The sequence below is a fragment of the Phyllostomus hastatus genome, unplaced genomic scaffold, assembly GCF_019186645.2.
Source record: "Phyllostomus hastatus isolate PE091 unplaced genomic scaffold, TTU_PhHast_1.1 phas_scaffold_317, whole genome shotgun sequence".
NCBI lineage: Eukaryota > Metazoa > Chordata > Mammalia > Chiroptera > Phyllostomidae > Phyllostomus > Phyllostomus hastatus.
The window spans coordinates 16,520,173-16,664,351 of record NW_025334023.1 but is presented as its reverse complement, the minus strand read 5'-3'; the positions used below and the strand labels follow the sequence as shown (position 1 = coordinate 16,664,351).

At 38.1% G+C, this 144,179-nt stretch overlaps 3 protein-coding genes across 5 annotated transcripts in view; 1 reads left to right on the top strand and 2 right to left on the bottom strand.

Annotated features, from left to right (window-relative positions):
• The window catches only part of CHORDC1 (cysteine and histidine rich domain containing 1), a 23,945-nt gene extending 12,935 nt beyond the window's left edge, over nucleotides 1-11,010 (top strand). The window contains exons 5-11 of the mRNA XM_045818180.1: nucleotides 797-897; nucleotides 1,506-1,564; nucleotides 5,377-5,447; nucleotides 6,618-6,723; nucleotides 8,536-8,655; nucleotides 9,092-9,154; nucleotides 9,630-11,010. Of these exons, the coding sequence (XP_045674136.1) occupies nucleotides 797-897; nucleotides 1,506-1,564; nucleotides 5,377-5,447; nucleotides 6,618-6,723; nucleotides 8,536-8,655; nucleotides 9,092-9,154; nucleotides 9,630-9,776 (667 nt within the window). The 3' untranslated portion in view covers nucleotides 9,777-11,010. The remainder of the gene's footprint in view (nucleotides 1-796; nucleotides 898-1,505; nucleotides 1,565-5,376; nucleotides 5,448-6,617; nucleotides 6,724-8,535; nucleotides 8,656-9,091; nucleotides 9,155-9,629) is intronic.
• A 12,464-nt stretch (nucleotides 11,011-23,474) lies between these two features.
• On the bottom strand, nucleotides 23,475-83,193 carry NAALAD2 (N-acetylated alpha-linked acidic dipeptidase 2). 3 transcript variants are annotated; one of them, XM_045818068.1, is made up of 19 exons: nucleotides 83,033-83,193; nucleotides 82,215-82,326; nucleotides 71,653-71,839; nucleotides 69,222-69,323; nucleotides 68,363-68,488; nucleotides 66,454-66,640; nucleotides 60,366-60,459; nucleotides 58,657-58,755; nucleotides 57,153-57,238; nucleotides 56,767-56,886; nucleotides 56,581-56,663; nucleotides 50,205-50,268; nucleotides 49,447-49,514; nucleotides 46,718-46,809; nucleotides 45,496-45,586; nucleotides 43,116-43,380; nucleotides 41,063-41,144; nucleotides 40,763-40,855; nucleotides 23,475-24,694 (listed from the first exon to the last, which is right to left on the bottom strand). In XM_045818068.1, exons 1-19 carry the CDS (start codon nucleotides 83,112-83,114, stop codon nucleotides 24,502-24,504), a joined length of 2,226 nt encoding a protein of 741 aa, XP_045674024.1. In that variant the 5' UTR covers nucleotides 83,115-83,193; the 3' UTR covers nucleotides 23,475-24,501. The 3 variants fall into 3 exon arrangements, with proteins under 3 accessions (XP_045674024.1, XP_045674025.1, XP_045674026.1); XM_045818069.1 differs by having other exon boundaries at nucleotides 50,205-50,265; XM_045818070.1 differs by lacking the exon at nucleotides 69,222-69,323.
• Nucleotides 83,194-125,006: 41,813 nt separating this feature from the next.
• Nucleotides 125,007-126,239, bottom strand: LOC123805370 (upstream-binding factor 1-like protein 1). The gene is given in 1 exon segment (XM_045817851.1): nucleotides 125,007-126,239. A coding segment is annotated over 1 exon segment (1,233 nt).
• Nucleotides 126,240-144,179: the final 17,940 nt, after the last annotated feature.

The window sequence follows — 144,179 nt, the reverse complement described above, 5'->3', positions numbered from 1 at the left end:
CTTGCTGTGAGTCCTCTCTACCCGGCTACCTGTCTCTGCCCCTCCTACTGGTTTAGATGAAGGTTTCTTCTTTAACTCCTTGTTTGTCAGACTTCCATACAGTTTGATTTTCTGTCAGCTCTGGTTGCTTTTTGTTTTTAAATTATTATTGTCCTTTTGGTTGTGCAAGCAGGCACAGTGTGTCTACCTAGGCCTCCATCTTGGCTGGAAATCCTCCAGGATTTCTTTTTATTTTATTAATATTCTTATTGAATGGCCTTAAACAGATCATACAGTACATACTGGTAGCATCGTTAGGGGATGCTGTTACTGTTTTTCTTAAGTCTACTGAAATTGCCTTGTGATACAGCGGTATCTGAATTTATTAGAGATGCATATACTGTCCACACAAAGTGAATCATCTCCACCAGGAATATGGATTCACTTAGTACATATGTATTGCTTGTTTATTATATGCTCAGCATTTTGTTTAGGCATGGATTATAAAAGTACATCATGGTCCCTTCGTTGGAGATAACTCATCTTGACAAACTTGGATTGCTAGTCTTTATTTCCTTCCCATTAGCCTCACTGATTAATTTAATATGTTGGTGGTAGCATGATTATTTGAGACTTAATATTTTAATATCAGAACCTTTTCTGTTAAAACTTTAGATATGTTAATATTTCTAATAGGAAAAACATCTCGAAACCATTCGATTTCTTTCCATAAATAGACACTTAAGTATATTTATTTTTAGTACAAAGAAATATTTTGGTATATCAATGATGGTAATAAAGTTTCAAAATTCTCCAGCCCAGATGAACCAATGACAAATTTGGAATTAAAAGTATCTGCTTCCCTTAAACAAGCACTTGATAAACTTAAACTATCATCGGGGAATGAAAAAAATAAAGGTAAGATTTTTGTTTTCTAGGTTGTAATTTTTTTTCTGTACAATTAATCATTTATCTAACAGAGATAAGCACTGTATATGTGACTGAATATAATAATGAAAAAGTAGCATATTGGAGGAAAGAACTTATTTCTGTTCTTTAAATGCCAGTAATACCAGAATGGATATGTGATTTAACAGTGAGTTAAATTTCTTTGATAATTGTAAATGTTTCATTGTACATGAGATAAAATATATTCAATATTCTCTGACTTATTCCCGATACCATGGGAAAAAACTACCCTTTCTTAATTTCTCTTTCACAAGATTAAGATATTGGATATAAAACTGTATTATAGAATGGAAATGTGTCATGTCATTTTAGAGATATTGGTAAAATCTAATCACAATAATTGGCTTAGTAACTTTTTAAATACATTACCTGAAAGGTCACAAAGAAAACTTACTTAAAATGATTTTAATTTTAAATTATTTAATTTTAAAATGTTAGTGCTTTTTATACTTAGATTACTTTGTAAATATTTGTTTTGTGGAAAAGGTTACTTTTTAAGAGTGGCACTACAATATAGTGTTATATTTTAATGTTTCTCATTTGATTTTTTGTTTCAGATGAAGAGAGTGATGAAATTAAAATTGGGACTTCATGTAAAAATGGAGGGTGTTCAAAGGTATATGTTGTAAAATCTGTGTTGAGTCATAGAAATGAAATTTTAATTTTGAAAAAAGTGAGTGCAATTTAGAGAATCAAGTCAACAAACATTGGTGTTGGGCACTATGCTATGAGCTAGGGCTTACAAACATGGGTAAGAGACTATCTCTGAGGAGCAATATATGTCACAGAAGCTTGAGCTTAAATAATTCTAATGTAGTCAGCATTTACTGAGAACTTAACTGTGTGTGAGACATTGTTTTAGGGGCTAGGAACATAGTATTAAATAATGCAGAAATCTCTATTCTTGTGAAGCTGATATAATTAGGGGGAAAAACAAGTAGGTAATTAAAATGAATTCAGGTGGTTATGAAGACAAGGAAATAGAGTGAAGCTTTAAATCAGAATGTTAGGGAAGTCTTTCATGATGACATTAAATCAAAAATCTGAAAAATGTAGTGGATGAGTTATGGAACCCTTGGAGTAGACTTGGCAGAAGTATGTGTAGAGGCTTTAGAGCTTGTCTCTTCAAAGAATTACGCAAAAGGTCAGTGGGGCTTGGTCAAAAGTGTGTAAGTAGTGCAAAAAGAGAGGTGGGCAAGATTATGGAGGTCCTTACAGGCAACAATGAGGTATTTGGGCTTTATTCTCAGTATAATGGGAAGCTATTATCTGTTTTAAGGGAGGGTTTTGAAATTTGTCTTTGGCTACTAAGTAGCAAATATAATGAGGCAGGAGTAAAATTTGAAAAAAGGAAAACCAGTTAGGATGCTATTGTGGAAGACCAGGCAGTGAGATTGGAGGGTATGTTTTTGAAGTTGTTAACTGTGGTATGTAATCAAACATCTCAATGAGGCTTTTTGCTACCTACTCTATGTAAAATTGCATATCCTCCAAGATATCCACTCACCCACTCTCTTTTTTCTCCATAGCACTTAGCATCTTATAACACACTACTAATTTTGCATATTTACTTTAATAATTATCCATCCCATCTTCCCTCCCTTACCTCATATAAGGTTTATAAGGAAATGATTTTATTTGTTTTATTCTTTGCTGTATTTCAAATGCTTAGAACAGTACCTGGCACATGGCAAATATGTGTAGAATGAATGATATTTTGAAGTATTAGCAGGACTTGCTAATGAACTGGAGGTGAAGGAAAGGGGTTGTGACTCCAGCATCTAGGTGACTGGTGACAGTAATCAAGAAAGAAGACAGGGTTGGGGGGAATAGGTTTGTAGCTTACCCTCAGGTTAAGTTTGAGATCACCTTACTCATAGGGATGGAAATACAAATGTATTCACAAAGGTAGAAGTAGATAAAAGAGAATGATTAATTCTTGGGGTAAGTGCAAGTTGATAGGTTAATGGAGGAAGATCCACAGAGAGAAGGTATCTCAGATGAATTTTGAAACACACATGACAATGCTGTAAATGGAAAAAAAAGGGAAAGGATATCCCAAGCAGAGGTAGGTGATAAAAATGGCATACAGAAAACAATAAATAGTGAATAATGGTACAGAATTTGCTAGTGTGAGGTTGAGATTAAAAGAGGAGAATAGGGGCCAGATCCTGAAAGGCTGTTATAATGCTCAAACTTTAGCCTGTCATGACCAGTGTGGCTCAGCTGGTTGAGCATCTTCCCAGAAAGCAAAAGGACACCAATTCGGTCGCTGGTTTGATACCCAGCAGGGCACATACCTAGGGTGCGGGTTTGGTCTGCATACAAGAAGCAACCAACCCAGCCAACAGATTGACGTTTCTTTCTCTCTCTTTCTCCCTCCCTTCCCCTTTCTCTAAAAATAAGTAAAATCTTTTTTTAAAAAATTAGACTTTAGTTTATGGAGGCCATTAAAGACAACTTTTAATCTTTTTCACTGAACTATAATGCTTAAAAACATACAAATATAAGTTATAGCTCAAGGGATTTACTCAAAGCTGTGCCCTCCTTATGCCTCCTCTCATTATTCCCTCTCCCAAAGGTAACCACGTTTTTTCTATCAGCAGAGATTAGTTTTGCCTAGTTTTGAGCTTAATGTAAATAGATTTATAGGACAGTTACCTTTGCTGAAGAAAATGTTGTTAGAGTTATCTTTGTTACACATAGCTGTAGCTTGTTCATTTTCATTGCTTTAAAATATGCAGTTGTTTGAATGTACAGTCAATTTACCCTTTCTACTGCCCTTTAACTTTTTTGGATTAATACTACCTGAACATTTTTGGGTGTGACTCTTGGGCATGGCAGATGAATATATTTCTATTGGAGATATGACTAGAACTGGAATTGCTGGATTATAGAGTATGTGTATGTTCAGTTTTAACAGATACTTCCACATAGTTTTCCAAAGTGGTTGTATTTATACTTCTGCCACCAATTTATTGCTGATTTCATTTGTTCTACACCTGGGTAACACTTGGTATATCAGTCTTTTATATTTTAGTCATTCTGGTGGGTGTATAGTGTTCCCACTGTGGTTTTAATTTAACTTTCCAGGTGATGAAATGGAATACTTTTCTCTATTTTTATTGGCCACTTGGGTATTGTCTTTTGTAAAATGTCCAAAATCTTTTACCTACTCATTGTTTGCTTTTTCTTACTGATTTTGGAATTCTTTATATACACACACACATACACACACACTTTTTTTTTGGCTGAAGTTCTTCATTAGAGACATTATACATTTTCACTGTTTTAATGGCTTTTGATAAACAGAAGCTCTTTAGTAATATCCAGTCTGTCCATCTTTCCATTGTTTTCTGCGTCCTATTTAAGAAATCCATCTTTTCCATTGTTTTCTGCGTCCTATTTAAAAAATCTGCTTCAAGATCATGAATCAGAGATCAGAATCTGTTAGTATAGTTTCATTGCCTGAAATCAGCTGGTGATCATGAGGAAGGTTAGCAAATTAAACTGACAGATAATTTTTAAGTTAAATTGACAGTTTTGTGATATACAAGATATAGGTGGAGGGAGAGGAGGAGTTAAAGAGCACATACAGGGAGATTGAGTAGATGTGGTGCCACCAAATAAGGTGGGAAGACAAGTAGGAAGTTTGGGGGGCAACAGTGATAAATTCAGAATCTGACATACTGAGTTTCATGTACTTACGGTATATTTTAGGAGATACACACACACGATACTTTGGATTTACAAAAAAAGTAAATATACAGAATTTTTATTTTCTGTACTGTAGGTGGTTGCAATAAACACCAAAAAAAGAAAAAATATAGTACTGGCTGCATCTATGTTTTATTAATATAACTTTTTGTGAATTCATCTGTAGAGCCTTGACCTACAGCAGCAATGGGGCCCGGATCTTCCAGACAAATCCTGGATATATATATAGGTCGGCAGCTCATTTTACCCTTCGTAGGGATAAGAACTCATCACTCTAGAACTTCCAGAATTGCTTATTAGACTTTCCATATTAATTCATAATGCCCACACAGAGTTTATTATGCACATAAATCATACTGTAACTATATTTCTGTTGAGATTACTAATCCCTTGGTTTTAATATTCTGTAAATTTAAATACCTAAATATGCTTAGATGTGACCTCATACCCAAAAATCTGAAAGCATCTTAATACATCCTATTGCCTACTTTTCTATTTGCCTTTTTCATAGGGAACTGAAACTTAAGCATATTCAAAAGGGAACCATTTTTTATTTCTTATTGGAATGGCCTGGGGTGAATTTATGACTGTTCTAGGTAATATTATTTCTTGAGCATTTTCATAGTTCATAGAGATCAGCAATACTACCAATATGTGTGAAATGTGACATTGACATTGGAAGGTAATGTTTTTTCTTAATTTTGCTTTTAGACATACCAGGGTCTGCAGAGCCTAGAAGAAGTCTGTATATATCATTCTGGAGTACCTATTTTCCATGAAGGGTAACTTTTTTTTTTTTAAGATTTTATTTATTTATTTTTAGAGAGGGGAGGGAGAAAGAGAGAAACATCAGTGTGTGGTTGCTGGGGGCCGTGGCCTGCAACCCAGGCATGTGCCCTGACTGGGAATCAAACCTGTGACACTTTGGTTCACAGCCCGCACTCAATCCAGTGAGCTACGCCAGCCAGGGGGCCATGAAGGGTAACTTATACATGACTACTTCATACTGTCTGGTAGAGGTTAGAAAAGTTGATGTGCTTTTAAATATTATTTGCCATGTAATACAATTAGATATTTTATTTAGATTGTTGTGTGGTAGTCTTCACAATAATCTAAAAATGTGGGTTTTGCCTTCTTTTTACACATGAGAAACTGAAACAGTATTAGTTAAGTGGCTGTTGTGATTCAGACCTCATGTTTCTCTTTACTTTGTTATATTTCAGTGTAATACTCTATTTGGGCTGAGTAGGTTTTTTTTTTTTTGCTTGGAGGACTGTCTGTGCATTGCAGGACATTTACAATTTTTAACATTGGGGCAGGAAGGACAGCAGTATTGTGTGCCATCCAAGAAAACCCATACTTTTCTATAGCCCTCAGTTGAGAGCCTCTCTTCTGTATTACCCTGTAGTTTATAGAAACTAAGTACTGTGTTAAAATCTTCCATTCTGTTTCCAGTAATCTTCAGGATTCAAACCCAAAGTTCTGTAATTTTTGTCTACTAGTGTTAAAATTTTTCTCAAGTATATAATCGTGGGTTTCACCTACTTTGGGATTGACCTTCACAGCTGTGCAGACATTATTTTTTAGTTTGTTTGCATATTCTCACATTTTGGGTTAGTAAAATGTGAGGATGGAAAATTTTGGTCATACCACTTTTTTGGTAGCTTCATGAGGACCTGAGAATGTGAGCTTTTGGTGAAAAGCTGATTTGGAATGTTGTGGTGGTTTTAAGCATCTTTATTCAGGAGCTCCAAAATTGCTATAATAAATGGCATCCTGGTTTTTAAATTATTAGTCTTTTGATAATTTTAGCTGTTAGGCAACTTAGACATGTGTAAGATATTAAAAGTGCAGTTACTGATTTTTTTTAAAGTCACATTTGTCACTATGATACTTCTGGACTTGATTGGTTGTGAGATTTTATTTCTGAAACTTTTCTGTATAATTTAAAGGATGAAATACTGGAGCTGTTGTAGAAGAAAAACTTCTGATTTTAATACATTCTTAGCCCAAGAGGGCTGTACAACAGGAAAACACATGTGGACTGCAAAGGATGCTGTAAGTAACCTTTTCAAAATTATACTTTCATGTGTTTTTATCTGAGTTGTTTGAAAAATTTAAGATTATGCTGTCCTTAGATTAAAAAAAAGAGTCTCTCCCTCACAGTATACTGAGTTTTGATGGGCCTAAAAACTAAAATTAATCTCAGTCAAGCTCCCAGAACAAGCCCTTTGATCAAAATAGTCATTGTGTATACTGATACAAGTATATGGGTTTTTATGAAATACTTAGACCTGGAGAAATTAGAGCATGTTTTTCTGTAATTCCGTGGGTTTTTCCCACTTTTTGTGGAACAGAAATCAGTTTTGTGCTTATTTGAATTATTGAACGTTTAGATCTCCGATTCTCTCTTGGCCTCTTAGCAGTTCATTCAACTATTTACAGATGCACAAACACTTCATCTGGTGGCCAGAGAGGAAGATGGCAGACTTGTTGGAATTGTTTTGAATGCGTCTGCTTGCTACAGGGAATTTTATCAACAGAAAAAGAAAGCATCAGTTCCTTCTTCCCTGGACAGCTTTTTAAAAAGACTTGGGGTTATGCAAATATTTCCCCAAATCCCATTAAGTTGTAAGAAGGCAAGCAATTTATCGCTAAATAAGTGTTTGGTAGCTATTACTGATGTATTTTATAATATATTAAATTTGATTCATGTGCTCCCTTGGCACACAAATTAAACCCAAGGCAATGAACCTTTTCAGTATATGTCTCTGAACTTACAAGGTAATTGTAAATTTTCAAGTTGCTGCAGGGATTCATTTCTTCTGCATTTGAGTATTCTATAGTTTTTGCTTTTTAATACCATATTGTTGGAGATTGTAAACACAGTGTGGGGCAAAAGTAATTTTACAGTTGTGAGTAAATGAAACAGGATTTATTCTTGTGTTGTTATTTATTATTGTATTGTTTTCCATACTAACAACTGTAAACCTACCTTTGCCTCAAGCTGTATATCACTCAGAATAAGTCATCTACCACAAAACTAGGAATATTTAATTAGCAAAAAAAAGTGACATCTCCCGGTATTGTCTCCCAGGTCCAAGAGTTTAAAAGGTTTAGTTTGAAAAAATAAATTTGATTTCTATTATATGGAAAAGTTTTCAGAATATAACCTTCAGTGAAATGTTTTTATTTTTTTAATGCATGCATTTGTCAAGTATTGTGTCTAAGCCAGTAGCCTAAGGGCAAAATAAAATGTAAGTGATAAAAGTAATTTAAATTCAGATAGTATAATGGTACCAAAATGTAAATACTAATTTTTACAACAACAGTGCCTCACGGTTTCCTGCATTATATGACTAATTTATGCTTATATATAAAACAAATCAGTTTGTCTTTTGTAAAAGTAGTTGCTGATATGGCAATATACTATCGGTAGACAGTAATTATTTCCATAATAGTAATCAAGAGACTACTTCCACAAATTATTTTTCTGTATGTTGTTATGAGAAAATAATTATTCAATGACAAATAGTTGTAAGCAGTCAATTATTTTTTCCCCAAATTCCAGTTTGTGGAATATAAGTCAAATACTATAGGAGTTCTTAAATTACCTTTTTAAATGTATGTTAATTCTATGGCCCTAAAAGAAAAAAATCAAATAGAAGGAATAAGTGTGTTCTCATGTTCTTAAATCATAAAACTATAATTTTATTATGACATATTGTTTAAATTTTGGAAGTTTGCCCTTATAAAAATTAAGGGCTTTGTTGCACGTGGTAATTTTTTCTCATTTAGATGGGTCAAATTCTCCTTCGCAAGAGGTTATGTGGCACTTTGTAAATCCCTAAAGTTTGTCTTATGTTACAGGGGAAAAAACTTGTTCCATGTAGACATGACTGGCATCAAACTGGAGGTGAAGTCACCATCTCAGTGTATGCTAAAAATTCACGTCCAGAGCTCAGTCAGGTAGTCGCGAACAGTACATTGGTAAGTACACTAAGTATCCCTGAGTAAAAACTGTCTTCTTACATTTTTTGTTTATGTTGATGTAATATTGTTCTTGAGCTGATTTTAAGGTGAGATCTTATAGTCTTTCCCATTTGAAAAAAATAGTTTGAAATTACTTTCACAGAAACTATCTTAAATGGAAATTTCTACATAAAGAGTTATTTGTGAAGCATTCTGGAGGTACTGTGGTAGTTTAGAAGGTTTATCAAATAATATGGTACTTAGTTTTTCTCAATGTAACACTCTAAGTTATTTTTTTCCGTATTACTGTTTTTCTTCAAAAAATAATATTGGCACTTTGTTAAAATAGCTTAAATGATTTGTTATCAGTATATTCTTATTTTTATAATCATTTTATATCATAAACCTTCAATTTGGACTTGATCACTCAACTTTCTATATATATCTTTTTTAGTTAAATGTGCACATTGTATTTGAAGGAGAAAAGGAATTTCATCAAAATGTGAAGTTGTGGGGTGTAAGTATTATGAATCCTGCAGAATTTTTTCTTATAATTTAAAATACCATTCATATAATAAAAGGTAGTACTTTAGTAATTGGTGTAAGTATATAATCTGGTTATTCTAACCAAAAAGTTGGAATCTAGGTATAGAAATTGCATTAGAGCCCTGGCTGGTGTGGTTCAGTGGATTGAGCACCAGCCTACAAAGCTAAAGGTCACCAGCTGGATTCCCAGTCAGGGCGTATGCCTGGGTTGCTGGCCAAGTCCCCAGTTGGGGTCATGTGAGAGGCAACCAGCTGATATATCTCCCATACATTGTTTTTTCTCTCCTCCCTCCCTCCACTTTTTTCTAAAAGTAAATAAATAAAATATTTTTAAAAAATAGCAGTAGAGTCTTAGATTTTTGATTAACATAGATAAGACCAGTATTCTCCCCTAAGACTAATTAAACCACCCCTGTGGTTTACTTTAATTCTCTTTGATGTTGCAGGTGATTGATGTAAAGCGAAGTTATGTAAGTATGACTGCAACAAAGATTGAGATCACCATGAGAAAAGCTGAACCTATGCAATGGGCAAGCCTTGAACTGCCTGCAGCAAAAAACCAGGAAAAACAAAAAGAAGATAAAACAGAATGAATTGAGAGGGAATAACCAGTTATTGCCTCTTTCAAACTTCTTAATATGTGGTGAAATAATGGCTTGCTGCTGTAATCTTTAGTTTAATCTTTGGTTTTGCTGTTGTAGAATCTGGCATTTCAGGGTCAACAGTCTAGGTTCTTAAAAGCCAAAGTCAGTTTATCTTGTGCTTCCCATTTTTCTTTTGAGTTACCTAAGATTGATTATTCATTTCTCCTACCTAATAGAACTGTAGTTGTGTCCCATACTTGAAGAAGCTAGAAAACAGCTCATGAATAGAGTAGTTCTTAGTAAATATTATGTTAAGCAGCAAAATGTAAAGTAATATTTGTTCACATCTCTTTCTATTATTTCATAATTAGTAAAGCAAAATGAAATGTCAAATTTTTAATTAGTTTTTTTCATGCATTTTTGTTCCTATAATACTTGAAAATCTTGAAGGAAAAGATAAAGCTCTGCAATGTTTTTTCCACTTGGGACGGTTACTTTCTGTAAGAGGATTAATTCTAAAGTAGTCTAATAAGTAGTTAAACAGAAATATATGCATTGATTAACAAATCAGAATTTGCAACTAATTGAAAAAAAATTTTATCAATACCTGTATTACTTGCCAAGCAGTACCATTTAATAGTGTAGGAAACATTATAAATAAAAGTGTAGAGGTATCAATTTGGTTAAAATTCACCATTTTGTAAGACTAAGCAATAATGTTAAATATCTCTTCCCTGATTATTTACAACGTCTTGGTATGGTGTTATGGCTAAATTGTATCTGAAATACAGCTTACACCCTGTTAAAAATTTTAATTAAATATAAAGAGAAACTAAATCTATATCTGGTTTCCCTTGGTAAACTATATCTGTAAAATTATAGATTAAAAGGCTTATAGAAATACATTAGTTCCAGAAAGCTAAATATTTAAGCTTTGCTTTATGACAACTATCTATTACATGTTAAATAAAATAGCTCAATTGTTTTAGAGTTTTTTTAGGCTTTCGTGAACAGTTTGACAATTCTAGGTGATACAATGTTGATTATATATTGTACTGTATTAAACAGGTATCACAGAATTAGATTGTTTATGCTGATTGAAACCATTAAATGATAGGTTACTTTTTGAGGTAGTGCAGAGCTCATGAAGACAATGAAAAATGTTATGAAGGCAAAAAATGGCAGAATTTAATAAATTTGGGCATGAATTATGCTTACATAGATTAAAATGATTATTTCCTAAGCCCCTTGAGTGTTTTTCTTTTCTTGGGATTAATGGAATTCTTATAATGGAAAATTTGCCGAAGTACAATTTTGTTAAAGAATTAGTATATCTTACTAAACTACCCTTAGTAAATAACTGTTATATGTAGTTATGTATTTATTAAATGGTTTATTAGCTCTGTTACAAATGAAGATGTAAAAAATCTGGCAACCAGGCTTTCATGACACAAAATACCATGGCAAGAAATTTTTGGCAGTAAAAATGGGAACCAAATAAAGTGTATAAGTTTATAGTGAATTATATTTAAAGTTTTTAAATGTATCTTTTGTAATTTAGGAGCCTGGGTTCATTAGTACACATGCAATCTTTATTGGTTAGGGAGAGGTTGCTACTTATTTTGATTTGAGGTAATGATTAATATACCCTTTTTTAATGTTTCCTCCTTTGAGGCTCTTTCCCCCCCGCCCCCCGAACAGTACCTTAATATGTTATGTACAATTAAACTGTTATTTGAAGCAAGTGGATTATACACCTAAGAGTTAGTTACAAAGCTCTGACTTTTTTTACTGTTTTTGGACACAACTTAATGTATTTAGTTTTGTTATGTTGGTGACCTTTCTCTGTTTCTTATTCCCACAAACCTCTGAATCTGTTGCTCAAATAAAAATCTAAATAACTCTTTTAATTCATACATAGACACTTATAATTAGGTAAAATATATTTTACTTTTATCAGTCTGTCAAAAATTAAAAAATGGTTAACCTTATTAAGTTGTTTCTCTAGAAAGGTACTTGTTCTCAGCATTCAGAGTAACTACTATAGCAAAACAGTCAAAGATAGGTTTTTATTATATATACTTAGTAACTAATCTGACAGCTAAGCTAACCATGGGAAACATTAGTTTTCTTGTGTAGCACATTTGCTAGTATAAAGTAAGGTCCTAAGAAGTTGACCTGTTATTTCTTTCCAACCTCTTATTTTTTAGGTAAGTTTACAGAGGGGTTGCAAAAAAAGTACAGAGTCTTTTACATCCTAATCTTCCTCTTAAGTTAAAATCTTACATGATCATAGAACATTAACAAAACCTAAGAGGTTAGTGTTGATACAATACTAGTAACTAAAGTAGAACATTAATTTTGACCATCTTGTTTTAGAGGTACACTATTAAAGGGTACTTCTTGACCTGTCCTAGTTTTGGTCATAATTTAAGCCAGGAATTTATCAACCATTAAAAATAAAAATTGAAATCAGTCTATCATTCACAAATGTTTGTAGGTAAAGAATGCTATTTGTTCTGACCATATATTAGCAAAGAACTATAGTAATCTATTTTATTAGAATTTGTATTATATGCTATAGATTTTAATTTTTATTATGTATATATTTTTGGTTGGTTTTCTTTAGATAATTCTTCAGCTGTCTAAGGTTAAAGAGAACCTGAAAGAGTTCTTGCAGATGTTTTAAGTGACTTTGGGTTGTTACTCTGCCACCCCTTGCTTCTTTTAAACAAAATCAGTCATTCTCCACATGAAAATGTTTTCCATGCATACACAATAAAATTTTTAAAAGCTCATTAATGAGGTCTGGTGTCAGTTTTAGGGCATTTGGGTGTGTACTCTAACTTTTTTTTTTTAACAGTTAGGTATTTCACGTTCTCTCTTAGAACATTAACAGGCTTTTTTTTTTTTCATTACAGATTATTTTGTTCTTGCACTCATATTTGTTACTTGTATTGATTTTTTTTTGCTTATATCCTAATTCCTTGTCCTCAGTTTTAAAATGCAAGCTAAGTCCATCTAGTATTTAGATTTTGTTATTTAGTGTTTACTTTCATTTAATTGTTGGTTTGTTGGGTAGCTGGGAAGTTGATTTTTTACTTGATTGCTTTCTTACTGTCCAAGTATCTTACAACTGAAACTCCTCGGCAGTTGTGGCATGGCTTGTCTTGTTATGTAAGGGTAGGCACCTGGGGTTTTATAGTGTGGCATAGTCCCTAAAATACTGGGCTTGTAAAATTTCTCCTCCTTGTAGTTACTGTTTGATGTTAAGTTTTTATATAGTTCTTAGTTGTGAAGAATTTCTTCAAGAACAGCATGTTTTTTTATTAAATGCTAATTAATGACTTTTTAGTTTTTCCAATTTACTAGGCCACCTTTAATGTCTACTCAAGTGAAATAAAACATTCAGCCTTAAACATTTTTATGTTGCTTAAAGATCGTATCAAAATAATTTAACTTGACATTAATTGTTGACTATGATAATTTTTAGATGGTAGGATTATTAAATTATCTTTTTAAAGACTGGTAATTTATGTAAAAGTACTGGTTAAACCTGGCATAGGCATACCCCCCCTTCCTACAAAAATGATACAAGGTAGGTGTATTAATGTTTTTTAAAACACTTTTTCATTCCTTCATAATGCTTATTTCAGTTTGCCGTTCCATACTTTATATTTTATTTACTTTATAATTAATTTGTCAATGTATCTTATAGACTGCATGTAACTTTTACATTTCTGGTTATTTTATCCTCATTTTTTAATATAGTACTTGCCATGTTGGTTGTTTTTTGTAAATATCAAGACATGCAGGATTTATTATGGGACAGTTAGTATTCTCAGGACTTCAATGAATATGAACTTGATCCCTGTGAGGTAGGTTGTATTATTTACATAACAGAGAGGAAACTGATTTATGGCACAGGTTAGTACGTAACTTGACCTAAATCAAAATAAGGGGGTTATAGAAGAGAGAATTCAGAATCAGGCATCCTGGCTTTGTGTTCTGTGCTCCTCTATTCTATGCTGCTTATGTCCATCAGGTGAATTAATCTTCCATAAAAATTGGTACATGACATGAAGAACACTGGTCACCAGGAACACATTTTTTTAGTTTCATATATTTTTTAGAAGATAAATCTATAAAATAAAATAGGTAGTCTTTCTGCCTGGATTGTTTTGGCTATAATAATAGCTGGATTAAAAACTCATCATTTTTTATTTGACAACTCTTAGAGTCTCTAGTTTATCTAAACAGCCTCCAAGTAAATTTCAGAATCATCAGTTCATAAAAAAAGTTTCCATTGCTAGTTTTTTTAATTCAGACATTTTTTTTTCTTTTAGAGAAAGAGAGAGAGATCGAACTCATAGCCTAGGTATGTGCTTCGACCAGGCATTGAACCCAAGCCTTTCGGTTTCCAGGACAACACTCCCACCAACAGAGCCACACTGCCAGGCTCCACTGCCATTTTTGATAGTGATGTGGATTTTGTATGTAACTCATAGATGGGAATTCATATCTACATGTTACATAAAACATATAATGAAATAGCATTAAAATTATCTTGGTTTTTGCCCTTAATAATTAATTTAGAGTGCCTGGAACATAAGAGATAACTTGCATAGGAAAGGTGACTGTCAACATAGGGGCAGATGACAAAGGATCATTTGACTTTTTTGCTTTTATCTTGTACACTGGGTCAATGGTTATCAAAATAATCATTTCTAGACCAGCATCTCAGAATGTTAGAAATGCTAATTTTTTTCCCCAATATGAGACCTGTTGAATGAGAACCTGGGAGAGGGGGCCAAAAATGGGCAGAGTATTTTGTGTTTTATTGTCACATACAATAAAGTTTGAAAAACCTTAGCAGCATGAAAGTCTAATTAGGCTTGCATTTTTTTACTTTTATCAACTTAATCTCCTTTAACTTTCTGTTTTAGAACAGTTTTTGAATTTAAAGAAAAACTGTAAAGATAGAGCAGTTTCCATATACTTCATACCAAATTTCCCCTATTATTAACATCTTAACATTAGTATGATACATTTGTTAGAATTAATGAACAAATATTGGTATACTATTAACTGAAGTCCATACTTCATTCAGATTTTCTTAGTTTTTACCTGGTGTCTTTTTTCTATTCTACGGTACCATATTAGTTTTAGTCATGTTGAGCTCTTCTTGGTTTTCAGTTTCTCAGCCTTTCTTTAAAACCCTAACAGTTTTGAAGAGCATCACGTATTTTGTAGACTGTCCTTGAAATGGGATTTGTCTGTCGTTTTCTTGTGATTAAACTTGGATGTTTTAAGAAAGCAAACTAAAGTGTTACTTTCATTGGTATCAAGGATATATACTATCAACTTATTTTGATTACTTGGCTAAGGTAGTATTTACTAGTTTTATAACTGTAGTTACTTTTTCTCCTCTTTCCATCCTTCCTTAGAAGGAAGTCACTATGTGCAGCTCACACTAAAAAGAGGGGCCTTGGCTGCTGTGGCTCAGTTGGTTGGAATGTCATCCCATAGACCAAAAGGTTTTGGGTTTGGTCCCTAGTCAGGGCACATGCCTAAATTGCAGGTTTGATTACCCTGATTGGGGTGCATACAAGAGGCAACTGATCAATGTCTGTCTGTGTGTATGTGTGTCTCTTTAAAAAAGGTGGCAAGGCAATGAAAACACCTCAGGTGAGTTAAAAAAAAAGAATGGTGAGTTACAATTCACCTTTTGAGAGCAGAGTATTTAAAATTATGTGCTTGGGAGATTTCTCCTTCCCGTTTTATTTAATCATTTATGTCAATATGAACTGTATTTTACATTTTAAGTCATAATTCAGTATTACTTTATTTTGTCTCACATTGTTCCTGCTTTGTTTACTGTGGCTTTTCATTTGGTTCCTGTGTTCCTTTGCCATACCCATTTTGTTGTGAGGGGTGTGTTTTTGTTTTTTTGGGGGGAGGGGGGTTGCTTTACTATCTGGTTTTTCAATAGGCTGAAGTCCGCCCCTTTTCCAAGGATCTCTGGTCTGTTTTATTGGAAAATGGTATTAGAAACCAGTATGTGGATGTTAGGTGTACTCATTGCTACTGAGGCGTCTTTGCTTCTAGCAGCACTCAGTTGACCAAACACACAGACCTCGGCTTTTAAGAAAGTTTTCAGCAAGGAACACAATAGGTCATTAAAAACTATGCTAAAAATAAAACTGTAAAGAGTTTGATAGCATATTTAGTAGGTATTGTGGGTGGATTTCTAGAGGGATAGATACAAGAATCCTGAAAAAAGAGTGGGTAGGAGTTAACCAGATAGGGGAGAAGTCCATGGAGAAAGACTAGGGTGTCAAAAGGCCTGGAGCTAAGAAATGCCCTGTTGAAAAAATTGTTAGTTTGCTCAGCCCCCCAAGCATTCTTTCTTTTGCCCTTAAGCAAACATCTGAATTTTTATTTCAGGCTTCTGTAGATTCTGTAGACCATCCACTGTGGGAATGGGCATGGCCATTGCACGTCCACCAGGGAATGTGGTGCCATGGGCAAGTGTAGAGGTTGTTTAATACTCTTCCAACTTTGTTAGTATTCTAGCAAATGGGCAACAGCTAGTAACCAATATACCAGTCACCACTCTCCCCCCATTCAGTCTCACTTGGTACATCCTTATGGTGGCAAAGGGGACTTTTGCAAGGAGGAAGAAGACATATGAGGCAGTCACTCCTGGTCTCTTCCACAATCACTTTAAATGCAAATAGATCAAATGTTCCAATCAAAAGACAGGTTGGCTGAATGGATAAGAAAACCAGACCCATACATATGCTACCTACAAGAAACTTAAGGTCAAAAGATACCCACAGACTGAAAGGAACGGAAAAAGATATTACATGAAAATGGAAATGAAACAAAAGAAAAATCTGGGGTAGCCATACTTATGCCAGACAAAATATACTGTAAAACAAGGCTGTAACAACAGACAAGTACACAATTCCACTTGGAATTGAAAACGAAGGAAATAGACTTCCAGGAAGCTCAGTCCCAAAGAAGTTGGACCCAAGGAAGCACACACCAAGGCACATCATAATTACATTACCCAATATTAAAGAGAGAATCTTAAAAGCAGCAAGAGAAGAGCAGACATTTACAAAGGAGTTCCCATAAGACTATCAGCTAATTTAAGAGGCAAGGAGATGGAATTATTCCAAGTCATGAAAGGCAAGGACCTACATCCAAGATTGTTCTATCCAGCAAAGGTATCATTTAGAATGGAAGGGCAGATAAAGTGCTTCCCATATAAGGTCAAGTTGAAGGAGTTAGTCATTTCCAAGTCCTTATTATATGAAATGTTAAGGGACTTATCTAAGGAAAAGAAGATGATAAACACAACTATCCACAACTGATCCTAAAAAAAAAAAATTAGAACAGGAACAGAATCACAGAAATGGAGGTCACATGGAGAGTTATCAGTGGGGGAGGGGGAGAAGGGAGAATAAGGGAAAAGGTACCAGAAATAAGCATAGATAGTAGGTACACAATAGATGGGAAGGTTAAGAATAGTATAGGACATGGAGAAACCAAAGAACTTGTATGTATGACCCATGGACATGAATTAAGGCAAGAGTGTCAAACTCATTTTCAATGGGGGCCACATCAGCCTTGAGGTTGCCTTCAGAGGGCCAAATGTAATTTTAGGACTATAAATGTAAGTATTCCTTAACTAGGGGCAAGGAGTTTGGCGCTGCCTCTGGGTAGAAACAAGGTGCCAGGCCAGATAAAACAAGGTGGAGAACTGGATTCGCCCATAAGCCTTGTGTTTGCCACCTGTGAGCTAAGGTGAGGGAATGATGGAGGAGGGCAGGGTGCAGGGCAGAGGGGAATAAAGGGGAATAAAATGGGACAACTGTAATAGCATAATAGAACATTTTCTTTAAATTCAAATAGGTAAGGAATAGCCCTGAGCATGTCAAGTACAGTATAGGAAATAGAGTATCCAAAGAACGTATATGTATGACCCTTGGGCATGAACAGTGGAGTGGGGATTGCTTGAGGGAGTGAGGAGTGCTGGGAGGGGGCAAAGGGGGAAAATCAGGTTAACTGTAATAGCATGATCAATAAAATCTTTTTTAAAATGTGGCAGTAAACAACTTTTTCACATATATTGGCTTTCCAACTTTCTGTAGAGTAAGTTTTTAGCTATTCTGAATTAAACTGTTTATGTATATTACATTTCAAATGCTTTTTGTTTACTAGTTTTTTATATTAGCTTTCATTAACCATGTTTATATTTTTAAATTATTGCATTATAATAGGAATTTATGGCTTATTTAAATTTTATAGTCAGTAATAAAACAGGTAATACACTGACTAGTAAAATAATTTCTTTGCAGTTTCTTAAATATCCTTATGATGTAGACCAACAAATGGTATGCTAGGGGAACAATGCTTAACACTATGTAAACTGATCACAAAAGCTTAGAGGAAAAAAACATTTGGGATTGTTTGTTTTGAGGGGTGATTCTTTGAGCTGAGTTATGACTACATGGGAGTTTATTGTTCTCTCTGAATTTGTGTATGATTGAAACTTAATGAGAACTTAAGGAGGCATCATGTTGAATTCCAACGACTCAGATACAGCAGCTATCATTCCTCTCTGTAGTGGCTTTTTTAAAATATATCTCATGTAACTGTAAATTTAAGCTGTATATCGTGTTAGTTTGATACATTTGTATATTGCAGTGGGATTGCTATGGTAGTGACCTTAGCATCTTTATCACATTATGTAATTATCCTTTCTTTTTGGTAGTTGGGATAATTAAGTTCTAGTCTCCTAGTAAGTTTATTATACTGTATTTTTATGTATATTCACTGTACTATACATTATATTGTATCTCTAGGGCTATAATTCTAAATTTGTACCCTTAAACAACACCTGCCTTGCCCCCAACCCCCATTCATTGGTAACAACCATTTTATTCTCTGTTCGACAAGTTTAGCTTTTTAAAATTCTACATATAAGTGTTATTATGCAACACTTCTCTCTCTCTCTCTCTCTCTCTCTCTCTCTCTCTCTCTCTCATCTCACTTAGCATAATCTGCTCAAGGTCCATTCGTGCTGTTGCAAATATCAGAATATCCTCATTTCTTCTGGTATATATAGACTATATTTTCTTTCTTTATTCATCTGTGGTTGGACACTCAAGTTGCTTCTGTAATGCTACAGTGAACAGAGAGCTGCATACATATATTTTCAATAGTGTCTTCATTTTCTCTAAACACCCAGAAATGGAATTGCTAGATCATATGGTTGTTCTGTCTTTAATTTTGAGGGAAACTTCATACACGTTTGATATGGCTGCACCACACAGGTTTACATTCCACCCACAGTGTGTAACGATTCTCTTTTCTCCAGATCCTCGCTAGGACTTGTATCTTGTATTTTTGATAATCACCATTCTAACAGATATGAGGCGATGTCTCATCATGGTTTTAATGTCCATTTCCCTAATGATTAGCAATATTGAGTATCTTTTCATGTACTTGTTGGTTATTTGAATGTCTTCTTTGGAAAAATTTATTTCTTCTGCTTGTTTATTAATGTTTTTGTTAGAGTTGCGTAAGTTTTTTATATATATTTTGTTATTAACCCCTTGTTGGATATATGGTTTACAAAACAATTTTCTCCCATTTTGTAGGTTGCCTTTTAACTTTTATTTGTTCTTTTTCCTGTGCAAAGTTCTAAATTTTGACATAGTCCCATTTGTTGGTTTTTGCTTATGTTGTTTTAAGAATTCATTCCCAATACGCATGTTAAGAAACTGCTTCCCTTTATTTTCTTCTAGGAGTTTTATGATACCAAGTCTTATGTTTAAGTCTTTGATCCATTGATCCAATTTCTTTGTTCTGTTTGTGTTTATCCAGTTTTCCCAGGACAGTTTCCCCAGACCGTTCTTTCCCCATTGGATGCTCTTGGCTCCTTTGTCAGACATTAGTTGACCACATAAGCAGGGATTAATTCTGAACTCTATTCTATTCCATTTGTGTCTGTTTTTCTTGCTAATGTCAAACTGTTTTTATTGCTGTAGTTTTGGAGTACAGAAAGTGTGATAACCTCTAGCATTGTTCTTTCTCCTCAGGATTGCTTTGGCTTTTGGGGGACTTTTGTGGTTCCATACAAATTTTAGGATTGTTTTTTTCTATTTGGGTGATGAATGGATTTTTTTCTATTTGAAAAAAGGATCAGTTTTTCTGTTTGGGTAAAGGATTTTATTGTTTTTAATGTTATTGTGAGTAGGATTGGTTTATTTCTTTTTAATATGTTTCTTCTTTACTGTGTAGAAATGTAATTGATTTCTGTATGTTAATTTTGTGTCCTGTAACGTTATGGAAATCATTGATTATTTCCAACAGTTTTTGGGGGGTTTTTTTGGTTCAGCCTTTGGGATTGTCTGTATACAAAATCTTATTGTCGATGGTGACAGGTTTTCTTCTTCCTTACCAGTTGTGTGCCTTTTATTTCATTCTCTTGCCTAACTGTTGGAGCTAGCACTTTCAATGCTGTATTCAATAAGGGTAGTGGGAATGGGCATCTTCATCCTGTCTCATATCTTGGAGAAAAAGCTTTCCATTTTTTCTCCATCGAGTATTATCTCAGCTATGGGTTTGTCATTTTTGGTCCTTATGTTGAGGTATGTTTCTTCTTTATGCACTCTCCTGAGGTTTTTCATCATAAAAGGCTGTTATATTTTGTTAAATGATTTCTTTTACATCTGTTGAAATACGTGATTTTCATCTCTTATTTTATTAATGTGATGTTTTACATTTATTGATATGCATATGTTAATCATCTTTGCATTGCAGGGATAAGTCCCTTTTGGTCTTGATGTGTAACCCTTTTTTTTCCCCCAACTTCCAGTATCATTTACTTTTCCTAGAATCTAGATACAATAACTGTAGCAGGACAGTGCTCAATACTATTTAAGCAGCATTTTAAGTTCTTTAAACTAGCTCATCATTTGTAAACATGAATTCACATTTTAGTAAAAATGGAAACTAGAATTTGACATAACAAATTTACTCAATATTGTTAACTACAAAATTTTTTTTTAACATTTTCTTTTTTTTTCTTAAATACTTTATTTATTTTTAGAGAGGGAAGGGAGAGAGAAAGAGAGAGAGAGAAACATCAATGTGTGGTCGCTGGGGGTCATGGCCTGCAACCCAGGCATATGCCCTGACTGGGAATCGAACCTGCGACACTTTGGTTCGCAGCCCACGCTCAATCCACTGAGCTACACCAGCTAGGGCAACTACAAAATTTTTATGTGAAACATGTAGTCTTAATATACCAGAATTTGGCCTTTATAAGCTAGCTTACACATGAAAAGTTACTTCATCTGTCCTAACCTATTCAGTGTTGCACCAGAGCCCCTCCTACAGCTTTTACTGTGTAAACAGATTTCTCCCCTTGGACAAAGTGAAAAAAAAAAGTTCCCACACAGGAAAAAACAACAACAACAACAACAGATTTATCCAATTCTGAGTCATCAGCAAATATAACACCAGAAATAGGTAATGGGCTACTCTTAAGTCTTTTAACCTTAATAATATAAAAGAAAGTTAATGTTGACCAAAAGAACACACAGGTTTCTCATTAAACTTTGTTTTAATGGGTCTCAAAAATCTGTGACAGATTTTGGTCAAGTTGTTTTCATTAAAAAATACTGATTTTAAAAAGTAATAACTTAAAAACTGCCACACATGAAAAAGCTAAATGGTCCACAGTCTCCTTCTGAAGGTTTTACAATGCATTTAATCATTAACCGGTCCTTTACTATTAAACTTAAGTGGCCATTGGAGACAAACAGTTCTGAGACCATTCTTCACCACTGATTAAAACTGGGGTGGCAGGTGTTGGGGATAATATTACTTAGCCTTCTGAGATTTCTGGGCAGACCTGGTGACTTTGCCAGCTCCAGCTGCCTTCTTGTCCACTGCTTTGATGACACCAACAGCAACTGTCTGTCTCATGTCATGAACAGCAAAGCAGCCCAGAGGAGGATGATCAGAGAAGCTCTCAACACACACGGGCTTTCCAGGAACCATATCAACAATGGCAACATCACCATGCTTCAGAAACTCTGGGCTATCTTCCAGCTTGTTCCCAGAGCAACAATCAATCTTCTTCAGCTCAGCAAATTTGCAAGCAATACGAGCTGTGTAACCCTTTTTATTTGTTCATGAATTCAGTTTGCTAATATTTTGTTGAGAATTCTATCTATTTATCGGGGATATTGATTTATGGTTTTCTTATCCTTATCTGGCTTTGGTATCAGGATAGTGCTGCCCTCAAAGAATAAGTTTGAAATTCCCCCTTCCTCAAAGTTCTGGAAAAGTTTGAGAAGGATGGGTCTTAACTCTGAGTGTTGGTAGACTTTCCCAGCAAACCATCTCTCCTGGAGTTTTCGGTGTTGGGAAGCTTTAGATTGCTGATTGAATCTCTTTGCCCATTAGTAGTCTGTTCAGATATTCTATTTCTTTTGGATTCAGTATTGTTAGGTTGTGTTTCTGGAAATTTTATCCATCTCTTCTAGGTTATCTAATAGCTGGCATATGATTTTTCATAATACTGTAGTCTCTTATGGTCCTATGTGTTTTTGTAGTACCAGTTGTTTGTTCTCATTTCTAATTTTGAGTCTTGTTTTTTTCTTGGACTTATAAAGATTCATCATTTTTAAATTTTCAGTGAATTGACTTTCAGCTTCATTGATTCTTTGAATTTTTTTCTGACCTCTATTGCATTCATTTGCACTCTGATCTTTATTATTTCCTTCCTTCTGCTAACTTTGAGGTTGTTATTCTTCTTTTCTACTTCCTTTGAGATCTAATTTCTTAATATGTATCACTTTTAACTTTCTTTTCAGAACTACTCTTGCAGAATCACATTATTTGTTACATTATTGTGTTATTCTCCACTTGTGTTTTTCATGGAGAATCAGTGAGATACCCTCTGGTAATTTTGAGATATGTAGGAAATGTTTGTCCCTAAACTAAATACTCCCAGTTTATTGTTTCGTTGGTGCCCTGGCCATTGTGGCTGTGTTGGTTGGAGCCTTGTCCTATAAACCAAAAAGGTTGCAGATTTGATTCCCCATCCGAGCACATATATAGGTTGTGGGTTTGATCCCTGGTCTGGGCACATACTGGAGGCAACTAACTGATGTTCTCACATTGATGTTTCTCTCTCCCTTCTTCCTTCTCTAACAGCAATGGAAAAATGCCCTTGGGTGAGGATTTTTTAAAAAATGTGTTGTTGATTAGTAAGCAAGGATAGCAAGGGTAGTTTCTTCTTGCAAATTTTGTGTGGTCACTTCTTATTTTACTTAGTGTTCCTGCTTATAATGGCTTTTTAAATTTTTAATTCTCAACTCTGGCTTATTGAACATCCAAGGTTGTTGAAGCTTTTGTTAGTTTACCCATAAATCTGAGACTCTACATAAAAGTTTACAGATGCTGATATACATTTTTAGAAGCCAGATTATGAAGATTTGTGGCAAATATTTTCTTTACCTATCATACTTATACATTATTCACTAGAGGTAAAGTCATTAAAAGTATGTGTATTATTCATTTTTCCTTATGATTTGTACTTCACAGTGATTTCACTAGAGGTGTACTATTACTGGCTTCCCTGCCAGACTTTCTTTTCTCTTTTTTGAGGTAAGGATGTAATCACATTTATTGAGGTAAATTTTCACACATTTTAAGTTTACAGTTTGATGAGGTTTAACAGATGTATACAGTTGTGTAACCATGACTCACATCACAATACAGAAATGCCCCATTGTCCCAGAAAGTGTCCTTATGCTTCTTTGCAGCCAATTTCCCCCCTGCCCCTTGCTCCAGGCAATCACTGACACAACTAATTTCTAACACCATGGATTAGCTTTGCCTCTTCTTCATATAAATAGAATGATATGCTAGGTATTCATTTGTGTCTGGCTTCTTTTCCTTAATAATATCTGCCAATAATGTTACATGTATTGGCAGTTATTTCATTTGCATTGATAAGTAGTATTGCATTGTGGATATACCACATTTTACCCATTCATCCTTTGCATTCATCCACTTTAAGGTACTAGGAACATACATATGAGAGTCTTTTTATGATCGTATTTCGCTTCTCTTACAAGGGTGTCAAACTCAATTTCACTGGGGGCCACATCAGCTTCATGGTTGCCTTCAAAGGGCCAAATGTAATTTTAGGACTATATAAATGTAACTATGTTAAGCGAGAGCTTGGTGCTGCTGCTGAGTAGAAACAAGGTGCTGGGCCAGATAAAACATGGTGGAGACCTGGATTCGGCCCATGGACCTTGTGTTTGCCACTTGTGCTTTAGCAAATACTTAGAAGTGGAATTTTCAAGTCATAGAATAAGTATGTGTTTAACTGTATAAGGATCTGCCAAACTGTTTTCCAAAGTGGTTATACCATTTTACACTTCTTCCAGCAATGTCTGAGAGCAAGTTCCTTGCCATCCTTCACTTTAGGGAATTTTCAGTTAACCTGACATATGACTGGAGTTTTTTGTTTTATTTTATTAGATTAACACTTTGGTGATAAAGTTACACATTTTTAAAGAGCCAAAAAAACTTTTCAGGTGAACAAGGTGGAACTCTAAAATCAAAATATGAAGATGGATTTTTATCCTCAGACTTCCAGACTTCTAATGAATAGCTCCACTTGGCAGAGACCTTAATACACCACTTCTGTCAGTGTCCCTGCCGCTGCCTGAATTGTAAAGGCTGCAATAGAAATGTGTTTCTTTACTTCTCTCCAGGCTGAACGTGGGTCTGCTTTATTTTCAATATCAAACATAGCATCGTAGATCCCGGGAAATGATTCACCAGCATATTTGTTGTGCCTACTTGGAGCAAAGATGATGTGCCTATTAGGAAAAAAAAACAAAAAACAAGACAGGTTGAGCTAAGAGTACACATGTATCTTATATGCCTTTGTTTAAACTCATTCTTTTTTGTTATAGTGCATCTTATTAAGTATTCTTTGTCTTTTGGCATTCACTTTTGTTACTCCAAAATGAAGACACATATAATTGATTTCAGATACTTATGTAACAGTATAATTTTAAGCAAAGAAAGGAACTCACAATATGCATTTGCTAGGACATGTCTCATGAACAATCAAGTTGCCAAGCTATACAGTTGGAAAGTTACTAGGTTCTCTTAAGTTGTGTACATAAGTTGTCTAACTGCCTGGACATCCACAGTGACAATATATATGCTTTTTGGATATATTTAATGAGAGGGGAGATTTAAAACAATTATCTTTGTGTTGCCTATTTTAGAGATTCAACAAGAATGACAGTTGTTCCCAGTATTCTTCAGACATTAAAAAGCAATATTGAAGAAGCTTGTATTCCCAAAATATCACATATGGCAAGGATAATGAAACCCATTCCACAAAGGTAAAATGGTTATATATGTGTTATCCACAAAGACAGTTAAGTTCTGATAAAGAAGGAAAGTTTTGCAATAGATTAACAACTTCATTTAAGTAGCTCAACAGATCAAAACTCCATACCTTATTAAAAAATCTTATCAGAAATTCTGTCCAACCCTAAAGTCCTACAGGTTCTTCAAACTATGAAAAAATACTGTATGAAATAACATGGAATTCTATTAAATCAGCATTAATAATCAAAGAAAACTTTATGTGGTTACTTAAATTTCCCAAAGTATATCAGGATTTACCACCACTCTTGACTTTTAAATCTTAATATGACTTCATATGGATCTTTCTTACTAAAACAGTTATGCACCATGCTATTTATAAGCATTGACATTGTAACTACAGACGAGTGGAGCTATTGGAGATACAGGCCATAGGTATTCCTTAGTATACTTGCTCACTTCTGGAGAATTGTAAAGGAGAGTGTAGTGAAAAATCACTGACATAGGAATCAAACCAACCTTGTTTGAATCATTGACCTAGTATCTAATACCTCTGTGGTCTTGGGCAAATTACCTAATTTCTCTAAGCTTGTCCCATATGTGTAAAAGAACTGAAATAATACAGGTTCTGCCTAGAGTAATGACTAAGTGAGTTTTAGAGTCAGAATGCCTGTTTTAAAACAGAAGGCTATCATGTTTACCGAACAACCTCCAACTGATTATTTAATGTCCCTATGCTTGTTTTCTTTTCTTTAGAATGGAAGTTATAATAGTACTGTTCTCAAAGGATTGTTATGAGAAACAAATGATGTATCAAAACCACTCAGTATAACTTAGTAAATGCTCGGTAAATATTAGCTATTATTCTGAGGCTAAATCCTTTTCCAAATTCTCTCAGAAGCAAGAAGTTTTGCAATTTGCAATAACACAGTGGACCTAGAAGGTGTACTAACTGAAATGTCAGAGAAAAACAAATACTGCATGGTTTCACTTGTATGTGGAATCTAAAAAAAAATAACAAAAACAGACTCAGAAGCAGAAATCAAACTGATGGTTTCCAGAGACAGAGCAGGGAGGGAAGTGGCGACACAGGGCAAATGGTGAACAGGAATGGAGTCAATAACTGAAAAATTGGCATGGTGACAGATGATTCCTAGAATTAATGTGGTGATTACATTGTAAGGTATATAAATATTGAATCATTAGAGTGTACACCTGATATATAATATTGTATACTCACTACATATAAATAAATTTTAATAAAGCAGAAAGTTAGCTAAAAGAGATAATCTGACAATGGACAATGTTTAGCCCATTCAAATACCCTTTCATTAGTGATAGACCCCCAAAACTGTCCTGACCCCATACAATTCAAATTCTGGTGTAGTTCTCAAAGTTTCAACTGTATCATGAAAATACATCATCTTCACAGTGAACATTTCTGAAATTCAAGAGGTATGAAGAACTATAGCAGACTGTAGAGTACAGTGTATGTTTACACTAGAATCTTTTTTTCCCTCAACTTTCCCCTCAGGACATAATGAAAATGTGTTTGTATTTTCATGATAAAATGCTTTGCAGCTTTTAAGACTTCCGTATACACATTTTCACTTTCGTTTATAAGAAAAGTATGCTTTATTTAATACTGTACAGAGTGTGTAAGTTTTCTATTCTTATAACAATTTACCACAAATTTAGGGACTTAACACAATTTTATTGTCCTGTAGTTCTGTAAGTTAGGACCTGACTGGCTGTCACTGGGCTGGAATCGAGTATCAACAGGGCCACATTTTGTTGAAATTTTAGAGGAGAATCCACTCCCTTATAGTTTCCTAACTTCTACAGGCCTCCTGCAATCTCCCATCTGCAAAACCAGCAACAGCAGGTCAGAGCGAGTCCTCTTCATATGGCATCATCTCACATACTGTTTTTCCTCTCTCCCACTTTTAAGGACTCTTGTGGTTGCATGATTGTGCCTACCCTGATAATCCAGGTAAACTTTCCTAGCATGAAATCACCTGATTAGCAACCTGAATTCCATCTGCTACCTTAATTCCTTGCTGTTACCAAACATGTTCATGTTCTGAGCATTATGAAGTAGACATCTTTGGGACACATCCTTATTTTGCAGAGCAATTAAGTACGGAAATTTCCTTAGAGAAAAAGTGATAAAAGGAGTAGTAAAATGTGTAAAATGTGCTCATGAAGGAGAGTGAAGGAAATACTACTTATGTGGATTGTTATGATAGTTTTAATGTATTATGCACAATTCAGATAAGTTTGCAGAAATTAATTTCAAGCATGCTTTTTACTCTATAACACATCTATGCTTCTGAATTTTAAGATAAATGGTTTAAATATATTCCACAGTAAAAACATTTTATTTAAATTATTTATAAATTTTCCTGGTTCAGTTACCACTAATCTCAACACTGATTTTATGATAAATATATATACACATACACATATGTATATCTGTAGGATACATATGTGTACACATTGGGTTACTCAACTTTTAATCCAATGTTTATCAGCTCTAAGTGATAGAAGAATTTTACTGAACTATAAATCTGGTAATATACTCTATTATTTCTTGAAGTTCGTGAAATAACAGAGCTTAAAAATGGCATTGATCCAATACATATGCTGAAAGTTTTTGATCTCACATTTTTTAAAAAATATACAAGCTTGTTTTGACTTGATCTATGCTGTGAGATGAAGGAAAAAAACAAAATGATTTTTATTGAACCAAATGAAAAATTCTGCCTATCTGGGATTAGTAGTTAGCTACATTGCTTCAAGGAGTTACTGGGAAAAGTGGGAATATGTAATACATATTTAATTAATAATCCTTATAATCAGAAAAATGGTTTTCATACCACGGCAGACAGAAACATAAAAATAGCAATATGAACTGCTATTTTTAAATTACTTTTTTATTATTGAGGTGTAATTGAAATACAACATTGTTAGTTTCAGGTATACATCATAATGACTCAATATCTGTGTATATTACCTAATGATCACTACACTTAGTTAACATCTGTCACCATATGGAGTTACACAAATTTTTTTTATAATGAGGACTTTTAAGATTGACTGTTTTAGCAACTTCCAAATAGGCAATACACTATCGTTAACTGCAGTCACCATGCTGTACATTGCATTCCCATGACTCACTTTGTAACTGAGGGCTTGTAACTTTTGACCACCTTCACCCATTTCACACCTCCCACCCCATGCCTCTGACAACCACGGATCTGTTCTCTACATCTATAAACTTGTTTTTTGTTTTGTTTTTGAATTCCACATGCAAGTGAGATCATATGGTATTGTCTCTGATGTATTTCATTTAGCACAAGGCCCTCAGTGTCCATCCATGTTGTTGCAAATGCAAGATTTTATTCTTTTTATGACTGGATAATATTCTATTATGTGTATCTATATCTTTACCTGTATGTATACATACATAGATCACATTTTCTTTATCCACTGACAGAGATTGTCTCCATATCTTGGCTATTGTAAATAATGCTGCAATTACATAGGGGTAATATAATCTCTTTAAGTAGTGTTCTTTGCCTTACATAAATACCTAGAAATGGAATTGCTGGGTAGTTATATTTTTAATTTTTTGAGATGCCTTCAATACTCTGTTCCTTAGTGGCTTCACAAATTTACAGTTCTGCCAACAGCATACCAAGGTTCCCTTTTTTCCCCACATCCTCTCTAACATATCTCATTTGTCTTTCAGAGGTAAGAGGTAACATGTCACTGTAGTTTTGTTACCATTTTCCTTTTTCTTTTTAATGTTTTATTTCAATTGTTGTTGCAGTACAATTTTCCATCTTTTACTCTCATCCCAACCCACCCACCCAGCCCTCCCCTCCTCCCTCCCAGTTCCACCCGCCCCTAGTTTTTAACCATGTTTCCTTTATACTTGTTCCTGCAAAACCTTCCCCTTTTTGCCTGAAATTCCTTCTCCTCTCCCCTCTGAACACTGTCAGACTGTTCTCTGTTTCAGTGTCTTTGGTTATATTTTGCTTGTTTCTTTGTTTTGTTCTTTAGGTTCCTCTTAAAGGTGAGACCATATGGTATTTCTCTTTGACTGCGTGGCTGATTTCGCTTAGCATAATGCTTCCCAGTTGCATCCATGCTGTTGCAAAGGGTAGGAGCTCCTTCTTTCTCTCTGCTTCATAGAATTCCATTCTGTAAATGTACCATAGTTTTTTTGATCCATTCATTTACTAGTGGGAATCTAGGTTGCTGCCAACACTTGGCTATTTTAAATTGTGCTGCTATGAACATTGGGGTGCATAGGTTCTTTTGGATTGGTGTTTCAGGGTTCTTAGGATATAATCTTAGCAGTGGAATTGCTGGGTCAACAGGCAGATCCATTTTTAGTTTTTTGAGAAAATTCCCTACTGTTTTCCAGAGTGGTTGTACCAGTCTGCAATCCCACCAACAGTGCACTAGGGTCCCCTTTTCTTCACCATCTCTCCAACACTTGTTGTTTGTTGCTTTGTTTAAAATGGCCATTCTGACTGGTGTAAAGTGGTATCTCATAGTGGTTTTAATTTGCATCTCTCTGATAGCTAGCGATATTGCGCATCCTTTCATGTGTCTCTGGTTCTCTGTATGTCCTCCTTGGAGAAGTGTCTGTTCAAGTCCTTTGCCCATTTTTTAATTGTGTTGCTTGTCTTCTTAGAGTGGAGTCATGTAAGTTCTTTATATATTTTGGAGATTAAACCCTTGTCTGAGGTATCATCGGCAAATATGTTTTCCCATACAGTTGGTTCTCTTTTTCTTTTAATACTGTGTTCTTTAGCCATGCAGAAGCTTTTTATTTTGATGAGATCCCATTTGTTTATTCTTTCCTTTGTGTCCCTGGCTCTGGGGGACGTATCAGTAAAAAAGTTTCTGGGTGAAATATCTGAGATTTTCCTGCCTATGTTCTCCTCTAGGACTTTAATGATGTCATGGCTTATATTTAAATCTTTTATCCACCTTGAATTTATTTTTCTGTAGGATGTAAGTTGGTGCTCGACTTTCATTTTTTTTGCATATAGCTGTCCAGTTTTCCCAACACCATTTGTTGAAGAGACTGTTTTTACTCCATTTTATGTTGCTGCCCCCTTTGTCAAATATTAATTGGCCGTAGAGACTTGGGCTTATTTCTGGGCTCTCTGTTCTGTTCCATTGGTCCATATGTCTGTTTTTATGCCAGTACCAGGCTGTTTAGATTACAGTGGCCTTGTAATATAGTTTGATATCAGGTATTGTGCTCCCTCCTACTTTGCTTTTCTTTCTCAAAATTGCAGCAGCTATTCGAGGTCATTTATGGTTCCATATAAATTTTGAAATGTTTGTTCTATGTCTGTGAAAGATGCCATTGGTACTTTAATAGGTATTGCATTGAATCTGTAAATTGCTTTGGGTAGTATGGACATTTTGATGATGTTAATTCTTATAATTCATGAACACGGTATGTTTCCATTTCTTTGTGTCTTCCTTGATTTCTTTCTTCAGTGTTATGTAGTTTTCTGAATACAGGTCTTTTACCTCTTTGGTTAGGTTTATTCCTAGGTATTTTATTTTTCTTTTTGCTATTTCAAATGGGATTTTTTTCTTGATTTCTGCTTCTGCTGTTTCATTGTTGGTGTACAGAAATGCCTTTGATTTCTGGACATTGACTTTGTATCCTGCTGTTTTGCCAAATTAATTTATTAGGTCAAGCAGTTTTTTGGTAGAGTCAGTAGGATTTTCTATGTATACTATCATGTCATCTGCAAACAATGACAGTTTTGTTTCCTCCTTTCCAATTTGGATGCCTTTTATTTCCTGTTCTTCTCTGATCACTGTGGCTAAAACTTCCAATACTATATTGAATGAAAGTGGTGAAAGTGGACAACCTTGTCTTGTTCCTGATCTTAGTGGAAAAGATTTTAGTTTTTGCCCATTGAGTATGATGTTGGCTGTAGGCCTCTCATATATGGCCTTTATTATATTGAGGAATGCTCCCTCTATTCCTATTTTGCTGAGTATTTTTATCAAAAATGGGTGCCGTACCTTATCAAATGCTTTTTCAGCATCTATTGATATGATCATGTGATTTTTGTCTTTGCTTTTGTTTATTTGATGTATTACATTTACTGATTTGCGAGTATTGAACCATCCTTGCATCCCTGGGATGAATCCCACTTGGTCATGGTGTATGATCTTTCTAATGTATTGTTGGATTCAGTTTGCCAATATTTTGTTAAGGATTTTAGCGTCTATCTTCATCAGAGATATTGGCCTGAAGTTTTCTTTCTTTGTTGTGCCTTTATCTGGTTTTTGGATTAGGATGATGTTGGCTTCATAAAAAGAGTTTGGGAGTCTTCCATCATTCTGGATTTTTTGGAATGTCTGTGAAAGGTAGGGGTTAGTTCTTCCTTAAATTCTTTGTAGAATTCTCCTGTGAAACCGTCCAGACCCGGACTTTTGTGTGTCGGGAGTTTTTTTTATTACTGCCTCAATTTCATCTGCTGTTATTGGTGTGTTCAGGCTTTCTGCTTCTTTTTTATTGAGTTTTGGAAGATTATCTTTTTCTAGAACTTTGTCCATATCACCTAGGTTTTCAAATTTCTTGGCATACAGTTCTTCATAATAATTTCTTAAAATCCTTTGTATTTCTGTGGTGTCAGTTGTAATTTCTCCTCTTTCATTTCTGATTGTGTTTATTTGGATCCTTTCTTTTTCTTTTTTTTTTTTTTTTTTGATGAGCCTGCTTAAAGGCTTGTCGATTTTGTTTATCTTTTCAAAAGACCAGCTCTTGGATTCATTGATCCTTAGAATTGTGCTTTTAGTCTCTATGTCATTTAATTCTGCTCTGATCTTGGTTATTTCCTTCCTTCTGCTTGCTCTGGGATGTCTTTGTTGTTGTTCCTCGACTTCTTGTAGACGTAGGGTTACATTGTTTGTTTGAAATGTTTCTATCTTTTTAGGTAGGCCTGTATTGCTATGAACTTCCATCTCAGGACTGCCTTAGCTGTGTCCCATAAGTTTTGGGTTGTTGTGAGTTCATTTTTGTTTGTTTCCAGAAACTTTTTGATTTCTTCCCTAATTTCATTCTTGACCCATTCATTGTTTAATAGCATGCTATTCAGTTTCCATGTTTTTGAGTGTTTTGGGTTTTTTTCCCTGGGGGTTGGTTTCTAGTTTCAGTCCCTTGTGGTCAGAGAAAATGCTTGGTATAATTTCAATTTTCTTGAATTTGTTGAGGCTTGGTTTATGTCTTATCATGTGGTCTATCTTTGAAAATGTTCCATGTGTGTTTGAAAAGAATGTGTATTTTACTTCTTTGGGATGAAGGGCTCTATATATATCAGTTAAGTCCATTTGCTCTAGGGCCACCAATATCTTTGTTGATATTTTGTTTGGAAAATATGTCTATTTTTGACACTGGGATGTTAAAATCCCCTACTATAATTGTGTTGCTGTCAATATCTTTCTTGAAGTCCTCTAAGATTTTCTTTATGTATTTGGGTGCTCCTATGTTGGGTGCATATATATTTACAATGTGTAAGTCTTCTTGGTGGATTCTTCCCTTGAGTATTATGAAGTGACCTGGGTCTCTTTTTATGGCCCTTTTTTGGAAGTCTATTTTGTCTGATATGAGTATTGCTGCCGCAGCTTTTTCATTTTCCTGTCCATTTGCTTGGAAAATTTGTTTCCAGCCCTTCACTTTTAACTTGTGTATATCTTTTGTCCTGAGGTGGGTCTCTTGTAGGCAACAAATATGTGGGTCATGCTTTCTTATCCATTCAGCTATTCTATGTCTTTTGATTGGAGCATTCAATCCATTTACATTTAAGGTTATTACTGATAGGTACTTAGTCATTGCCACTTTTCTACCTGTGTTCCTCTCTCTCTCTTTTTTCCTTCTTTTCCTTAAATCAGGCCCTTTAGCATCTCATTCAGAGCTGGTTTGGTGGATGTGTATTCTTCTAGACTTCTTTTGTCTGGGAAGCCCCTTATCCTGCTATCTGGATTGAGAGCCTTACTGGGTAAAGTAGCCTTGGTTGCAGGCTTCTGGTTCTCATTACTTGGAATATTTCTTGCCAGTCCCTTCTGGCTTGGAGTGTTTCCATTGAGAAGTCAGCTGCTAACCTTATTGGGGCTCCCTTGTATGTTACTTCCTGTTTCTCCCTTGTTGCTTTTAAGATTCTCTCTTTGTATTGGAATTTTGCCATTTTAATTATGATATGTCTTGATGTGACCCTCTTTGCGTTCCTCTTGATTGGAACTCTCTGTGTTTCCTGGATCTGTGTGACTTTTTCTTTCATCAAATTAGGGAAGTTTTCCATCATTACTTTTTCAAATAGGTTTTTTATCTCTTGCTCTTCCTCTTCTCCTCCTGGTATCCCTATTATATGGATATTATTATGGTTCATATTGTCTTGCATTTCTCTTAATCCCTCTTCATTCTATTTGAGCCTCTTTTCCTTTTGTTGCTCCTTCTGGGTGATTTCTTCTACTTTGTCCTCTAGCTCACTGATCTGATCTTCTCCTTCATAGATCCTGCTTTGCATTCCTTCTGCTGTGTTCTTCAGTTCAGAAATTGTATTCTCCACTTCCTCTTGGCCCTTGTTGAGAGTTTCTATTTTCTTTTTCATGTGTATATAGTTTGCAGTGAGCTCATTGTAGCTTCTCTGTAGTTTCTGGTAGCTCATGGTGAGCTCATTGAGCTTCCTGATAAGCATTGCTTTGAACTCAATATCTGATAGTTGAGTTGCCTCTATTTAATTTAGCATTCGTTCTGAGGTTTCCTCCTTTCCTTTCATTTGGGGATTGTTTTTTTGTCTTCCCGTTGTTTGTGAGACTCTTCTTGTTAGCCTCAGCTTCTTAAATTTATCTGTTCTGGCTCCCTGGGTTTGTGTTGTGAATTTCTGTGGTAGAATACCAGTGAGTTTCAGTGGTGCAGTTTCCTTGATCTCCCGAGCTCACTGGTCTCGGGCTGTCATTTAAGTAGGCTCTGGGTTTGTTTTTGGGTTTTGATTGTTGTTTGGTCTTTCTTTGGTGGTTCCTTCCCACCAACTGGTTAAACGAGGGTCACTCTGTCTACCTCTTGTATTTTGTTGTGCTGTTGAGGGCAGGTTTTGTTGAACCTGGTTCTTCCATGTGTATAAGGTTTTGAGGATATCTCTTGCTCTTGTTCAGTTGTTTGTACTGGGTTCTCTCTCTACTGTTTAGTTGTATTTCCAGATAGGTCCTGGATTGAGGTTTGTGTGGTTTCCACTCCCTCCTTCACCTTCTTCTGTTGTTATCTGTTAGTGGTTCCTTTGTTGTTGGGTTTCCTCTTCCAGTGGGTATCCTGGTGTTCACCGCTTCCACCTACTCTTTTTTGTGATCAGTTGGAGGGAGAAGACAAAATGGTTTAAGACAGTAAGAGAGTATTCTATGATATTTATAGTAGCAACCAGTAGAGAAGAGATAGGAGATCCTTTGACTATGTATAGTGTTAACCATAATCTTCCACCCAGCTAGCTGATTTTTAGAAAGAATGGAAAGAAAATAAGACTCTTGTTGTGGAAGGAAGGATTGTGAGTTGGATCTAGACTCTAGACTTTTGTGAGGTTGTGAGAGGTCGGATTCTGAGGTAAGGTGAGAGGAAAGGATAGTAAATAGGTGTATTGTGTGAGAGATTAGAGTTAACCACTACAGCAATGGAGTTCAGGAAACTGTGAAGTGGGCTAAGATCTGGGAGGGGTGTTGTGAAGTATTTACAATTGCATGGAACAGCAATTATTTACAGTAATATTAGAGCAACAACCATATCATAGAATCTATGAGATCTATGTAATAAGAATAGGGAGTACAGAACCTTGAGTAGTGTGCTAATGGGACACTGGTCAGCTAAAGGACAGTACATTAGCGATACACTATCAAAGAGATATCCGGGAAACCTGTCAGGTGATACAATTTACTAGCCTAGTAAAGCATACTGTACAGAAAGAAGAATACAAAAATACTATTTAAAAAAAGTTGTAAGAATAATAGAAAAATAATACAAATATGCAATAACTGCAGGTTCTCTAATAGCAGAGTGAAATGTTTCTGTCACAGCTGTTGTGATTCCCCTTCTTTGGGTTCAACTCTGGTCTTTTCACAGATTCAGGTTTTTGTCTCACTTGTAGGTATTTAAAAAATAAAAATAAAAAAGGCAGATGAAGGAAGGAAGAGATAAAATAGGAGGAAAAAAGGAGGAAGGAATAAAACAAGGAAGCAGGGAAAAGAGGAAAAAGAAATTTAAAAAGAATAAAAATAATAAAAATTTAAAAATTAAGAATTGTTTAAAAAATTGAATAAAATTAAAAAGTCTCTTGCTTTCAAAGTGGCCAAATGGTTTTTCTGGTCTTCCTGGCTGCGGCAGGCTGAAGGGTGATTGGTATGGCTTTTCTTCCTTCGGAATCTGCACTCGGTCAGCAGCGTGCACTGTCTGGGGAGCTATCTTGGCTCCTGGGCCCTGCGCCCTGGGTGTGGGAATCAGGTCTTTCCCCAGGGTTACTGCTGTGGACTGGGATGTGGGGATGCTGTCCCGCACATGTGCCCGTGCACCCTTGGCCAGACTGCCTCACCCTCCCTGGTGCTTTGTGGGTGCACAGGGCCCTCCACACAAGCACAATCCTCTGTGTAAACTCAGGATCGCTGCCAGGCTGGGTGGCAGGGAGGCCAACGATTGCTGTAGGAGAATTCCCTAAACAGTGTCTGTCTATTCACTCCTTCCTCTTGAGAAATTCCTCTTATTCAAGCCTGCTGCTCAACACCGTGGCCTGGCTTCTCCTGCAGCCCAACTCTCCAGCCAGACCGGTGACCATGGGGGTCAGGGCCCATTGTATGACACAACCCCGCCAGTGTCCACAGACTCTGAGGGAGCTCACAGCCCTTGTGTGTTTACTAGCAACTGGGTTCCTCTTGGTGCCACTCAGACCCTGTTTGGCTGGGGAGGGAGCAGTTGTCCCAGCTCTCTCCCAAGGACTCTGTGGCAAATCAGGCAATGGGCAGGAGCTGAGCCTGGGGCTGCAGCCCCCCTACCCCGAGCTGGTCCCTGGGACCCCACCATGTTGCAGCACTTCTCTCACTGAGTGGTTTTTTGGTTCCACCACAATCCTTGGTCCCCTATTTTCGCATATGCTGAGGTGTGTTGGTTGCTTGCTCCTCTACTCCATAGATTGGCCAGGATTCTCTCCCCTGTGCAGAGGGAAGCTGAATCTGCTCCTTCCTGCTCCTTGCTGCTTCCTGGAAAATGGCTCTGATGCCATTTTCCTTCCCTCTACCATTTTCCTAATAACAAGTGATATTAAACATCTTTTCTGTGCCTGGTGGCCATCGGTATATCTTCTTAGGAAAAATGTCTGTTTTTCCTAAGATCTTTGACCTTCAACACAGATCTTTTGACAACTCCTGTTTTCTTTTTTTATACCCACTTGAGGATATGTTTTATTGATTTTAAAGAGAGAGGGAAGGAGGAAGGGATCAAAGGAGGGAGAGAGTGGGAGGAGGGAGAGAGAAACTTTGATCAGTTGCCTACTGTATTTGCCCTGACCAGCAATCGAACCTGCAACCTTTTGTTGTACGGGACGGTGCTCCAACCAAGTAAACACCTGGCCAGGGGGATGTTCCTAATCAGGTTGTTCTGTAGTAGTTGAGTTTATAAATTCTCTAAATATCTTGGGTATTGACCCTTTATCAAAGTATCATTAGGAAATACCTTCTCCCATTTGGTTGGTTGCCTTTTTGCTTTGTTGATGCTTTCCTTTGCTGTGCAGAATGCTTTTAGTTTGGTATAGTCCTATTTGTTGAGTTTTGCTTTTGTTTCCTTTGTTAGTGGAATCAAATCCACAAAAATATTATGTCCAGACTTATGGACTTATGTCCAGAAGCTGAGACTTATATTTTTTTCTGTATATTTTGTTTTCAGGCCTTACATTCAAGTCTTTAATCCATTTTGAGTTAATTTTTCTGTATGGCATAAGAGGATAGTGTTCTAGTTTCATTCTTTTGCATGTGGTCATCCAATTTTTCCAAAACCAATTATTGAAGACACTTCCCTTTCTCCACTTTATATTCCTGGTACCTTTGTCATAAATTATTTCTCTGTATCATGTGGATTTATTTCTGGATCTCATTTTCATTTCATTGATTTTTTTTGTCTGTTTTCTGCCAGTGCCATATTGTTTTGATTGCTATACCATTGTAGTATAGTTTGCTATCAGAATGACACATCTGGCTTTGTTCTTTTTTCTCTGGATTGCTTTCGCTATTCAGGGTCTTTTGTGGTTCCATACAAGTTTAGCATTTTTTGTTTTATCTCTCTGAAAAGTGCCATTGAAATTTTGATAAAGATTGCATTGATTTTATAAATTACTTTAGGTAATGTGGATGTTTTAACAATGTTAATTCTTCCAGTCCATGAGCATGAACTATCTTTCGTTTCTTTTTGTCATTTCAGTTTCTTTCAACAATGTTTTATAGCTTTCAGTGTTCAGGTCTTTTACTTCCTCTGTGAAATTTATTCCTGGTGTTTTATTCTACTTATTGCAATTATAAATAGAGTTGTTTTCTTCATTTATCTCTCTGATAGTTTATTGTTAATATACAGAAACACAATAGTTTGTGTATATTGATTTTCTTTATCCTGCAAATATTACTGAATTTATTTATTAGTTCTAACCGGTTTTGGTAGAGTCTTTAGGGTTTTCTGTTGTATGTTGAACCAAAGTGGTTAGAGTGGCCATCCTTGTCCTATGCCTGAAAAGCTTTCAGCTTTTCACCATTCAGTATTATGGTAGCAGGCTTGTCATATATGGCCTTTATTATGTTGAGGTATGTTCCTACTATACTCACTTTGTTGAGAGTTTTTTTAATGATAAATGGATGTTGAATTTTGTCAAATGCTTTTTCTGCATCCATCGAGATATGATTTTTATCCTTCATTTTGTTGGTATGGTCAACACATTGATTTGCATATGGTGAACCATCCTTGCATCCCTGGAATAAATCTCACTTGATCATGATTATAACCTGCTAATATTTTGATTAAGATTTTTGTGCCTATGTTTATTAGGATATAGTCCTGTAATTTTGTTTTCTTTATGGTGTCCTTAAAGACCCATTTTGTTTTCTGGTGTCTTTATCTGGTTTTGGTGTCAGGGTAATGCTAGAGTATTCATAAAATGAGTTTGAAATTTCTTCCTCATTGTCTACCTTGTGAAAGAGTTTGAAAAGATTGGTATGCTTTGAATTTGTCTCAAAGTATATTTTTATTTCTCTTTTTATTTCTACATTGAACTATAAGTTCAGTAGCATGTTTTTTAATCTCCACATATTTTTGGATTTTCTAGTTTTCTCTTGTAATTGATTTCTAGTTTTATACTATTCTGGTTGGGAAATTTGCTTGATATGATTTCAGTCTTCTTAAATCTGTCTAAAATCTGTTAAACTTGTTTTGTGGCCTTATATATGAGCTATCCTTGAGAATGTTTTGTGTGCACTTAAAAAAATGTGTTTTCTATAGCTTTTAGGTAAAATGTTTTATATCTATCTTTTAAGTCCATTTGGCTTATTGTATCATTTAAGGCTAATATTTTCCTACTGAGTTTGTCTAGATGATCTACCCACTCAAGTAACTATGGTCTTGAAGTCCCCCAGTATTATAGTAATGCTGTCTATTTCTCCATTGAGGTCTGTTAATACCTGATTTACATATTTAGGTGTTCCTATACTGAGTGCACATGTATTTATGGTTGTTATATCTTCTTGATGTATTGATTGTTTTATCATTATATAATGCCCTTCTTTGTCTCTTATTTTTGGCTTGAAGTCTGCCTTATCTCATATAAGTGCAGCTACTCTGCTTTCTATGGTATATCTTTTTCCATCCCCTCAGTTTCAGTCCGTGGGTGTCCTTACTTCTGAAGTGAGTCTCTTATAGGCAGTATATACATGGTTAAATGCATTTAAAATTTCATACTAAATTCTTAACACTGATTTTCTCTGAAGAAAATAACAGAAATATTCGGGTGTGGATTATAAGAGGATCCTGAAGGAGTGCTGTACCTTTTTATTCTATTTGTTTCTACAGAATCTGAATTTATTGACAAAGAGATTTTTGCTTATAAATAAAAAATACATATCTAATGATAGACTAATACCAAGCAGGAGAGGATTAAAATGATATACTATAAACAACCTATGGTTATTCCACTAGTATCAAATATTTATGTGCATCATATTTATGATTTTATAAAATTAGCCATTTACTGAGTGTATCTCTCCCTAAGCTAAATATTTTGCATACCTTAAATCTACAAGTTATGGGGTGAAAGCAGTTATAATCTCCAGTTACATCTGAGCAACCTGAGGCTTAAAGAAATAGTCTGCCCAATTTATACTTAGTATGGGGCAGAGCAAGGCTTGAAAGTCCCGTGTTTATAATTAGTTAAATGTTAATGCTAATCCCTAATATTCATAAGAAGGGCAACATATAGAACTATCTTTAATGCAAGTTACTTGATAAACAGCCTTGTAAAATAGCAGTTTTCACCATCTTAATTCAGATGAAAACACTCTGGAAGTGACTTGTTCTAAATTACACGTGTAAGTGAACTAGAACACAAATTGCTCTGATTGTAAATGATAGGACTTTTCTAATTTCCACCAAGGATCCACAGTTTAAGAGATAGCTTGAAACACTGGAGACTACCCAAGAGAATGCTACCAAGAAACAATGACATGGAGGTCTAGCTAGAAAAGGAGGCTATTCCTTTAGGGGAAACATGAGAGCCATCTTCAGAAACATAAAATGTTAAATGGAAATAGATCTAGATTTATTCTATTGATTTTGAAAAGCAAAAGGAATCAAAGGGAAAAATTGTAAGAAATAGATTTTTATGAAGAAATCTTTTTGCATTACATAGATCTCCTAAAATGGAATGGACTTCCTCAAGAAGTAGTAAGCATCCCATCACTGGAAGATTCAAACAGAGGCTGGATAACTACATATAGGCATGCCTTGTAGGTACTGCAGGTTCTATTCCAGACCACCGCAGTAAAGTCTGGTTTGCTGTAAAGTGAGCTTCACAATCTTTTTGTTGGTGGAAGGTTTTGCCTTCAATTTGTAAAAAAAGGCAATATATGTAAAGCTCAATAAAGTGAGGTTTGTCTAAATCTGAAATCCTTTAGAAATGATTTATGTAGAAAATTGAACCACATGAGCTATGAGATCCCTTTGAGAATCTATGACTTTGAGATTTCTGTTACAAAGTTATTTTTACCTGTCATTTATAATTACATCTGCAGCAAAGCAATAAACAATATGAAATTAATTTTCCTGACATTACAAATTATACTGTTATGTATAAACTTATTCATGTTCCTCTCAGTATACATATTTACCTTTCACTCATCTGATGGCAGTTGTTTAAAGTAGACTTTGAGTATGCTAGTTTTGGTCATAGTGAGGTTTGTGGTGTCCTTTAGTAGAATACCTGTTGCTTCCTTACCTGTAGAACTTCCTTCCTGGTAGGCCAAGGGGATCGATGAATGCTCTTTCCAGGAGCATCAATTGGTCATTCATGATTCTCACTGCAATGGGACTTTGAGGGCAAGAAACAGATAATTATAACTCTTACCATGGACCGGTATTTTAAAATAATATTAAATAAGGATAAGGCTGATGTTCCCAGTTTGCAGAGCATAATTTGAATAGCAGTGATTTAGGGCTCAATGCTTATGAGTATAACCAGATTGCTTTTTAAAACAGTAGGGCTTCACATTTGAAACTTACTGCATTTGAAACTTACTTATTAACATCAACTTCTATAAGTCTTCTATGGAAATCAGAAGCAGCCTCTGAGAAGTTTTTCACAGCAGAAAATAAGGAGTCTTTCAAAAATAGAAAAGCATAAGGGAAATGAGTAAACACAAGTGTTTCATATTTCAGGGGTTTTCTGCCCTCGCATTCCAGGTTGATATGACTGAATAATATTAAAAGCGTTTTTCTACTGAGCCTCCTTGCAGAACCATGGAAATTGTTTTAAAATATTATAATGTATCAAATGTAATATGGCTAAATTGGTTCTTAAGAAAATAACTTTCAAGAGTTTAGGACATGCTGCCCTGGCTTGTGTGGCTCAGTGCATTGAGCACCAGCTTTCGAATCAAAGTGTCAACAGTTCCATCCCCAGTCAGGGCACACGCCTGGGTTGCAGGCCAGGTCCCCAGTAGGGGGCACACAAGGGGCAAGCACACATTGATGTTTCTCTCAGAAGGAATTTTAAATTTCAAATGAAGAATAGAAATCAAGATAGATAAGAACTGAAATATATCCCTGGGATTTTGTGACGCAGAAGTGTAGATTTGCATCCATCCATTTGTCATTCTTTCATTAAAACATTTGAGGGACTGCTTTTTTTTCCTGGCAGTAAATGAAAAATTTTGATCGTGAAGAAATTAGGGCATATCAGGAGAGGAACTGTTTTTAAGATAGAAAAGACATAAGAATGTTTAATGTTGATGGAGAGTTACCAAGAGAAATGGAGAGTTTGAAAATAGGAGAGAAAGGCATTAAGAAGGTAAACAGGCAGGTAAATCAATTAACCTTGTATAAAGAGTCCTTCCACTGTAACTGTGTGGTTCCTAGACCCTGACTTATACAGATTGATAAAATTGTAATTCACCAAAAGGAAATCAGGGCATTCAGAAAGAGAACTGGATGCTGGAGAGCCATGGAACTATGTATGAATATCGATCTTGATACAGGCCCTGCTATGTCCCTTCTTTTGTCTCTGTTTTCCTTATCATATCAATCTAAACACAATTTTCTGATTCTTTGCTTCATTTTATTTCTAGATCTTAGTACCTGTTGCTCATAACTTTCTGAAGATTACTAATTCTTATGTAATAATGTTCAAGTATCATTCCTGACTTCCTTGTGCTCCTCTAGTACTTACTCTGTGTGCATCCTACTTAAATCCCTTACATTTTGTTGTCTTCTTCCCATATGAGACCTTAAACTCTCTGAGGACAATGACTATCTTAAACATTCTTTTATATTCCAGGAAATAAAACAGTACTTGATAGACAATAGACATTTAGTATGTATTTGATATTTATGGTATATACTAAGAATATATACTCTTAGGATAATAAAATGGTTGCAACAAAACAGTAATAATAGGTAACACTTACTAGCACTGTCAGTCACCATTGTTCCTATGTGTCAACCAACTGAATCTTCATAGCAATCTTTGAAACATCTTCTGTTCTTTTTACCATTTCACTCATAAAACTGACACATAGAGGGGTTAAGTAACTTTCCCAAGTTCACACAGTGAATAAATATTAGAGCCAGGACTGGAACCAGACCCAGTGCTCAATGCGAGTACACTACACAATAGTTCATGTTTTGTAGAATAATAACCACAAAATGGCCAACATGTGCAAGGGAAGCTATGTAGAAAACTATGTAAAAACACTGCCATGCAGACAAACATTAAGAGATATACAGTAATAATTATAATATTATGTAGTAGAATTGGCGATGTTCTCTACCTTCCAATATTTGTGTTAGAGCGTATTGCATTTTTATAGTATTCTTATAACTAAAAATATTTTAAAGGCAGAAATAAAGGGAAAACCCAACATTTGTAGCACTAAGCAAAAGGGATTCATCCTACAAATACCAAATTAAATTACAGTGTTCGGCTGATGTTAAAAAGTTTTTTTCTAGAAGCCAGCACTAATAAATGAAGCAGGGATACATTCTGGGATGAAATAGTATGTATGGATGATGAGAGGAAATATGTTAAACCTCTAACTTAAAGATTATAAAATACCTGCTCAGTCATTTCTTACCAAATGATACTCCATGATCTTTCAATGGTTGGTCATGTTTCTTGGATAAATTGTAGATACTTGTCGCATAGTTTTTCAAAGCTTTTGCATAGTCTTGAATATTGAAAGGAATGATTTGAGAGTCTGCAAGCTCATAAACCAGTGCCCCTCGTAATTGAGCCACAGAAAGCTGTTTTTTAAATGTGGGGTCATAAAAATTTTCTACCAATTCAAACGTCTCATAAATTGTATGGTATAATGGGTAGCTGCTGTATTTATCTGTTTTCTAAAGAAAAGGTGGGGGTGGGGGGAAAAACCAAAGGCAAACATTACATATTTGAATTATAATATTTTATGTAATCATAAAATGAATACAGAACAAAATACAACCATATGGTACCCTAAGTTTTATCACAATAAAGAAAAAATGTAAAATCTAATTAACTGTAACACTACCACCAAATCTTCAGTGATTTAAAATTTTACCTTTCATTTTATAATTCATATAATCTTTCAAAATACTGCTTCTTGAAAATTCTCATTGTGTTTCTAATAATTAAAATTGAGTTCATACTCCAGTTGCAGAGCAGCACAATTTAAAATTATCTATTAATTGGCTGGGAGTGAAAGGTTGTGGGAAGCTAGGTATCTATATAGCTGAAGGATTGTGTATTTAAGCACCTTCCCCGTCTCCCCAAACAGTGCATAACCAAATGCCATTCAATCGGCTTTACAACATTAAGTACTACCTTTATAAAAACATAAATTATCACATGCTGGTTTCCTATCACATGCTGGTGTGGCTCAGTGGATTGAGCACAGGCCTACTGGTTCAATCCCCAGTCAGGGGACATGTCTGGGCTGCAGGCCAGGTTCCCCACTGGGGGCACTCAAGAGACAGCAGATGGCTGTATCTCAAACACTGATGCTCCCTCTCTTCCTCCCTCCCTTCCCCTCTCTCTAAAAAAAATAAAATCTTTAAAAATATATATTTTTTTTACTTCTTAGGTCTATCTTTAGTTTTCACCTATTTTTACATTACTGTTCTCACCACTTTTATTATTACTAAAAGGAACCCTCTTATCAGTCTCACTCCTTCTGTCTAGTATTGTTTTTGTTCTACATTCTTAGATAACTTCATTCAGAATGGTGACAGAATATAAAAGTGAACAGGCATTGGAAGAGGTAATGTGCCTTATTTATGTATTAAGTGTAGTGAGTATTAGCATACAAACATATGCTTTTATTTTGGGTTATTCTAGAGCTGTTTTTGCTTGTTTTGTTCTGAGTTGTATTCTAGCTCGTCAAATTTGCAAAAGTTATGTACACATATTCTGTACAAGCAAGATATTTGTATATTGCAATGATTTGGAAAATTATTGGGTTGGCTAAAAAGTCTGTATTTTTTTCCATAAAATAAAAGACACATTTTTCATCTTTAGCAATAATTTTATCAGTCTGGATATTTTGAGTATGTAGGCTATCTCCCAAATGGTATAACAATGACTGTTCTCAATTAATGTCTTGATTTAATTGCTACAACTTCAACTGGTCTATCTGACCATGGAGCATTGTCCAGCTACAAACCTCCAGCACGAAACTTCACAAGCCACTTTTGACAGGTTCAATCAGTCATAGCACCTTCTCCATATACTGCACAAATTGTTTTTTGCATTTCAGTTGTTTTTACCTTTCTTGAAACAGTATAGCATAACATGCCAAAAATATTTTGTATTTTTCTCCATCTTCACATGACTACACAAAAATTCACCAATTTTGATGTTTTTTAATGCACACTGATATGATAGCTGTCACAGTACAATCTAACAAAGTTGTTTCAAATGAAGTTCAAGACCACTAAGCACTACTAGAGCCATCTTACAGAGAAAACCAAACAAACTTTTTGGCCAACCCAGTATTAAAATCTATGACAAATCTCACTTTGGTTTATGACATTTATAACATAGGCAAGCAAACATGGTATATATGTTGGCATATCCAAGTTCTTAACAATAAAGAATTTTAGCCTAGCATTCCCTGTAACCAAAACATGTTCTCCACCTACATGTTTTCTCCAGGGAAAAGTACATCAAAGTCTATAAGACTAGGAGAAGATTTCCCAACAAAGCCTGTGTCAGGAAAAAGATGTGAACTACTTGATTCTGACACCAGCTAAACTTCTGACATTACTCTATCAATGACCACTTCATTGAAGAACACTGGCAGCGGGAAGTCACTAAAGAACCCAAATTACTATCTAGTCCATCTACAAAGGGACATGCAGTCTGTCTCTATCCCTGAAATGTCCACCTGTGCCTGTGCCAAACAACTAATGATAGAATTCTTAACCAAAAGAATGTGGATGGAAGTACTTTGTATCCCAAAAAATAAAATGGCTTACCCTATTCTTAGTGTAACGGGCTCTGCCTGAAGCAATTCCAAGTCTCTGAAAATAAGCTTCAAAATCACTTCCAGATCCCAGCTTGTTGATTCTAGATGTAGAATGTAAATAAACACATACATACATGCCCCAACACACAGAGGCATAAATAAATACTATGAAATTAAGTAGATGGGACAATGAATCCTGTCCCAAGAATAGCAAGGGATTTCATGGCACATTTATAGGAATTAGGAAAACGTATACCACCCCCAAGAGACTTTCATGTCATCTGCTGGATATTGGTGTGATAAACCTATAAATCCATAGTGACTGCAACCAGTTTGGCAGTGCCACCAAAAACGGCAGCCTAGGGACTATTCTGTCTCCCATATTTTCTGCATTTGTGGTATTTGTTTAGAGGGAAACAAACAAGATATGGTACCTGCCCTCAGAGAATTATGGTCTAATAAGAAAATTGCCATGAGAAAGTCTATGCTTAAGATTATGAAGAATTTAAATGTGCCTTATTACAAAAATCTAATTAATTTATTTGCATATAATTAAAAAACACTATGTGTGTGTATACACACACACACACACACACACACACACATATATAAAATAATGACATGGAAAATTTTTCATAATATGGTAAGTCAGTAAAACAGAACATAAAATTACATATGCATGAATAACATAACTATATACTTCTAAACTGAGATTTTTTTTGAGATTGAAGCCTTGGATATTTTTAAAATCTACAATGAATTCAGGAGAGCTACTGTTGTGTGAATGGTGTGAACTGAAAAAATTAAATAATACTTAAAATCAAATTGACAGGCAATGACAAAATTTGGTGGTTATTGACAGTGCTCATTAATAACTTCAGAAACAAATAATCCATCATTTGTTTTTTACTTCATCATTATCATTTGAAGTTATATTATTAATGCATTAGTACATATCTGAATAAAATTTTATGCAAGAATGCAGAATAATGCCTAATAATGTGGCAAAATAATTCTGACTAAAATTTTGTAAAACTAGATCTATCTGCTCTATTGTGGGTTAAATGCTGCGGTTGTTCTCCGGATCAGCACGTCAAAGGCTGCACAAAGGGACCCTTTAGGATTATCTCTAGTTGATGAGGCACCTGGGAACTGCATGCCTGGAGAAACACAGGGTAAAGGGGAATTCATAATTTATCCTGTGGTAGAAAATATACAAACAAGTAATTTACCTAGGGAAGTTTTCATTTTCAGATGAAGGGTCCTTTGCCAACCAGCTTTCATAAAGAGATTTACTCTCGAAACCATCATCTGGGCTGGAGATCTGGAAAGATAAACCAAATATTGGCAATTAGAGGCAGAAGCAACTAAATTTATGCCAACGTAAAACCATGTTAGTTAATACCAGTTTCTAATTACATATATGTTGGTGTAGAAAAATATACTTTTCTGCCCTGGCGTGGTTCAGAGGACTGAGTTCCAGCCTGTGAACCAAAGGGTCACACGTTCGATTCCCTGTCAGGGCCCATGCCTGGGTTGCGGGCCAAGTCCCAAATAGGAGGGATGTGAGAGGCAACCACATATTGATCTTTCCTTTTCTTTCTCCTTCCCTTCCCCTCTCTCTAAAAATAAATAAAATTGAAAGAAGGGAGGGAGGAAGGGAAACATGCTTTTATATATAGGAAGAAAAATACCAGACCAAATTTCTGTTGGTTTATGATACCTGCCTACTGGTAATTTTGCCAGATACCACCAAGGGTAAGATTTCCTGCTTATTTTATTAAATTCAAAAATGGACCTAAGGCAGACCCTACTTACACAACTTGGAAAGCACTATATAACCTCTGGTGTGTTGCTTTATACTCTAGTTGTCTCACCTGTGAAAATGGGGAAAGTAGTACTCATCTCAACCTAAACATATCTCCTCTGATATCTGCTCTGGCCTTTCTACAGAGTAGGTTATCCACTCATCATCACATAAGAGGTCTTCGGGTACAGTCCCAGCACTCCACAGAGGCCTCCCTTCCTTGCCAGCATGTTGCAGCTGCAGGGATGTTTTGCTCATTTCCTGCCCAATGACTGGGTTCTACTCTCTACTTGGCTCCTGCCAATTTGCAATAGCTGAGATCCCGCTCCAATTCCTACATTCTGCTTGGATCAAATTCCCTACAAAATTCTCTTCATTTTCTGGAATCATGCCATCTCAGTCTAGCACTAACCAGAACTATGTCCCTTTGTCCTGGACATCCTAGATCAAACTTTTGTGTCTCAGCTATATGCACTGTCATAATTGCTGCCCCTCCTCCACTGTATCAACACCTTGCCCCATTTCTTGCTTGTATCAGGCAGCTGCCCTTCTTTTAGCTCGACCCTCTCTACTACCTCATCCTACCCTCATCTCACCAGCATAATTTGACTATGCCAACATACATTAGGAGCTGATAAAGTTGTAATCATCAGTTTACAGGAGAATAAGAGTCCTTTTTCTACTGAGTTTTGGTATGGCCATACATAGATATCTGGCTTCATACAAAGCTAAGCTTCCTCCTTATTGGCCCTGAATTTTTTATTACCTTTGATCTCACCAGCTGGAGCCAGCTTTGTAAGACCCAAAGCATAAATGCATATCCTAAAGGTTCTGCCAATACAGATTTTTTACAGCTTGCTTTTTAGATAAGATGTTTTTATGGGACATTCCAATGAAAGGATCAAAGACATAAGGTACGCAGTGTTATGAGAAAGTTATGATGGGCATAATGGAGGACTCTCTTAGGAGAACTAGTTTTTAAAGAAACAGCAAAATGGAAAGGGCAAGATTAAGGGAAACTGGGAAACAGCACCTACACAAAGTGATACCTGTACTTCATACTGCCATATAAGTGATACCTACTTGTCAGAAACATTTCTATAATTAAATTTTATAACATGGAACTATTTAAACTAGTACACAGTAAATTAATAGATTATGTAATTTTTAGAGACTCAGTACATTAGAGTTTTCAGAGTACTTTTTATCAACAACAAATATAATATTTCTGTGTGATAAGCATGTCGAATTATTTCCATTTTGCTTTTAGGCCTGTTATGGCTTAACTTATTCACTACACTGATACAGAGCGATTTTTCTAATGAACAAATATGATAATGTACAATCTTGTTAAAACATCATTATTTCTCCATCATTAGATTTCTGAACTCCTTGGCCTATTTGTCATGCCCCACCTTTCCACAAATGCTTTGTGCATGGGTCATACTGAGCTACCTCCAGGTCAGGAAGTATTTTCTTTCATACCTCCACATCTTTTGGGGAATTATGTCCTCTGCTTAGAATGCCTTCTGCCTTACTTTCACATCCTTCCATTCCAGAGCCCAAGCATTAATTACTCTATATGCATCCTCTGATGCTTCCCAAATTCCCCAGCCACCCCAGGATTTTAGGTTCGGTATTCTATAATTGTTCTCCATTGTATATGGTATCTAATATTCCAGTGAACTATAATTCCTCATTTACAGGTCTGTATCATCTCTAGATTACAAAGTATTTGGATTCAGTAACCTTGTCATTTTTCATTATTAATGCTATAATTTATTTTATAAGGCCTGATAACTAGTAACTACTCAATATCTGTTGAAGGAATGGATGAGTAGCCAAGGCAGTCTTTCAACCAAGGCTTTTCCATTCCAGCTCAGTGTTCTTTCTGTTATATCAAAATGCCACTTCCAGATGAAATTATATACCCTATACATTACAACAATGTGCACAATAAGAACTACTATTAGAACAGAGAAACTAGCAGTACTATCTTAATTGTAATGTCATATAAATAGTATATTAGTGATTTTTGTTCTGACTTGTCACCAGTTCAAAAATAAGTAGCACTAATTAACTAGTGCTACTAAGAAAAATGAGTGTTTACTTATCGAGTCATCAGAAAGCATTAAGACAAACCTACTTATATACCTCTTTTGTCAGTTTATACACCAATTGGTAAAGAAGGGGTGTACAGTCAACTCTGAGAGTATAATTGCCTGAAAAATAAATAAAAACATGCATTTTCATATTTTCAAATGAAATTCCAATCTATATTTAATTCTGACTTTATTTTCTAATTATAAATAATATATTATAGACTTAAACCAAAGGCATCACTCCCCATGAATTGAAAATGGTAGAAATAGTTCTTCAAGAGCAAGGGAGGCTGCGGTATGCACTCTGCCCAGAAGGGATGGGTGAACTTTGGCTGCTAAGTCAGCAGCCCCCATAGTAATCGCATAGGTCATTCCTAACACAGTGTCTCTTCGGGGAAGTCTGGCAAAGAAAATGCTAAGGCTGCAACTTTCATTCCTTATTCATTCTGTTAAATGGTATATAGCAAGACACCAGACTAGAGCATGTCAGTGGTTAGTGAGTATGCTCTGACATTTATCTAGACATAATCATAATACACTGAAAGCCTAGGACACAAATATCGCATGTCAGGTTCAACAGAAAGCCTATAGTTTGTGCTGACTTAAAATTTGTTTCAATACAGAAAGCATTTCTGTATGAAAAATTCAGTAAAATACTTCTTTGGAAATAATTTGAACAAATTCTTTTAATCCATCTATAAGAAGAATGTGATTAATACTGGAGTTTTAAATAAGAATCCAAGATAGGCAAATAGTAAATACTCCTTAAAAAACAGGATCAATAGTAGTTTAGCTATGAATCAAATTTACCTTCTATTGATGAATCTGAGTTGATGTAAGCAACGCTTCTCTCCTGAAGTGTTTTTGCATTCTCCTATATTTGAAGCAAAGTTGTTACTTAATTCACAGTATTTATGATTGTGGAAGTATAAACAAAAGAAGCCAATTAATTTAGCATTAAAGTCTGCAACTACTTTATGAATCAAATACCTATGTCTTCAACTGTAATTTCTAGAAAATGCTGATAACTGATTGGCTGACAATAACATTAGTGGAATTAAAACAAGAAAGAAAAACTATTATGATGCTGTACTATTGTTTATAGCAAGACTAGGGAGCCTCAGAGAAAAAAAAATATTTTCACAGTGTAGTGCCTTGATTCCCTGAACCAACATATGAAGGGGCAAGGCTCCCAGATTCTGATTCCCATCCCAGATCTACTGAATAGGAATTGCTGAAAGGTGAGGCTTCTGGCCAAGGTGGAGGTGTAGGCAGATACACTTTGCTTCCTTATACAACCAAAAGGACAACAACCAATTTAAAAACAAAAACTACCGGAACTGCCAGAAAATTGAACTGTATGAAAGTCCAACAACCAAGGACTTGAAGAAGAAATATTCATCCAGATTGGTAGAAAGGGTAGAAATAGGCAGCTGGGGAGGAGAAGATGCACAGCAAGGTGGCAGTTGGCAGATCAGGTGGACATTTGAGTGTGGAAAAACAGGAAGGAAAAACTAGGGAGTGAGACAGGCTACACAACCAAGGGTTCCAGGGTGGGGAAATAAAGCCTCAAAACCTCTAACTGTAAAAACCTGTGGGGGTTGCAACAGTGGGAGAAACTGCCGTTCTCATTGTAGAATCCGTTGGAGTGGCCCATGGGGTCTCAGAACATACATAAGCCCACCTACCCAGGAATCAGCATCAGAAGGGTGCAATTTGCTTGTGAGTAACAGGGGAAGTGACTGAAAGCTAGCGAGAGTACTGAGCAAGTGAGCATTGTTCCCTCTCGGCCCCCTCCCCCACATACAGTGCCACAAACAGTAAAGTGTTTGCCCTGGCAAATACCTAAGGCTCCACCCCTTACAACATAACAGGTGTGCCAAAATAAAAAAAGATGGCCCAAATGAAGAACAGATCAAAACTTCAGAAACAGAACTAAGCAGTGAGGAGATAGCCAACCTACCAGATGTGGAGCTCAAAACACTGATAATCAGGATGCTCACAGAAATGATTGAGTACAGCCACAAAATAAAGGAAGAACTGAAGGCTATACAAAGTGAAGTAAAGATAACATAAAGGGAACCAACAGTGAAGGGAAGGAAACTGGAAAAGTTTCCAAACTGGGAAACATTCCAAATCAAAGATTTGCAATAAAAGCAGATAAACACTGAACTATAACAAAGTGAGGAAACAAGAACTGAAAAAATGAAGAAAGGCTTAGGAACCTCTAAGACAACTTTAAACATTCCATCACCCAAATCATAGGGGTGACAGAAGGAGAAGAGGAAAAGCAAGAAATCAAAAACTTATCTGAAAAAATAATGAAAGAAATCTTCCCCAATCTGGTGACAGAAATAGACATACAAGTCTAGGAAACTCAAAGTCCCAAAGAAGTTGGACCCAAAGAGGAACACACCAAGACACAGCATAATTAAATCACCCAAGCTTAAAGATAAGGAGAGAATCTTAAAAGCAGCAAGAGAAAATGAGACAGTTACCTACAAAGGAGTTCCCATAACACTGTCAGCTGATTTTTCAAAAGAGATCTTGCAGGCAAGAAGGGGCTGGAAAGAAGTATTCCAAGTCATGAAAGGCCAGGATCTACACCTAAGATTACTCTATCGAGCAAAGCTATCATTTAGAATGGAAGGGCAGATAAAGTGCTTCCCAGATAAGGTCAAGTTAAAGGAGTTCATCATCACCAAGCCCTTATTATATGAAATGTTAAAGGTACTTATTTAGAAAAAAGAAGATCAAAACTATGAACATTAAAATGACAACAAACACAACTATCAACAACTGAATCTAAAAAACAGAAACAAATACAAACACAAACTAAGCAAACAACTAGAGTAGGAACAGAATCACAGAAATGGAGATCACATGGCAGATTATCAGTGGGGAGGGAAAGGGGGAGAACAGGGAAAAGGTAAAGGAAATAAGAAGCATAACTTGTAGGTACAAAATAGATAGGAGGATGTTAAAAATATAGGAAATGGAGGAACCAAAGAACTTAAATAAATTCTTATATATGTATGAGCCATGGACATGAACTAAGGGGTGGGGGATCCTGGAGGCAAGGGGGTACAGGGTGGATGGGGATGAAATGGAGAAAAAAATTGGACAACTGTAATAGCATAATTAATTAAATATACTTTTAAAATAAGAAAAATAGCTGTGGCTGTTGTAGGTCAGTGGATTGAGCACCTGCCTGTGAATCAAACGGTTGCTGGTTTGATTCCCAATCAGGGCACATGCCCGAGTTGTGGGCCAGGTCCCCAGTGGGGGCACACTAGAGGCAACTACACATTGATGTTTCTCTCTCTTTCTCCCTCCCTTCCCCTCTCTCTAAAAAAAAATAAAATCTTTTAAAAAATAATAAAAAAAGAGCCCTGGCTGGCGTAGCTCAGTGGATTGAGCACGGGCTGCGGACCAAAGTGTTGCAGGCTCGATTCCCAGTCAGGGCACATGCCTGGGTTGTGGGTAACGGACCCCAGCAGCCGCACATTGATGTTTCTCTCTCTTTTTTCCTCCCTTCACTCTCTAAGAATGAATAAATAAAATCTTAAAAAAAAGATGAAAAAAATCTTTATAAAAAAATAATAAAAGAAAAAAACAATAAAAAGTATAAAGTAGTAAAAAAAAGAATTGCTAAAAGGCCTGGAAATTTTTAATTTGTAATTCTAAAATGTGTCCCTGGCAATCCCTGCATTCATTGAAGTTTTGAGATCCACTGATAGTGGATATCCAAATAAATGTAGCATTTTAAAAGTGAAAAATATAAAACAAAAAAAGAAAAAGAAAAAAGAAAATTAAAACGTGAAAAATAGAAAATTTCATTTTTTAATAAGAAGATATGGAAAAACAGAAAATAAAAGGAGGACAGCAAAGACAGAAAGAAGGAAGGACATTAGGACAAACACGAGACTGACTGACTCCTTTACACACACATGCACAACATAAGTTAGAGAAGGGCAAATGTCACACACAGATGGAAATATGCCAAGAGTGCCCTTTAACTCCGTCTTTCTAGTTTACTGCCTTATTAATAACATGTTACAGGGTCCTTTGCCTATTTTTAAATTGGACTATTTGTCTCCCTGGTGTGGGGTTGTGTGAGTTCTTTATGTATTTTGGAGATCAAACTCTTGCCCAAGGTATCACTGGCAAATATGTTTTCCCATACAGATGTTTCCCTTTTGATTTTTCTGACATTTTCTTTAGCCATGCAGAAGTTTTTTAGTTTGTTGAAGTTCTATTTGTTTATTCTTTCCTTTATGTCCCTTGCTCTAGGGGACATACTTGTAAAAATACTGCTGCATAGAATATCTGAAATTTTCCTGCCTATTTTCTCCTCTAGGACTTTTATGGTGTTGCAACTTATATTTAAGTCTTTTATCCATCTTGAGTTTATTTTTGTGTATGGTGTAAGTTGGTGGTTAAGTTTTATTTTTTTACATGTAGCTGTCCAGGTCACCCAACACCATTTGTTGAAGAGGCTATTTTTACTCCATTTTATGCTTGTGCCCCCTTTGTTGAATATTAATTGCCCATACAGACATGGGTTTATTTCTGATCTCTCCATTCTGTTCCATTGATCTATGCTTCTGTTCAAAAGAACCTATGAACCCCAATGTTCATAGCAAGGTTATTTACAATAACCAAGTGCTGGAAGCAACCTAAGTGCCCATCAGCAAATGAGTGGATAAAAAAACTGTGGTACATTTACATGATGGAATACTATGGAACAGAAAGAAAGAAGGAAATCCTACCCTTCATGACAGCATGGATGGAACTAGAGTATTTTGCTAAGTGGAATAAGCCAGGTGCTGAAAGACAAATACCATAAGATCTTACCTGTAAGTGGAACCTAATCAACAAAACAAACAAGCAAGCAAAATAGAATCAGAGACATGGAAATAAAGAACAAACTGACAGTAACCAGTAACCAGAGGGGAGGTGGGAGAGGATAATAGGGGTAAAGAGGGAAGGATTGTCAAGGAACATGTATAAAGGACCCATGGACAAGGACAACCGGGGGTGAGGAGGATTGAATGTAGGAGGTGGGGGTCGTAGGGCAAAGGGAGAGTAATGGGGAGAAAATGGGGACAACTATAATTAAACAACAGTAATAAAGAACATGTTACAATAAAGAAATATTTAAAGCTATGAGAGGTTACGCTACAAATGAGGACTGCCACTTCTCTGCTCTTGCCCACGCAGGCCAGATGATAATTGTCTCTGTTATAGAAAAATATTAAGTCAAAGTTTCCATTGTAAAAGATTTACATTAGAAATAAGGAATATTCCTTAAATATTTAATGAGAGTATGCTGTCAAATATGATGAAAAATCTGGTAGAAAACTAGAAAGTCATGAAATTGTATTTTAAACCACATGTATTTAATGTAAAGCATATTATTTTATATCTTAGATTTTTATCTTTATTTTAAGCTGCAAAAGTTATAGAAACAGAGACATGTATTCATATATACATGTATTCACATTAAATTACATTATTTCTAAAAGTAAATGAACTTAATGAAATTTCATTCATCTAGTCTACTTCCAAAATGCATGGTTATAATACCAATGTAACAATAGAACTTTGCAATGTAAATAGAATCAAAAGGATAAGTGATTGCACTGGCCAGAGTGGCTCAATTGGTTGGATATCATCCAGAAAAATGAAAGGTTGATGGTTCAATTCTCCGTCAGGGCACATGCCTGGGTTGCAGGTTTGGTCCCTGGTCAGAGCATGTACAGAAGGCAACCTGTCGCTGTTTCTCTTTCACATTGCTGTTTCTCTCCCTGTCTTTCACCCTCCCTTTCCCACTGTCTAAAAATTAAAAAAAAAAGAAGATAAGTGATTGACAGGCAACTGTGTGTATGATTTTACTTACCCCCACACTGGTTTGATTCCTATTATTTTAAAGTAAGAGAAAATGAGCCAGGAGGAAAGCATTTTAAGAACCACAGCCAATGTCAAGAAATGTATGACATCTTTGAAACTCCTTTATAAAATCTGGACTTATGAAAGCAATATATGCTTACATAGGATGGTGGTGGGAGAATAAGTGTTTATATAGTGCATCTCCCTTTATAAGAATTATGAGCTTACCTTGTGCATTTAAGAATTTAAGGGTTACTTGACAGAGAGGCTAAGGGAAAAAGATGAAAGAAGGTGGCTTGGGAGAGACACTTAAGGATAAAGCATTAAGAGGTAGTCACAAATGAAAGTCAATAATATCTGAAGAAAAAACAAATCTCAGAAATTCTAAAGGCAATCAACTAAAGTAATTCTATTTACAAAATTAACATATATTCAATAATCAGGCACTTTTGTGAGTTGTAAAATACAGGGTCTGGTAAAAATAATGCCACTGAGTGTGGCTGGTAGGGTGTGTGAATGTCTTGCATGAGGTGGGTGGACAGCAATTTGAACATTTGACCTAAAATGGCATATAGGGCCCTGGCTGGTGTAACTCAGTGGATTGAGTGTGGGCTGCAAACCAAAGGGTTGCTGATTTGATTCCCAGTCAGGGCACATGCCTGGGTTGTGGGCCAGGTCCCCAGTAAGGGAGTCATCAGAGGCAACCACACATTGATGTTTCCCTCCCTCTCTTTCTCCTTTCCTTCCTCTCTCTCTAAAAATAAATAAATAAAATTATTTTAAAAAATAAAATAAAATGTCATATGGTGTGCATGAGTACATACTGTCATGTTACAGAATTACATGGTTATGATTTTATAACAAAAGATTTTTATGTAATAAAAAGGGATGTTATTTTTACCAGACTCCATATATGTATGGTTGCAATTTTATGTAAAATTCATAAATATGAAATTGTAATGAAAGACATTTTAATAGACCATCTTATGTTTTCATAGATAGAAGAATTTCAAGGAAACTAAAAACTTGAAAATGAACTCCAAGGATATGTACAAGTTTTCAGGTAAGTCAGGTCAATTGTCAAAAACAGCCTTGGCTATCTTCTGAATGTACAGATTTTAAGAAGTTACTCTGTTTTGCCAAACTAATGTGAAAGTAAAGGCAAACTCAAGTTCTTAAATTCTCAAGTCTTTATTAAAACCATATTAAGTAATGGAATATATTTGTGAACATCCTGAGATACACATATTTGTTCCCGGTTGACCAAGAAACTAATTTTCTTTGTCTTACTTACCTCAGCCCATTCTGTGGAACCTAGAAGTCCAAATTCTTCTGCATCCCAGCTGGCAAAAATGATAGTTCTTCTAGGTCTCCAGCCTGTAATCATTGTTAACATACATAGTAAGGTACACCTGCCTAAAAATAAAGGAAAATTAGTGAGTCCGTTTTTGTCATCACCCACTGAGGAAACATTATTTACCTCGACTCATCAGTTTTCCAAAACTCTGAGCAATTTCTTGTAAAACAGCGGTCCCTGTGGTTGGGTCAATGCCTCCAAACACCCAGGAATCCCGATGGCCTCCCAGGATAACATACCTGTCTGGAAGAGAAGGCATTCAAAAGAGCTACAACTTGGAGTGTATTAGAAATATTGTAACTTAGGTTTTCTTAAAGTAAACTTCCTCTTGCTCAAGTTCCCTCCATAGGAAAAAAAAATTAACACTATAAGGTAGTCTCCTTTTAGAGTAGTACTTTTTTCCAAATTTAGTTGTTTTATGTCACCATAAAAATCAACTGTTGAGTAAAATTATCTTATTCTTTTAATGTTTGTAAAAACAAAAGTGTTTTAAAAATTCTATGGCTCACCAGGTTCCACAGATCCTCGGATAGTTCCGATTACATTGTAAATCCTTGTAATTTTATTGGTGTTATAAACATGCATTTTAACTTTCCTAGAATTTCAAAGGGAATAAATTACTTCACATAGAGCATTATGTCTAACAGCTTTCTTTATACATTTAATTATGAAAAATCTCAAGAGCACAAAAAACTCTAACATAGTTTAATAGATTCTTATGTATACACCACCTAAATTATTGTTAATATCGTTGAAACATTTGCAAGTTGCAGACATCATGATATTTTACTTCTAAACACTTAGGCATGCAATTGAAGTAAAAAAAATTAAAAATTGTTATATTTTAGAGTGGGGAAAAAAGGTACAGGGAATAAGAAGCATAATTGTCAGGCACAAAATAGACAGGTGGAGGTTAAGAATAGTATAGGAAACGGAGAAGCCGAAGAACTTGTATGTACAACCCATGTACATGAACTAAAGGGGGGCAGGGGAATGCTGGAGGGAGGGGAAGTACAGGGTGGAGAGGGATAAAGAGGAGGAAAAAAGTGGGACAACTGTAATAGCATAACCAATAAAATACACTTAAAAATAAAAAATAAAAAAGTTTTATCTTCTCTGATATCTTCACTTATCAGTGTTACATTGTCCTTTCTCTCCGCCTTTCAGGAGAATCATGCTACATTGTTTCACAGCTCTGTTCAAGCTGATCTCTCTAGCTGGCACTTCCTGCCTGCCTCCATCCAGTGGAATATTTATCTTTTCTGTAAAATTAAGCTTAATAAACAGGCAGGCTGCTATTACTCCTCCTCTACAACAGTGCCATAATGTGTTAATAACAAGTAAGCGTACTGAGCCCTGCAATAATTACCTGCTTGCTCATGTGACTCACTTAACCTGCCCACACAAATGTTCGGTAAATGCATCCTTTCTCTCTTTCACTCCTTTCCTTTAAGTTAGCCTAGTGATTCACATGCAAAACATTCTGAAAGAGTTATGAAAACTGTTTTAAAACTTTAACTGAAAAGTGTTAAAATACTGAATTATAATTCAAAAGTCTCAATTTTTGAGACTTTATGAATTAAATGTTATAATATCACTACTGGAAGAAATTGGATATATTATTCTGAAGGTACTTTAGTGATATAAAATGATCACTTATTCATTATTAAAAATGGGAAAACAGCCCTGGCTGGTGTGGCTTAGTGGATTGAGCACAGGCCTACGAACCAAAGGGTCGCTGGTTCAATTCCTACTCAGGGCACATGCCTGGGTTGCCAGCCAGATCCCCAGTAGAGGCACTCAAGAAGCAGCCACACCAAGAGAAGGTGTTTCTCTCCTTCTCTTTCTCCCACCTTTCCCCTCTCTAAAAATAAATGAATAAAATCTTTTAAAAAATAAAATAAAAATGGGAAAACAAAAATAAGCAAAATCTAGCTGGTAGAACAGTTATCCTGACATTTTCCCATTAAACATATCAAACTTTTCCAGGCTATTAAATTAATGGGAAGTTACCTGAAAGAGCCATGCCCTGTGAAACCAGGCCCAATATTGTAATCCACAGCAAGACTTCCCTTCCAGCTGTCATCTGGTGAAGCTGTTCCTCCCATATGGCTGTCAAGAGAAAATGAAAATGACAAAAAAAAAGGGTAGAGCATCACAATTTCTTAGAAATATTCATGAAGTGTGATGGTGAGCTATTTCATTCATACATTTAACAAATACTTACTGAGCATTTACTAAGGACTGTCAAAACTCGCTTCCCTTGGGGAGCTCACTTTCTAATGGGAGAGCCAAAACTGAGATACACAAGCAAGCTATTTAATGTGTTAGTGATAAGAGCTAAGGAGAAAAAAAAAAGTGAGGAGAAAAGGGAAGCTTCAGCCTCCTTACTTTTGACTTTATTTATTTATGTAAGCATGTATTAGTTCCAAAAAATCCTGCAAGTACGAAATCCATGACTGTGCTAAGGAGAAATTAACTTCTACTGAAGCTGCGCATTACACAGTAGGCATTCCTAAAGCAATTAGTAAACTGTACTGATACAGGCATTTTTACAAATATATAAATTGTGAAGTCAACTTTGGAAAATATATCCCCAAGATTTGTGCTCATTTTCAAAGAGGGCTCACGATGAGGTATGTAGACTCATTCTTGAATTATAATTATTTATTGAAATTGAAAGTTGGCATGGTTTTCCCACTGTATATTTATAATAAAATATAAATATAAAATATTGGTTGATCTTTCAAGTAGAAGTTGAGCACAAACTCTAATGCTTAACTACATTTACTCTAAAATTACTATTACATTTTCAATATTTTTTGCATTATTCTCTACTTTCACAGCTATGTTTTAATTCTTTATTACAGAAAAAATTCTATTTTGAAATTGAAAAAATATATAAATTAGATTTGAAAGGGAAATTGAATTATAGAATGCATATAATAGCAAACATTAATTGAATGCTTACCAAATTTAAGAACTTTACATGCATGATCCTGTCTACTTCTTATAAGTCCTATTGGGGACAAATTATTCCTGTCCTCATTTTATAGATAAAGAAACTGAATCATAGAAAGATTGAGTGAATAGCCCAAGTTCACACATGTAATGAGTCGTGGACATTATCATATTTTTAAAATGCAGGCCAAGTACAAAATTAAAATAATAAAAGAAAGAAAATTAAATTAAATTAAATTAAATACAGGTCGAGCACAAATATCAAATGAGTATCTAAGACAATCCAATTACTTGAAAAGTCTCAAATAAATATTTTTATCTTTGGACAGTTTCACTTTTGAGACTTTTATTTGTAGCAAAAAGAGTAATGTTTTCTTAAGGACTAAACTGACTACATCTATGGGGAAAAAAGGTATGCTTTGTTATTCCTATTTCAGGAGCTATTTTGACCCCAGACTTTTAACATAAATAGGTTACATTGGTTTTAGAAGAAACAATGAACACATTAGTGCAAAATATCTTAATCTCATATCCAACAAGAACATAATACCGCCCTGGCTGGCGCAGCTCAGTGGATTGAGCACGGGCTGGGAACCAAAGTGTCCCAGGTTCGATTCCCAGCCAGGGTACATTCCTGGGGTGCAGGCCATAACCCCCAGCAACCGCACATTGATGTTTCTCTCTCTCTCTCTCTCTATCTCCCTCCCTTCCCTCTCTAAAACAAATAAATAAAATCTAAAAAAAAAAAAAGAACACAATACCGTAATAATACTTCTGCATCATTATATCCAATGGGGTGTACAGGGATTTGGGGCATTCCCACTCCTTCTTTAATATCAAGTCTAAAGGTGTATTCTGCAGAAATCAATTGCATAAAGTAAAAAGAATTAAAAACTGGAGCCAAGGGTATAGAAATTTTTTTTTATGATTCTTGCAGACTTGTAATACATTTGACATTATATTCAAAAGTAAAAGTTCCCCCCAAATCAATGATTATTTTACTAATATAGTCTATTTAATTCAACAGTAAGATATTAAATCATTTACATTCTAATTTAAAATCAATTATAGGTATTGTAGATTCCCAAACTTGTTTTGAACTTCCACATAATTCTCTTAAACTTTACTAGAACAAATTTTCATTTTGCCCTTGCTGATTTACTCAGTTGGTTAGAGGGTCATCCCAATATGTCAAGGTTGTCAGTTTGATCCCTATTAAATTATTGGTCAGGGCACATATAAGAATTAAGAAATGAATGCATAAATAAGTGAAACAATAAATTGATGTTTCTTTCTCTCTCTCAAGTCAATACATTTTTTTAAAAAATTAAGTAATACTTTAATTTATCAGGGACACCTTGAATCCTTCTTAGAGAAGCCTCAGTTTACCAGATGTCTGGAAAATATGTTTCATATTCCCAAGCTAGAAATAACTGTGAAAAAGTTAAAGGGAATTCAAGAGATCTTAGGAAAAAGCAATAAAGATTTTATTCAAACACAACATTCACATTAAAGAAAGGTTGAAAAATATTGCCAGGCTTAAAAACCTCCTTAGGACTTTGACTTTCAACCAAAATAGAATCATATAGCATTGAAACACCTATTTTAGAAAAAAAGAAGGTTTCAAACAAATGGCTTCAGGTTTTACCTTAAGAAGCTAGGAAACAAAGATAAATGAGGAAAAGTAAGAGAGAGGACATAAAAAAGACCAGAGCACAAATCTAAAATATAGGAAACAGAAAAGGGATAGAAATTATCAATAAAATGATCCTTCAGAAGATCAATAAGTCTCTGGCAACACAGATCAGGGAAAAAAGAAAAAATAAAGAATATATATCATCAATATAAGGAATAAAGAGAATATCACTCTAGTACCTGCAAACAAAAAAATAAGAGAATATTATTAACAATTCTATGCCCATAAATTCAATAACTTAGATAAAATGGAAAAGGTGCTTGAAAGACACAAACTATCAACGCTCACTCAAGAATAAAGAGATAACCTAAACAGAAATATATCTATTAATGAAATTGAATTTGTAGTTAAAAGCATTCCCACAAACAAACTTTAATGCCTGGATGGATCTGGTGGGGAATTCTACCAAACATTCACAGATAAAATCAACCCATTCTTAAAAACTCTTGCATAGTCTTTGCTGGTGTGGTTCAGTGGATTGAGCACTAGACTGCAAACCAAAAGGGTCACTGGTTCAATTTCCCATTTGGGGCACATGCTCAGGTTGCATGCCAGGCCTCCAGCTGGTGGCATACAAGAGGCAACCAATCAATGCATCTCTCACACACTGATGTTTCTCTCACTCTCTTTCTCCCTCGCTTCCTGCCTCTCTAGAAATAAGTAAACTCTTTAAAAAAAAAAAAAAAAAAACTCTTGCATAAACAAATAAAGATGAGAGAGGGTAACCAACTCATTCCATGAGGTCAGCATTATGGATACCAAAATGACAGATATTAGCCCTGGGTGTGGCTCAGTGGACTGAGCACTAACCTGCGAACTGCTGACCTGTGAACTAAAGGGTCGCTGGTTGGATTCCCAGCCAGGGCACATGCCTGGGTTGCAGACAAGGTCCTAAGTTGGGAGCACGTGACAGGCAACCACACATTGATGTTTCTCTCCCTCTCTTTCTCCCTCTCTTCCTCCCTCTCTTCCCCTCCCTCTAAAAATAAATAAATAAGCCCTGGCTGGTGTAGCTCAGTGGATTGAGCTCGGGCTGGGAAGCAAAGTGTCCCAGGTTCGATTCCCAGCCAGGGTACATTCCTGGGTTGCAGGCCAGAACTCCCAGCAACCGCACATTAATATTTCTCTCCCTCTCTCTCTCTCTCTCCCTCCCTTCCTTCTCTAAAATAAATAAATAAATAAATCTTTAAAAATAAATAAATAAATAAATAAATAAATAAATAAATAAACTCCTTTAAAAAATCAAAATGACAGATGTTACAGGAAACTAATCTATAAGCTGATACCCCTAAAGACTAATATTTTACCAAATTTTAGCACACATTCAGCAATATACTAACAATATATAAAATGATAATGTATTGTGACCAAGCAGAGTTTAACCCAGGATGAAACGGTTGGTTCAAAAATCAATCAGTGTAACTGAACAAAAGTACATAACAACTTTATTTGAATAGATGCAGTAAAAGTATTTGAAAAAATCCTATATACATTTCTAGATACATGTGTTAATTTAAAAGCTCATCACATTACCATTGAAGTTCCTCGATCTGACAAAAAGAATCTATAAAAGACATACAGATAATATCATATTTAACAGAGAAAGACTTCTTCTTTGGGCAGCAGCAAAGCAAAAATATCTACTCTAACAATGTTTCAACAAATTTTGGGAAGTACTAGCCAGTGCAATAAGGCAATAAAAAGAAATAAAAGGCAGCCAGATTGGGGAAAAAGTTTTCATTTGCAGGTGACACAATTTTCTATGTACAAACTCTGATGGAATCTACAAAAACCTAGAAGTACTAATTAGTGAGTTTAACAAGTTTACAGGATACAATATCAATATATTTCTTCTAGAAATACAATATTTCTATTTACTAGCAATACAGTTGGAAACTGAAATTTAAAATGTTAATTTAAGAGGATGGAGGAATTGAGCAAAAAGGAAAGGACCCATGGACATGGACAACAGTGTGGTGATTGTTGGGGGCAGGGGAGTATATGGGTACTCAATGGTAATGGAAAAAATACCATACAAATTAAAGAATAGAATAAAAAAAGAAAATGTAATTTAAGATAGCATAAAAATCTGAAATGATTATAGATAAATGTGAAAATAGATATACATGATCTGTACAGTGAGACTATAAATATGCTGAGAGAAATCAAAAACTTTGAAAGAAATGGTAACTTGGAGGGCTCAAATTTCTATTAGAATAGTGTCAAAAAAAATTTACCACACTAAGTGTTGGTAAGGATATAACAATTGGAACACTCATACACTGTTGCTGGAATGTAAAATGGTATAATAATTTTAGAAAACAATTTTATAATTTCTTAAAAAGTTAAACATACCTCTATCATGTTACCCAGCCATTTCAGTTCTATGTATTTACTAAAGAGAAATGAAAGCACACATACAAAGAGATTTGTATACAACTCTTCAGGACAGCTTTATGTATAATAGCCCCCAAACTGAAAATAATCTACACTTTCATCAAATAAATAAAAAATTAGTATACCTATTCAATGGAATACTGCCCAGCAAAAATGGAATGAATTATGGACATGTATCAATATGGATAGACCTCAAAACAACTATGCTGACAGGGAGCAGATACCTGTGGTTTTCTGTGGATTAGCAGGGAGGGAACAAGAAGGGGTGAGAGGGAGCCAATACAATGAGATGGGAGGAAACTTTTGGGTTATGGATAAGTTCATTATCTTGACTGGGGGGATGGTTACACAGATGTCAAAATTTTCACACTTCAGATATTAAATAGCACACACACAAAAACTCATTGGCATTTTTTAAAAGAACAGATATGATCTAGAGAAAAATAAAATCACTAGGCAATTCAGAAAACCTATGTTCTAGCTTCCGATCAAAATGAAGGTGTAGGGAGACAAGCTCCACCTCATTACACAACCATAAGAAGGAACACAACTAATTGAAAACAGAAAAAAAAAACCACCCAGAACTGCCAGAAAATCACCCAAAACTGTATAGAAGTCCAAGAACCAAGGATTTAAAGAAGTTATATTCATCCAGATGAGTAGGAGGGGTGGCGACGGGGACAGCGACAGAGAGGTGGTGGAGCCAGTGGAAGGAGCTGCAGCCAGTGGCAGGAGCAGCCCCGCATTTCACATGTGGTGGATAAAACTCAGGAAGACACCTTGTGAGCCAGCAAGCCCAGCGTAAGGCCAGACCACGCAGCCCAGGTCTCCAGCACTGGGAAAAAGCAAGCCCCATAACTTGTGGTTGTAAACCCTGTGAGGGGGAAGGAGGGTGAGCAATGAACTGCCGGTTCCTCAAGAGATCCTAGAACATATGCAAACCCACCCACTCTGGGAACCACGACCAGGGCAGCAGCTGGAGGGGCAGCAGTCACATGTGGGAAGTGGGTGAAGCGACTCGAAATGGTGCAAGGTCCAGACAAGGCCCCAGAAGTCAGCCAGCAGTGGCACTGTCCCTCTTGGACCCCTCCCCCCAACACAGAGACATGGTTGTCCCCACCCTGGCAAATACCCAAGGCTTCACCCCATATGACTTAACAGGTGCACTAAAAGGTAATCAAAGTGGCTCTACCTAGCACACAGGCCCAGGGAGGCTGACAAAATCAGAAGACAAAGAAATATGGCCTAATAAAGGAAAAGAACAGAATTCCAGGAAGAGAACTAAGCAATGTGGAGATAGCCAACCTATCAAATGCAGAATTGAAAACACTGGTGGTCAGAATGCTCAAAAACCTCACTGAATACAGCAAAAGCATAAGGGAAGAAGTGAAGGCTCTACTAAGGGAAATAAAGAAAAATCCACAGGAAACCAACAGTGAAGGGAAGGAAGCCAGGACTGAAATCAAAGATTTGGAACATAAGGAAGAAATAAACATTCAATCAGAACAAAATGAAGAAACAAGAATTCAAAAAAATGAGGAGAGTTTAAGAAGACTTTGGGACAACTCCATAAATGCCAAGTCACATGGATGCCAGAAGAAGAGGATGAGCAAGAAATTGAAAACTTACTTGAAAAAAATAATGAAGGAAACTTCCCTAATTTGGCAATAGACATAAAAGTCCAGGAAGCACAGAGAATCCCAAACAAGTTGGATCCAAACAGGTTCACACTAAGACACATCATAATTAAAATGCCAAAGGTTAAAGATAAAGAGAGAATCTTAAAAGCAGCAAGGGAAAAAAAGTTATTTTTTCAAAGACTGACAGCTGATTTCACAGAAGGAACCTTGCAGGCAAGAAGGGACTGGCAAGAAGTATTCAGAGGGATGAAAAGCAAGGACTTATAACAAAGATTACTCTATCCAGCAAAGTTATCATTTAGAACTGAAGGAGAGATAAAGTGCTTCTTCCTAAACAAGGTAAAGCTAAAAGAGTTCATCATCACCATGCCTTTATTATGATATATTAACAAGACTTATTTAGAAAAAAAGAAGAAGATTAAAACTATGAACATTAAAATGACAACAAACACAACTATCAACAACTGAATCTAAAAAACAAAAACAGAAACTAACTAAGCAAACAACTAGAACAGGAATAGAATCACAAACATGGAGATCATTTGGAGGGTTATCAGCTGGGAGGGGGAAAGGAGAGAATACGGGAAAAGGTACAGGGATTTAGAAGCATAATTGGGTAGGTACAAAATAGGAGGGATGTTAAGAACAGTAAAGGAAATGGAGACACCAACTTACCTGCACAACTCATGGACATGAACTAAATGGGGGTATCGCAGGAGGGAAGTGGGGAACCAGGCAAATGGGGAAAAATTGAGACAATTGTAATACTATAATCAATTAAATATACTAAAAAATAGAAATCTTATATTCTAGTTTGGTAAGGACAGTATTATTTTGGATATGAGGATCTTCTTTCTGAACCTCCGCTCTACTAAAGGTAGAGAGAAAATAGAGATAATTCAACTGACTTTTCCTTCTCCATGTCTATACCTAATGACAAGCTGAAACTAATACAAGGGAAATGTCTTTGTATTCCTAGCAACAGCAATCCAAAATATTATCTTTGCACACAGTTTTAATGTTGTTCTGTAAATGCTTGCTTGCTCTTATGCCTTTTATGCAGGCCAGTACTATTTTTGCAAAAAATGGGTAGACTATGACAAGCTCATCCATTACCTTTAGCTGGATAGCCTGGAGTGAGTGGGTCACCAGCACCATTCAGATTTAACACATTCCCTCTCTGGGCTGCATGTCCTGGAAGGTTCCATCCTTTGGGATACGGCTGCACCTCAGGGGCAGAGTAGTCAGCTGGATCGGAGTACAGGATGATTCCTATGGCTCCCACTGACATGGCATTTTTAACCTGCAGGGGCAGTATGCAATCAATGATGTAGAAATGGCAAATGATTGACTTATTCATCTATGAGAAAAAAACATTTAATAATGTAAGGAAATGTGGACACTGCATTTTACCATGCTGTTACTCATTTTGTTCTCCTTGCCTTGAATATTTTTTCTCTTCTGGTAGACCTAACAACTCTCATGTATTTTACACAACTCCAAACAAGTTATACTTCTGTGAAACATTCCTAGTGTTCCTAAATGCAAAATTAACATCTCCCTTCTTTATACTTCTATACTTTGTACGTATTTCTATGTTAGGACAGATAAAAGTATTTTAAAATATTGTTTAAATATCTTGCTCCCCTAGGGTTACAATGTAAGAGATTAGTGTTCTTATTGTATTCTTGTTTTACATATAAGAAAACACTGGCACCCTGGGTGTTTATGAGAATCCGTGCTGTTAATTACTTTTAACAGTCCACCCTTCAAAATCAGGCATATCATAAACACTCTACAGTATGTGTGGGACTAAATTAATTTAAAATTCTATGCAGAATAGTCATAGTGAGTGAAAAATGGCCCAGTGTTTTTGAAAACATTTTTCTAATAATCCAAATCAACCATAAATAAGAAAATCTACCCTATAAGATACTGAATTCTTCATTACCAGAAGCATTGCAGTAAAAGATGGATAACCATAACTTTTGATCAACTAAAATATTTTAATATTCAGAAAGTACTCATATATTAGTGAGAGTACAATCTGTCACAACTTGTTTGAAGGGTAATCAGATGCCTGTCAAAATTTTGAAATGATACCCAACATGATTCAGCCATTCAATGTCTAGGAATCTATAGTACAAAAAAACCCTTCACACAAATGTCCAAGTACATATTAACAAAGATGTTCACAATGGAATTATTTGCAATAGTAACAAATTTAAGACACACCAAGCATCTGTTGACAGAGAGAGTTAGATAAATGATCATTTCTGTGAAACACTATGTAACCATCTAAAATAATAAGGTATTTACTTAATCAACAGTTACATAGAAATTACTAAATATAATTCACTATCTGATTTGTTTTCAAACATAAAGTCATTTAATCCCCATGAGGATTATAAGAGATGGTATTATAATTAGCATTTTCATGTTATACATGAGGAAACACTCAAGTTTAGCAACTTGCTCACAGTACAAGATCCAGAGAATAGGAAGCCCAGATTAGACCAAAACACAGGTTGCTTGGACCTCGAGTCCTATACTCTTAAACATGAAACAATACCCACAAGTTATTGCTGAGTAAAAAATAAAGTTATACAATATATAGTGTCTGATGCCCTCTTTGTTAAAAAGTAATATATCTAAAATGATTATGAAGACATACACTTATATTCATATTTCACAGAATTGGGTCTGGAAAGAGCTGTTGAGATTGATTATGTCTGGGTAATGAAGTTGGATAATACAGGAGAGCATTTTATTTTTTTTTCAGTTTACATAAATTTCCTTCAATTAAATAAAAAAGCAAATATTGCTTTGGTAATAAAATTATTGAAAATAATTTCCCTCTCTAGATATGTGAGGTAACATAAAAAAGAGGATTTTCTGTGCAACCATGAAAATATATACACATATATATGGTGAAAGCAATTTTGGAAACTGGGATGTAAGATGTTGATTTACATTTACAGGGTATATTTTATCTTCTTCCCTCTAGAAAAACAAAGAACAGTACTTTATTTCCTCTGAAGATTTTCCCATATCTGGCAATAACAATCTTTCCAGTGCAGTTGATGCCCATTTCTCTTTCTAGTTTGAAAAAATCTTCAGTCCGAGCATAGTTTACATATACAAGATCTCCCTGCAGGGAAAACAAAAAAGAAAAACTATACACAACACTGCTCTAGTTAAAGAGAAAACCAAAGAATAAGTTTGCTTCACAAAACTGCATCATCCAAAGTTATCTTTCCTGGCTTGGGTTATATAAACAGGTGCATGCTCATTCTGTAGAAATGGTCAGAAATATTTCAATATGCTCACAAGTTTTAAAAATGACAACAGGTAAAACATTTTAAACCATGCGTTTTATTTTGTATAAATTATCAGTGTATAGTGGGTCACAGGAAATAAATAAAAGTCATTTTAAAATCCCAACTATGTTTAATTTCCAGCCATGGTGTTCATCTTAAAACTTCTGTAGTATGATCTGCAAAATCACATCTATGAATCTGTAATGTAACAAAGTCAGCCGATGAACAAAGGAAAAAGCATGTAAAAACATCCATTGCTTTTACTGAATTAAAGGCATGTTCAGCAGTTTCTTTGTTATTTCAAAGAGTAGCATCTGCTTCATTGGGCTCTGGGATCTGGTTTTTATGTATTTTTGTTTTTCTCTGGTGTTCTTTTCTTCTTCCTCTTCTCTCTCTCTCTCTCTCTCTCTCTCTCTCTCTCTCTTTTTTTTTAGGAAGTGTGTACATAGCCCTGAATCTCAAAGATAAGCATGTATGATCTTCCTATTCTCTGTTTAGTCCTCCACTTAAGTTTTATATGACAAAGAAAGTTTTAAAGGGTTAAAAGAATATCTTTTATTTTACCTCTGGCATGCCTTGAGCTGAGAAAGCATTATATGGTGGTACAATATTTGTAACATTCTTATATCCATCTGGTGGTGGCTCATAGTATGATGTTTTAAAAACCTAGCAAGCATTGAAACACATGAAGTTAGAAATTTTCTAGATTGCTAGTAAATAATGCATTTTGCCCTCAAGTATACAGTTAAGATAGAGTATCCTAAAACTAGGTTCTGTGATCAAATAGGTAAATTCCATTAGCAACAATGAAAAAGAGCTTTATCATTGTCATTGTCTTCAAAATAGTAGAAACTTCTGTAAATGCATGCAATTTCAGTAACTAAAAGTTCCCAGCTGAAGTATAAAAACAGGGCTTTGAAGGAGGCATTCTCATGAATCTCCTATTTCTTTCAGCTTTCTTTGAGGGCCCTTTTTCTTTCATCTGTATTTAAATAATATTTCCCTGTGTTTTATCCCCACCACAATGCTAGCCTCATTTCCTACTCCCTTCCTGTGAGATCTTACTGACTGTTAAAGTTTTATCCATACCTAATATATCTTTGATGCCCAGCTTTCCAGCTTCATATATGTAAGGGCCTGATGGGCATTTCAGCTGGCATGTCCAAGCTCAGCCATTAAACTGTGAATTTATCCTCTCTCACCCCAGGCCTGCTTCTGGCTCTGCATTGTGGCTCTGCATTTTCTGCTGTTATTGTTAGCATCACTCGCTAACCACCCACATGAGAAACCTAGGAATCAAATTGAACTCTCTCCTCACCTCCTTCCTCCAATCACTAATCAACACCTGCTAATACTGCTTCTAACTATTTCTTAAATCTACCCCTCTTCTTCATTCCTGCTAACATCCTCATTCAGGGCTTCATTGTTTTTACCTGCACTATTGTCTTAGACTCCAACTTGAACTCCTTGCCTTGTCTAGGTCTAGTGTGCAGACTGCTCGAACTATCTAAAATGTCTTGCTAGCCGCACCCTTCCTTGCTTAGGACTTGTCAGTGGTTTCCATTGACTGAGGTTGAATTCCTCATTGCTTAGGACAATGCATTAGTCCTTCTGTGACCTGTCCCTAAAACATATACAGTTGACCCTTGAAGAACACGGGTTTGAATGGCATGGGTCCACTTATGCGCAGATTTTTTTGACAAATAAATACAGCACCATAAATGTATTTTCTCTTGTAATTTTCTCAATAACATTTTCTTTTTTCATCTTTATTGTAAGAATATAGTATATAACACATATAACATACAAAACATGTGTTTATTGGCTGTTTCTGTTTTCAGTAAGGCTTCCAGTGAACATAGACTATTATTAAAGTTTTGGAGAATCAAAAGTTATACATGGATTGTAACTGGCGATCTTTAACCCATGTGGTCCAAGAGTCAACTGTATGCTGATTTTTCTCTTATCATGGCTCACTTTGTATTTTACACTCTTGAAATAAAGAAAATCTTTAAATTCCCCTAACAGCACTAAACTAGTATATGTCTCCAAGCTTTGTCAATATTTTCTCTTCTACCTAGAATTCTCTTATCTTGCTTTTTCATGGAATTAAGTAACCCTTTAGAATCTTTCATGATTCACATATCGACTCTTTCTGGAAGCCTTCCCTGAATTACAGGGTGATGTGGACCAAAAGAAAAGTTCTGTGGAAAGTAACCTCACAGGATGACCTGGTCATAAATTCCTAACTGGGCAGATCATGGTGGGTAGTCACACCCTAGTCATATAGCTTTTTTCCTTTAAAAAATGTTATTATTCCATTTAAATACAATGTTCATTTCTACATTTCTCCATAATCGTCTTTTGTAAAAGCGGTCATACAAATTTTAGTTAAAAAGTTTATCTTTGCTTAAAGCAAGGTCTGTCCTTTATTTCTGTGCATCTAGTTAACATACCTTTGAAATTACTACCCTCAAGAGAGAACATAATCTTGTTAATTTTCCTGAATTCAATCTCCATGTTTTCTCACACCTCCATGTAATCTTCCTTATGTTCCATTCTTAATTTCAAATGCATAAAAAGCTGCAGCCCATCATATGTTACCAATTAGGCTCATATAAACTCTTATAAAAATTTTGTACAGGTTTGGACGTTCTTACATCAGTGCTAGGCAAGTGGCCCTTTTCATTGTAGATAAAGAACCCTAATCATACTCTCTATAGCACTTACTGCGTTGATTTGAAATAAGTGTTCTAATGTCTGCCTCACCTTACTTAAGCAAAGTAACCATGTCCTAGTCTTCATTCTGGTCTCAGGACCTAACACTGTGCCTCACATAGTAAACACTGAATAATTAGTTTGCAGCTTACTAATTTTTCTAGAAAATGAATTCCATTGCACTATGAACAAATTTATTTTCATTTGACCCTGAGTTCCAATTCACATAAATAGGTGGAGCTATAAAGTATGAGAAGTACCAACAATTCTACATCACCTCAATTCCATGTTCATCCATGATTGATATGTAGTTGGCATTTGTCTCATTAGGGTAAGATAAGAGAACATCATAATGAACCAGCTGGGCTGAGTCCAGTCCAAATTTCTTCCACTGGGTTTGAATTTTCTCGGCAAGCAGTAAATTTTGTTCTGTTCCAGCCAGATGAGGGAGCTTTGTGAAAGAACTAAAATGAAATACAAGGGAGAGTTACAGACTACTATATTCAAATGATGTGCCTAAGAACTAGTCAAGATGTATTACTCATCCTTTAGGCATTTATCATTTCTATATAAGAGATATAAAGAAACTCACTAGCATTACCAATTTCTAGTGAGGGGGAGCAAAGTCTGCCACCCCAAACTTTTGAGATATTGATTATTTTAAGCTAGTTAAATAAAAATCTCAGAAGAAAACCTTTGCCTTCCCTCTTATGGACTAAAAGAATTTGGATACAGGACCTGCTCTAGGAAGGGAGATATCATAGATGACTATAGTGTGATATATGAACTAAGTGTAACAAACAGGGAGGAACATAGCAAAGCCCATTTGAGTGTCCCACTGTTAAAGAGAGCCCAGAAAACATGTCTTACCAAACGTTTGCTTTTTCACTTCCATGTGAATTGCCTTCCTGCCCTTTGAAGTCTGAAACCACAAACACCCCTTCTCCTTAGCTCGAGTGGACTATGACCCTTCACTGTCTGATCTGTGCTCAGCCCCCATAGTCTAATGGAACTCTCACGTATGTATATGTATTAAATTTGGTTATTTTTTCCTGTTAATCTGCCTGTTAGTTTGATTATTAATCCAATCAGAAGACCTTGGAAAAAAGTAGGAAGTAGGAAGAAAATTTATTTTTCTGCCCTAACCCAGTTTTTAAATGTTTGTGCATAACTGTAGTTTTCACATATGCTCCCCTGGAAAAGAATGTATTCCATGGTAAATACGCCCCATCAGCAGAGGCCCAGGTATGAGAAAACGCCCTGGACAAACACCCCTCTAACACCAATGGCATGCCTTCTTGCTGCTCAAATGACAGGGGGCATTTTGGGGAAAAAATGCCAGAAACCAATTGGGAAGTCTATTTAACATATATGTCTACTGTTGTTTTATTATATTGTACGCAATTATTTATCTCATGAAAGATAAAGTCCAGCAAGCTTCAGGATGCTTGGGGAACTCACTTCGCTGCTTTTACGCTTCTCTGTCTTCAGGGTTCTTACGATGATTTTTTTTTTTTGTCTCTGGCCCTATCCTTTCTTTCTTTCTTTTTTTTTAAATAAACATTTTTTAAATTGTCGTTCAAGTACAGTTTTCTGCCTTCTCCTTCCGCCCTCCCCCACCCCATTCCCCACCACCCCAACCTCCAGCCTGGCCTGGCCCTATCCTTTCTTTTAAAAGGAAAACTTTACTGCTGTTTCCTGTTTCCCCTTGGAGAAGAGGATTAAAATTTCCAAGAACTGGTGCTGCCCGTGCAGCTCGAGCTCTGGGACTGCGTTTGCAGACCAGGTTCTAGTCCCACTGTGTGCACCAGCGAAGTTTACCAGCAAAGCCCCGCAGCTCCCGCAGTACGCGGAGTCCTTTGTGAACAACGCTCGAAGACCTAGAGGTGTGCAGGCAGATCCGGGATGCTGACCTGGAAGCCATCGGGGTGCTGGCCCCCGGCATACCGCCACTGTACCCAGCAAGCCGCGCCCGGCTACAGAAGCAAGGCACTGCTGTCACCTACACGGGAGTCACAGCCACAGCTGGTGCTGCCCAGACCACCTGCGATCCTCCTCCCCAACAGCCATTGCACAGTGCCGCGTAGAGGGGGCGGGGCCGGGGGCTGGGCCCAGGGCACCGCGGAAACCCCTGCAGCCAGAGGACTGCCCCTCACAGCAGGGAGCTGGTGAGCTACCCCGTGCTCCAGCTGAAGATCATGATCAGGGATCAGCTCGCCCACGACAGCATCCACCTGAGCAAGCTCCCACACTCCCGCCAGGTCCCAACTGTTGGCATTCTGGAGTATTTAATGAATTGACCGAAGCCATCACAGAACTGATGGATATCATTTCTGAGAACTCGTGGAGGTCTGACGAGGTGCCTAAAGACTGGAAAAGGGCATATTGAGGAACTTCTTTCAAAAAGGGAAATGATGGTGACCCTGAAAATACTCATCAGCTTAACTTTTTGCTTGGAAAAATTCTGGAATAATCAGTACACTGGGTGACTAACTTACAATAACTAGAAAGGAGGCAGTGAAATATTACACATTAACAAGTACTGAGTTCATTTTTAAAGGACACATCATTGTGAGATACGGTCTTATGTGTATTTTGGGGTTCTTCCCTCTATTTTATGAGCTCTTGATGAAAATAAATGAGATTGGCTAAGGTTTGGGGGTTTAATAAATTTTAAGTGTAATACCAAACCACAGGTTTCTGGCATTAGCCAGTAATTACATTATTTTTAAATTAACCTTTAACTTAATAATAATAGCTTTAACTTTGTATTTTAACCTATTTTTTCCACTTTATATAGGACTGTGTTTTCATAGGTTGAGATAGTTTATATAATTTTATAATGAATAGTTTGGTGAAGGAATTCTTATTTTAAGGTATTTTACATAATCATTTCACATATACGTCCATTTATAAAGCTGATACATTAAGGAACATTGACCAAAGGAGGCAACTTTCTAACTTTTCTTTTTAAATGTAATCTGGCTGAAGTCTGGTGTAAGGACCAATAACACAGTTTTGTGCTGATACACACTGGGCAGGAGCCAACCATGGCCCTTGGGGCAGGTTTTCCTCACAGTGGGCACTGCCAGGGCCAGTGCAGAGCCTCACCCCACCTTGCTCCTGGCATCTGGCTTCAAGTCCATGGGGGCAGGGATGTGGGCAGTGGCCCTGAGCTTTAGGAGACTGCAGCTGATCTGAGAGATACAAACATTTTTCTTAAATATTGTTACACATTGCATTTGTATGTGACTAATGTTAAGCCATAACATTCAATCTTCTCATGACCTTGAACCTATGCATCCAATATATGTAACAATAATTAAGAAAAGAGTTTGTTTGTATCTCTCAGATCAGCAGTGACCTCTCCCAGGTTCAGAACTTGGTCTAACCACAGCCAGAAAGGAGAGTGGCGTGAGGTGGGAGGAGGAAATTAAAATGACTGGAGTTTTTCTGATTCCTATTGTTCTTGCCTTTGGCTATTGGCAGTTTTACTTTCTGCTGAGAAAAAAGCAACCATGTTGACAAGACCAAAAATTTGGTTACAAGGAGATCATCAGAAAAGATATCATATCTACAACAAGCTCCTGAGTCAGGCAGCTTCTGAGAGTAGCTGGGCAGTATTGTACTGCAGAATCTTTTCTGTGCTGCCGAGAAGTATGTGAGGGATGTAAGTTTACCCCAGTGTTGTGAAGCTCAAGACCTGGGAACACTCAATAGGGAAAGACATCTACATTCATTTCTTCCTCGTGCATGCTGGTCCCTAGGCATGCGGAGGCAGGTAAGGTCTCCGAGGGTGATTTGATTACCACGCTGCTTTAAAAATCCAAGGTTTACATGGTTTAGCTACTTCTAGCGGTTAATTTAGGTACTAGATAAACCTCAGTCTCATTCTTAATGTAAATTCAAGGAAATTAAGCTCTAAAAGCATGTACATGTTGTCCTTTAAATATACATAGCTTGCAGTTTTGTGAGGATTATCCTCCAATCAAACTTTATCTTTTCTAGTGACCTAGAGTCTTTAAAATTAACAAGACATATTTTTTAAAGATTGTATGGAGGAGGGTCTGTATAGATTATAGATACAATTTATTTTTATAACAAATGGATTCCTGTTAGAGACCTCATTTCCAGGTGTAGCATCTGTGGCAGATATATTTCACAGATGTACATTTGCGTGCATTTGTTGAACTGTTGCTAGAAGGGCCCCCATTTCTGAAAAATCTATTATTTTCACCATGGGCATTATATGTAATCTAATGCAAGCAAGATGAAGTAAGAGTTAGACTATAAGAGAAAAGCAGTAGTCTTGCCATGAGTTGCATCTGGTAATAATTATTCTTTAAAAGAGTCATTTTTTCAGTGTTTTTCTTTTATCTAGCATTCATGATATTCTTAAATTTTTTTAGATCTTATTTATTTATTTTTAGAGAGAAGGGAAGGGAAAGAGAAAGAGAGGAGGAGACACATCACTGTGTGGTTGCGTCTCACATGTCCCCTACTGGGGACCTGGCCTGTAACCAAAGCATGTGCCCTGACTGGGAATCGAACCGGTGACCCTTTGGTTCGCAGGCCAGCACTCAATCCACTGATATTCTTAATTTTTAATGTAAAGGAAGTAGTTGAGGGACAAATACATTATTAAAATTAAAAAATAGATAAAGTCCATGAATTTCTAGTTTTATATTTCCTCACACTTAGTTCCTGCCTGTTATCTAAGAATTACACAACAGAGGTTTGTTGAATTGAATCTGGGCAATGTTCTCTTAGTTCTGGGTTTAAATGATTTGAAACATTTAAGTTACTTCACAAACCTGGTCATTAATTCATTAATGAGATATACTTTGTTCAAGGTAAATATTTTAAAAGTTTCCCAATCCTCTTCCCCCTATCAGTAGAGCAATAATACTTTTGTAAATTTGTTTTCTAGTCAACCATAGAACAGAAGAAGGAGAAGGAGAAGGAGAAGGAGAAGGAGAAGGAGAAGAAGAAGGGAAGGGGGAGGGGTAGAGGGAGGGGGATTATTAACATTCATGGAATGCTCACTATATGCTAGAAACTTGACCAGGTGTTTTCACATGGGTTATCTCATTTAATCCTCACACCCCTTCTTCCACTCTTCCCATTCTGAAAATGAGGGAAAAGAGCCCTGGCTAGTGTGGCTCAGTGGACTGAGCACTGGCCTACAAATCTAAGGGTTGGTGGTTTGATTCCCAGTCAGGGCACATTGCCTGGGTTGTAGGCCACGTCCCAGTTGGGAGTGTGCAAGAGGCAGCTGATTAAGAGTACTTAAAGAACTTGTTCACAATTCCATAACTATTGAATACCAGGACTAGAATCTGAAGGTTGTAGTTGTTTCACCTTGAAAAACTGATTATTTTAAAAACATTTATCTGGTCATATTTTTCAATTGCTTAAAATCCTCTGGCCCCCTACCCTTGCATTTATTAATTAGTTCATACTCCAACATGGCATATGGGGCCTTTTTCTGTCTTTTCTTTCCTTTTTTTTAAAGTTTTATTTTTAATCCTCACCCAAGGACATACTTAGAGAAAGGAAGGGAGAGAGAAACATCTATTGGCAGCCTCCTGTACGTGCCCTGATCAGGAATTGAACCCACAACCTTTTGGTGTATGGGAAGGCGCTCCAACCACCTGAGCCCAGCCAGGGCTGGGTCTCTTGTTCATATGATGCACCTTCCACCTTCCAGGTTCATGTTCCACCCCTCTCCTTACTAACTTCTCCACTCTGTATCATCTAGTAGATTCATCTTTCTCCTGAAGTGACCACTTTGCAGCCTTTGCACAAGGTCTTCACTCAAACATATGTGTCCTATTTATCTGAATCTCCTTCTATAACCACTTTTAGTCACTCATCTTTCCCTCCTACAGGCTATTAATCACCCATTAGGACTTCCTCAAGCTTCTTTCCCTTTGGTGAAGACTTCTCTTTCTACAGGGTCTGGCACAAATAATGCCCCCCTTTTTAAAACAAAATCTTTATTACAAAATCATAAGCATGTAATTCTGTAACATAACAATATCACACTCAAGCACACCATATGACATTTTAGGTGAAATGTTCAGATTAAAACTATAAATTATTACACCCATATTATTACCCTACTGGCCACACTCAAGCAGGTGTTACTTCTGCCAGACCCTGTATAGCATTAAATCAAACCTGCAGGTTATAGATATTAATACCTTATGTAATATTGGTCAAAATTAATGTTTTTATAGACCAAAGTTATTTTTTATGCATAGAAAAAAAACAGTGAGGCTGAGAATATTTAATTTCTACTTTATATAATTTGCAATTGTTTCATTTTCCACAGTGAGCAGATAATATCCTTACAATTAGGAAAAATAAGTATGTTTTCTAAGGTTAAAATGTAGGATTAACTATGAACTTTTTGCCTCCCAAATTTTAGAGAACCAACTGAAATTCAATAAAGAAATGAAAAGGAAAAAAAAAGCAGCAGAGCGTAACACCCTTTATATCTGAATTTCTCCTTATGGTCCCAACGTGGCTATTACAGCTCTAGGTGTTACATATTCACACTGTAATGTAGAGGACAAACTCGTACAACCCAGAACAGCTACCTGCTCTTTTGTGTTTCTTTTAACAGAAGGGAGCTTTTTATGGAAGATTTCAGCCGAATTCTTTCCACATTTCATTAGGTATACAATAGGGTCACACACCCCTTCTCAAACTAACCATTGCCAAAGGAAAGGGAGTTAATAATTGGATTATGGACCATTCAAGAGATTCTTGGACTGGAAAGTAATCCTTACTAAACACACACCCTCCAAAAGGAGAAAAAACAGGCAACAGTTAAGGACCTGCCAACAAGAAAGCACCTGGAGAAAAATCAAATCGTTCTCACCACATAAATTCCTTTAACAAAATTTTGAACCCCTCCTTCCCTCCTAGATTTTCTCAACTCTTTCCTTTTTCTCCTGAACCCTCTGGATCCATGACAATAATTCCCCATCCTCCGCCTCTTCTCTGAATAAACATTAAGAGTTTTGAATGTTTCCAACTCCTTGCCTTAACTCTGTTCTTCTACACATGGTTTTATTTTCCATGCCCCCACATATCTCAGGGCTAGAAGATCAGGTGGGAGTCCTTCTTATTCTCCACTGGCTCTTTCAAATATTTTTCCTTTTACTTCTTTCAAAAATCACAACTCTTTTGAAGCTCATACAGAAAGTCACCCCCTGTTACATATGCTAGGTGTGGTGAAAACTGGGTAACTCCTCTTCATTCATTCAAATCTTGGGCTTCATATTCAATATATTTCACTCTACCTTTATTCTTGTCAATTTCTGTATTCAGTTAGATGTAAAGGAAAGAAAAGACAACTCCACACATATAATCATCATGCAAATTCTTCATACGTAATTTACCACCTTATGCTACTTTAAACTTTAAAACAAAGTAGAGCCCTGGTTGGTGTGGCTCAGTGGATTGAGTACCAGCCTGCAAACCAAAGGGTTGCTGGTTTGATTTCCAGTCAGGGCACATGCTTGGGTTGTAGGCCCGGTCCCCACTTCGGGGCATGTGAGAGGCAACCAATCCATCTATCGCTCTCATATCAATGTTTCTCTCCCTCTCTTTCTCCTGTTCGTGGGAGATCTCAGCTGAATCTTCCTCACATTTCATTAGGTATAATAGTCCTAGAAAATCTTTTTCAAATTCTTGTATGTATCCTGACTAGAGATCCAGACCTTGGCATATCGGGACTATGCTCTAATTAACTGAATGACCTTTCCAGGGCTGTGTTCAACTAATTTTTGACAAAGGTGAAACAGCAATTAAATGGAAGATGGATAGCATTTCAACAAATGGTGCTAGAAAAATACCTGTAGGCAGAAGAATAAACCTCATTAAACCTTTTACCTTAGGTAAAAATTAACTCCAGATGAATCACAGATTTCAATGTAAAATGTAAACTATAAAATTTGGGAGAGGAGGAAGAGGAGAAAAGGGATCCAGGACTAGTCACATGAACCCAAAAGCATGATCCATAAAAGGAAAAACCGATAAACTTAACCTCATTAATATTAAACATTTCTGCTCCGCAAATGCCCCTGTTAAGACATGAAAAGACACATAACAGACTAGGAAAAATGTCTACATACCACAAAGCTTACAAAATACTTGTATTTGGAAAATATAAGAACTCCCAAAGCTCAAAAGGATAAAAAACTAACTAGAAATAGGCAAAAAACATGAACAGACATTTCAATGAAGAGAGTATACAGATGATGAATAAGCACAGGAAAAGATGTTCAATATAATTAATTAATTAGCCATTAGGGGAATGCAAATTTAAACCACAATGAGGTATCACTATGTACCTGTCAGAATGAATAAAATTTAAACTAGTGATGAGGCCACTGGAAAACATAAAATTGTACAGCTGTGTAAAATATTATAGACTAGTAGTTTGTACTATATAGTTTATACTACTATTATATAGTAGTTTGTATTAGTAGTTTATAGAAATACTATATAAAATATTATATAGTAGTTTAGCAGATTCTTCTAAAACTAAAATGTACAACCTAGCCATTTTCACTTTTGGGCATTTGTCTCAGAGAAATGAAAGCCTATGATTATGTAAAACCTGTACACAGATGTTAACACCCCCAAACTGGGAAAAATGGCAGTGTGCCTCAATGAGGGAAAAGTTAAATTGTAGTACATACCCCTTCTTTCATCCCCCAAGATGAATGAAAGAAGGAATTGACTCAATATTTTAAAAATGTTACTTCTCTCCCAAATTCATCTATAGAGTCAATGAAGTTTCAATCAAAATTCCAGCAGGCTTTTTTTTCTTTTGTAGGAATTGAGAAGTTGACTTTACAATGTACTTGGAAACACAAATGACTGAAAATAGTCAAAGTGATTTTTAAGAAAAAATGTAGGATTAACTCTATCTGGTTTTCAGACTTACTATTAAACTATACTAAAAAGTATAGTGCAGTATAGAGATATATAAATCAAGAGATCATTTTCAGAAGAAAACACAAAGTAAAAAAATAGACCACACATTTTATGGTCAAGTGATTTTGAATAAAGATGCCAAGAAAATGTAACAGGAAAAAAAGTTTTATTTTTTTCCAACAAATGTGTGAATAAATTGGTATTTGTATTTCATAAAATATCAACTCTTACCTCATACCACACACAAAAATTAACTGGAAGTGGATGACTGACCTAAATGTGCAAGCTAAAATTATAAAACTTCTGAAAAATTTTTTTAAATCTTCCCAAATTCTCATATGCAAAGTCTGATAGCACTGAGAGTAGGAAACATAAAACAAAAATTCACTGTACTTAAAAATTTCTGACCTTCAAAAACTCCACTTGTAAACAAAAAAGGCCAAACATAGAGCAGAATGTTCACAGCATGCATCTGACAAGAATATTATATCCAGAATAGAGAAATCCTACAACTCAATGAGGAGAAAACAAAACAATTTAAAAACAGAAAAACATTTAAGGAGGGACTTTATAAAAGAAGATATACAACTATCCAATAAGCACATTAGAAGATGCTTAACATCAGGGAAATGCAAATTAAAGGCACAATGCACTGCCACTACATGCCCATTAGAATGGTTAAGATTAAAACCACTAACAGTACTAAGGGTTGGCCAGGATGGGGAGCACTGGTACCTTCATACATGATCGGTAGAAATGCAAAATGGTACAATCCCTTTTGAAGTCTTTTTGGCATTTTCTTAAAAAAAGTTAAACATATGCTAGCTATATCACCCAAAAACACTCATCCAAGAGAAATGAAAACATATGTACACACAAAATCCTGTAAACATAAGCTCATAGCAGCTTTATTCACAATAATGAAAAAGTAGAAACAAATGTCCATCATCTACACAATGTAGTGCATTCATTCAATGTAATACTACTCAGCTGTAAAAAGCAATAAACTTACTGTATGATTCCACTTACATAAAATTCTAGAAAATACAAAGGAATCCATAGTGACATAAAACTGACCCATGATTGTCTGGGGTTGGGGGTGAAGGGAGGAATATGCAAAGGGCATGATGTAAATTTTCTGTATTAAGAATTGAGCAGGTGGTTTGTTGAGTATATTATACATCTGTCAATACTCTCAAACTGTAGGCTTTATATGGAAGGAATTTATTTTATGTAAGTGATACTTCAATGAAGCTGGGGTGTTTCTTATGACAATCCTCTGAAAGAGTCTGAGCATAGAAATGAATGTCATGGTGATTGCCTTCAGGGAATTCATAATCACTCCCCGCCCCCCAGTATTACTCTTTTTCATGCCTAAAAACTTGTGGATTTTCACTGATTCCTTTGCTGGTGTTTTGTCCTATTTGTGTTATGTATATTTGCAAAATGAGAGAAAGGTTTAATCTGTGGCAGACAGAATCTGAAACTTTAACTTTCTTTCCTCGAAATCAGCATTTACAACCCGTTAAGTCTTTCTGGCAAAACATAATGTTTAAATAACATTGCCGATTAAGTCCAGGCAGTGAGGAACAAAAGTAACATTCAGTTGCAATCCAAAGTTGCATAAAGTTGAAACATCTCCTAATAAAGCATTGAGATAATTTTTCTATAGATAAAGTTAGGGACGAAAGACTCCTGAAACATTCAAATAGATTTTACCCTAAGCGTGGTTTAGGGACATTTTAAACTACCATAAATGAATGTGATGTATAATTTCACACAAAGAAGACTACCCATATGAGTGTAACCACTTTTAATACACTTCTCACTCTGCAATATTTTAAACACTTTATTTTTAAGATCAAATATGCAAAACAAACTTACCGAAGAAATGATTTAATATTTTCAGCTTTCATCTCAGATACGAGGTTCTGCCGTACACTTGGATGATAGCTCAGTGTAGTGTCAATTTCTTTGAGAGGCTTAATAAACCAGCCTATGGGAAGAATACACATATGCACATATACATACTATATAGGTATTCACATAATTATTTTAGACTTTTATAAAAGCTAGAAGCCAAAAATAGCCCTTCCCTAAGTAAGAAATAGATTTCTTACTTATGGTGAGCTTTACAGGTATATTCACATTAAATGCAGGGAAACTTCCAATTCTGCTGTATAATGTGATTTTGAATTGGTTACAGCGAGTTTTATATTAGGGAAGTTCTTTTCATTTTCTCACGTTAGCCATCAAGGCAAGGACCTTTGTCTTGTTCTCCCTGAGGGAACTAGTCCCTGACACACATGGAGCATTCCACAAATATTTGTTTAATAAATGATGAGGGAAGGACAGTTTTTGCAATGCTGCACATATTAATTACAAACTTTGACTCATTAATGCTTGAAACTGAAACCACCGTTTTCGTACCTGCGGATAGTGACAACTCTGAACTGTCTTTCCAACAGTCGTTATCAGTACCCTGACTCAGTGAGCATTTAATAAATCTGGATTTCAGGCACACTTTAGAAGGAAGGCCCAAATGCATTGCATTCGGTTTCCAGTTTGGCCGAAACTCTGGGAGTTCACCCTCTGCACTGAGACTGAGCTCAGCTGGTCGAGCGAGCCCAGCACAGCCTAACCCGGTTTTCTCCGCGGTACAACGCCACCCTGGCCTGGGGAGAAGGGGTTTGTACACTTACCCATCATAAATCCTACAAGGAAAGACGCCAGTGCGGCAGCCAAACACATCCAAAGGTACAGACGGCCCCTGGACTTCGCCATGGCTTCTTCCCGACTGAGCTCAGAGCGAAGTCTGTGGTAAGGAGCTTGAGAAGTGCAGATGGACGGAGAGAATGCCTGCGGGGACCTGGCGAGCGTCCAGCCTCCCGCCTGGCGTGGCCACCGCTGGCCACGCCTCCTCCTCCCGGGTTCGTCCAAAGGAGAGTAAAACCCTGTGAGAAACAGCTCTTGGCTCCTTTGGTCCTCGGGGGACTGTGAGGGGAGAACCCTGCAGGGTAAGCAAACATATTCTTCCTGTTGGTTGGCGACTTTCAGTCTATTGATCTTACGGTTACCCAGACAAAGTGTGCTGTGGAGGCTGCTGAAAACATCCCTACCTGTTTCCTGAAGAACTCTGTTCACCTGCATCTTTGTCGCCTCCATACTAGGAATTGCTGAATTTCAGCTGGAATTGCATTTAAGTAATGCTTTTCCTTCCCTGTAGATTACCTTGCTGCTCCAGGTCCTCTGTCCTAATTTCTAACTGGTCACAGTAGGGAAGCATTTTGGGTCCTGACAGCCCCACTGTAACGCAGGAGATTTTTCACCACCCATCGACATCGAAACTGATAGGACTGGGCATTAACTGAAGTTGGTCCAGTGTGTGGTGTCATCCCGCAGTGCCATTCCAGTCACAGGCACTGGCCTGGGCTTCAGGCCAGGTCCCCGGTTGGGGGCACGTGAGAGGGAACCAATCCACCTGTACCTCTCACATCCATATTTCTTTCTCACTTCCTTCCCCTCTCTCTAAATATGAAAATAAATAAAATCTTTTCTAAAAAACTGGTAGGATTGGGTTCTTTTGTTCCTCCTTAACTAAATAAGCCTCCAAATTTCTGTAATTCTGTTTCTTCAGTAACTGGGGTTTTTCCCTACCTCACAAGAGTGTTGTAGGTTCAGATTAACCATTGAATGTACTTTGCTTCATAACTGACAGTAGGTTCTCAACAAATACCATCCCCCTTGTTCTCCCCTTCCTACTGAGACAGGTCAATAAGGTGCTAGGAAAATTCCTGGGCATGTGGAATGGGAAACAGACAAGAAAATTAAACAAGGCCAAACAGTTTGAGCATCTTACAGCCAGCTGGATGGTTAATTGTAAGACCTTATCTCCCCTAACCAAAGACACCTGAGAGCAAGTGGTTTCTACCTCTCCACCCTAACCAGACTATATATAACCTTCCTGGCCATAACCGCAGGTGTAGTAACAAAGATGGAGATCATGGGAAGAGGCTGCAGACTCCCTTCTCACCTCCCCATAGTAATTTCCCCCTCCTAAATTCCCAATTTTCCCCTAACTGACTTCTAAAAGCTCAAGGGCGAGTGGATGTTAGGGTTTTAACTCTCCAACTTCTTAGATTGCTCACCTCTGATATTAATAAAAGTGCAATTATAATCCAGTCCCTATGTCTGCTTTTTGGCCGAGCTATGACTGGCAGCTTGAGCCCTGGATTCCATTGCCCTCCCATTTCACAACCGCATTTATAGATGTTTCTCTTTAAAAGTGTTTTTATCTTGCCCTGGCTGTTGTGGCTCAGTGGATTGAGTGTCAGCCTGCAAACCAAAGGGCCATTCCCAGTCAGAGCACATGCCTGGGCTGTACGCCAGGTTCCTCACTTGAGGGCATGTGAGAGGCAACGATTGATGTATCTCTTGCACATTGATGTTTCTCTACCTCTCTTTCTCCCTCTCTTCTCCTCTGTCTAAAAATAAATAGAGTCTTTTAAAAAACTATTTTTTTAAAAAAGGTGTTTATCTTTATAGTAAATAAGTTTTTGAACAACCAAAAAAAGTGTTTAAAAAGTTTGCAATATGGTGGTCCTTATAAATAGGACTCCTGCATCCACCCATTTCACCCTAGAGGAAATCTTCAGCAGCTCCTGACTAGATTCCTCGTATCCAACCAAAACTAGTTTTGCAGCCAAAGGATAAATGCCTACTGAGTGGATTATGAAAGAGACAGTACATTTACAGCTACACACTCAATCTTCACTATGTTTTCTGAGGACATGATGATCTCAGCTGTGAAAAATAACATAAATAGATGGAGTTGGAGCCACCATCCAGAGGAACTGCCTTATCCATCTGACTTCTCAAACTTTGAAAGGTTTTTTTTTAAGATTTTATTTATTTACAAAGAGATAGGGAAAGGGAAGGAGAAAGAGAGGGAGAGGAAGAACAGTGTGCTGAGAGATACATCAATTGGTTACCTCTTACACGCCCCCAAGTGGGGAACCTGGCTCACAAACCAGGCATGTGCCCTGATTGGGAATCAAACCTTCAACCTTTTGGTTTGCAGGCTGGCACTCAGTCCACTGAGCCACACCAGCCAGGGCTGAAATATTTTAAATGGGCAAAATAACTGGAACAAAGCAACATGGTATTCCGAACAACTGTTTGCAAAGTACACATTCTGGCTGCTGAAATTAGCAGCACCTTGTATAGTTGAAGAGTAACTTAACTTATCTGCACCAATAGAAATTCCCTCCTTCTGTTAATGTGATCATTCTCCTTCCCTTTCTTATAAAATCCCCTTGCCTTCACCCCCTAATCAGAACACTATCTGGGTTTCTGCCTGAATCAGTGCTTTTTGAATAGCTGTTCTTTTGGATATCAGATAAATGCTTGTTGCCTACCACATTAGTCTTTTAGTTTAAATTAACATAGTTAAGGCCTTTGCTCCTAAGGAGTTTCCAGAAGAGTCTAATTTCTTTTTCTTTCACTATAATTGTTGATGAATGTATCTGACGGTTTTTCTCCTGGCACTTTTGTGCAATTCCTGATAGTTATCTTTGAACCAAATATTGCAAGTGATTAATTTATTTCAAAATACTTCTGTGTTGTTAAAACCCAGTTTCTACTTTAACTGTTGGGGGATGGTGACAAGGGTCTCCTCTATGCCACAAATAATATCAAATGTTATTTGTGTTAGTATACACAAAAAAAATGTGTTATGTTACACATATAACTCTTAAGGATTATGTAATTTTTTTAAATCCTCACCTAAGAATATGTATTTTTATTATTGACTTTAGAGAGAGAGGAAGGGAGAGAGAGAGAGAAACACAGATGCGAGAGTGAAACATTAGTTGGTTGCCTCCTGTACACACCCTAACCTGGGATCCAACCCACAACCTAGGCATGCACTCTGACCGGGAATGGAACCATCAACCCTTGCTGCCCAGGACGACACTACAACCAATCATGCCACCCACCCAGGGCTGCTTATATAATTTATTTCTAGGCCCTTGGCATTTTCTATCTGCTACTCATGGGATCATTATTGACCACATGTTTCTCACAAGGCAGATCAAAATCATCTCTAGAAAAAGGCTTGTTGCAGAATGAGGAGTTAGAGCATAGTGATTAAAATGACTGTTACTTGTGAAGTTTGCTTTTACCTACTCATATCAATGTTATTGCTAAAATTTGATTAGTGGAGGAAATCAGTATATTAACTAGCACAGTTTCCCAACTTGATTAATTTGCCCCAATTAAAACTTGTTTATTCTTAAATCAATATTATTGAGAGGCTATAACATGCCAGACATTGTGAAAAATTCTGAGAATATGATCCTTGCCTTTAGGAAGCCTACAATACAATGAGAAAACAAATATTGAACACATAACTAAATACAAGTGTTCTGAGAAGGAACAGTATCACCTTAAGTGTGATGGTTGTCGCTGCCGCAGTAGGTGGCATCTACAGTCTTTATCTTGCCAGTCCATTGTGGAAAGTCCAGGTCGCTGGCTCAGTGCATCTTTAGCCTTTTGTTAGCACAGAAATGTTATTTTATCTTAATTAACCTTATAAGAGAAGGTTGCTATCACAGTTTCTAATTATTTGTATCTTGGAAGATATTTGCTTCCAGCAAACACACTTAACAAAGCAACCTGTTGATTTACACCAACACCTTTCAATCTTTCCTTCAAAGCTAAAAAGTGCATCTGAAACTTTTAGTGTTGGAAAATGCATCTTTCAATTACATTATTTAACACATTTGACCTGCTCATTATTCAGTGAGCCTCTAACATGACAGAACTATTTTCTCCATTCACAAACTTAAATTTCTCTTATATAGTCTTTTCCCACCTTCTCACATCCTGAAAGAGACAATCTTGTAACTTCAAAGTTCAAACCCCATCATGGGTCAAGGGGGATTTGAAAACAAAATATAACATATGCCCTAATAAAACAGTATATGTAAGTTCCTGAATGAACATACCAGTAGCTAAGATTTACTAGAGAAGAAATAATGTTTAACTGTGCCAAGTTTCATATTTTGTTTGAAGATCTTGCCTTATCTTTCCTGAGAGGGACCCTTGTGCTACAGCACAGATATGGACCTGATACAGATGTGATACAGACATTGATGATGTCACAAGGTCACATGATGACCTGGCCATCCAGATGGCAAAGCTCACTTTCTGAAGAAGTGAAAGGGTGATGTTCAGGTGGCTGAGATCCATGAGAAAAGATCTATTCCAGCTGAATATTTCTGAACCTTAGGTCCAGAAACTGCCAAAAATCACTCCAAATTTAAGATGTGAGAATGTTAGTACATTGTACACTATACCATAACCTGTAAGAGTCAATGAGAAGTAAGACACAGTGTAAGTAGTGACAAAAGGATAAAAGACTAATAAAAGTGAGATGAAATTTTAAAGGGAAAGCACAAAACCATGATTGGGTGTTTTCCTTTTGATGTCACAATTGCTCTACTCAGCAGTAGGTGTATAGAGTAGAAACCCCCAGCCAGTTACAGTGTAAAACAGAAGACCCCCACCCATGCCCTCCCATCCACACAGGATGTGAATACCGTGGTGCTAACATTCCAGCGGGAAACCCAGCACTGGTGAGTTCTATTAGTTGGCATTTAAAGCAAATTTTCTTGGTCAGTATTTCTCATTCCTGATCAGCATGTGCCTTCAAGTCTGTTTTCCGTGGTGACTAATGGTGCTGAGATCAGGGGCCACTCGAGTTTTTCCTCCAGCACTCGAATCCTCTGGCCTCGTTCACATCCTCAGTCCCTGAGGACTGTCAGTATCGTTAGATTCTGAAGAAATCTCCAATGGAAAAAAAATATAATAAAGATTAAATCTTAAAAATGAGAAACAAAGTCTCCAGATTCTTGATCTTGCTTCTAATATCCCCCTTTCCCTTCCATCTTGCCTGACACCTGTTTTCACTTGATGAAATCAGTTTCCCTCAAACTGGATAAATGTCCCCACTTTGTGGGGAAATGGAAATGAGACCCACAGAGATTATGGGGTCAGAGGGGAAGGATGGGCCTTTTCTCTGCTGACAGTGTTTTGCTATGCATTCTCTTTGAAGTTCCTACCCTCTGATCGTATCATTTCCTTCTTGTTCTCGTCTTTGTCTCCACTGGAGCACCTTCTGCAGTTGCTGTCAGGTTTGCTCTGTAGATGTGGGTGCACCTCTGGCCCTTCACTATTTTCTTTCACACCCGGCATCCAAGCTCCCAGTAAGTTCTATTGGCACTGCAGTCAAAGTACACCTGGAATCCAGCCGTTTCACCAGTATTCCTCTAATCAGCGGCACAGTCATCTCCAGTCAAGACCTCTGCAACAGCCCCGCTGAGGGGTCTCCACCCCCACTCTTGCTCACGTACAGGCCATCTTTGACTTAGTAGAGTTTTCTGCCTGGAGCAATGATCAGATCAGGTTACTATTAAAATCCTTCAAAGCTTTCTCATTAAACTTAAAAACAACAGTCAGACTGCTTAGGCTGGCAACCAATCCCGCTTGATCTAGCTTTTGAATCTTGCCTCCTTTCAAGGGAAAGAAACACATGAACACCAAATGCATCAGGACCAGGAAACCACCACATCAGCAGCGGCCACCAGCATCACAAAGAACCAGATAATCCCAAAGGCAGGCCTGTGCTACTGTGCCCTCCTAGTGATAGTGCAGTGCATCCACATGTCTACAGATGAAGGAGGCATTGGTAAGGGGCAAATGGCCAAGAAAGTTCCTGGCCTTCTTTCACAACATTGTTCTGGCGACCCAGCAAAACAAAACAGTATGAAAAAAAGTATTCAAATTTCACAATTAGAGGCAGTTAATAGAAAAACTAAAAGTATTTCATGGTTTTACTCCAGTGAGCTGAGATACTTTAGTTAACCGGTAGCCCTTCTTGGACAGATCAAATGACCAAGGATAATACAATTCATAACAATAGCAATGTAGCTCCTGTTCTGCAAGTCCTAGCCACAATAAAGATCAACCCTATGGTTCCCTAAACTGCGTTACCAGTATTTGTGATTCAGGGCTTATTATCTTCTCTCAAAATCTGAGCCTTGGCTCGTGTGGCTTAGTGGACTGAGTGCTAGCTTGCAAACCTAAAGGTGTCTGGTTCAATTCCCTGTCAGGGCACATGCCTGCATTAAGGGCCAGGTGTCCAGTTGGGGGTGTGCAAGAGACAACTGATCTATGTTTCTCTCACACATCCATCTTCCTCTCCCTCCCTTTCTCTATCCCTTCCCCTCTCTCTAAAACTAAATAAAATCTTTAAATATATAAATCTGAGACCACCTTGAAAAAGACTGCTGCAAGACACTCACCAGGCTTTCACTGCAGAATTCCCTCTTTTTCAGAGACCCAGACCAGCAAGGCTAGTAGTGAGTAAGTGAAAGAGGTTTCCAGATAATCAAAAACCTTTACTGCTCTTGCTTAGAGTGGGTGAAGTTATTGTATACTCTAATTTGCACATAGAAAGAGGATAAAAAGATCAAGGAATGAAAAGGCAGAGTGAGAGAACCATGGTGTGGTCCAAAGAATGTGAAATAATCAGTTCAATGAACACACTCTCTCTTTCACACAAACATTTTTAACAAACTTCTATCCTAATTTCTAAAACATGGGTCATCCTTCCACCAAAAATCTAAATCTGTAACCCAACATAGATATTTTGCTTATTCTTCCTCAAGTCTCTTCCCATAAATAAGAGTGTTATTGAGATATTTTAGGCCCTGGCTGGTGTGGCTCAGTGGTTTGAGTGCTAGCCTGTGAACTGAAAGGCCACAGGTTTGATTCCTGGTCAGATCACATGCCTGGGTTGCAGGCCAGGTCCTGGGTGGGGAGTGTGCAAGAGGCGATCAATTGATGTTTCTCTTGCACATCGATGTTCTCTCCCTTTTTCTCTCTCCCTTCCCCTCTCTCCAAAAATAAAGTCTTTGTTAAGAAAAAGATATTTTATAAAAATTCCTTTAAGCTGGAACCAAAACCTGATTGTCACTTGCATGTAGAAGAGTAGAATAAAAGCCCCCACAACTCAATGAGTAAAACTTGACTTTAAGTGTATAAACAAAAAATCCAAAGGATGACTATAGCTATCTGCAGACACTGTCACAAGTTTTTTTTTTCAAAAATATTTAAAAAGCACTTAATTCCAATCAACTCAGGAAGACAAGTAGACACAGGATCATTATTCTGGTTATTCTCGTCATCATCTCTGTAAAGAGAGAAGGTGGTGGTGAGCAGGAACACTATGAAGCTGACACTGAATCCTGCACATTGCGTGTTCTGCATTGCTTAAAGGACAGTCTGTGCTTGCAGTTGATTGACCTGATTCCCCTACCCAGTGAAATGCAGCCAAGAAGAGAGACTTTGCTCATAGACAGTCAGCTTTCCAGAATTTTACATTTTTTTTATTTGATTTGTTTTGGTGAAACCAAAGTTAAAACTGATGTATAAGTACAGAATTTAGAGTGAGGTGATTCCTGTTTACCTTCCACTTTAAATGTCACTTTGGATTCTTGCTCTGTAGGCATTGGGAGACAGTATCTCACCCAGGTGCAGGGGTGTTTTACCTGTAATTAAAAAAACTCCTCAAAAAATTAAAAATAGAATTATCATATGATCCTGCAATTCCACTTCTGGATATTTATCCAAAGAGAATGAAAAGTAGAAAACATATCTGTATCCTGTGTCCATCACAGCATTATTTACAATAGCCAAGACATGAAAACAACCTAAGTGTCCACCGATGGATTAGTATGTAAAGAAATTGTGGCATGTATATACAATGGAATATTATTCTGCCATAAAAAATAAAGTCCTGTGTTTGTGACAATATAAATAAACCTGAGGGCATCATGCTAAGTGAAATACTTTAGACAGAAAAAGATAAATACCATATTATCTCACTTACATAGAATTTAACCAAAGCAAACAAAACAAAGGATGTATAAATACACATATTTTCCAGCTTGCTTGCTGATAGGACCTGGGAGCAGCACATCTCAACAGCTGTGGACACAGCGATCTTCCAGATCTTGGCTTCTCTATGTCATTTGTTGCCAAGTGGACCAAGAATCTCTGGATAAATGGCTTGTTCCAAGACAGTGGCAAAAAAAATACAAGATAACTCTGGAACATCTTGTACAGAAAAATCAAGGAAATGCACAAAGAGTAATAGAGACACATCAAAAGGACAATCAGGGCAACTTGAAGGGCCTGTCCTAGATCAGATCTGGGATATCAAAATATATAATGCTTGTAACAAATTGTAACTTACAGAATAAAATTAAAAATCATGAGTCCCATTATAAGTGAATGAATAAATCAAAATGATTTAAATAAATAAGCTTAAAGTTTAATGAGGAATGAACTGTTTACAATTTACATAGTTTCAAAGTACCTACTATAGTTTGCCATGCATGATGTACACCCACATTTTTGTGCACATTATACACGGGATTATCATACCTATTGTTGTACCCGTGGTATGTAATTATTATACCCATGTGTATTGCACATCCTTACTTTTTCCTAAAATGTGGGCAAAAAGTACACATCAAATACTCCAGAACAATAACAGCAAAATATGGCAGCTAGTTTCAAAAAATAATTTAGTACTAAGAGGAAAAGTAACTTTAATTAAAGTGGGGAAACTGGACAGGTACCACCTTAACCAAGTGATGGAAATGAACGCTATCAATAATGGGACCGTCAAAATCCTGCACCACTAGATAGGATGCAGTAAGAACACAGTATTACTTTTGTTATTTTCTTGTCAAAGATGCATAATCCATTTCTATTCATGAGAAAACAGGCAAAATCACTTTAAGGGATATTTTACATAATTCTGGCCTTTCACCTGGAAAAGCACCAAAGCCACAGATGGAACACAAGCTTCAACTGTGCAAGTGTTCCTAGGTCTCATATTCTTATAACTCACATATACATATGAAGTCATTGAAATTCATGTCAGACTTTATTGTTTTTATACTAAAAGACAAAGAAAACATGAGATCAAATGTAACTTAATCTTCAATGTAGGATATAATAAAATGCTTACTGTTTTTTTTTAACAAAAACTTTATTTTAAACCATGTCACCTGTAACCTACATCATTATTGGCCCAGGTTTTGGTACGTGTCAGATTCTATTTTGAAAGCACACACACTGACTCAGACTAACTTGAGCAGAAAAGTAATAGTAGCTCACAGAACTTCTGGTAAGATAAGAAAAAAAAATATTTTAAATCCTCACCTAAATGTTTATTGATGTGAGAGAGAAGAAGGGAGAGGGAGAGAAACACATTGATCGGTTGCCTCCCTTATGCGTCCCAACCAGGAATCAAGCCTGCAACCTTTTGGTGTACAGGATAAAGCTCCAACCAGCTGAACCACGTGACCCGGGATCTTTTGCTCATTTTTTATTGGACTTTTCTTTGCTAGGGAGTTGTATGAGTTATTTATAGATCTTAGATAGTAATCCCTTATCAGATGTAGGGTTTGCAAATATTTTTTCCCCATTTCCTAGGTTGTCTTTTCACTTTGTTTCTTTTCCTGTGCAGAAATTTTTGATTTGATGTAGTCACACTTGTTCATTTTTTCTTACTTTGTTGCTTGAGCCTTAGGTGCCATATCCAAAAATTATTACCAAAGCCCATGTCAAACAGCCTTTTTCCCTAGTTTTTTTCTAGGTATTTTATGATTTCAGGTCTTACACTTTCAGTTTTTGAAAGTGGTGAAAGATAGAGGTGTAGTTTCATTCTTATACACAAAAACATGCAATTATTTCCAGCACCATGTGTTGAGGAGACTGTCTTTTCTGCATTGAGTATTTTTTTTAAAGATTATATTTACTTTTTTTTTTAAGAGAGGGGAGGAAAAGGAAAAAGAGAGGGAAATAGCAATGTGTGGTTGCTTCTCACGCACTCCCTACTGGGGACCTGGCCTGCAACCCAGGCATGTACCCTGACTGGGAATTGAACCAGCAACCCTTTGGTTCACAGGTTGGCACTCAATCCACTGAGCCATACCAGCCAGGGCTGCATTGAGTATTCTTGACTACCTTGTCAAATATTCATTGACTATAATGCCTGGGTTTATTTATGGCTTCTGAACTATTTGTCTGCTTTATGCCAGTACTATACTCTTTTGATCACTAAAGGTTTTTATAGTATAGCTTGAAATCAGAAATTGTGATGCTTCCTGCTTTTTTCTTCTTCTCAGAACTGGTTTGGCTATTTGATTTTTTTAGGTGTATTTTTAAAAAAAATTATAGTGGAACCCTGGATGGTGTGGCTAAGTGTGTTGAGTACCAGCCTGGGAATAGAAAGTTTGCTGGTTCAGTTCCCAGCTAGTGTTACAGAACAAACAAGGGGCGCCTGGGACGATATACTATTATTGAAAAAAAAGCCCCCAGGTCTGTCACGTCCGCCACCCAAGGAAAGACGTCTCTCAATGCCAGAGATTTGTGAAAAGGAAAGGAAATGTTTATTTAATGCTATACAAACTTAAAGTAGTGACCTAATGTCTTTATCAAAAATCCTAAAGTCCCTTTTAAAACCCCCGCAAACAGACACAGTCCTTCCTTCCTTCCCCCTTTGCCCAGTCCAGAGTATCATATCTCAGGAAAGGAAATAGAAGTCCATGGCTCAGGCAGTCCTCTGGTTCTTCCCAGTTAGTACTCCATCTCAACTGGGAGACCTCCCTGGGTTCCTGGCACCCTCAGATGAGTCACCGGGATCTCTGCTAAAACCAGGTGGTGGTCCCCCCTTCTAAAGCTGAAGGGGTCCCCACTCTGGCAAAGGCACGTGGTCCTCTCTCCCAAGGCCACGGGAGTCCCCACTCTGCCAGAGCCGCGTGCTTCTCCCCCTGCACAATGGCTGCAAGGCGGGGTGGGGGGGGTCGCCACTCGCCAAAGCCAAGTGGCAGTTCTCTGCTAAAGCCTCATGGTGATTCTCTCTCTCAGGGCTGCGGGAGTCTTCACTCTGCTAAAGCTGTGTGGTTCTCTCTCTAAGGGCTGCGATCCTCTCTGCATTTCCACAGCCGCATGGTTCTTTCTCTCAATGGCTGCTGCCTCTCAGTTTAAATCCCTGCGCCAGTTTTCCTTTGCAGCCCCATTTCCAACTCCTCCCACACTCAGCTTCACATGCCAGAATTCATATTCTTCCAGCTTTACTGGGCTGCCATCATGAGTTTGGGCAGGTGTGGCCCCATGTCCTGGAGCCAATCTTCTCCGAGCTCCCACGCAGGCGTTGTAGCTCGGGGGACCTGCCCCCAGTCACATCTTGGTGGGGAAGTTACTTCCATTCCCCTGGCTCAGAGCCTGGCCACAGCTATTTAACATATCTAAGCGACCAGCCAAAGGCTATAGATATGTCAAATGACCACACCAGAGGTTAGCTTTGAGGCTGTTGCCATGCAAAACAGCTCTCAATGGCCCTGCTCCTTGTGTCCCTTCCCCCAGCCCACACCTGGGGAATGGGGGTGAAGACATCTTAAAATCTCCTGGACACCTTGAGTTCTGGACCCCATTTCAAATGCGCATTTGGGGTCCACCTTCTTGGCTGCACCCTGTAACACTAGGGTCATGCCTGGGTTGTAGGCCAGGTCCCCAGTTTGGGAGCTTGTGATGATGTTTCTCTCCCTCTTTTTCTCCTTCCCTTTCCCTCTCTCTAAAAAAATAATAAATAAAATATTTAAAAAATAATTCTAAGGAAGAGAGAAAGAGAAATTTTTATTTTTTAAAATGTCATTGGAATCTTCATAAGGTTGCATTAAAGCTATAGATGACTTTAGGTAGTATTGACATTTTTAAAAAGATTTTAAAAATCTGACTGGGAAATGCCCTGACTGGGAATCAAACCAACGACCCTTTGGTTCACAGGTTGGCACTCAATCCACTGAGCCACACCAGCCAGCATGAATTTTATTTATTTTTAGAGAGATGGGAGAAAAACATGGATTGGTTTCCTCTCCCACATCCCCAGCTGGGGACCTGACCCAAAACCTGGGCTTGGGCCCTGACTGGGAATTGAACCAGAAACCTTCTGCTTTGCAAAAAGACACCCAACCAACTGAGCCACACCAATCAGGAATACTGACATTTTAACAATGTTAATTCTTTCAGCCCATGAACATGGGATTTAACAGGGAAATGTCCTGCCTGACTCCACGTTGTCCAAGCCTGCTTGGTTCCGAGAGCTTTTAGGTTAGTATCTCCTTGCATAGAAACATGCTAATCCTTAGAGGAATTCTGCTTGAGGCTCAGTTTTACAAAAACAGCCTCTTATCAGAAAGTGCCCCTCCCAAGAGGATAAGCGAAGTGTGTATCATTTAACCAAGATTTGCAGGAACCTCCGGACCCTGTTGCACATCAGATAAAGTTAAAAGACTAAGCACAATCGTCCTCCAACCCCTGCTGGTGCCCAGAGGTCTTTGAGTCATCAGTTACCTCTCGTTCTTCCTGTTTTCCCCCTTCCCATGACATAAAAGAAGCCTGAACTCTGTGCTTTTTAAAATGTATTTGAGACACCATTAAATCTCCCATCTTCTCAGCTGGCACCTTTTTGATTAGTAAAATCTTTCCTTATTCCAAACTCTGATGTTTTGAATTTTGCCCTTTCAAAGCATGAGGCACAAGGACTTTGAACCTATAAGAGGGTATCTTTCCACTTATTGGACTCGATTCTTAATAATGTTCTGAAGAAACTGACCTCATAGCATATGGGTCATGTTGTATGCAAATATCCTCTAGTGTTGGGTGTTTTCAGGATCATTTTGATATGGTTGCTGCCTCTGTCCCAACTTTGAAATTCATTTCAGGTTTCAGAGGAGGACAGAGACAGTGCTGCCCCTTGTAGTTTTTAACTCACAGATGCCGGATTCTCCCTACACACTGGGTCTCTTAGGTTTAGAACATAGTGACTGCACGTTCAAATAACCTGGCACTTTAGACATGCCTGTGATTGGAGCCTAATCCCACAGACCCTGAATTCATTGTTCTGACCCCAGGGACTGGCATAGTTAGGAGCTCGGTATATGAATATGCAGCTAGGGCTGCCAACTATTAGGCTACGATCTTGTTACTTAAAGTGTGGTCAAAGGTCAGCAGCATCAGCGTTACCTGGGAGCACTTGCAGGCCTCCCTTTCAATCAGCAAGGACCTGCAGTTTGACAACAAGCCCAGGTGACCTAAATGTACTTTAATTTGGACGAATACTGGCCTGGAAAACATGCAAACGCCCATGGGACACGTTTCTTAAAATACATTGCTATCTTAAGTACAAGTCTTTCAAAATGTGTTCTTCAAGATTAATTGGAATATATTTATCACTTTGAATTTTTATGTAACATTTTTTTTCTGGTGTCAAGCCATTGTATTGAGGGTGAAGGAGAACAGAGCTTGTGACACCCGAACATGCCCCTTTGAGATATTGATTATTTTAAGCTGGTTATTTTTAAGAAAAGAAAGGCTCAGGAAAGACTTTTGACCTCCCCTCTTAGTCCCTGAAAGAATTCAGATAAAGGATCTGCTCCAGGAGGGAGATGTCATCACAGATGACTAGAATTTGAAATGAACTAGTGTGTGAGAGGAGAGGAAGAACCTACCGAGGTCCATTTGAATCAATTCCTTGCTATGCCCCATTGTTAAAGACGGCCCAGCAAACATAGTTATCAAACATTGGCCTCGTCTTCCTGCGCTTCGAAGTCCCAAACCACAACCCCCACTTCTCTTTAGCTCCAGATGGAATACGAGCTTCAGCTGTCCAAGTGTTCCCAGGTCTCATATTCTTATGGCTTTCTCACATATACTTATCTATTTAATTTGGTCATTTTCTCCTGTTGATATGTCTCATTTTAATTTGCTTATTAGTCCAGGCAGAAGTTAGAGGATGGGAGGAATTTTTTTCCTCCCACAAGGAGATTAGGGGAAGGGTGGAAGGGCTAGAATGACAATGAGACCCGAAATTCTCCAGGAGGCGGGAATCTCCTGATTCATAGTTGCCAAAACCTTTTACATAACTTTTAGACTCTACTTTAATTTTTTACTGGGGGGAGGGGGAACCCTGCTTAGTCTAATCAAAATCATCTGACACAATTTATTTAACAAATTAAATTATTCCAACATATTACCACAAATATATTTAAATGTATTACAACAAATACCATAGTTTCCTGATGCATGTATATATGACTATTTTTAAGAAAGGAAAAAAGGCTCCTTTAAAAGTAACATGATTTTTTGATGAATTGAGAAAGCAAAAAATGGCTTTTGCCAGGATTACGCACCCTCGTTGTTTTTCATAGTAGCCTGTAATGTAGAATATTTCCACAAGGTGGCAGTATTGCATCAATTCCACCCTCCTCCGGGGATGAGGGGTGGAAGGGGAACCTTGGGATTTTGCTTATTCCTACTTAAATTAGGTTTTTCTGAACTCATTCTAATGTATAGAATTAAGCAATTGGACTTACATATATTTTTATTACTTATATTTTTTCGTCATTATTTTAGTGGTTTGAATTATTTTTTACTTTAATATATTTAAAAGAAATAATGCTCTGCATATTGATCAATTTGATATGTGAAGGTATTTTATTCTAATTTCAGAATTATCCCTTCTAAAAAAATGCTAACATTCTACAACTGGTGAATATTAAGTTTTTTATTTTGTTAAAGAGTAAAGGATCCACACAAATACACCTGATTTTTAAAAGGACGCATCAATATTTCGAAGGAGAAAGGGTAGTCGGCTGGAACAATTTGATATCCATAGGCATAAAAATGAGCTTTGACTAAATTCACAGCTAAAACAAAAATTAATTTAAATGGATCAGAGAAAATAAAACAATACAACTTTAGCCCTGGCTGGCGTAGCTCAGTGGATTGAGCGTGGCCTGCGAACCAAAGTGTTGCAGGTTCGATTCCCAATCAGGCTACATGCCTGGGTTGCAGGCCACGACCCCCAGCAACCGCACATTGATGTTTCTCTCTTTTTCTCTCTTTCTCCCTCCCTTCCTTCTCTAAAAATAAATAAAAATAAAAATAAAAATAAGATTTTTTTGTTGAAATAAATAAATAAAATAAAATAAAATTAAAAATAAAAAAAAGATTTTATTTATTTATTTTTTTAGAGAGGGAAGGGAGGGAGAAAGAGAGAGAGAGGGAAACATCAATGTGTGGTTGCTGGGGGTCGTGGCTTGCAACCCAGGCATGTACCCTGACTGGGAATTGAACCTGCAACACTTTGGTTCGCAGGCTGTGCTCAATCTACTGAGCTACGCCAGCCAGTGCAATAAATAAAATCTTTAAAAAATTAAAAAAAAAAACAATACAACTTGTATTTAAAAAAACATAGGAGAAATATCCTTGGCCCTGGGGCTAGGTTGTATTTTTTATGCTTGACAACAAAAGCACAATCCACAAAAATAAAACATCTATAAAATTGTATTTCATCAAAGTCAAAAACGTTGCCCTGGTAAAGACCCATAAATGTTGAAAAGACAAATTGCAGACTGGGGGAGTAATTCACATCCATGTACCTGACAGATAACATCTCTGCAGAATACACAAAGAACTAACAGTGGAAAAACCCAAGCTATCTCATCAGATAGGCAAAGACCTGAACAGACATTTTACCAGAAATGAGACAGAGACACTAGCTAAGCACAGAAAAGTATGTTCAGTAGCAGTAGTCATTAGGGAAATTCACACTGAAACCATGATGAGATATCACTGGTTTCACCTACCAAACCGGTTAAAAACTAGTGATAACACCAAGTGCTGGCAAGGAAGAGAATATGGAAGTTTCTTACAAAACTAGATGTTTGCTAAATACACGACTCAGCAATTGAACACTGGGGCATTTTCCCTAGGGATAGAAAGTGAGTTTATGCCCATACAGAAACATATGCATGAATGTGTATGTGTTGTATTCATAATATCCCCACCCTGGAAACAACTCAGACGTCCTTCAGTGGGTGAATGTTCAAACAAACTATGGTGTATCCATACCATGAAATACTACTCAGGAATAAAAAGGAACAAACTGTAAGTACATACAAAGCTGGGATGGATCCCAAGGGAATTATGCTGAGTTTAAAAAGTCAATTTCAAAAGGTTTCTACTGTATGATCCTGTACATCACAAATTCTTGAGCCCTGGCTGAATAGCTCAATTGGATAGAGTGTTCAGTCCCTGGTCAGGGCACATAAAAGAATCAACCAATGAATTTGTAAATAAATGGAACAACAAATGGATGTTTCTCTCTCCCTTCCTCTCCTTCTACAATCAATCAATAAAAAAATTCCTGAAATGCTGACATCATAGAGATATACATCAGACTAGTGGTTGCCAGTGGTTAGGCACAAAAAGAGTGTGCGAGTTGGCTGTGGCTGTAAAGGATAGAACAAGGGACTCTTGTAATGGAACACTGTTACCCTGACTGTGTTGGTTCTGTGGATTCACACACATAATAAAAGCACACACACAAATGAGTACATGTAGAACCTGTGAAATCTGAGTAAGTTCTGTGAACTGTATCTATGTCAATTTGTGCGTTGTGACAATGACCATAGTTACGCAAGATGCTGCCATCGGAAGAAAATGGTGAAGGCCATAAGTACCATCTCTGTCTTGTAGCTTACAACATGTGAATCTCCAATTACCTCAAAATTTAAAAATAAATATAAAACAGTAATGCCTGTTTCTCTCCCACAAAATATTCAAAGAATATACACTTGCATAAAGTTAATTATCCCATTTACTCAATGTAGATATTTCTTAATGTCTCCACCCGTTTTGCTTGGGGGTGTGTCCATGTACAATTGTAATTGTTCCGATGTTGTTAATGGTTCCTAGAAACTGCAACTCAAAGTGAATCAGTGTTTAACAAAACCTATCTGCCATAGGCTAAGTGATATAGAAACAAAAATTAAGTTCCTAAGGTATATTCGTGGTCGCAAAAATATCACCAAACTGCAAAATAAAGACCCCAAACTCTTTTAATATTAAAAACTGGGGCAAATGTGAGCCGTACGCACATTTAAGAAAGATGGATAAGAACAAGATAACGTTTTTCCAATCTACTTATTCTAGTTTCGGACAGTAGGTGGACACAGCCTCTCCCCAGGGCAAGACCCCACCCCCGACAGGATGCCCTTCTGTCGCAGGGCCACTCACACCCACCCCCCACTCACTCAGACGGACTGTGTGGACTCGCCCACCCACCTCACATGCCCACCCACCTCCCAGGGCTGTGGGAGGAAACCTGTGTAGACATGGGGAAGACTTGCAGACCCCACATAGACAATGGGCCCCAGCTGGGAATCAATATTTTTCTTCTCTCATCAATATTATAACAAAACAAAACTGAATGAAATGTTATTTAAAAAGTATAAATACTTTTTAAAAAACTTAGAGAAATTACTTCCATGTAAGTTAATTCCCTCATTCTTAACAACTGAATAGTATTTCAGTTTGTGATTAATAGGTGATGGGTTTGTTTTCAGTCATTTATGTTGCTCTAGTATCTTCTGTGTTAAAAGTGATGTATTTCACAAAGATAGAAATACAAGGAGGGCCATCTTCTACATTTCTGTTAAATAACTTAGAATTTAAATGACAGGTTCAAGTTATACGCACATTGTACATGTTAATAGGGATTCTCTGCAGCATGTTGATAGCAGCAGTATGGTTTTAGAATCTCCAAATCTGCCACAAATCCCGGCAGAGCAGGTAGGATAAGTCAGTATCTATCACAAGACAGAGTGATGAGGTATCTTCACGGACCCCACACCCCCACGAACCCCACATGGTGCAAGTGTGGTTCACACTCAACCACAAACCCGGGGCATCACCATCAGTGCTACAGGTCACAAGGCAAGGACACAGGGTTCCCAAAGGCTCTGAGAGCTGTGAAACTTAGAAATCCAATTGCTAACAGACACACCTCCCCCAGCTCAGGGATTGCTGCTTGGCAGGGGGAGCTTGGCCCAGCAGGTCAACCTGAGAGCAGCAGCTGAGGCCAGGAGGGGCTTCCCAGGTCCCAACTCCTAGGGAACAGAGAGTATGGCAAGAGCAGGTAGAGTGCTGGGCGGGACCCCCAGGAATTAACCATTCCCAGGACATAGCGCTATCCTGAGGAGTAGCTTCAGAGAATCAATTATAAGTAAAGTTGGACAAGGACACTAAGGCCCAAGAAAAGGAGTCCAGATTGAACATGTGGGAGGCAAGAGTGGGGAGGAGAGGGAGGGTCTCAGCAAGTTCGAGCACAGGTAATTTCTTTACCTTCAAGTCCCAGAAACACGAGATGCTGTGAATGTGAACCAAGTGGAAGTCTCTACTCAAAATAGCATAATCTGACCCTTGTTACTAGTCCGTCCTTCTCCTTCCTCAGCCCTGTCACACCACAGATGGTCGCTTGGCAAACAACACCTAATCGTTTATTGGGGAAGTAAATGCTAAAAGAGCTCTCTTAAACTCCTACCTCTGGGCCTGCCACTGATTTGAAATATCTCCAGTGCTTAATTCTGCTCCATGTTTCACTGGGGCAGTACGTCCCTCCATGTGTAAACAGCCATTAACACCACCTGTTTAGATACACCACCACTCTTTGCAAGCCAACACTCGGTGCGGTGTCCCTCCCTAGTTCAGGCTAAACTTGGTCATTCTCATTCCCACTCACTGGCTCTCCCGCCCCTCTATTCCATGGGCATGTTCATTTTTTTTTGTTTTCTCCCATATTAAAAAAGAGGTTTCTTTCCTCCAGTGTGGAGGTACTGAGCATGGAATATAATTAACTTCAAATCAAAGAAGACAAAAACAAAAGCAGAATTTAGCTGATGAAAAGGAAAACAATTGTTAGGCACTCTGATAATGTAGAAATAGTGAAATGAAGAAAAGTGGGAGAAAAGGAGGAAGAGAAGGGTTTGTCTGTGGAGGTACAGGCACATTTCCTGCTGTTAAGAAAAACACTTAATGTCACTTAATTGGTATTACATTAGGCTGAAGGGTCAGAGGGGGGGAAGACAGAGAATACAAGGAAGGTTGTAGTCTAGAGACAGTGACTGCCATCCAAAGAAAGGGCCGACTTAAGGAGCCATCAGAACAGAACTCCAACCTTCCTGAACATTTCAACACTAGAACAAAAGCAATGGACACAAATAAGATAGTGAAGGACGTTTTCACTTTCCTCATGTCTTCACTTCCGCATATCTTCACACTTACACAGATGAAGGTTTTTACACCATTAGTGTGAGTTTATTTTAACATGTACAGAAGACAATTTTATATAATTAGGAATACAGATGATAATAGTGAATGAAAAAAGAAAATATTAACAGTTGCCTCTCAGATGCCCCCAACTGGGGACGCTGCCTGCAACCCAGGCATGTGCCCTGACCAGGAATCGAACTGGTAACCTTTTGGATCTCAGGCTGGCACTCAATCCACTGAGCCACACCAGCCAGGGCAAGATTAGTTGCTGTCAACGAAAATGCCCTTGCCCTGTTACTGAAATCACATGTGATCCTGGAAAAGTCATCATTGCTTCTCACAAAGCCACTGGCCACTCGCTATGGTATCGCTGTCAACACAGCAGGAAGCATCAGGCTTGGGTTTCGCTGTTGTATCATCGATGGTCACGTTTTCCTCGTTAGGGAGGCTGTGATACTGAAATTATGTTTTGGACACTTTGTCTGACTGCAGACAAATAATCTCTCCAGAATGGGAATGAGTCGTACACTTCAGTCGATATGGAATGGCCCTCTGGTAGAGGTCCAGGGATCGGTTACTTTGCAGTTGCTGTCGCATCCTGAACAGGTTGAGAAATAGATTACCTTTCTATTTCCCTGGTTAGGTTTATGTGAGGAAGCCTAAAATTATTATTGTTTTCATAGATTTAATTTACTTCGTAGCTTTTTTATAAAAATAAAATAAATACTGTACAACTGTCCTAAATAAATTTATAATAATTTTTCCCTAATGAGAAGAGACCCACAGGTATTACATAAGGATTCTGCTTCATCTTGTCATGTTTTTAGGACCACAGGTTCTCCTGATAGTGTCCAGAGACACCTCTCCAAGTTGTTAATTGGGGTGGGTAACTGTGAGGAAGAATAGGGCTTGTGGAGCCCTGGCGAGAGCATGTGTTACCCCAGAAACACAGCGTGCGGTCTACCTGATGCAGCTGTTCTCCGTGTCGTGCTGTAAGCATCGTAAGACTGGTGGTTATACACCAAGATGATAGGTTTGCAAATTTATAAAATTTGGTACAAAAATAGTTGATAAGTGTGTGGATTGCTTTAAATTTTTTCTTTGTTATACTAATTTACTTTATTAGGTATTAACTATAAACAGCAGAATATAATGAAGTATTTGTAATGTATATAGAACCCCATAATAAACACCCAAGTCTCTGGCCACCTAGTCCAAGAACTTGATCGTGATTGATTTGAAAGCCACCTGTGTGACCTTTGCTGCTTACCTCTCTTTCTTTTACATGTCTAATGATCCGCATTGAGTTCTGTGTGTTTTCTTATCATTTTACTATATTTGTCCTTTATTTTAAAATATTTTAATACAGTAAGTTTGCTCATTTGGCAGGTTTTTAAATGTTATAGAAATAGAATTCATTGTGTCTCTTGTGAGTTCCTTTTTAAAATAAAATTATTTTCCTGGAATTCTTCTGGTATTGTGTGTATTTTATCAATATTTTCTATAATATTGCATCTCATGAGCATTATAAATGATACATCAGTGACTTTGACTATCATTTCATTATTGCAGATTCAACTTCTACGCTAAACATTGCTAACATGACAATTCTGCTGTGTTTTTACAGGGCACACAGGCAAGCCTTTCTCAAGGGCTGTATTCATTTTCTATTTTTATCGTAATAATGTATCACAAAATCAGTGTCTGGAAAGAACACACATGTAGTATTTTAGAGGTTTTGGGGTCAGAAGTCTGGTATGGCTCTAACTGAACTAAAACCAGGTATTGGTAGGTTGTGTCCCATTCCAGAAGCTCTAGGTGAATGTCTCCTGCTCATTTGAGGCACTGGCGGAATTCAGTTCCTTGAGGTTTTAAGACTGAAGTCCTTCCTGGTTGTAAGCTGAGGGCTGTTCTCAGGTTTTAGTTCAGTCACTTTCCTTGGCCTGTGACTCCCCCCTCCATGAGGATACTAACAATTCTCACTCCTATATCACGGGGCTTTTCCCAGGTTGCCATGGCTTCTTCGAAGGGAGTTATTCCTAGTGGAGGAGAAGGAGGTCTCTGAAGCCAAACCTGCATACTACTGACCAGGTTACTCCAGTTCCTAGTGTATGACCTGTGCTTAATGCCCTGACCTCCCTAAGCCCACTTTCCTCACAGAGAAATGGGTGAAACATAACTCTCTCCTAGGCCCTCTGTGGAGACCCAATGAGCTGCAAGGAAGTGGAGCACCAGAAATCACTGAGCACACAGGTCCCCTTCCCTGTATGAGCATCATGATTTCCAAGGAGGTTTGATGGGATGACATTGTTGTTTTCACAAATTCTACTTCAGTCACTAGTAACTGTTTCTTGATTCCTGCCTTATACACTGTTTTCTCAAAGTATCATGTCAAGTTTCTTTTTCTGTAGTAAAGAAGTTTAGCTGCAATTGAAAATATGAATTTTTTTCCTTTTTTTCCCATTGGAACAACCCTAGTATTTTCCAAAGACTGATGTGCAACTCTCTGCAAGATTCCATGTAGCCGGTGGAGTTGGACTCACTTAGGGCTAAAGAAGCAGCAGACCTCCAGTTGGCTCCACTGTGCAGGTTCTTGGGAGATTTCAGGGTTCACAGGCCTCAGAATTGTGGGCAGCAGGGGTTCTGTCTCCTCCTGGGAACCATTCATCCAAACAAGGACTCAAAGGCACAGACCGCCAGGTGAGTGAGGACAGGTGCAGAGACACCCATGGGCCAGTGTGAACCTGATAGTGGTGACTGAGGGCCCAGCACACATAGGGGAGGTGCCAGTAATTTCCCTTCCAACACAACCCACTCAGTGTTCCCAGCAATGCTGAGAGGGGGCCGTGTTCCTCTGTTTCACCACGAAGACCCTGAAAGCAGAGAAATCACAGGGCGAATTCACACTGATGAACGGAGTGTCCAGGCTCTGTTTGTCAACCACCACATTTGCATCCAGTGCCTGCCACCCTAGGTAGGGGCACACTGGATGGGAACATGGGGAGGATGCTCACCCATAATGGGCTGCAGCTTCTGGACCACCCCACAACACACACTGACCTCCGAGCCTGTTTCTCTACGTTAAAGCCCAGCTGTACAGGGATGGGGCAGCAGCTGGGGAAAAGCACAGCCAAGATGAGAAGTCTCCTTCACAAAGTGCCCAGGAAGGCTGGGCAACGTGGGTGCTGCCCACCACATGGGAGGAGGGCAGGCTGCAGAGGAGGGTCTGTGGGCTGACCTGCAATTACGTGGCAGGTGAGGGCCCTGATGTGAGTCTATTCTCACCCAAGATGTTTTGTGGGGATGAGGGCAGCAGAGGGCCAAGTCACTTTTGGAAATGGAAGGCTTTAGCTCCATCCCATCACTGCTGCTGGACCGCCACCCTGGGCCACAGCTTTGCATGCTGGGTGGAGCTGGGCCTATGCTTGGAGAGCTTCAGCCATCCTGACACACCTGGACCCAGGCAAGGAATCAAAACTTAAACATGGGGAAGTGGCATTGCCTGGAAGGGAAGGGGATCAAGGCCAGGGCATGGCCACATGGGGTCGGAGCATCTGACTGGTGCTGGGGCAAGGCAGTTCTGGAGACAGAGCTTCTCCTTTCTGGCTCCATTCCCGTCCCTCACGGATTTCTCCCCTCCCTCTTATATCTGGGGTTTGGACTCCCGTGTTGACTATAGACTCTGTACCAGTACCCACAGCAGGGTGACTGAGAACCCCTCCTTCAGCCTGGACCTCCAGCTCCCACCAGCCCCAGGGTCACTCACACCTTGCCCCTATACCCCCTGTTGGTTATGCTGTGCTTGTGCAACTGGGTCACAGTTCATTAGTGGGAGCTGTTTTCCACTCGAATGTAAATTTGTGTCCACATCTATTCACACAAGAGTCCAGCCATGGTTGTAAGAGAACAAAAAGTAGTTGTGGGGTGTCCTCTAAGACCTGTTGACCCTAATCCCAGCCACAGCAGATGGGTCTTCCTCCCTCAGTTGGACCAGATTCTCCCACAAGGAAATCCTACAGGGACTTGGTATATTCCCCACCCTTGTCATTTCCCACATACACACCTTTAGCAGGTGCCTCATTATTCTCTTGTCACCCCCTTGTTCCAGCCTCACTGCCTCCACCACCTTCCACGTTCAGTCATCCCCCTGAGACTGAAGGATGCTTCTCCTGGATGAGGCACAGAGGCAGACAGCCAGCCCCATGAGGCCAAGCCTTCTCCTCCCCATCCGGAGGGGAAAACTTACAGGAGCTGAGAATCGCTCAGCCCCTTGACTGACTGCTTCCGGATGGCCCGTCACCCAGGCTGTCTTTGGGAGTAGAAGCCATGGGAGGGCTCACTAAGGATACAGAGCTGTGTGCTCTCAGGAGCAGTCCTTGCTCTGAAGGAGTTCCTGTCGATCTGGAAGCAGGGACTGAAGAGTCACCTGTGAATCCATAGATTCTGTCACCTCCCGCACCCTTCCTCCCTCTCAGGCCCCGTCTCCGAGCTGCAGCACAGACACAAGTATGGAGACAACGGCCACTAGAGCATTTTCAAACAGAACCATCTTTATTCATAACTGACACACAATGCCACAGAGGAGCTGCTCCTACCCTAGGCCTACCCCCACTGTTATGGTCCTGCTCTCCCTCCCTGCCACCCATGTCAGTAGAGCAGTCAGGATCAGCCCTGGGATGAGAAGAGCCTGTGGCTCCTCTGGGGGACAGCCAGGTCACATCTTGGCTGGGCCCTCCAGGGTCTGGCAGTGGGAGGGGCACTCCACTGCTCCATACTGGCTGTAGTGCTGCTTCCTCCAACTCCCTGTGACAGACTGGTCACACTTTCTCTTCTGACGCTGGGACTGGGCAGCTCCCTGGGGCCCCCAAACTTCAGGGCAGGCAAGGCCTGAGGCAGGGACTGTACTCAGAGAGAGCTCAGGGGGCAGCAAGCTGTTGGGAGAGGCCCAGAGGAAGGACAGGCTGGGCAGGTCCTCCTCATTCTCACTGGACCTGCCCACTGGCCCTCGAGTCTCCCTAACAGGAGGAATCTCCCTGGGAATGGAGGCAGCCCTGGCCCCCAGTGCAGAGTAAGTGTGCCTGGGACCCTGGGGTGCAAAGAGGGGGCATCCAGCCTGCAGTGGTGGGCACCCCTCACATCCTGAAAAGACAGCAAAGGCTTTGGGCTTGGACAGGTGGGCATCTGCTTGGCTGTGACTTTGGCAGTCCTTGAAGTCAGTCTCTGGTGGGGAGGCTTTGTCATTGACACCCAGCTGGGGGCCATGGTTACACCTCTGGGCCTCTTGGTTGGCCAAAGATTCAGAAGAAGTTGAGTCCAATTGGGGTGCACCATGACTGAGGGGTGCCTGCACGCCCTCCTTCTCTTTCAAGGCCAGGAGTCGTTCCTCTACCAGCTGGGAGGAAGAGGGGACAGTGACTGGCTCTGCACATCCATGTGGGAGGAGGAAGTATGTGGGTGCAGGGACAATGGCATTGGGGGGAAGTAGGAAAGGGATGACACTATGACTTAAATTCAAAATAGACATGTGAGCCCTGGCTGGCGTAGCTCAGTGGATTGAGCACAGGCTGCGAACCAAAGTGTCGCAGGTTCAATTCCCAGTCAGGGTACATGCCTGGGTTGCAGGCCATGACCCCAGCAACCGCACATTGATGTTTCGCTCTCTCTCTCTCTTTCTCCCTCCCTTCCCTCTCTAAAAATAAATAAACAAAATCTTTAAAAAATGGAAAAAGAATAGACACGTGGCTTTCCTGCTGTCCTCCCGTGTCATATTCCCAGCTTTGTGTTCTTCCCTCCCATACTCTCCTTCCTGTCATCCTCTCCTTCCTGTCCTTCTCTCCTTCCTGTCACCCTCTCCTTCCTGTCTCCCTTTCCTTCCTATAACGCTTTCCTTCTTGCCATCCTGTACTGCACCCATCCCAGAGCTGGTCCCTTGACATATGCCTACAGGCAGGAGTGGGCTGGACAGAATCATGTGAGCTCCTGTCCTGGGTTTCTCCTTGCCCTAGTTTACCTGGGTGCTCCCTCCCATGGTTTACCTGAGGTCCTTCCTTTTCTGTCTAACCTAGGGTCACTCTGTCCTGTAGCTCACCTGGGGTCTCTCCCTTCCATGGCTCACCTGGACAGCAGTGAGTCATTTCTCTTGCTCCATCAAGTCCTCAGCTAAAGCTAAGACACCCAACTGTGCTTCTGGGGAAAGCAACTGTGCCAGAAACTGGGGGTGAATGACCTCTACCACCTGGGACAGAAGGAAGATGCTGTGAGCACCCCTAGCAGGGAGTGACCTGTGAGTCAGTACGACCTGCAGGAAAATTGGAAAAGCAGAGACCCACCCCATCCTCTCCTACAAGGTGAGTGTTTTACATATGGTCATCAGCTACAGACACACACATAGGAATAGCCCCTACACATACAAGCACAAGGGCACACCTACACATGCACAAAGATAGCACACACCACATATGCCACACATACAACATGCACCCTGACACATACATTCACACGCACACACACACCCAACTCAGGAACAAAGAAGAGAGCTTAATCCCATCCACCTGGGCAGAACCCTGGTCTGGGGCCTAGGGTACCACCCTCTAGAATCCTGTAGACCCTGGAGCTCTGAACCAGCCCACCTTGATGACAGAGTCTTCCTGAGAACACAGCTTGTCAATGTAACTCAGGAGCCTGGGGTCCAGGTAGGTGCCCTCCTCTGCTGTGACACCTTTCTGTCCTCTTCTGATTCTCTACCTGATGGCCTCGGGGCTGAGAGGGCCAGCTCCACCAGCTTCTCCGTGATGTCCATGAACCCTTTCAAGGCCCCAGGGGGGATATCCTTGGGTGCCTTTGTCTTCAGGGGCCGTTGGGGTCTGTGGGTGCCCTGGGCCTTGGGTACTACCTTCCTGGGAATGCAAGCTGGGGCAGAGAGGGGAAAGGAGGGAGTGTAAGGAGCTCTGGTTTCCACCTCCCAAGCATGTGATGGTGAAAGCAGTAGGGGGACATTAACATGGTGCAGCTGGTCCAGGCCCTCTGAAGCCAAGTGACTATGGGAGGGATGAGGTCAGAGGGGGCATCCAAAAGAGTCCATTGTGAGGACATGCAGACCTGCCTATTCTCCAAGGCCCACTCCCACTCCATCCAGCCAAGTTCTTAGCAGACTTTATGTTGGTCCTTTGACAGGGAGGTGGGACAGAGGTTATGAAAGCTGACCAAGTACCTCTGATTACTCAAGACAGATGTCATGGATGTTTCCTAATGATACAGAAGGTTGTCTTCCTGATTCTGTGCTCCCTTTAAAAAAAAATCCGCTTTTACAGACATTCCAACAGAAAACCAACCACACTTCACATCTATTTTCTGTCTGTGAAGCAGTGATGTGGACTGTGAGCAAACTTTTCATCTCAAAGGAAAAAGACAGGGCAAGGGATGCGCCATGACATACACAGTGGAGGGAGCAGGTCTGAAGAACCGAGTATCCACAGAGGGGGAGTGATTCAGGACAAGTCAGGGAATTGAGCCCTATCTTGGTGAAAGTTACCCATCTGCCCTGTCCCTGTGGAACCCAAGACAACAAGCAGCTCCCTGGACTCAGGAGAAGTGAGCTCCAGGCTGGAAGGAGTGGGGAAGCTTCGGGCTGTAGCAGTTGGGGCACCTTCCAGCCTCGCTGTCAGGGTTGACGCTTCATTGGAGACCTGGCCACAGACTGCCACACTGGGTGACTTCATGGCTAAGACCACCTCTCCCCACTGCCCCCATTAGCTCTAATATAGTCAGTTCAGATCCTTTAGAAAGATACTGTGGGGTAGGCTCCAGGTGCCTGAAGAGCAGGACAGAGGACAAGGCTTTCCCGTAACCCTCTCCTACGTGCCACCACCATGATACACCCACTGCTCCCTGCACACACAGTTGGAGTGGCTTGTCTCTCCTCCAGAAAGAACCAGTGTGTCTGCGGCCATCCCTTCTGTACACCCAGGCACTTCCCCGGAGCCATCCTGACCACTTCTCAGCAGCCCTCCTGCCCAGTGCCCTCACCGGTTTCCACCAGCTCCCCACCTTCCCGGGTGACAGGTCTGTGGAGGTCGAGTGCTATCTCCTTCCTCTACTTCAGTCCAAACTATGTTTCCCCAGTGGGACTGTCATATTTTAATCCTAAATTTTCAGAGATAGCACTGTCTCTAAAACACCTCCCCAACCTACAGGGTCACCTCCTTCTGAAGCCATCCCTGTAGGCTGAGCCGCTGACCTCCACTGCCCAGTAGCCTCCACTGCCCAATAGCCTCCACAACGAGAAAATGCAAGTCCAGGATCCAGAGAGTGCCCTGATCCAACAGATGCTCAACATCCAGTGGGTGGAGGAGTTTGAATTTAAACAGCAGAATGTAGGGCTCCAGACATTCTGCCGCGGGGGAGGGACGGAGGGCAGGTGGCATGGAGGGTGGGAGTGGGGAAACATTCCATGGCGGGCTCTGCAGGTAGGCGAGAACCAGAAGTTCCTTTCAAATTTAAGTGGTAACACAACTGGTGTGTGCCTCTTCAGGCAATTTATACATTGTTTTGTTTCGATTCACAGCACAAAGGCTTTCCTTGATGTTCCCCTTATTTCAGTTCTTGATCCATCAACCTAATTTTGGGTCCCTCAACCTCCTTCCTATCTGATTGTTGACTTACTCCAACACAGGCTACACTTCCAGAACAAAAATCAAACATATGACCTGAAAAAATAATGTGTACTTAGGGTCATGGAGAATCCAGTGTCTGAAACTAGGGTTGACTCAGCGGATCCAGCCCATGAGGCAGTGGTGTGCAATCTCTCTAGGACGCAGTCCCGAGGCCCCAGTACCATCCAGTGCTGGCAGCTCTGCAGGGGGGCAGCCGGCCCAGCCTCACCAGCAATCTCCTTTGCTCTAGTCTGGCAGGGGAGGCCCTGTAGCCTATGCAGACAGGGCCAGAAATCACTTACTTTTTGTTTCTCAGAGTAGTATGTCGTTCTATGTTTAATTTTTTACCTTTTGAATGATCTTAATGTGATGTTTTACAGAAGTGGTGTTTTGTTTGGTTCGTAGGCATTTTGTGCGAAATGGGAAATGCAGTGATGAGTCTTTCTCCTGCCTCTTTCCCCAGCAGCACTGTCCCCTTTCCCACGGGATGCCAGTGTTTCGTGGTTCCTTTAAATCTTTCCAGGTGGCCAGATTTAGCAAATAATGGACACCCAACTGAATTTGAATTTCAGATACACAATGAATTAGTTTTTAGGGTAATTGTGTCCCCTGCAATATTTGGAACATATCTTTATTGTAAATTTGTTCATTCTTTTCTAAAATGTACTTTTAACTGGCATCTTGTATTTTTCTGGGAACTATATGAAAAAGTAACTTACTAGGCTATTATTCACTACTCTCCCCACAAGAAAGATAACTCAGATTAAAGAGACTCAAGCGTGCGTCTTGCTTGGTTCTACCACAGAACACGTTTGCACACACCGGTGAAACAGGCATACTCTTTGGAGGATAAGGAGTTTGTGAGAGCCATCCCACAGCACACACATGTAGGCTCAGTGGCAGTAAGGGCAGAAGTAAGGGAGGGGAAGACAGAAAATCTGCTTCCTTGTGTTAATGGGATTTAATACCCTAAGGTCCTGTTTTCCTAGGTGTTAAAGTTGCACTGCACATGAGATGGATGTGCACTGTGAAACAAGCCAGAATTCTGTCCACCATGTCCAACCACCATTCACAGAAACCTCATCCACCTAAGCCCCAGCTTGCAAGGCTGAGCCTGGAAGCCCTGCTCACTGGCTTCCAAGTTCCCTGTCTGCCTCACACATACAGCCCTGCTCTTCCGAATCTAAGCTCGTCATCGCATGTGGTTCCATCTGCATGTGAACCATGGCAGCACCCCTTAAAAACCTTGTTTGATTCTTATTTTCATGTTATACATAAATGTCAGTTTATCACTGTCAAATGATATGAATGAGCATTTGTGTTTTGTGTTGTGAGAGGATAGGATTTTTAGGAAATTGATCAACAGAGATGAGGGGAGACAACTTGGGAAAACGGCAACTAAATCTCCCATGAGACAACCTTCACTCCCTGCTGTAGCAGCAATATTCTTAGTGGTGAGTGTTCCACAGTGTGAACATTCACTGAAAGACTCCAATATAAAACAAATTCTGCAGTATAATACAAAAAAGGAGGAAGGGGAGGGTGAAATTGTTCCCGTACTACCCACAGTGTGAACAGAATCTGGCCCAGGCAGTCATGTCTTGATCAACATTATAACAGCAAACTGGCAATGGAAATATTTGTGAATCAACATTTATTGAAAAACCTCCATGTACTAAATAAACACACTGAGAAAAATATTCTATGGGGGAAATGGGGACAACTGCCATTGAACAACAATAAAAACAAAAACATGAAGAAAAAATAAAATATGTAAAAAACACTTGGGGGGAAAGTCAGTAAAAATATTTTCTTGCAAAAAAAATAAACTCGACCGTATCTTTATTCTTTACTGACTTCCCCATATAATTTATGAAGATGTGTCTTCATGTACATGCCTCATGGACAATAAATAATGAAAAATTTCCCTTTACAAAGGAAAAGGAAAAAGAAAAATATTGTAATCCAGTTAGTTCATTTGGAAAAACTCTAGGAATTGAATAAAGGGAAAGTATCTCCTCAAATGTGTCCCAGGTCTAAATTTCCTTGCCAGAATTTTTTTTCTCTCTTGCCAAAATTGTTTAGTGACAATTCTGGAGAAAGGATCTACTATTTTTTAGAAACTATCGGCCCTGTCTGGTGTGGGTCAGTGGATTGAGTGCCCGCATACAAACCAAATGGGTGCTGGTTCGATTCCCAGTCAGGGCACATGCCTGGATTGCACGCCAGGTCTCCAACAAGGGGCACATGAGAGGCAACCACAGATTGATGTTTCTCTCCCTCTCTTTCTCCCTTCTTTCCCATATCTAAAATAAATAAAATTTTTAAAAAAGAAATGGGCTTTCTTAAAAAAAAGAAAAAGAAACCATGGAAATGCAGTCCAAAGCACATGAAGACACTTGCTCCAATTTGAGGATGTGTACTTTAGGGAGACCTCTCCAACACTCTTTCAGCAGGGAGGGTTGTATCTAAGTTCAAGGATTGCAAGGTTGCAATTTTAAAAATTCAAAGTGCTCATTTCACATGCCACAATCTGAAATAGGGACCACCACAAAGAGGCCTTTCTGGAGAAGTTTTGCAGGAAACCCCTCACCTCCACCCTTCACATCTTTTCTCCCCTAAGCAGTGAGGTGGGGGTGTGCCTAGCACCAGGACTCATAGGCACCCGCACTGCACTGGGGGCAGGGCTCTGTCCTGCAACTGATCCCAGAGGCTATTGTGGCTGGTAGGCTCTGGTGGGCAGGCACACGTGCACCAGCAGGGATGGGCAGTCTGCAACGGGGCGGACCTGGCATGGCGGCCTCCAGAGTGGGTTATGTAAACAAGAAGGTAAGGGATGCTTGGACCCTTCCCCGCTTAGGTATTACCCCACTCCACTGTTGTTCACACAGTGGGCTATTTGCGCCCTGGGTCTTTGTTCATGTCCTTCCCCCAACACACACAGCTCACTTCCGGTGGTGTTTACACAAGGGAATTGGCCCCAGGGGAACTCGCTGCAAGGGTGGGGGTGGATTGCCAGGCCTACAATGAAGTCTAATGCATGTAAGCCATTAAACTCTTGAGGGTTGTCTTGTGCCTCCTGCATTCTGAATAATACATGAGCTCTGGGGCTGTTCAATTCTTCTGTATTTGAAAATGGTCCTCTTGTTCAGCAAGAAGTAACTCAAGTCATTGAACGTGGGTGGAAATAAGTGAAGCTTTCACGTACTTCCTGGTAGTTTTAGGTGAAAATCTCAACCAGCAGTTATGTACAAACTTCACTCTTGTCAATGAAGTGATTGACTTTGCTGGCTCTAAAGGCAATGAAGTCTGTTGTCAAATCACGGACTTGCGAGCATAGAGGGGATTTGTCTGTATCTAATTGATTGGTGGGAATCTGATTATGTCTTGAAATGTGTAAGTTGATTTTGTTGTGGATATTTGTGATTAAGGGGAGGTCATGTGTGTTTTTTGTGAGAGTGTGTAGGACTGAGTGTTGTATTTGGAGGGTGTTGAGATGTAGTGCATGTATATTCAAGGAGTTGGTGGTTAGGTGTTCGTATTTTGTGTTTGTGGGTGGAGTGTATTTACCTGTTCTTTTCTGCCTCTCACCCTGTGTACTTGGGGATTGATCTAAAGTTTTGGAAAGATCATCTGCATATGCAAAAAATGTGTCTGTTCACTAGCTTGAGTGTATGATCTTTTTGTTGTGTATTTGAGGAGTGTAGAAGGGTCATTATGTATTCAGGGCATGTTGTATGGTTATGTGTATTTGTTTTCATTTTTTGATTTTCAGGAGCTATGTATGCTAATGGGTGTTATATATGCTGGTGTTACATGGTGTTTGTATGCTTTGCTGTGGTGTTTGTGTGATTGTGTATTCTGTGGGATGGAAGAGTTCATTTTGCATGCGCATTTGGGAGTTTGAGGTTATGTATATGCATGTACTGTGGCATTATATGTGTATTTGGGACATAAGTGATAAGCTGATATGTTTGCATATTTGCATTTTACTGGGTAATTGTGGGATATTTGAGGCTTGTAAAGAGTTGTGTGTGTATTGAGTTTGTGTGTATATTCAAGGGTAATGGCCATTTGGATGAATATGTCCTGGAGGTATGTGTTTGTATTTTTCAGTTGGGAGCTAGTGTGTATTTGATTTAGAGAGAGTTTACACAGGAAAGTGGGAGAATAGTAGTTTTATGTATCTGAGATGTGAAATATAGTTATTTGTTAGTATTTGTGGGTGTGACTCATTAGGTAAGGATAATTTGGTGTTTGGAAGTTGTTTCATACATGGTTTTCTGGAGATATTTCTATGCGTCTTGCACATGTCTACTGGTTTGTGTGTATATGTATTACCATGTGCATGAATCACCAAAGTTTGTTCATAGGGTATGGGGTGGTTAGGTTTACTCAAAGTGTATTTCTTTGGAAAATACGAGAGTGTTTGATAGTAGAGAGTAAGAAGTGTCCTGTCTGTGTGTTCAGGGTGAGGGTAAAAGAAAATATTTTGGCTATTGTAAACAATGCTGCCTGTTTGAATTAGTGTTTGGGGTTTCTTTGGATAAATACCCAGAAGTGGAATTTCTTGCTCCTTCATTGTCTCTTGCTATAGCCTTTGTTTAAAAGTCTATTATGTCTGATATGAAGATTGCTACCTCAGGTTCTTTTGTTTGTTTCTGTCTGCATGATATACCATTGTGTCCCTTTACTTTCTGTATATGTCTTTCAGTCTGAAGGGGTTGTCATGTATGCAGCATATATATGGGTCTCATTTTCTTATTCATCCAGCCACACTATGTCTTTTTAATGGCCCATTTAATCTATTTACATTTAAACTAATTATTGATACATATGTAGTTATTTCCACTTTATTATTCATATATTTTCTGCTTATTAGGAAAGAAGTCCTTTTAACGTTTCTCATAACATGTGTTTGGTGATGATAAACTCCTGCAGCTTTTTCTAATCTGGGAAACTCTGTATTTCTCCTTTGATTCTAAGTGACAACCTTGCTGGGTAGAGTGATCTTGATTGGAGTTCCTTGATTTCCATCATTTAGAATATTTGGTGCCAGTTCCTTCTGTTGAGAAATCAGATGACCATCTTATGGCAGCACCCTTGTTAAATTTTTTTAAAACTCAAATAGCCCTGTGAATATTAAACCTCTGGTCTGTCTGTCCAGGTTCACCACCTGAGACCAGAGGCATGAGGCTGAGGGAATGCCAGAGAGTGGCTATGCAAAGAGTCTTGGGTAAGGGATAGTTTGGGATGGGCCCTGTGGGCTCATGGGCTCAGCTATGCCTCCAGCCCCACTGGGGCAGTGGTTGACACCTCTACTGGGGCTGGTTTCAGGGCCAGTTTGAATCCCTGTGAATCAGAGGAGAGTGCTGATATAGGGATCATGGCCTCCTAGGCTTTTCAGTCACCATGGGGTGATGTAGGGGCCATTCCTTGAACTGATCCCTTTGTGCTTTGAAAGTTAATTCAGAAGTCTCAGCTTTGGTGATAAGGGGAACCATTCAGGCTTGGCAGTGCTTTGATAGGGCCTCACCAAGCCTGGCTTTCTCTGCAGGTCTTTGTGATAGCCAATTGATTTTCAGGGAAATAACACAATTCCTTTCAGATTACTAATTTTTCACCCACCCAAATCTGCTTTCACAGACTCAGAGTGCAATATGCAAAGAGAAGGTAGAGTTCCCTTTACTCCTGGTGCTGTAGATGAACAAGGGACTCAGCTTCTACTCTGAAAACATTTGAGCACCACCTCTGTCCCTCAAGGCTATAGATGACTGGATTTCTCCACTCTCATCCGTACTGTCCCCATGACCAAGATCCCCCACCATATTAGCACTAGAAGAATAAGGGAGGAATACACCCTCCTCCATATTGATCCCACCCCCAACACACAGTGGAAGACAGCCACCCGATCATCCCCTCACCTCCAGGGATTTCTTCACTAGTAATGATGATAGTCAAGGTAAAATCTTTTGGCACTTTGCTTTCTCCTTCTATCCTTCCAGTGTGGCTGCCTTTCTTTAATCATTTTTTTAAGTCCAAAACCTTGCACTTTGATTTGCAGGGAATACATTTGTATACGGGAGCTGTCTTGAGGTCCTCAGTCCCAAATATGAATTCTTTGTTTCATCTAGAAAAGTAATAAGCCCTTATGAGATCCAAGTGTGTGACATTCAACTAGGAATTAGAGGACCTGCACCCTATATAGATTCTGTCTATCTCTAATGGATTCTTAGAAGTTTATTATTATATCAAGACAAAATGACTTGTAAATTGTTTCTTGGGAAGAAAACTTCAGGGACTAGAGGAGGTGTGCAAAGCAGAGGACCATGAAACACTGCAGGAACTGATTGTCAGAAACAGCTAGAGGTAGTGAAGCATAGTGGAGGCATAGGATCCAGGAAGGTATGACTGGGGTCTATGGAGCTGAGGGTTGAGGGGCTATAGGGCTGAGGGGCTGAGGGGCTGAGAGACTATGGGGCTGACAGGCTGTGAGTCTGAGGGGCTGAGGGGCTGAGAGACTATGGGACTGACAGACTGTGAGGCTGAGGGGCTGAGGGGCTGCAAGGCTGTGGGCAGGAATTGGAGACGGCCTCTCAGAGCCATGTTCTGCCAAGGCAGGAACCAAGTCTACAAACAATATACTATTCTATATACAAGTCTAGCTGTACACTTGACACTAGCGTTCTTGGAACTGTCTCTAAAGGCCACTTTGTGAGCAGTCATATTAAGGCCTATGATTTTGAAAAGGTATTTTTCCCCTCTGGACTCTCTTCAAATAGAAAATAAAGATATACCCTACTGATGGTGTTTATATGCAGTTAGTTTTCCTGGACTTTTGTGAGGTGTAGGTACATCATGATAGCTTTCCTTGCTTCATGAGTCTAGAGCTCCCTGGCTGTTTTCATAAGGTGTTCAATAGTATGGTCTCTTATTTTTGCCATCTGCTGGTTGTCTTTCACTTGTATTTATTTATTTGTTTGTTTGTTTATTTGTTTGCTTATGCATTGAGAGTTAAGCAGGGGGAGAGAGAGAGAGTAAGCTCACACCAACCATGGCTCAAACATGGAAGCTAGGTATCTGCCCTGACTAGAGATTGAACCTGCAACCTTTTGTTGCATGGTATGATCCTCCAGCTAACTGAGGTACCTGGCTAGTGCTGTCACATTTATTTTATTGGAATTTTTTTCTTTCTTTTGTCTTATTGCCTTAGTTTTGCTCCATACATATTTTTACTTCCAGTACTTTTTTCTTAGTATGGAGCTTAATCCTGGAAGGGAGTTTTTTTGGTTATGTTTGAGAGTTGTTGGAGCTGGGTGGTACCAGGCTATTCACATCATATTGTGCACCCCTTGCATATTTCATTTTTTAAAAACATTTTGTTTACTTATTTTTAGAGAGAAAGGAAGGGAGAAGGAGAGGGAGAGAAACATGGATGTGAGTGAGATACATCGATGGATGGCCTCTCGCATGCCCTCAGCTGGGGACCTGGCCTGCAACCCAGGCATGTGCCGTAATTGGGAATCAACTTGGTGAACCTCTGGTTCTCATGTTAGCACTCAATACACTGAACCACACCAGCCAGGGCCATCTTGCATATTTCAGTGTGCATGACCCCACCCTCCCCAAGTTCAGTAGCTGTTTTTGAACTGGTCTGCCATGCCTTTCAATGAATCTCTGTTGCTGACTTTTGATGTTCTCAGATTTGCCAGAGGTTCTGTTCCACACCCCCATATTTTCTCCTTAAGAGACCCTGATAGCACACGGATCTTTATTTTTCCAAAAAGCTTTTATTTATTCACTTTTAGAGAGGGGATGGTGAGAAAGAGAAAAAGAGAGAAATAGCAATGTGCAAGAGATACATCGATCAGTTGCTTCTTGTTGTCCCCAACTGGGCATCCAGCCCTCAACTCAGGTACATGCTCTGAGCAGGAATAGAACTGGTAACCATTCTCTTTGAAGGATGATGCCCAACTGAGCCACACCAGCCAGGGACCACATGGATCTTTAGGTATTCCTGATTTGTCTGTGTCTGTTCTTATTTTGGGACTTGTCAAGTAGTTTTGTTGTAAGAAGCATCCCTGAATGAAAAGTGCCTCCAACCTGAATGACAGCGTTTTTCGTAGCTGGTAAGAGTTGTGTGTAAAAGAAACAGGACAAAGTAACTGTGGAAGTTGTTCTACAAGGATGCCCACTTTCACTTTGAACTTTTGGGCATGCTATTACCTCCATCTGAACTCCGCTGTCCCTTTTCTCAGTTACTCCCTATTTGTTTAATGACAAACTCTAGAATAATTTCCTTCCAGAAAAATGTTCACATTTTAGAAAATGTGCCGAATTTCTATCAATTTCCATTGCTCCACAGATATCCTACTACTATTTTAAATAAATCTTATCTATATAGCAAGACACTATTTTTTTTAAATTGCTGGAATGATGCTTTGAGTCAGAGTTGAAACTAGATTCCGGCAAGATTATAGGTCATTGTGACATGTATATTGTAATTTTATTAAGTGTATATTTATTTTAATGTAAATTATGTTGCTGTATGATATATATTACTTAAAGGTTTCCTGTTGGAATTCAGTAAAGGAGAAGTATGGAAGGTGGATGAAATAAAGGGATAAAAGGAGCTAAGTGCTGTGATCTCAGTATTTGCGTGGCCCCCATACTGCATGTATTGAACTGTAATGCCCAATGTGATGTCATAAGAAGGCGGGGTCTTTGAGATGGGCTTGACTCATGAGAGATGAGCCCTCAGAAATGGGATTGGTACCTGATATGATCTTCAGATAGATCCCTTGCCCCTTCTGCCAAGTGAGGATACAAGAAGTCTGCCACCTGGAATGGAGCCATCAGCCAACCATGTATGCACCCTGATCTTCCAGCCTCTAGAACAGTGTGAGAGAAATTTGTGTTGTTTATTAGCCAATCGGTCTGTGATATTTTGCTGTACAAATGGAAACAAGCATTGTATAAACATTAAGTTTAATCTTTAATTTCATCCTATGTAACTGCAATTTTATTCCCAGTTTATGAATGTATAGATGAAGAAACAAATAGGCAATATTTTTAAAAAATATTTTATTTATTTTAATTTTAAAGAGAGGCAAAGGGAGGAAAAGAGAGGGAGAGAAACATTAATGTACAAGAGATACATTATTTTCTTGTCTCTCTCATGCCCCCAAATGGAGACCTGGCCCTCAACCCTGACTGGAATTTAATCCAGTGACCTTTCATTTCCTTTCGGTTCACAGGCCAGTGCTCAATCTACTGAGCCACACCAGCCAGGGTACAAAGACTTATTTTAATCAATATCATTGTAATAGCAAATTCAGAATTTTAATGTATGTCTGTTTATCCAGTATATGTGCTCTGTTGACCAAACAATGCTTCCTCTTACTGATTGCATTGACCGGTCATTCTTCCCTGTGAGTGTTGTGACATCAGAAACTGTAACTTTCATCTCTATCTCATGCAATGAGGCCTGGCTTAGTAAACACTGGTGCTGAATGAATCAGAAATTCATGCTTTAAATTCACAAGCATGGCCCTAACCAACTTTGTGTATCTACCTAGCCTGGGTTATAAATCTTTCTACCACTTAGTGGCAAAAATGACTTCTGAGATTTGCTCATTGAAGTAAAGAAAATCATATCTTAAATTTAATTTTGCACTTTTAATTAATGTCAAGGAAGGAGCACGTGACACAATCTGCTAAAGATTTTTCCAAATAAATATAGCATGTCAGCCATCTAGAAGTCATAGGAAACTGATATATCTCCAGGAACATTAAGAGGATAAATGCATGTACTTATACTTAGCATACTACTGAAGCTGCAAAGATAGGATTCTAAAGGCACTAACAGTATTAGCGATTTTCTGAATGCAGAATGTCTCCTGCATTCTCTTGTTTTTCATAAATATCTCCAAATTAACTTTAATAAATATTTGTTTAAATAAAAGGAAACAAAAATGTTCTTAAGGGTCTAAACTACGTATTTAGCTAAGATACAATATTCAGAGCTTTTATACGTTAAAAATATTTTCCTACAAGGTGGGGAAAGAAAATATAGATACAAATTATGTGTCGTGGAGTGGAGTTGTGCACCTGAATCCTGTATAAAATTTTGTCAACCAATGTTACCTCAATAAATTCAATAAAAAGGAAAAAACAAATAAAGAGATTAATCTGGTGTGTTGGAATAAAAATCTAAGTAACGTTGAAAAAATAAGATTTTCCTATACCAATAGTGAAAACTATGGACTTGGGTGATAATGATATGTCACATGGGTGCATTGGTTGTAAGAAACAAACATACCATGCTGATAGGGATGTTGATAGGGGAGGGCATTCACGTGTGGGAACAAGAGGTGCATGGGAAACCCTGTACCTTCCATTCAATTTTGCTGAACCTAAAACTGATTCAAAAAATAAGCTCAATTAAAAACATTTTCCTTCTTTTAATTGTCAACATAATTATAATCAATTACAAAATTGTACTTTTCCTTCACTCTTCTATCTTTACAACTCACTCTGTGTTTGGCAACTAGAAAAGACTGAAGAAATTTAACTAGTCAAGATAATTTAGGAAAATTCTACTAGAGCTTGGCAGGCCCTATGAAATTCCTGCTCAGACACACTTGTTAAAAAAACATCCATCCATGCTTTCAAAAACATTTTTTAATTTATTCATTTGAGAGAAAGGAATAGAGGGTGAGAGAGGCAGAGAGACAGAGAGAAATTTGTTCCACTTAACACATTCATTAAATGCTTCCTGTATTGCCCTGACCAGAGATGGGACCCTCAACATTAGATATGGGGTCAGTGCTCTAACCAACTGGGCTACCAAGCCAGGGCCTCTCATCTACACTTAAGGTTGTGTATTGAGAGGGTAGGTCATCTTTACTGTGGAGATGAGGAGGGGAACATCACCGAATGTACAATGAAAAGGATTGGAGTAGTTAGTGATTTCTGGGATCAATGCCAAGACCATGCTGAAGAAAGGAGCAGGTTTCGAATTTGGGGTGAATTCTGGTTTTGACACTTGAGGAATGGTGTTTCAGAGGAAAATTGTTCTGGACATGTCAGTGAGATCATTACTTTGTGATACGAATTCCTCTGAATATGGGACTCCTTGATGTTATCATGATAAGTAAACTTATGGGCCATAATTAGGCCATGCCAGAAAAGTATAGAGACTAAAATGAGAATATGCAGATCCCCATGACAGGGAAAGCAGCAGGAGACACTGAGAGGCCATGTTAGGAAACCAGGACTTTCTGGCCCTTGAAAAGGAGTGTCTGATGAATGAGAGCCATTCAGTAGGTGTGGTGAAGGTATGAAGCAAATCACTCCACAATCTCATTTTCCCTCTTGAACTTGCCAGCTCCTTGAGACTCAGTTCAAGCATCATGGCACAAGGGATACCCACCCTTCCCCTGGTCTTTTGCACACATGCACACTGTGGCACCCAGGTGATGATGTGATATTTGCCATTGGATTTCTCCCTGATGTTATACAAAGTGAAAGAGACTAAGTGCCAGTCTAGCCCAGTCTAGGTGTCTGGAATGGCTCTGAGAGAGATTTTCCTCCCTGGTTCTTCTACCCTAAATACATTTTACCTTTCTAGGAAGAGAGAGGTGGGAAACCTTCAGCTTCATTGTAATAATTAACATGTTGTATTTCTGTCACCCTGTTGCCCTCTCTCAGTTATTATTACTGTGGGGAAAGTCAATTCAAATCTAGATTATGTAAAAGAGGGTGAAGGGGGCGGGTGCTTGGGTGGAGGTGGGCAAATAGGGGTGAGAAAATGGCACCATATGTAATAGTGTCACTAATAAAAATAAAGTTAAAAAAATAATTAGTGAATGTAATAAACATATACAGAAACCATGTAAATGGTATATCCCCAGCATAGGCAAGGCTGGAAAGTTTACCTACACTCTACTCATCTTTTCAATATGGAATAAAAATGTGGGTTTATTATTGGAATATGATGAAGGTTTAATATTAGCACAATAATCCAATTCCTTATACTAATATTCCTAAGGAAAATTTCATTGATAGTTGGTAGAAGTGATTTGTTAAATAATAATACACACTATATAATAAAAACAACAATATAAGTAATGGGTATATTATGAATAGGTTATACTTTATTTTAAATATATATCAATCAGCATAATTTCAATAGTAAATCCTTTAAACATTAGTTTGAAAGTCAGAAACAAGACAAATATGTCTCACTGTTATTACTTAACATTGTTTTGGATATTCAAAAAACATTTAGAAAAAAGTATTAGAAGTATAAAAATTGTTAATATTACCATTATTTTATAAACTGATTACCTAGAAAAACAATAAAAATAATTCACTAAGATATCTAGTTATCTAAATGCTCAAACCTTAATGGTTTTCATATGAAAGTGATACAATTACTTTTATAATGCTTATATGCATGAGACACAATATGGAAATAGCCAGCAATGTACAGGAAAAAAATGTAATGACAGGGAAATAATCTTAATAAATTTTCAAACATATCGGTAAACTAAATAATCAAATGAATGAGGCATTGGGACAAGAATACACAGACAGAACAGTAGAATAGAATAGTGTACATATCTATATCTATAGCTCAGTATCTATGTATTTATCTGCATGCTATGTATGTCTGTCTCTTTATCCCTCCATCAATCCTGAATGCTAAATAGGAGATTCGCCTGAACCCAGAGCAACAGGAAGGAATTTTGGCTTCTGTTCTACAGAGGCACTCATCAAATGAAATAGCAAACTTTAAGAAATATATATATATTTCTATCTATATATTTGAAATTATAGAGATGTAAGTCTCACAGAAATGTAAGAGTTATATATATATATATGTATATATATATATATATATATATATATATATATATATATGGCCTCCTATATGAGCTGCCCACTCTCACATTTCAGAGTAGCCAACTCTTTCCTCATACCAGAGAGTGCAAGAGTCCAGAGGTACAGTTCTTGTAGGGAGTGTAGCAGCCACAGGCTCAAGGTGGCCACAGAAAACTTCTGGCACACAGAAAATGGGGAAAGTAAAACTTTCTAAAAAATCATTTCTTAAAAACTACAATTGCCATACATTATTACATTAGTTTCAGGAGTACACCTGAGTTATTAGACATTACATAACTTAATGAGTGATCATCCCAATAAATTTCACACCCATCTGATAACTGCATATAGTTACTACACTATTATTGCCTATATTCTCTATGGTGCAATTTACATCCCTATGACTGTTACATAACAATAAATGAGCTTATTAATTCGTCCACCGTTTATGCCCATCTGCCCAAGGCCCTCACACTTCGCAACTGCCAAATTGTTCCAAAAGTAAAACTTCTGACTTCAGAAACACTCAGTCTAAAGCAGTGTGACCTCCACAGCTCAATCATCTGTTTCAAGAGCCTTCACCACACGGAGTTCCTGGGGAGTGGTGAAGATGCTGTAGGAGGACCCCATACATGCTCAAAACTTGTATTTCTCCTCCCAGCAGGACCCACTCCTCCCAGGTTTGTGGAAGTGACATTAAGAGAATGGTCCCAAATTATATAATCCCCAAAGTGTTCCACCCTGTACTTAGGAGGGGTAGAGGTGATGAAGGAACAAACAAAGAAATAAAAGGGAAAGGAAGACCAGCCCTTCCTTTTTTTGCAGATGTTATGGACTTTTGTTGGGAAGCTCTCTGTCCCACCATTTTGGGAATGGACAAAGCTCAGTTTGAGTCTGAGTCAGAGGTGACCCCTGAGGAAGGTGAGCTGCAGCTGCTGTCCTCACAGTCTTCATCTTCTTCCCCACAGCTGGAGTCTGAGGAGCTACTGCTTTCTGCCTTTTCTCCATCTTCCTTATTTTCTTCTGATGTGCATGAGGCATGAGAATGGGCCCCTCTAGTCCCTGATGATTCTGTCTCTGGAGCCTGCAGCCCCTGCTCCTTCTTGCAGAGCCCTTCTTGCAGAGCCCTTGCTGAAGGGCAGAGCACATCTGTCCTGATGATCTTGGCGTCCGGGCCTCCATTCATGTTCATGTTCTTATGCTTAGTATAGGCTCTCTCTCTGTAAGCAGTGTATTCTTCAGGGGACAGATTCTTTAGCCAGTGATCCAGGTCCACCTTGTACTGTTTCTGCAACTCCTCGGCCTGCTTCTTGTAATGCTGCTTCTGGCTCAGTGGGACTCAATGCCAGCATCTGCCAATCTCCACCATGCGCTCCCTTGGGGGCAGGTCTTGCAGCTCCCTACTTGACCACAAATCCTGGTGGAACTTGTGGTATTCATTCATTGGGGGCTTCTTGTGCTCTCCATGGAATTTTATCTTCCCAGAAAAATAGTTTTCTGAGGGAGATTTCACTTTTTCCACATTTTCCTGAAATTTCTTTTGGGCTTTGGTTGGTCTCCTTTTAGGTACAACAGAAGTCATGGTATTCTGGACTAGATCAGGGTGGTCCTTCCTAAACTGAGCCAGTTTCTCCTCAAACTCCTCTTTCTCTTTCTGGAAGTCTTGAATGTATTTCAGCTTCATCTGTTCTGGGAGGTCCTTGTATTTCTTAGACAGGACCTTGGTCAGCTCCAGGTTGTTCAACTCAGGGTACATTTGGGAGTACTTGGCCCTGTTCTCCATGCAGAAGCAGAAGTAAGCAGTCAGGAGCCTCTTGGATAGGTGGGGGTAGTTCTTGAGTGTTTTCCTTTCGTAAGACTTTTTCAAATATTCCTTAGTTTCCAGAACTATTTCTGTCAAAGTACGAAACTTTCTTATTTTATTAGAAATTTCTAACCACTTGAGCTTGCACATTTCTCCAGAATAATCTTTAAAAGCTACTTTTCCCCAGTCCATCTGTGACTGGGTTGCTTTGAATGTGTTATTGTCATTGGGTGGGAGATTATCCTCTAGGAGGTCCAGTAACATCTCAATGTCTTCTTTGGGCCATTGGTCTTGGCCATTACTTGATGCCATTTCTAGGAATTTGAGCCCCTTACAAAGGTATGCAGACTCCACAGCAGAACTTCAAATATCTTCACTCTTAAGACTTAGCAGTTGAGCTATTTTAAGAAGTTTTGCAAAGCGTGGTTCTGTGTTTCTAAGGAGAAAGAGAAGAAGTGAATGAGAAAACCACAACCCACTTGGGATATGTCCCTCATGTAATTGACTTGCCTTAACAAAATAAATGAAAACCTGCCTACCTCTGAAGGGAAATTTTGCTTACCTGTCATGTGCTATATTGTCACATTTCAAAATCATCCTGTCACCTTTCATTCTACCCTGCTTTTGCCGGATCTCATCAGGGTCCTTCTTAAATACAATGACAACTGGCTACTCAGGGCTCAATGTAAGAAAAAAAGCCCTGGGGAAAGAAAAAGCAAAAGATTAAAAAGAAAAGGAGAAATGTCAAAACAGGGAAAGAGCTATTGATCTCTAGTGCCCTTAGTGTGGTCACCTTTAAGTGTGCTCAGGTGTCTGTGCAGAATGTACAGGCTAGAATCAAAATGGAACAAGCTAAGGAGACATGCATTCCACACTGGTATATTTTGTGAATGAATTTTAAACCTGGAGGAAATGACTAATGTAGAGATTATTTGTAGTGCAGAAATGAATACCTTCTAATGTACCATATTACTTCTCCCTTCAAAAGTCAAGGATCAAATGAGAATTATGGAATATCTACAATTGTATTAGAATATCTTTTCTTCATTTTCAATCATCTGTCCCTTTTACCCTTCCACAACAAGGTTTTCCAATTAAGTTTCAGGTATCATGCCTAAATAAGAAACCACACAAAATCTAGACCTTTCCCTCTAGGTATCACAATTTGTACAGACAAGGAACATAACACAAAAAAATAATTATGCAAAACTAAATGTCAAAACAATAACATTAAAATTTTATAGCTCAAGAGTAAACTAAAGTAATTCCATCATTTAAATTTAACTAGGCAGATTACATTTTCTTAGTAAAGCCTTAAGCCAACTGATTTTTAAATTATCATTTCTATTTTTTAGGAAAGAATAACTCATCTACATAAAAGTGTGTGCTCACCTGATGATTGAACAATTCTTCTCATCGATGTTGGTTGGGTCAAGGGTTCTGTGTTGTCTGGGCTTTCAGTACCAGAAGGCAGTTGTGACCTTCTGAGTTTTTCACAGTCCAGCCAACACCAAAGGCCTCCAAGCAGAATGAACCTGGCTTTTGAGCAGCACTTATAGAAGGACCCTGGAAGCTCCACCCCAGTTCTGTTTCTACAGTGTTGAAAACCTGTGGGACAGGCAAGGACATTGTTGATTAGATAAATCCCTTCCATAATCTCCAGAAATAATGTCTTTAACCCCTACCCCCATCCCTTGTTGGTTCATCCTGGACATTGATTTTTAACAACAGCCACATGGCAAAATTTTATCTCAGTTTCTGGCTAAAGTTTGTGAAAATGTTCCCACATTCTACTTCCATTCCTGCTCCCACATCTGACTTTATTTCAAATGGCATTTGAATATAAGTCCTTCCCTTCAGTACTAATTTCAGTCTTATCCTATGGTCTAGAATCTGAAATTCTCTCATCTGTAGGATGGCTATTTAAGCTGTTTCAATCCAGTTCAATTTCTCCCCAGTCTTTAGAGGTTAAGGTGGCACTTGAGATAAAAATGTGAATGACTATATTTCGTTCTGTGTTTAGAGAGCCAAAATTGTACTAAAATTTACGTGATTTGGTGAAAGCAATTTGATGAAACCCCAGTTGGCAATCAGGATATCATGACTGTAATGATGACTGTGTTTTTTACAATGTTAGGCTTCATAATTTTTTTAAAAAACTCCATTTCCCCCATCTACAGTATTTAAAAATTGTATTATTAAGTTTTCAACAAATAATTTATTATATGAATTGCTCCACAATTGTATATTATCAAGAAACTCTAAATTAATAAAATGCTTTAACAGTTAGGTTATAATGCAGTATGTAAATGTGAATTAATTTTGGATTGTTCAACTTATTCATATACATAGACACAGCCAAAATTTGGACAAAGGAATTTCTGGAGGCCTAAACTCCTTGTGTTTATCAATGGTAATAAGTTGTTGGTGTGAGCTTTTTAAATAAACATCTCTTTTTTATAGTGTGCAATATTTTTGGTAATGAGAATGAGCCACTGGAAGAAGGAAAAGCTGTTTTTACAAAAATACGTTGCCAGATACATACCACATACCTTAAAATAACTCACATAGACTTTGTGTGCACCCCACCAGGCTAGAGCCCCATCCTCACATTCCCTGGCCCTGCCCCTACCTGGTCATTGGGATACCCACCAACCAGCTCACGGTTTACACCATCCACAGTCAAAATGTCACCTGGTACCCTGTTCCACCACTGTCATTGGCAGCTGCCCAGCCTGCAGAGCAGGCACACAGTGCCAAGGACAAGGCAAGCACTCCCACCCCTTGTGAGGCACTTGGCACAAGGGAGCCACCACTTGCACATACAGCTGGTCAGTCCAGGGGCATGGAGGACAGCATGCAGCCCAGACTCCCTGCTCCTGCTCACTCCTGGCCTGTTTGTTCCCCTGGCTTCTAGGACCACAACCACATCCCCCACAGCACCCAGGCATCCAAGCTCCCAGAATGCATGACTTCAGGCCTTGTGTTTTGTAAAGAGCTCTTCAGAACTCGGCTTAAATGCTTGAAGCAAAGAAGCCTACTTCCCTGGATCCAGAGCCCTGCTCCCTCCTGTTATCTCTTCACCGGGGATCGGTTACACACACAATAAATGCGCTGTTCACTGGACTATGAAAAGTAAACTAACATAATTGGTTTTAAGAAAAAGAACACATAAATAAACTATTATCTAAAGCACATAAGCTATCATTATTAAACTATAAAATTGCTAAAATACTAAGAAATAATATTCTAATATAACTGAAAGTTTGAGATGAGTATTGTCATATACTATCGGTATGTGTAGGGTAAATGGAGGCTGTCTGGCTGCCTCACCCAGGTGTCTGGGTAGGTAAGGGAAGCAGTGTTCCCATAGCCTTGAATGGACATGATAAGTAGTGTCCTCATAGCCTTGAGACCAGGTCTGATAAACTGTTACCATAACGTGAAGTGGCCTCGCATGTGGATAATTATGTTATGTTATCTAATTTCTGTCCTCTTGCCAGCTTTGTTCCCCTCCAGTACTTAAACTGTTAGGGACTCCCTGCTGGGGGCGATGGTGGGAGACACATACAAAGGAACAGGAACCATGATGGGCACCACGCTGGCGAACAAGGGACGTGATCTGTGCCACACAAAGACATGAAGATAAACATGCAGGTAGAAGCATGCCTGGCTTGCCCCCCCACCCCCCGTGAACAAAGGCATGGCAAACATGCCAATGGCTCCATGAATATTATTCCACCTGTGTGAATGCCATGAACCTGCCTGGCCTTGAAGAGTTGCAGCACGGTATGTTAGAGGTTAATGAAGGATAGTTTGAAATATGCATTAAAATCCTTAAAAATACACCTGCCTCTGACCTAGTAACTCTAGTTCTAGAAGAGAATCCTGAAGACCTTATTATACAAAACCTAGAATGCAAGACATTTACATCAACAATTTCTCTACTCACTGAATGTAATGTACTACAGTAGTCTCCCTCTTCTCCACCATTTTGTTTTCCTCAGTTTCAGTTACCTGAAGTCAACCATGGTTTGGGAATATTAAATGGAAGGTCCCATTAAGAGACAGTCCTAGGTTTTAAATGGCATGCCATTCTGGTGGAACCCAACACTGTCACTCTCTGCCCTTCCTGGGACATGAATCATCCAGAGCATCTGCCCAGAGTCCCTACCAGCTTGTTAGCCACTTAGTAGCCATCTTGGATATCAGATCCACTGTCATAATATTGAAGTGTTTGTGTTGAAGCAACCCTCATCTTACTTAATAATGGTCCCACAGTACAGAAGTAGCTTAGACTTTATCATAAGTCTCCTTGTACAAGGGAAAACATAGTATATAGAGGGTTTGGTTCTAGCCAAGATTTCAGGCTTCCCCCGGGGGTTTTGCAATGTATTTTTCATAGAATAAATGAGAGTAATGTATATAACATATCACAAGTAAACATTTTCCTTTTCTTTTTCAGGAAACACTGAATCCTCAGAATTACAGGATAACCTTCTTTCATTTCATTGGAGGGTGTAGTGAGGTAAATTATTCTCCCCCACACAAAAAAATTATTCCTCCATTTTTAAGTCCTAAAATCCTCTAGCTGTGATGAATGTGACCTTACTGGGACATTAGGTCTTTGTAGGTGTAATTAAGTTGACCACCTAAAGTTCAGATCATCCCAGATTTGGGGTTGATCCTAAATCCAATGAATGACTACTGACCTCAGATGAGAATGGTGATAGAGATTTGAGACAGTGACACAGAGAAAGGAGGCCTTGAAGAGAGAGAAGTCAAGATTGTGGTCATGCTGCCACAGGGGAGGAATGCCAGGAGCTACCAGATGGAAGAAGCAAGAAAGGATCCTCCCCCAGAGCCTTTGGAGTGAGAATGCTCTGCCATTCCTTGATGTCAGACTTCTAGCCTCTGGAACGATGAGAGAGTACATTGCTGTTGTTCACAACTACCTGGTGTGTAGCAGCTTGTTATCCCAACCCTGGGAAACCAAGAACAAAGATGGGAGGAAACCTAGATGGGAGTGACCAGCTCTTAATTTTCTTTACCTTATTTTCTGTGTCTTCAGTTACTGCACTTAGCACGCATATATACGCAGCAAGGTCGAGAGACTTCTGCCTCTAGAAATAAGAAGGAACTAATCACTGATATTTAGAAATGACTAAGTGCATTACTATCTATAGTCTGAGATATATAGGTAAGTAGAATAACAAAAATATGAATGAATGTGCTTGTAATAGAAGATTTTGTCTGCAGTACAAGGAGCTATGTTACTCCCTTAACAAATATAAGGAAACACATTACTGGTGTCTGGCTCTTTTCTCGTTCTTACTACTCACCAGAAATTATTACCTGTGAAACCACTACTCAGAAAGTAGTGGAAGATAATGGGGTACTACTTAAACACCTTTTTTTTTACTCTGATTCTCTATTCAGATGTTATGGGAAAATAATTCCAGCCTGTCGCCTTCTGAAATACAGAATGATATGATTAGGCTCAAAACTCATATTTCTATAATTCATTAACAGATTGCAATCACATCTTTTATAAGTGGATTATATAAAGCCATGGAATCTGCCCTGACTGATGTGGCTCAGTGTATTGGGAATCGTCCTGCAGACAAAAGGGTCACCAGTTCTATTGCTAGGGTGAGCTGATCGATGATTTACAAGGACATCAATGTCTCTCTCCCTCACTCTCTCCTTCCCTCCTTCTCTCTCTAAAAATAAATAAGTAAAATCTAAATAATGAAACCATTGAATCTGGTCTGCCATATTCATTCCAAGGTGAATATAAAGTGTGAAGATTATTTTTGAGGCATATGACAAAATATGAGTCTAATAAATTCACAATGTGTAGTAGTCAGACCACCTATATTACTTTTAAGTAGACATTGATTTTAGAGTAATTTGAAGTTTACAGGATACTAAGCCCAAATTACAGAGTTTCCACATATTCCCTTTGCTCACATCAACTTCCTCTCCCATTATCAGCATCCTGCAGGAGAGTGGGAGATTTGCTATAATCAATGAACCTTCACTGACACATCTTTATCACAGGAGTCCATCCAGTCACTCTTGATGTTATACATTCAAACGGTCAGGACAAATGTTTAAGGACATGTATTCATCCTTATGGTATCATTCAGAATATTTTCACTGTCCTAAAAACCCTCTGTGATCTGACTTTTTACCTCTCCCCCTGAAATCCACACAACCACTGATCTTTTAAAAGTCTCCACAGTTTTGCCATTTTCCATATGTCATGAAGTATTAGTTGTCAAGTGTGTGGTCTTTTCAGAATTGTTTTTAATTTTTTTTTAATTTATTGATTTTAGAGAGAGACAATGGAAGGAAAACATAGATTTGTTCCTCCACTTATTTATGCATTCATTGGTTGTTTTTTTGTATGTGACCTGATGTGTACCTGCAACTATGCTGCATTGGGATGATGATACTCTAACCCAGTAGTCCCCAACCTTTTTGGCACCATGGACCAGTTTCATGGAAGACAATTTTTCCATGGACGATGGGGGTTATGGCTTTATAGCCTGCCACTAGATGCAGCTCAATTGTCACTTGCCACTCACTGATAGGGTTTTAATATGAGTCTGCAAGAATTGACTTATTATGGTCTCTGTGCAGTCACACCTCTCTGCTAAGGATAATTGGTTTTCACAGCCACTCCCCAGTGCTAGCATCACCACCTCAGCTCTACCTCAAATCATCAGCTATTAGATTCTTATAAGAAGTGTGCCACCTAGATCCATCACATGCACAGTTCAGAATAGGATTCATGCTCCTATGAGAATCTAATGCTGCCGCTGATCTGACAGGAGACAGAGTTTAGGTGGTAATGCAAGTGATGGGGAGCAGCTATACATACAGATGAAGCTTTGCTCACTTGCCCCACTGCTCCTGCTGTGTGGCCTGGTTCCTAATGGGCCACTCACTGGTTGGGGACCCTTGGGATACATTAATCCACTGTTACAATGCCTTATACTCATCTGATAGGAAAGTTTATAAAACATACACTGCTTTGAAAAAGTGGAAAGGTTATAAAGACCAAATGAAATGGAATTTCATCTCTGGTTTTAGAGCCCATCACTATGATTTCCCATTTCAATTCAGACACTAACATTAACTTGAGTAAATCAGATCCTTCAGAAATTTCGATAAACGGTTTGGGGCTATTTGTAAAGAAATCAGCCCTGGCTGGTGTGGCTCATTGGATTTAGCTTTGGCCTGTGAACCAAACGGTCCCCAGTTCGATTCCCAGTCAGGGCATGTGCCTGGGTAGGGGATGCAGGAGAGGCAACCACACATTGATGCTTCTCTCCCTCTCTTTCTCCCATCCTTCCCTTCTGTCTAAAAATAAATAAATAAAATGTTCAAAAAATAAAAAGAAAGATATCAAAATAGAAAAATAAATAGTAAAATTTTCAAATTATTTAAATTTAATTTGTTTATTCCAAAAATACATTTCATCAAATTAATATTTATATTTTAAACAGATAATTTAGAGTTAATCTATATTCAATCCAGTATATATTCAAATGCCAAAATTAATTCCAGATGAAATAAAACATTAAATGTGAACCGAAAATCAGAAGAAAATGAGAGTGTGGTTTAATAAGTCTAGATGACCTTCTAAACATAAAAATTGGAAAAATCACCAAGCGAATGTAAACAAATGAAAAACAGCCTACTGGGAAAAATATTTGCAATGAATACAAAGAAGTCTTAGCATAACTAACTTAAAGGAACTTAAAAACAGTAAGTTCAATATTAATAATTAATTTCAACTGCCCTCCCCTAAGACTAAGTGTGTATGTTCAAGTTAGGAGAAAAAAAATAAAAGGAATAAGGACATAAAGCCAAGCCACAAAGAAGGATACAAGAATTAATGAAAATACATATGGTTAAGACTTCTATTCTTGAATTTCAACCACAACCTTAAGATAGAGTTAAATCTATTACCAGGAGAAGCCAGGCTTAGAAGATCGCAAGCTTAGAGGCAGAGTCAAGAGGATTATTGAACAAGAATAAATTAGGAGGCTGTGAGGATCAGGTTACAGAAAGGGTTCATCTCTATAATGTATTGACCCAGAATTGAGAGGACCCCTATAGCAAGTAGACACTCCTCAGTCTGACCCATTTCATCAAAAATGTTTTGATTATTTCTTGATTTTCACAGTTACAAGGTGTTAAGGCAATGCTTCAGGGAAGTTTATTAGCTCACTCCAAACTTTTGATCTATGAATTCATTGCGCTCCGTGATTTGGTAGGTTTTGTAAGGCGCTACAACTAATTTATGCTGTAGAATACTGATCCAATGATCTACGATTTTAAAATTTCATTACCTGTAGCTCCGTCCCCATGGATGGTGCTGCTACTGAGTAGAAAATATATCTTCAAAGTCATTCAAACTCTTTTTGTATTATTAAATGCTTTTAACTTTAAAAAGGTTCATAAACAGCCCTGACTGGTGTGGCTCAGTGCATTGAGTGCTAGCCTGAGACCCAAAGGGTCACTGGTTGGATTCCCATGCAGGACACATGCCTGGGTTGGCAGCCAGGTCCCCAGTGGGAGGCACACAAGAGGCAACCACACATTTGCGTTTCTCTTCCTCACTCCCTCCCTTCTCCTCTCTCTAAATATAAATAAATAAGAAAATATTCACAAACAGAAAAAAGAGCAATTCCTCAAAATAAAGTATATATATACCAAGTACTTATAAACCATTTCAACCTAAAGGACAATTTTATAACAGAACTCACAGTTTTTTCAATTTATATAAGTAAGCGTTTATTTTTAATTGCCTTATTGAAAAATTCTCTACTATTAAAAAAGACATATTCAAATACTGGATTCAGGTGGTGGATAGAGGATTTTCCAGTCAGTGGAGCTATTCTGTATGATTCTTTTATGGTGATTACATTTCATTATAAATTGTCTAAACCAAGAGAATGTACATTACCAAGAGTGAACCATAAAGTAAACTATAGGTTTGTCTATGGGACTCTGGGTGATAAAGATGTGTCATGGCAGGTTCCTTAATTGCAATAAATATACTACTATGAAGGAGGGTGTTGATAATGTAGGGAGGCTATGCATGTGGGGGCAAGGGCCATATCTCTGTATCTTCCCCTCAATTTCGCTCTGAACCTAAAACTGCTCTAAAAAAGTAATCTATTTGAAAACAAAAACCCATGCCAAAGACTTACTGTAGTTTTGTATTTCAGGTTTATAATGAAGGATTACCGAAAGGCATACATCAAGGTCCACTATGAGGGCATAAAAATGTAAGATCAAATAATGGCATCAGATAAAATTAGATCAGATTGTTTATTTACCACGGGCAAGAATTTACTATTGTTTCCTTAAATAGATTAAGGGATTACGTAAATCTGATCAAATTGACTTAAACTCCTGTTTACACCTATGATAACGTAATCTCTGGTTAAGAGTGTATAGTTCGAAACCTTCAGAAAACTGCCTAGTCTTTAGAAATTGGGCTGAAATAATGAAATTCAGTCTCCACATTTTCCAGAAAATAAAGACCCTCATTAGTGGTTATTATGATACCAAGTTACATCCACCAGTGAATACTGGCCTATAAAGTAACCAGCCTGGTTAACTTGGACTATTTTTCCCCTAAAACTACTATCATAAGACCATTCATAATGGCCATCTGTTGGAATTTAAAAGAAGGTGGGTTCCTACCCACCCTCTCTCCCCTAAGACTACTTGAAATTGTTTTGTCAGCTAAGGATTTGGGAACAAGGGGTTTTCCAGGTAGCTGGGTGGTTCATCTAATTTTGTTTTGTGTAATTGGGTAGTCACATGGCAGATACTGAGCATTTGAAATGTAGCAGTCTGAATTGATCTGTGTTTAAGGGTAAAACACATGTGGAATATCAAAAACTTAGTAAAAAAAGGAATGTAAAATATCTCATTAATATTTTAATAGTAATATGTTGAAATGATAATGTTTTAGATGTGTTGGGTTAAATATATTCTTAAATTTTATTTTAAATGTTTTTAATTACTTTTTATTATGAGGCCACTAGAAAAATTTTAAAAGCATATGGGGCTCAGAGTATGTTTCTGGAAAAAAATTACTGTTTAAATATTTTAATGAACTAAGGATTGAGTTGTATTTCATTAAATCTTGTCATTAATCAAGCATGTCTCCCAAATTGTGCCTTACCTTCTTTCTTACTTAGTAAGTTTCCTGGAGGAGAGGGCTCAGTTATCTTGCTTTGGTTCACCCCAAACCTCGGAAACTGCTGAGGTGAAAACAAGTGTTTCATACAACTTAAATGATTGTGTTGAATTAATTGGGAACACAGGTCATGGAATGAGGACCTCTATATATTTTAAAAACCTTTAGTTTGTAGATATAGCTTTAAAAACATTCTATTTCAATCTTACTGATGCACAGCTTATAGTTATGTGTAAATCAAAATCTGTGACAAAAAGAGAGAAAAGATTATGTTCTCATCATGGAAACACGAATAAGTCACCCTTAGTTTACTTTAGAACAGGTTACTGCATTCATTTCATTTTTTTAAGGTGCAATTTGTTATATGGTGCTGTATCTCATTATGACTTATCGTGAGGCTTTAAAATTATATAAGGGTGCTATATCTTGAAGAATCTAAACAACACAAATGAGCTCAAACTGGGCATTTAAAATGGGATATTATTCAATGAATTGGTTATACTGTTGAAGAATGAGCTGAACAAAGGCTTTTGAAATAATTTAATGCCCATTGGTTATTTTTAAATACTTATAGACAGAGAAGAAACTTTTATAATCTTACAGAAATTATCTAGAAAAATACATAGCAAGTATCACATTTAATGAAAATTTTGAAAGTTTTCCCTTAATAAGGAATGAAATAAGAATATCTCCTATTACCACTTGTATTTAACACTATGCTGATGTCCTATTCCATGCAAATAGACAAGAAAATGAAATACATCTTATAACAGTTGGCAAGAAATAAATCTATCATAATTTCCATTATTAACATAACATGATTGTGTAATTGGAAATTTTCCTGAAATCTATAATCAGTGTAGTTAGGAAGAAATTTAACCAAGTGCATTTCTTGTTCATTTCTTTCTTCTTTTGTTCTTTTTTCCCCTTTCTTCCACTATGTAACCAAGTGTATTTCTATAATAAAAAGTGGGAAAGAAAATCTAAAAGTTTCATACAACTTACCAAGAAACATTTACATTTTATTAGGGTGTCAGCTCCCCAGTGTTGTTTTCTATACATTGTGAACCTAATCAGCCACTCTGTCTCTCTCCACATACCCTAGTCAGCCATGTCACCTCCTTCTGATAATGTTGGCCAACCTCAGGAAGTGGGTGTGGCCTTAGGTGGGTAGAATCCCTTAAAAGGACACCTCTTCTCCAGAGTAGACTGACACAATTTGTAGCTGCCAGGAGAGCAGAGGGAGTTCCCCCTGCCCCTGATAATCGACAGAATTTCCAGAGGAGAGACCACTCATAGAGACCCTGGTGAGTATGGAATTTAGAGTAAATGTCTCCATGTCTGCTTTCTCTTATACAAATACTTTCAATTGACATGTTACAGTGATCGGGTCTCCTCCAAGCAAACAAGTAGCTTTCCTAATTATCTAAATGACATCAACATTCAAAACATGTGTCACTAGAGTACTTGTAACATATTGATATTTGTTATAATAAGTTGTTCATTTTTATTACCATATTGCTACTAGGTATTTTATGTGTTAAAAGAGATTTCCCTAGTTTTATGCAATATGGAAATATTAAACCATCAAAATGTTCGACATAATGTATGCATGTGATAGTCTTTATACATCAACCTAAAAATTAAATGTGTTGGATTAATTAGAAAACCCTTGTAAAGACCCTATTTGTTATTTCTTTGAAACCTTCAGTTTTCAGAATAGTTTTGAAAACTTCAAAGTAGATCGGATCAACTGGTAAGCACTCCCAAGAAGTTGCACTGGTATTAATGGGGGAGTAGCAGAAATAAAGACGAAGCGGTTATGCTTCCTTAACTGCATCTCTGGATTTTCTTTTTTCTTTTTAAGATTTTATTTATTTATTTCCAGAGAGAGAGGAAGGGAGGAAGAAAGAGAGGGAGAAAAACATCAATGTGTGGTTGCCTCTTGTGCACGCCCAGCTGGGGTTCTGGCCAGCAGCCCGGGCATGTGCCCTGACTAGAAATCCAATCAGCAACCCTTTTGGTTCAGAGGCTGGCACGCAACCCACTGAACCACATGAGCCAGGGTGCATCTCTGGATTTTCTAGTGTAGAGGGGACATCCCAGCGTCCTCATTTCTTTTTAAATAATTGAATACTTGTTGCTGATTATCACTGTAGCTTGAGCACTCACCAGTTCAAAATGTGAAGGAGCTATGATGGAGTAAACTGACTTGGGAAAAAATTGTTTTTCTGAACATAGAAATAACAGATAATTTTTACAACTTATTGTTTGAAAGTTTTGCTATTAAAGTTAAGGTGTAAATTCAACTGTTGGTAATTTAAGGAGTTTAAAGTTAAAGTTAACACTGATTAAATTAAATAAGCATAACTTAATAGCAACAGTTTTGTTCGTCAGTTTGGAGGCAGGGCACAGACTATTAGCATAGACATGAATGGTGTGTGTGTGTTTTTTACAGTCACGGAGTCAGAAAGAGAGAGAGTGAGACAGAGAAAGAGGAAAAGGAAGAGAGAGAGAGAGAGAGATCGAATGATTCATAGCCTATGTATGTGCTTCTGGAACACTGAGCTTGTTTAGGTAAATTAGGTATAATTGAGATCCTTGTTTTTTTTAATTTTTTAAATTTACTTTATAATTGTTCAAGTACAGTTTTCTGCCTTTTCCCCCCATCCCTCCCCACCACGCCAGCCTTCCCCACCTTTCTTTCCTGTTTCCTCTCCACCCACGCGCTTGTCCTTTATACCTGTTCCTGTAAACCATTCACCCTTTTCCCCCATTATACCCTCACCTGTCCCCGCTGATCACTGTCAGCCTGTTCTCAATTTCGATGTCTTTAGATATGCTTTGCTTGCGTGTTTGTTTTGTTGATTAAGTTCCTGTTATTGGTGAGATCACATGGTATTTGTCTTTCATGGCCTGGCTTGTTTCACTTAGCATAATGCTTTCCAGTTCCATCCATAATGTCCCAAAGGGTAGGACCTCCTTCTGTCTTTCTTCTGTGTAGAATTCCACTGTGTAAATGTCCCATAGTTTTTTGATCCATTCATTTACTGATGGGGACCTAGGTCGCTTCCAACACTTGGCTATTATAAATTGTGCTGCTATGAACATTGGGGCTGCATAGGTACTTTTGGATTCATGTTTCAGGGTTCTTAGGATATAGTCCTAGCAGTGGAATTGCTGGATCAAAAGGTAGAACCATTTTTAGTTTTCTGAGAAAATTCCATACTGGTTTGCATAGTGGTTGTACCAGTCTGCACTCACACAAACAGTGCACTAGGGTCCCCTTTTCTCCACAACCTCTCCAATACTTGTTGTTTGTTGCTTTGTTTAAGATGGTCATTCTGACTGGTGTAAAGTGGTATCTCATAGTGGTTTTAATTTGCATCTCTCTGATAGCCAGCTGTATTGAGCATCTTTTGATGTGTCTCTGGATCCTCTGTATGTCCTCCTTGGAGAAGTTTCTGTTCAAGTCCTTTGCCCGTTTTTGTTTTTTTTGTTTTTTTTTAATTGGGTTGCTTGTCTTCTTGGAGTGGACTCATGTAAGTTCTTTGTATATCTGGAGATTAAACCCTTGCCTGAGGTACCATTGGCAAATATGTTTTGCCCTGCAGTTGGTTCTCTTCTTATTTTAATACTGTTTTCCTTAGCCATGCAGAAGCTTTTTATTTTGATGAGATCCCATTTGTTTATTCTTTCATTTATGTCCTTTGTTCTAGGGGGATATATCAGTAAAAAATGTTGCTGCATGAAATATGTGAGATTTTCTTGCCTATGTGCTCCTCTAGGACTTAATGGTGTCATGGCTTATATTTAAATCTTTTATCCACATTGAATTTATTTCTGTGTATGGTGTGAGTTGGTGCTCGAGTTCCATTTTTTTGCACGTAGCTGTCCAGTACTCCCAACATCATTTGTTGAAGAGGCTATTTCCACCCCATTTTATGTTGCTGCCCACTCTGTCAAATATTAATTGACCATAGAGACTTGGGTTTATGTCTGGGCTCTCTGATCTGTTCCACTGGTCCGAGTGCCTGTTTTTATGCCAGTACTGGGCTGCTTTGATTACAGTGGCTTTGTAATAGGGTTTGGTATCTGGTATTATGATCCCTCCTACTTTGCTCTTCTTTCTCAAAATTGCAGCAGCTATTCGGGCTTGATTATGGTTCCATATAGATTTTTGAAGTGTCTGTTCTATGTCTGTGAAATATGCCTTTGGTACTTTAATAGGTATTGCATTGAATCTGCAAATTGCTTTGGGTAGTATGGACATTTTGATAATGTTAGTTCTTCCAATACATGAGCGTGGTGCATGTTTCCATTTGTTTGTGTCTTGTTTGATTTCTTTCTTCAGTGTTGTATAGATTGCTGCATACAGGTCTTTAACCTCCTTGGTTAAGTTTATTCCCAGGCATCTTATTTTCCTTTTTTGTTATATTGAATGGGATTTTTCTTCTTCATTTCTGCTTCCGCTGTTTCATGGTTGGTATACAAAAATGCCTTTGATTTCTGGATATTGGCTTTGTATCCTGCCATTTTGCAAATTCATTTCTTAGGTAGAGCAGTTTTTTGGTGGAATCTATAGGATTTTCTATGTACATTATCATGTCATCTGCAAACAATGACAGTGTTGTTTCCTCCTTTCCGATTTGGATGTGTTTTATTTCCTTTTCTTGTCTGATCACTGTGGCTAAAACTTCCAATACTATACTGAACAGAAGTGGTGAAAGTGGACAACCTTGTGTTGTTCCTGATCTTAGTGGAAAAGATTTTAGTTTTTGCCCATTGAGTAATGGTGTTGGCTCTAGGTGTCTCACCTATGGCCTTTATTATGTTGAGGAATGCTTCCTCTATTCCCATTTTGCTGAGTGTGTTTCTCATAATTGGGAGTTGCACCTTATCAAATGCCTTTTCCTCATCTATTGATACGATCATGTGACTTGTCTCTTGGCTTTTGTTTATGTGATGTATTTCATTTACTGACTTGTGAATATTGAACCCTCCTTGCATCCCCAGATGAATCCCACTTGGTCATGGTGTATGATCTTTTTAATGTATTGCTGGATGCGGTTTACCAATATTTTGTTGAGGATTTTAGTGTCTATGTTCATCAGCGATATTGGCCTGAAGTTTTCTTTCTTTGTTGTGTTTTGGGATTAGGTTTTGATGTGTTCTGGTTTTGGGATTAGGATGATGGTGGCTTCATAAAAAGAGTTTGGGAGCCTTCCATCATGTTGGAGTTTTTGGAATAGTCTGTGAAGGATAGGGGTTAGCTCTTCCTTGAATGCTTTGTAGAATTCTCCTCTGAAACCAACCAGTCCAGGGCTTTTGTGTGTCAGGAGTTTCTTTGATTACTGCTTCAATTTCGTCAGCTGTTATTGGCGTGTTCAGGCTTTCTGCTTCTTTTTCATTGAGTATTGGAAGATTATATGTTTCTAGAAATTTGTCCATTTTACCTAGGTTTTCAAATTACTTGGCATACCGTTCTTCATAGTAATTTCTTACAATCCTGTGTATTTCTGTGGTTACAGTTATAATTTCTCCTCTTTCATCTCTGATTGTGTTTATTTGGGTCCTCTCTCTTTTTGTCTTGATGAGCCTGCTGAAAGGCTAGTCAATTTTGTTTATCTTTTCAAAGAACCAGCTCCTGGATTCACTGATTCTTAGAAGTGTGCTTTTAGTCTCTACGTCATTTAATTCTGCTCTGATCTTGGTTATTTCCTTCCTTCTACTTGCTCTGGGCTGTCTTTCTTGTCGTTCCTCAAGTTCTTGTAGGTGTAGGGTTAGGTTGTTTGTTCGAAATGTTTCTATCTTTTTTTAGGTAGGCCTGTGTTGGATTGAACTTCCCCTCAGGACTGCCTTCACTGTGTCCCATAAGTTTTGGGTTGTTGTGAGTTCATTTTTGTTTGTTTCCAGACACTTTTTGATTTCTTCCCTAATTTCATGCTTGACCCATTCATTGTTTAATAGCATGCTATTCAGTTTCCATGTTTTTGAGTGTTTTGTTTTTTTTTTCCCTGGGGGGTTGGTTTCTTGTTTTAGTCCCTTGTGGTCAGAGAAAATGCTTGGTATGATTTCAATTTTCTTGAATTTGTTGAGTCTTGTTTTGTGTCCTGTCAGGTGGTCTATCTTTGCAAATGTTCCATGTGCATGTGAAAAGAATGTGTATTTAGCTTCTTTGGGATGGAGGGCTCTATATTTGTCATTTAAGTCCATTTCCTCTAGGGCATTGTTCAATGCCACAATATGTTTGTTGATATTTTCTTTGAAAGATTTGTCCATTTTTGACAGTGGGATGTTAAAATCTCCCACTATAATTGTGTTGCTGTCAATATCTTTCCTGAAGTCCTCTAAGATTTTCTTTACGTATTTGGGTGCTCCTATGTTGAGTGCATATATATTTACAATGCTTATGTCTTCTTGGTGAATTCTTCTCTTGAGTATTATCAAGTGACCTTCTGGGTCTCTCCTTATGGCCCTTTTTTTGAAATCTATTTTGTCTGATATGAGTATTGCTACCCCAGATTTGTGTTTTTCTGTCCATTTGCATGGGAAATTTGTTCCCAGCCCTTCACTTTCAGTCTCTGTAGGTCATTTGTCCTGAGGTGGGTCTCCTGTAGGCAGCATATGTGTGGGTCATGCTTTCTTATCCTTTCAGCTATTCTGTGTCTTTTGATTGGATTATTTAATCCATTTACGTTTAAGGTTATTATTGGTAAGTACTTATTCATTACCATTTTCTCCTACCTGTGTTCTTCTCTCTCTCTTACCCTTTTCCTTTCTCTTCTTAAAGCAGTCCCTTTAGCGTCTCTTGCAAGTCTGGTTTGGTGGAGGTGTATTCTTTTAGACTTCTTTTGTCTGGGAAGCTCTCTATTTGGCATTCCATTTTAATTGAGAGTCTTGCTGAGTAGTTTTGGTGGCATGCCTTTAGTTTTCATTACTTGGAATATTTCTTGGCATTTGCTTCTGGCTTGGAGTATTTCCATTCAGAAGTCAGCACTTAGCCTTATTGGGGATCCCTTGTATGTTACTTCCTGTTTCTTCCTTGCTGCCTTTAAGATTCTCTCTTGGTCTTGGAATTTTTGCCATTTTAATTATGATGTCTTGAAGTGGGCCTCTTTGGGTTCCTCTTTATTGGGACTCTCTGTGTTTCCTGGATTTGTGTGACTTTCTCTTATCACATTAGGGAAGTTTTCCATCATTACTTTTTTCAAATGGGTTTTCTATCCCTTGCTCTTCTTCTTATCCTTCTGGTATCCCTTTTTTTTATGGATACTGTTACATTTCATGTTGCCTTGCAGCTCCTGACCACCTGTTTGTTCTTTAGGAGCCTCTTTTCTTTTTCTTGTTCTGTCTGGGTGTTTTTTTCTACGTTGTCCTCCAACTCACTGATTTGATCCTCTCCTTCATCCCGCCTGCTTGTAACTCCTTCTATGTGTGTTTTTTACTTCTGAGATTTTATTGTTCATTCCTTCCTGTTTTTTTGTTTCTAGTTTCTATTTCCTTTTTCATGCTGATGTAGTTCTCATTCAGTTCCTGTAGTTGTCTGTGAGTTCCTTGAGCATGTGTGTAACCATTTATTTGAATTCTATATCTGATAGTTTGCTTACCTCCATTTCATTTAGCTCTTTTAGTGGGGAGTCTTCCGTTCCTTTTGATTGCTTGTTCTTTTTGTGTCTCCCCATTTTAGGTGACCCTTTTTGTTTGTTTCTATGCTTCCTGATGTTTCACTTTGCTAACTGTCTCTGTAGGGTGACCTTCTGTGGTGGGGATTCTGTGAGGTTCTGTGCTGTGATCTCTGGTCTCCTCCTTTGGACACTTTAAGTGTGCCCTTTCTTCTGTTTGTGTGGGCCCTCTTGTTGTAGTTGGGTTTTTACCTTTTGGTGGTTCCATTTTTGGTGGTTTTTATCCTCCAGCAGGTATACTGATGTTTGCAGCTCCCACCTATTCTTGTGTGTGATCAGTGGCAAGGGGTAGGCAAAATGGATTAAGGCAGCAGGAGAGTGTTTTATGGGATTTAA

Excerpts from the sequence above, each read along its gene's own strand:
- NAALAD2 (XM_045818068.1), bottom strand. The coding sequence starts at position 83,114 with ATGGCGAAGTCCAGGGGCCGTCTGTACCTTTGGATGTGTTTGGCTGCC. Across the intron at positions 60,460-66,453 it reads TCCAGGCTATCCAGCTAAAG|AATACACCTTTAGACTTGAT; the intron begins GTAATGGATGAG and ends TGATTTCTGCAG. Across the intron at positions 56,664-56,766 it reads TGGAAAACTGATGAGTCGAG|GCTGGAGACCTAGAAGAACT; the intron begins GTAAATAATGTT and ends CAATGATTACAG.